Here is a 143,409-nt window from a genome sequence, read left to right as displayed (position 1 = left end):
GAGGGTTAAGTAGGGCAAGACAGGGAGAATACAGAGAGATCACGACCAGCAAGCAGGTCCAAACACAAACTACAGAAGTTAATGACATGCAGCAGTGACCAATAAATACGTGTAAAGTGGAGAGTACTCAGTGGATCATGGGAAGTCGTCTAGCAGCATAACTAAGGGATGATTCAGGGTCACCCAACTCTAACTATAAACTTTATGGAAAAGGAAAATCTGAAGCTGAATCCTAAAAAGCAATCCAGCACCAGTAAACTACACTGTTCAGCATTTTTAATAGCTTCTGTTCAGAAACTTATGGCACAGAGGAATATTAATCTTGTCTGATTTGTCTTTTAAAGACCAGTTAAAATAAAAATTGATAGTGTTTCAAAAGCTGATGGCAACATAAGCATAAAGCTGCTTTTCTCCATGTTTTTAAATTATATCTTTGCTGTAGGGAAAAATAGTTTCCTTTAAACAGTTTAGGCATTTTTTTTCATGAAATAATTAACAGGAAAAACCCCCTCTTTATATCAATTAATGATGAAAATAAATGTTAGTTAAAGCTCAATACTGAATATTTCCAACCTTAATAATATTTCTTAATTAAATATATTAAAATTCTTATTCCTAACCACATTCTACATCCCTGAACAAACTTAAACTACACATAATGTTGACACACAGTTACTTTGACCCCAAATCATTCACAATCAAAAAAAACAGATTTCAAATATTATACGTAGGATGAAATGCAGCTTCACTGGATTACAATGACTTGTTCAAAGCTTTCTAAATAAATAACAATGAACATTTACTGTACATTGGTTTGCAAAAAACACACATCATCAGTGCTATACAACTGGAGCTGTAAACATTCTCAACTGTTCCCATACATATCTAAAAACTGCAAATACTCAGTTTGGAATAACGCACTATAAGTCAGGCAAATAATAGCGAACCTTGAGGCTGAAGGTGAGAGGACTGAAGCTGGGCAGCAGAGCAGCTCTGTGCTTTTATCTCAGATTACAAGTCATTTTGGGATCAGCAGCTGCCAAACAGATGAAGAATTGCAAGTAAGTCATTGTGTACAAGGTGGCCAGCCTATGAAGAGGGGAATTACTTAAAATAGCTTCAAGTAGAGTTGCTGGCTTGGACCTGGATGCAGATAGCGTCAAATGTAGTGTGTTATTTTGAGGATGATTTTACTTGAGTGTTTAGCTTAGGCATGCGGCTTCTGTTCTTTTGGGTGGCGCTGAGGGGGAAGTCCTGGTGACATTGGCTTTACATACCAAACCCGATATGTTAAATACCACCCCAGCAGGGCGCATATGGTTCCTAACAACTTGTGAGATGGGTCATGGAAATAAACAGAGGTGCACGTGAACATCCACACCCAAATGATCATGATAAGATTCAAGGCTATATACAGCAGGCTCAAGACCTTCCTGGGAAGTCCAGACAAGCTGGTGGTATTGAGAGAGCTCATCGGGGCAATTTCCTCCATGATGAAGAGGGTGGAGTACGCCAAAATGAAGGAGTGTCCTGAGATGTCATAGCCAACCCAGTGGAATCCAGCCCGCCTGCAGACAGCTTTCGATGTGAACTCCTTGTAATCAACCTTTACCAAGCTGTTTTCATAACAAGAACCGGTCACATCCTCGATGTAGAAGAAGGTCTCTGTGCAGACGTACCAGACAGCTGTTGCCACCACCAGAGAAAGCAGCCGCCGGGCGAGAAAGGAGACACTCCTGTTGAAGGAGGCATTGGAGAGGAGGAGGAAGGGGGTTAGCAGCAGCAGCGTCCAGCCCCAGGACACTTTAACAAAATACCTGCAAGACAAACAGAGCAGTCTGATGAAACAATTTACCACTTCAAGATAAAGTTAATCTCATATGTACACAGAATGTATATTTCATACTCCTGGGCCAATACAGAATGTTTATGCATAAACATTCTGTATACTCCAGGTTTTTACTTCTGTTTCTAACCATCTGTAACACCAGCACATATACTGGTACATATGTACAGATTTCTTTTTAGAATAGAATATAATAGCTTTTTATTGTCATTGTACATGTACAACGAAACTGTGGATGCTCCACACTAGCTGTGCATGGAACAAAAATATAAATAGCAGGACACAAATAATAACAATTGCCAGTTTCTGCTCCTACAAAATCCAGGTAAGCCAAGCAGTTTTTGTTTGTTTTGAGTTGTGTTCAACAAATAGGACTTCATTAGCCCGACAGTTGAACAGTTCACCCTTGACCTACATCTCTCCAGTCTTGCCAAATTCATTAAAACATTTAAAAAAAAGAAAATTATAAAGGTGCTTTTAAGTCACCTTAAAGTGAACGCCAGGTGTGCCCACGAGCTTGAATGAATCGGTTGTGTTAGCTAATCAATCGCGTCGTCATACTTACACGTTCAGGGCGTTTTTGCTGCTGCTGAAATACGTCTGCGGAACGAACTCCAGCTCTTTCAGGACGGACCCCACGACCGAGATGAGCAAAAAACTCCAGGGGAACTTCTGTCGGACGGCCGGTATCCTCCACAGTACCACCAACTTATCCACAATGACATCCAACGACGCCATGTTGACGCTATGACCGTTGCTCTACACCGGCGGGGAGGGGTACGTTGCTTTGACGTCACTGCAGGTCAACCAATGAGATTTTATTGTTCTTCTTTGTGTTTTTAACGGCAGACTACAAACGGTAAATTCAAATGGATAGCGCCCCCACCGTACAGGGTGATGTGCTACTTTCTTCTTAACTTTCCTTTCACTTTCTTTGTATCTGACATATGTTTTCGTAGATATACATATTAATCCAAAATAACATAATAAATGGAGGAAAACAATTAAACCACAGTCCTAAAACCAAGACCAGCCAGGCAAGGCCATGATGATCCACTTGGTAAAGTAAACCTGCCAGGCATCTTTTTTGGCTTTAAAACAACAATTCTGATGGCTAAAGATCCAAACGGGACAGGGGAAAAAAAAGAAAACAAAAAAGGAACACCTCTATACACATCTGCACATCAGGCAACCTGCTCTACTCCTGAGCAACAGCTACCCTAGGGGGTGCTTCAGAGATTTTGGTTCCTTCTGAGATGAGCATCACACAGTTCCTGCCGGTATGTCGGCTGCAGCTCCATATTGTGAATCTCCACGTCTACCTGTTGGATTTGGGACTGTTGAGGCCATTTCAGTACAATGAATTCACTGAACTCACTTAGATGATCCAAGAAAAAACAAAGAAAGAACGGAAGAAAGATCTTCTGTATATTTCTCAAAAAATGTGATCCTGTCTCCCTGAACCTTAAAAGAGACCTCTTTGACAGCATCTGGTCAAATTCCCCTTATTTCCACATGTGGTATGTCTTCCTCATTAAACTGACATCATTGTGATGCAATCTACATTATTTATCTACTGGAAAAGTTGCTAAAAGAGTTCTGTTTCTGGGTCAAATTTAATTTATTTCTCCCAGTTTTTCTGTTATTACATGCAACACAATATATTCATACTTTGTAATTAACAGTTTAAAAAATGTATTTAATAATACTAACTAAAAAAAATAGATATAAATGCAAATCATATACATATATTTTCACTGTCTACACATACAATTTAAGGTAATTAATGGAAGTGTTGATGAGAGCTGGTGCTGATGTTTGTAAAACTGAATCCTGCTCCTGCTGATTGATTGTGATTATACTGGAATAAAATAAATCTCCCCTTGAAGGACAAAGTTTGTCCCCAGTGCACTCTGACTTGGCAAACAAGCCTCTCTAAAAAGCAATTTTCCAAGCATGCCTCCGGTTTGGCTGATTGTTCTTCAAGGATTGCTGCCAAACTACAAACTCTGTCAGGAGGCAAAAAAAAAAAAAAAACCCATCCAGATTAAATGGTTTCAGATTACATTTCAGACAGCTCAAGACCTGATTGAATCACACCTCAGATTTCTATAGTTAGATTGAAAAAAGGAATCTTTTTGCAAAACAAAACATTTGATGAAACTAAACTTTTGAGGGCCTTACTCAAGTGATAAAGACGTAAGCAAATGTAAAGAACAAGATGGAAAACTAAAAAAAATCTCCTGCAGTAATCATCACTGCACAGGTGTGTTTTCTGCTTCTCTTGAGGTAAATATAGAGGTCACTGAGTTCTTCTCATCTCCTTTCAGATTGATCTGCAATGTCACAGGGAAGTTTGCATGTAACTGTCCTGCAGTGCATCGAACCAGATGATGTCATGCTGCAGGCAGTAAGAGAGGGACTCCAAAAACCAAAATAAAACTGGTCTAGTCCAGCCAGATAATTATCCTCTCCAAGGTTTGACCTATTTCTGACCCCCCTGGTGAAGTTTCACCATTCAAATTTCCAGACTCTTGAGAACTAATACCCCATGGTGCACCATGTTTAAATTCCTTTCTGCAGTTCATTTGTGCATTTAGGAAAAAATAAACTTCTGATATATTTGTATTCATTGTTATTAAATGACAGCCAATAAGTTCCATTAAAAAGTATATAAATATCTATAAATATATGTTTAAAAAATTTGAAAAGAGCTAAAAATGTTTAAATTAAATACTAATCAACTGAAAAGATGCAAACTAAAGTTTTAGCAAATCACACCCACCTTGTTTTAATAGAGATTTTTCTAAAATTGTAAAAGCAAAACAATTTTTCACCACTTATCATTTTCTCATAGTTACCCTGATCCCTGCTTTTATAAACACACTATTCTAATGTCAAACAGCCTCTGCATGTATTTTAAGTGTTATGGTTTTATATTTGTATATATCTGGTTTATGCTGCAGCCCCCATGTGATGTTTCCTACAATGTTAGTGAATAGTAGCTCAGCTTTAAAGATTTTATCACAATACCTTTCTTTCCTTTGAGGCTGGCAAATACTCTGCAGTACAGCCACACTTTCACCTTTCTCCTCTGTCAGCGGGAAGCACCAGATGACTGAATAAATATACTTTGAGCCTGTGCTGCTTGACCTTTTTCTTTCCTTCTTTTTTGATATTTAACAGCCAGGTTTGATGGATATATTCTCCCTTCTTTGATGTGTGACGACTTATATATCAACTATGTGCAAAAACTGTCATGCATGTGGCTGATGCTAATTTTAAAAGTTGGGTCTTTGCATTCAGTACGTTAAGTTCAAGCTAATCTGTTCATTCAGCTCCACTGACAGAATGCTAAAGAGATTTGAACAAAAAATCAAGAACAATACTAATATGATAAAGTGCAAGTAGATAGAAAGTAGATATAAAAAATAAACAGTTGCCAGTTATAGACAAGCAAGTGGAAAAAGTGCTTGAGTTTAAAGGATCGACAACACGATGTGACATTGACCTTGTGTGCGTTCAAGGTTTTTTTTTGCCTTTCTGTGCATTTCACACACAAATCACAACGTCTGGGAGCCTATATGGACGTATGCTGCAGCATGACTTTGAAGGCTACACTATGTTACCTGACCAGCCAGGTGACATAGTGGAATCTTCAGACAAAATGTGGCCATTGATGTTGAGTCTTTCTCTTCTGCTGTACTAACAAGGCAAATAGGAAATGCAGGGGTAGATGATCTAGGCAAGAATAATGCTAAGTAATGCACCTATGACTACTGACTGTGACAGCAAGTAAAGATGTACACAGTATTCCAATGCACAAAGCAGAGCCATGTGCATAAAGTATAATAAAAATGTGCAGTAAACAGGATTTCTGTGAAACCCGCTCAAATATATCTCAGTAAGATGGTGCAGAACAGAATAAAATCACTTGAAGGCTCACAGATGAAGCAAAATACTGGCACAGAAAAAGGGAGAAACAAAGAGTGGGCAGGACATTAAGACATGGGTGACCCAAACAGGGCAGGTAATCACACTGGAGGAAAAACCTAAAATGAAAAATTCTAACAAAGATAAATTATGACCTTGAAGACCAGATGAAACTTCAAGATGAAATAAAGTATTTTATTATGTTAGCTGCTATAATAATCACTTGATCTCCATAGAAAAATATAATTTGGAACATGAATTGCTTTCTCAGGGTAAGACTGTCACCACTGCAGAGAACATCCTATTCATGCCTAAGTGGTCGAGAGTTGAACATTCAGCAGAAATGATATAAAGTATGGAATGTGCTGGAAAAATATTGTAGTGCATGCATTTAAAACCAGCAGAGTCCGCTGCCCTACTTGCTAGACGTGCATCCTTGCAGCTTCATCCCTAAACTAGTAGGATCTCTGTTTTTTGACACAATGGAGAAGATCCAGCATGCAGAGCAGAAGCATAAATACAAGGGGACATTCACTGAGAGCTCTAAAAAATATCAGCTGCACTGCATGCAGTCTGGACATGATCAATGATATGGTCATGACTTCACTGGCAAAATTGATATCTAGTAAAGATTTCATAATTTTGTAGTCCAGTTTTGTGCTTTCCCCTGTGTCATCTCTCTGACACCATTACCTGTAGATCCAGGTGATGCAGTGCATCTTCAAAATCTCTTGAACCAACAACAGCTGCAGATAAACCCTGAGTCTGCAGCCACTTTCTCCCTCCTTTTTCTTAAATGCACATTCTTTGCCCATCTCCTACAAGCTTCCTATTATCCTGCTTATTCAGCTTTTTATTGTATTTTTTATTGAAGAAATCCAGCGAGGTAAGGAAACTAACACATCTCTCGTAAACCAGCCTCAAGCTCTGAAATTCTGAATTCCTTTTTTATTTAATATAAAGATGTCTGTTATTGATTCCAGTAATAATTATTTCGGAACAGTATTTATCATTAGGTGTTAAAACCACAACTCTAACTCCTCTTGTCCACACTTAGAAATTACTGAAAAGTCAGATGTGCAACAACATAATATAACCAAGCTTGCATTATTAATTAAGAATAATGTACAATAATATACAGTAAAAACATATAAAATGCATGATTCATTGTGAAAATGTTTACTTGCTGCTGCTGATAAAGTAAAGTCCACCAAAGTCCTTTCATAAATTAAATCAGATGTGGTTCTGACCCTGTCAAAAAGGATGGCGGTCGGTAAAATATTTTATGATTGAGATTCATGTTCTCAGACGCAATTTCCTGTGTTTGTGAAGTAAGGAGAACGAAAGAGACAGACAATAAATTTTCAGGAAAGAAGAAGAAGAAGTCAGCATACAGGAGGGTTTGTGCTTCAGTTAAAACTGCCTGCCACACATGACAAACGGGCTTGTTTGCAAACGCGCACTCTGAAGTGAGGAGCTCCTCTGCAGCTTGTCTGACTGTGAAAGGATCCACTGATGCAGGTACGAGGCTCAGCTTATTCCACGCACTGTGTACAAGGCATGATTGAAGACTGCAAAGAAAATGAACATGTGATAATGAAGTGTTTAAATTAATTGAACGTTTAATCTTTCAGCAATCATGGTTTCTGACCTGTTCTAATAGTTTTTATCAATACCTTGCTGTGTGTTTTTTTGAAGACCACCAAAACTAAGAACAAAACAAAAACAAGTAGTGGATGGGTAAAATGATATTTTCTGACTGGGAAAATGCATTAAATTGAGGTATACTGAAATGTAATTCTTGTTATTTAACAAATTTTTCTTCTTACACCAACTTTATACTTCGTTTGTCCTTCAAGTAGTTGTTAAGGTTAATTGTGTGATTGCTAACCTGATATGGACTTGTTATAAAATCCATATGATTTATGATATTTCTCAAATTTTGTTATTAAATAATAATAATAATAAGTATAATAATAATAGGTAATAGAAATAAAACACATTGCAAAGTGACCTCAAAACCTTTTGGGGCTTTTTTCACTTTTGTCAGAGAGCACACAGTGAAACATGAGACAGTAAAGTGTGGAGAAAGTGGGGGAAGACACACAGCAAAGGCCCTGAGGTCAGACTCAAACCCAGGCTGATGTATTTATCTCTGCAGCAGAAGGTCACCTGCTCAACCCAGAGAGTTAAACTGGCTCCTTTTCCTTTTATGAATAGTTGCAAAAAAAGGGTCACCTTTACAAATATGTTGATGAGACACTCTTTTGCCTCTTATCTGGTTTAATTAACCAAATTCAGCACACAACTTATTAAATTACCATATGCCTGGGATTTGACTGTGTTTTTTACTTGTAAATTTGACTATCATGTAATCTGCTCTGCTCCTCAGAGCTGCTGCCTCCTCCTCCACAGGCCTCAGATGACTGCTTGTGTTCAGCTTATGCTGGCTGCCACCCTGTGGATGATGCCTGGAGGCGTCAATACTTATCGCAGCAGACGTAAACCAGCAATTTCACCCAGAGAGATGAATGCCCTGCTGGATTACCATAACCGAGTCCGCTCTCAGGTCTTTCCTCCTGCTGCTAATATGGAGTACATGGTGAGGCACTTGTATATATATGGACACACATAGACAGTTTGTTTGTATGAAATGCACTAAAAAGGTTAAATAGTGAGGTGTTACCTCCAGCAGTTCATTATACAAACTAGCAGGCAGCTTATAGTGAAGACCCCAGCTCTGCTACATGTGCTGCAGACAGTGCTGAACGAATTGAAAATGGGGAGTCAGAGACCTCTGCTGGACAAACTATGAAATTACAGAATTCCCAAATCCATCCATGTAAGCTGAATCCAATAAACTGGTGATAAGCCAATATCGGCTATAATATCAACCAACTGATTAATCAGTCAGAGTCTAGAATACATAAAATATGACAAGAAAACAAATAACTTAAAAAAAATACTCTACAGTGCTCAAGACAAAACAATATCTTCTTGATAACTTTGCATTAAATACAATTCTGTGGTATTTTTGTAGTTTTGTTTATGTTCTTTTAAAGTTCTTCATTGTATTTCAGAGGGCTATGCTACTTTTTACTTCATGTGCTACCTAACAATATAAAATAGCAGAATTAGTCATTACAGGCACTAGTCACTGCAATCAGTTACAGTGATAAATTACTGTTTTATTGTTGGCCCTTCAATAAAAGTAACCATGGAGAAAAACAATAATAATGTGATCATGACTTGGGAGCATTGCCTGCATAGTTTGGGTGTTTGACTTTGTGTGGCTTTGGTGTTTTATACAGAATAGGAAAAAATGTCATGTCATGTTAGGGATTGGTTGTTAGTGACAGCTCCTCTGTTGTTCTCCTTTTCTGCTATTTATGCAGCTGTGGGATGAGGGACTTGCTAAGTCAGCTGATTCATGGGCTTCACGATGTGTTTGGGATCACGGTCCGACACAGGCCATGAAATACGTGGGTCAAAACCTGTCAGTCACTTCAGGAAGGTAGTACATAGCTAACAAACTGCGGAAACACTGAATGCTCATTATAATCATAAATTGTTTTTTTATTAATAAAATAAAACAAACACTATATGTATGATATGTTGATTCATAATTTAAAAGGTACCAGGCCATCACAGATCTGGTCAGGTCCTGGAACGATGAGAGGCATCACTTCTCCTACCCAAACAGATGCAGTGGGTCAGTGTGCTCTCACTACACTCAGGTATGATATACTCAGTGATTCCATTTTAGTACATTTGAGTGAGATAAAATTAAACATGTGTTTTTCTTCCCTATGCTGTATAATAACCATTAGATATTTATATGTTTGTACATACTGTGAAACTAAGTGTTAAGATATTAAAAAATACATTTATCATCAATTTCATTAATTTCGAAATGCAGAAAACAGTGAAAACCTGAATTAAATAAATATTTTTTCAGCTCACTGTTGTGTTTACATACACTGCTAAGATGGTGAAGGGTTGCTTACAAGGGGGACTGAATATGAACATATACTCAGTTACCAGTAGGGGGCTCTGTGACTAAGGATGATGGAAGGAGAGAAGAAGTGAAGTGTATGGTGAGATGTAAAATGGCGAACTACTGCTGAATATATACGTTCCATTACAAACCAAGCCGTCTCCGTTCTTCTGTCGAAACACCACAAATTGGCGACGAGGATGAGTGCATCAGTTCCGAGTCCACCATCTTTTCTTCCACATGTGGGTGAGCCGCCGATTCCATTTACTACATGGCGGAAAATATTCGACAATTACATGCTAGTAATCAATGCCACGGGAGACGCATGGCCGGATGCTAGGAAACGCGCTGTTTTGCTACACTGCTTGGGCCCGGAGGGACAGCGGTTATTCTACACGTTACCGGAGCAAGGTGATACATATGCTGACGCCATGAGCACACTGGAGAAGCACTTTGTGCCGAAAGTGAATGTCGTGGCGTGCCGTCATACATTCAGACAGCGTATGCAACGAGCGGATGAGACTGTTTCTCAGTATGTGGTGGCTCTGAGAGCATTAGCTTCATCTTGTAACTTTGGACAAATGGAAAGTGAAATGATAAGAGATCAGTTGATCTCCAATGCTCATCTCAGCGCTGTGAAAGACAAACTGTTACTGGAGGATGAACTCACACTGGATAAGGCTCTAACTATTGCGAGCCAGGTAGAAGCAGCAGTCAAAAACGCTACTCTACTCTCCACACCCGGCTCGTGTCCGACCGCGCCTGTTCAGACAGTCGACGCGGCAAATTCCCACTCTCACCAGAGGAGAGGACCTCGCCCCGCTAAAGGCTGCACTCCAGACCAACGCAAACGGCGAGGTTTGCGTTGGTCTGGAGCAGCAGCGGAAGTGCTTCAGGTGTGGTTCTCACAAGCACTTAGCTAATGATAAAAACTGCCCGGCTGCTTCTTCAAAATGCAATAACTGCGGGAAAAAAGGACATTTTGCCAAGGTATGTAAGTCGTCAGTCAGTGAAGTGAGAGAAGTAGTGGTTCCAGAATTGGCAGTACTGTGCGTGCAAGATGCTAAAATGATGGCAGCTATTCAAGATAAGCTTACCTGCACTGTCGACATTGAAACTGTACAAGGTGGCTCTAAGACAGTAGAGCTGATAGTAGACACTGGAGCTTCTGTGTCTATTCTGCCAGAAACTATCTACAGACAGTATTTTGCAGACTGTTCACTGGTGCGACCTAAAGTCAAACTAGTTACTTATGCTAAAGATGAGTTGGCTGTGATGGGTTGTCTGCCTGCATCAGTTGCACTGCATGCACAGAATGAGAAAGTTCCTGCTTCCTTCTACATTGTCAAAGCTGGTTCCCCACTATTAGGCCTCGACCTCATTAGAGCACTGAACGTCTGCATCGTCGGAGGCAAAGTGGACCGTATTCAGGATGAAACTGCAGATGAGCCGGATTCGTCTAACCAGAAGTCTGCTGTGTACAATGTTGATCCTATTCCACCAGCTCAACTTGGATGTGTTAAAGGGTTCATCCATAAAGTACAGGTAAACAACAATGTGCGGCCTGTACGCCAAAAGCTGAGACGCCTGCCATTAAGTGTACGTACAGAGGTGTCAGCAGAACTCTCTCGCTTACTCAAAGCTGGCATAATTGAAAGGATCGATGCAGCTGAGTGGGTGAGTCCTTTGGTCGTGGCCAGAAAGCGAAAAAAGGAGTTGAGACTGTGTGTTGACCTTCGTGAACCCAATAAGAGCATTATTGCTGACTGCCATCCTCTTCCTCATATGGAGGATCTGTTTTCTGACTTGGCAGGTGCCACTCACTACAGCCAGATTGACCTCAGCTCAGCATACCACCAATTACCTTTGCATCCGGAGAGCCGCAAGCTGACTGCTTTCATCACTCATGAGGGACTGTTCCAGTTCACACGTGTCCCATTTGGCCTAGCATCAGCACCTTCGGCGTTCCAGAAAATGATGCAAACGGTCCTGAAAGATCTGCCTGGTGTTCGCAACTACTTGGATGACATCATCGTCTACGGAACATCAAAGGAGGTGCATGATACACGCCTGCAAGCTGTTCTCCAACGTCTCAGAGATGTCGGCCTGCAGATTAATGCTGGGAAAAGTTCCTTCTGCCAGTCACACATCACATTCCTGGGCCATGTAATCTCAAAGGAAGGCCTACGTCCAAGCCAACATCACCTTACTGCTATTGCTGAGGCTCCTGCTCCAAAGGATATGGCTGCATTGCGCTCGTTCCTGGGTTTGTCATCCTGGTTCAGTAAATTTATTCCAGATTATGCTACACTGGTGGAACCACTGCGACAGTTGCTGAAAACAGACATGAAAGTCGAACTCCAGTGGAACGAGGCAGCACATGAGAGCTTCAGTAACCTGAAAAAACTCCTTCTGGAAAGTCCCGCACTTGCCGTCTATGACCCTGACTTACCTGCTTTTATCACCACAGACGCATCAGACTATGGGCTAGGCGCTGTGTTGACACAGTTACATCCAGATCAAGTGGAGCGGGTTGTGGCGTTCGCCTCCCGAACACTGTCTCCTGCTGAAAGAAAGTACTCCACCACAGAAAAGGAGGCGTTAGCCTGTGTCTGGGCGGTGGAAAGATGGCGTACATATGTATGGGGCCGCAGATTCACACTTCGTACTGACCACCAAGCTCTTACTACCCTTCTCAGCACCAAAGGTATGAACAGAGCGGGCATGAGAATCGCACGATGGTCTGCAAGGCTGATGTGTTTTCAGTATGATGTGCAGTACCGTCCTGGTGTTCAGAATGTCATCGCAGACTGCCTCTCACGGGTTCCCCTGATGTACTCCAGCACTGACATTGATGCTGAAAAAGACCTTCTCTTGGAGATAGCTGAAGTTTCTCCTCTCTTGACAGCGACACCGTTGACGGATTTTAAAGCTGAATGTGAGGACTGCCCTGACCTTTCTCTGCTGCAACAGGTTATCCGCTCAGGCTGGCCTAAGGTGAAAAGGTCTCTCCCACCTGAGATACAGCCGTATTTCCTGGTGCGACATGAACTTGCTGTGGAATCACCGTTGGTTTTCCGGGGGACACGTCTGGTGGTCCCAAGGTCCCTGCGGGAAAAGGTGATATGCCTCGCACACGAAGGTCACCAGGGCATAGTTCGCACAAAGCAGCGGCTCAGAGAGCTTTACTGGTGGCCATGCATGGATACTCAAGTCCATGCGATTCTGTCATCGTGCTCAGTCTGTCAATTGTGTGACAAAACGGCCAAAACTGCTCCTACTCCCTTACAGCCGGTTCAGTTTCCAGATGGTCCCTTTCAGCATGTGGCCGTTGACATTGTTGGACCTTTTGACCGCGGGTCGCAGGACTGCAGGTTTGCCATCACACTGGTCGATTACTTCAGCAAATGGCCAGAAGTAGCCTTTACTTCATCAGCTACTACAGACACTGTGATTAGGTTCTTGTCTTCAGTTTTTGCACGGGAGGGAAACCCTTGTGAGCTTACCACAGATAATGGACCACAATTCACTTCATCTGCCTTTGCTGATTTCCTGACGGAAAGGGGCATCAAGCACATCAGAACAAGTGTGTATCACCCTCAAGCGAACGGGTGTGTTGAAAGATTCAACAGAGTGCTGAAGGACTGTGTTCAGGCTGCACAGGTGTCCCAGAAGCTGTGGAAGCCCGCCGTGACAGAGATGCTACAGAATTACCGTGCTACAGCTCATGCAACGACTGGAGCAGCTCCGTTCCAGCTTCTCAGAGGGAGACCCATGAGAACAAAGCTAAATGTCCTGCCGTTTCCCAAAGACACAGGACAGTATGACCAATGCAGGGCCAGAGTCTCTCACCAGCAACGTAAGAGTAAACGCTACACTGATGCAAAGAGGGGGGCAAAACCTCCCCAGCTTGTGGTCGGTGACAGGGTGCGGATACGTAAACCTTTCCGAGTGGGGAAGGGAGAGAGACAGTTCACTGATCCACTGTCAGTGCAGCAACAGACTGGACTGAGCACCTTCATCTTGAGTGATGGAAAGAGATGGAATGCAGCCCGTCTCTCACTCTGCCGCACAGAGAATGCTGAGCCGTTGCAGGCTGGTGACGAGGTTGAAAATAACACAAGAGAAACTCCTAAAAGACCTTCTGTTCCTAACAGACCGAGACAGTTACCAGCTTGGACCAAGGATTATGTTATGAAATGAGTTTAAAAAAAAAAAAAAATGAAAAGAAAAAAAAGTGAAAAAAACACGCTTGAGCTGTTGGGTGCTAATGTTAAGTTCCATACTGCTAGTTTTGAGGTCCAAGTATAATAGAGGATTGATTTACTGTGATTTATTTGTGAGTTTTGTGACTTAAGGTTGTTAAGTTACTACAGTAACCTTAACGGTACAAGTATTCATTATAAAGGACGATTTAGGCACCATAACAAGATTGTATGTTAAGATCACGGGTATAGTTCAAACACCCAGTAATGTTATAAGTGAAATAGGTATTGAAAATGCTGTCTGGTTGCAAAGTTTACTACTGATAATGTTCTGTGCAAATAGTAATGTTGCCATGCTAAGTAAGTAATACTGAGGTAGTAGAATTCTGTGAGAATGAGGAGAGATGTTGTGTTTACATACACTGCTAAGATGGTGAAGGGTTGCTTACAAGGGGGACTGAATATGAACATATACTCAGTTACCAGTAGGGGGCTCTGTGACTAAGGATGATGGAAGGAGAGAAGAAGTGAAGTGTATGGTGAGATGTAAAATGGCGAACTACTGCTGAATATATACGTTCCATTACAAACCAAGCCGTCTCCGTTCTTCTGTCGAAACACCACACTCACCTATAGAAACAATAGCACACAGCTTTTCTAAGCACTTATCTGGTGGGTTTTTCTCGGCACTTTGAAGAGCTTTTCACAGTTTTTCTGTTTTTTCTGTCTCTTCATCTATTCTCAGTCTGACTCTATGATGGTGATGCTCAGGACTCTTTGTTTAGGGTTGTTGATTTTACACAGAATCAATGCACATCCATCAGATGTCTTGTGTTCTGTTGTATATCGTAATAATGTAAAGTGTGTGCAGCTCTTTAGGCCAGGGGCGGAGCGTGGGGGTGGCTTACTGGGCTTAAGCCCGGGTTGTTTTGTCAGAAGCCCGGGGTCTTTTGGAGTGTAATTTTTTCATAGTTAGATGCCTGGCTGACAACTGTATAAAACAAAAAGTACACACAATATTCGAAGCACATAATGCACACAGTGGGAATTTACGACTGTGCGTGAATCCCCCCTGATATTGGTATGATCCGAGCTCAGGCACTAAGCAACTGAGCGAGGGGGCGGGGCTGCAGCCAGGTGCTCTTGTGCCTGTGAGTGCGCTGTTGGAGTAACGGAGCCAGCCATACTAAGGAGAGCTTAAGTTTGACCAGGTACCAAAGCAAACCATTCATACCGTACAAATGACGGTGAATCACGAAAGATTGATATCAAACTGATCACTTGACCAATATTACGTTACTTGCTCTTCAAGTGAATCAACAAATGGCGAAATGAAAAGCCGAACAAATGCTTTTTTTTTTTTAATAGAGTCTTATCTTACGTGTGTTTATTTCATATTTTCAGTTCTTACCCTCCCCGACTAAATCGGTTTCAGTTATGTACTGAAATATAAGAATGGACATTAGAGGCTTCTTTCAAAGAAAAAACTCAGGTAAATGTTATTTTATATATTATGCTTTGTATGTTGTTCAGTATATTTCTATGCAAAACAAGAGGGATTTCAGTACACAGCAGGATATTCACATTTGTAACCAGATATTTACATACACTTTAGGGAGAAAACATAAAACATTTTTTCTGTACAACATCAATTTAGAGTAAACTTTTGTTTTAGATAAATATTGAAATATCTTTTGAATTAGTTAAATGTCAGAATAAAGAGAGACAGAGCTTCTATTTTTTATCACTTTCATCAAATTTAAGAGTACATATACACTAAGTTTGTTAATTAATAAGAAAACCAGATGATTCCATTCTGAGCTGAAGAAGCTTCTGATAGGTTAGTAGAGTCCATGTGAGTAAACTGGTGGCACAGCTGTGGATGCATATAAGGCAAAACACAGAGCCTGTTTCTTTGAAATGGGAAAATTAAGAGATATCAACCAAAACACCAGGAAAAGAATTGTGGAGCTCCATAAGTGTGGCTCAGTTTGAATACAATTTGGTGCCATTTGCAATTAAGAAATACAGATAGTTTCTCTCTTTACTCTTAAAGTTAACAAATATGTTTTTTATATTTATCAATCTAAAAAAATAAACATTTAGTCTGATTTGATGTTACAATTATAAAAGTGTTGTGTTTTTATCTGAAGAGTTTGTAAATATCTGGTTTCAACTGTATATTTGATGATTGTCAGCACAAAGAGGGAGAGAGAGGAACAGAGAAGGAGAGAGAGGAGACAGGACAGAACAGAGATGAACAAGAGCAGGTGAGACACACATGTTAGTCAAATGGTTGTTTACCAAAAGTATCACCGTATCATAGGTACTCATGTATCTCGTACCTAGTGTTTCTTTTTAGGTTTGTTATTTTTCAAATTCTATATTTATTAAGTTATGCAGGCTTGTTTGCACAACAAGGCTAAATAATTACATAAACTTTTGTGAATCTACATAGTGTACTTTGGTAGAATTAAAAAATAAGTGTCGTGCAGGTCTATGATGATTTTTAGTGCTACTATCATCTAGTTCTGATTCTGGTTCTGTCTTGGTTAAATCCTAAGTAGTCCTGATTTTGAACTCTTGTAGTCCTGTTTTAATTCCGGATCAGTTCTGGGTCTGGTTGAATTGGGGTTTAGTCCTCGTGTCTTGATGCAGCCCTGACCTTGTTCTGCCTTGCTGCTTAATTAAAAAACTAGTTTAAGGTGTCCTGTATATGTGATATCTTTTTTTCCCTATATGAAGTCATTCTTTTTTGAACAAAACTCAAAACAGAGCCAATTAATCTTTCAGTCATTTCTACACCCCCCCCCCCCCCTCCCCCAAAAAAAGAAAAAAAAATCCACATGCATACTACCCTTCAGGGCTAAGCCCCGGGTGTTTCAAATGTCTGGCTCCGCCTCTGCTTTAGGCACATTTGAAACAGTAAATATAGCACCATCAGTGTATGTGTTCCATAAAAAATGTGGCTTCAGTTATTGAAAAACTCATCATTTAGATTATAATCAAGTATTTATAATCTATTCTTTCTGGAAAAGGTCGGATCCTTTTCTCTTTTATTTTATTAAACACTACTTTCTTGCTTTGGAGGGTTAAAATGCATATTTCTGGGTTTAAAGCAGCCTAACAGTTGTGTTTTCGAATTAGCGCTAACCTCTGTAAATGTGTGTGCTTTGACTTGTGTGCATATGAAGAGAAAACATGTGTCTATGGTTTGTGTCAGATGGTGTGGGCGAGCACCAACAGAGTGGGATGTGCTGTCAGGAAGTGCTCCAACATGGACGTGTTCGGCAGTACCTGGAGGGAAGCAACGCTGCTGGTCTGCAACTACTTGATAAAGTAAAGTTTGGGAAATATGCTCATTCACTTTTTCACCAAAAGTTTGAAGATGCAGCTCAAAACTGTGGCTTCCTCCGAGACACATAGGATGCCTATTTTTTAAAGTAGAAAATAAGTATCCTCTATGCAAATGCTAATAAGCTAATCATTGTTGGTTGTAGTTTCAGTTTTAGTCTACTATTAGATCTTGAAAATGCTTTAAATCCAAATGATCTGTTTTATTTCACACATATGGGATCAGTTTAATGTTTTTAGTTCAAACCAGGTTCAAATAGGACACAAGAGGCAGATTTCAAGAACAAAAAGTGAGCTTTACTTGTATATACAAATGTCTTAATGAAGTTGGCAAAAAAAAGAACAAACAAACAAACAAAAACTGAAAATAGACGGTTGCTGTTTTCGTCCATGTTCTAAGTAAAAAAGAAAGAACCAATACAGACCCAAACCCTGCTCTCACAGGTGCAAATACTCATTTAACTATTACACTCAGAATCTCACCTTTTAATTAGCTAAATATATTTCTTTGTATTTCAGAGGAAACTGGGTAGGAGAAGCTCCGTATAAGACTGGAAAGCCATGTTCTCTCTGTCCATCCAGCTACAGAGGCTCCTGCTGGAGAAACCAGTGCACACTGAACAAAAAACCCAGGAGACTTTAACACAAGAAAGAAGCTATTAACACAACACAGTGTTTTAATTTGTAAACTGAAAAAAAGAATCCGCAACAGTTCCAAATGTGACTCACAAAAGCTGTACAACAAGACAATCTGGATAAATGACGCATGTGTCCAGTTACCACTGTTACCATTTGTACTGTAAATACTTTATTTACTGCAACACTTGAATTTCTATTCCAGTTACAAAATAATGTTAAAACTGTTATTTCCTTTGACTTTCAGGAGCTTTGCACTGTTAGAACCTGTTTAATAATAATAAAAAAAGCAGTTTTATGCTACAAGTTGCTCATTTTAGCCCTGATATACATCTTTGATTGTCTTTCTAGACTGTGAACCTGTTCCCACAGTAAATGACAATGCATTTATGGTTGCCTGTTTGCCTGACCGAACATTAATTAAGTTATAAATAACTGATGAGGCTGTATATTCAGCACAAGTAATTCGCTGTTCACCACTTGTGTTTATTCACTGCAGCTGCAGGAAATTTTCTGTCCTGCATTTCACCTCATTACAGCTCAGCATTTACCCATCAGAGACTTTTTCTGTCATAAACCTGAGCCTAATGCAGCTTTTATGGCCTAAAATACGAGGGAATCAGCTGTGCCTCCCAGCTCAACTGATTTGTGGACACACACACACGCACGCACGCACGCACGCACACACCCAAACGTAAAACATTTGATACAGAAACCAGTCTCTCCCAAGCAAACAAAGTCCCTCACAAACAAGTATAAAGAGCAGCTGAGATCAGCACTTTGTTGACTGTAATGATTGTTTATTTAGCAGCTCTATTCAGAAATGGAGAGTGGGTGTAATTTTCTTTGTGCAAGGTGTTTCTCCTTACTCTACATTTTTGTGCAGGTGTGGTTTTACAGGTAATTGCATACACTGTTTTCAGAATTTCAATCAATCTATTTCCACTGATACAAACAGTTAGATGTTTGGAAAACACCGTTATCCTCGCTGGATGAAATTTTCATGAGAATATCCACACCGCCTCATCCCTGCAGACGATTAGCAAGAGAAACTGAACTCGGAAGAAACCAACATCAAAATCCTTTTCCTTGTAAAGCTAATCCTATTAAATTAACACATTATATTTAATCTGGTTTTTCTTTAGATGCTGCTACACTTACTGTTTTTTACATTTTAGGCGATTTTAACTTAACAAGCAGTATCAGTGTGTTAGTTAATGAGCTTTAGAGGTGCCAGAGAGTGGATTTTGCAATCTTCAGCCAGTCTTAAACTAAGCAACTAGAAAGAATTACTACATATTTTTGAAGGTGCCCAAAGAAAATATGACAAATTTCCCTATGGAAGCAAAAATGTCTGTTTGCATGCAGCTGAAATGTGCCAGCACGATATAGAATTATCGTAAAGGACGGCTTGTTTCCAAATCAAATGTACAGATTTTGTCTCTTTTTATCCATTTAGATTGTTTGGTGTGTGTCCCAGTTAGCTCAAGGATGAAAACATAACATTTTGTGAGCAATTTCATTTGGGAATTAATCTCTGTCTACCAAGCCGTACCTGCCAACCAACTGAAGCGTGAAGCTTGCAAACTTTAAAGCTCCGGTGAGGAGATGGCATCCATGTTTACACGCCAACCGTCTCACTTAGCAGAAGAAAGCCAGAGGAGGGCTTGTGACACTGTAACAGGATGTAAACATTGTAAATTGATAGCTGTATTATGATTTTCAACTCTTGCTAGCCATTAAAAGTGATTTTACACTTTTACACTATAATCCCCTCAGACAGACACACATATTCTTTACCTTTAAGCATTGGGGTGAAAAATAATGTTGAACTTCCCAAATGTAGAGCGAAGGAGCCACACACTGACCTTATGATTGCCACATTTATCATGCTGAGCACCTTCTTTTGGTTGGTGAATGTAGTTTTAGAATACCTGTGTCATAACTGAGTATTTTTCTGCACAGGACAAAGAGCCAACTAGCTTCATTACATTCAAAGAAGGCAGACATCTCAACAGCTTATAGGCCAAAGAAATTAAATCAAACGATATATTTGATTTAAACTCATTCTCCAATGAAATGAAGGTGGGCTTCCATCTCTGCTGGGAGGATGTTTTGGCATCCGCAGAGAGTTCAGGCCCCAGGTATATAACGGCTAAGCAGTAATGTTTTCTCCTCAGTCAAAACAAAACTGATGATGTCACTCGTCATACAGTATGCTTGCTGCCACCCTCAGTACATTCTCCACTCCTCTGTCTTTTATGTCCCTCCCCACCCTCTTTCTTTCATTCTATTTTACATAAACTCTTATTCTTACACAATTTTCATCTTCGACTGAGAAATGGCTGTTGGGTGATGAGAAAGAGGGAAAAGAGCACAATAACTTTATGTCTATTTGAGTTTCTATCATCATGTTGCCATAGCTACAGCTGCTATATAGATTGGTGTCCATACGAGCCTGGTTACTGTTTAACCTCCCCACCCACATTTGCCCAGATTAGGAAAATCAATAAGATAACAGCAGCAACACCGGCCTTACCTTGCACCAACAACACCCTTCTCGCACTACAGCACCCTGCGCCAGACTTCCACATTTTACACCTTATGGTGAGGGGAGAAAATAGTGGATTTAAAACATATGCTCGGGAGGAAGGAGAGGACGACATGGTCAAAGTAAACTCACAAGTCAGTTCAAGTATGGAACTTCCATTTGGTGAGTACACACTTTTGCTTTTATCCGTGTGGCCGACTAGTTTAAAAAGAGGCTAAGCATGGCAGCTGCTTGCCTCTTTTTGCTTCTTATTCAGTGTTTTTGTGCAACAGCTGCTTGGCTCCAGAGCTCTGCTGGATCACAAGGGATTCAGGGTGCAAATATCACCACCATACATGTCTGTCTTTTTCACACGGCTGTAATCCAGGAGGTGTGTCAGAGATATGGAGGTCGTTAAAAAAAGGCCATGGGAGCTGGGCCTGATGGAGATGATGGTTCAGAGATATTGAGATGTAAGAGCTGTAAGAGTACAGTGAGTGTGACAGGGCTCACAGGCTGATTTGAAATGATTTAAGCTTGCTCTGTTTGACAAGCTGTGCTCATGGACTGGATATTTTTTACGGAGTTCTGAAAACATTCTTTCTGTAGAGTTACACTATCCATAAAAAGACTGACATTTTAACCTCACTATGACACTGTGACAAGCCTCTGCATTATTTTATGGCTACAATATAAGGTGCTGTGCAAACACAAAACAGCAGAAGGACACATCGCTGCTACAGGCACACAAACCGCCCCTTTGTCATAACTGTTTTGAACCATCTCAAGAGAGGCCTTACTCGGCATCATACCAGCTGTCTGATGCAGCAGTTGGTGGGAGTTTAGTTTTTGCTTCTGTGGTCATTCATTAAATAATTTGCATGTCACACCAGGGATGCAAATCCATTTAAACAAAGCTCTGGCCAAATGAGAAATGAAAATATCCGTCCAATGTTTTAAGTCTGCCTTTGCTCGTTTATTCCTTCCCTCCTTGCATTTCTTCTCGTGCCACTATGCCAATTCGCTATATGTAGGCTATTTTTTCAGCAAAAGGAACAGCTACACAGAAAAGGTGAATTGTACAAAGGAAGGAGGTGATATTTTCATACATTTCAGTCCTAGTGACCACTGAAGTGAAAGTCAGTTCAGATAGTGAAAATAACTTCTCATATATGTGTCCAGCAGTATTTCAAGGTTGTCGCTGCCAGGCTTGCTTCTAGGACTTTGTAGCTGGCAAGCAAACCCCCTATGGGCTAGCTAACTGGGAATATACTAACACTAATCTCTCTAATGAACACCCCATGCTTCTCTAAATTTTCTCTGCATTGGCCGGTTTACATCCAGCTCCATTTACTTTTCCATTTCAGTTAAGAGTGAAGCGACAGGGATAAGATTTCCAGGCTGCTATTTTAGTTGCTGACAGGACAATATTTTTATTTAATTATATTTACAATTCATGTTTTGTGAGGGGTTTTTGTTACGGCATAAATCTCTAGATGATTTCATTTCATTATGACACAGTACATGCAGCATAAAGAGAAACTGTATAGAACAATGAGCATCATGATTTTGTTCAGTTATACAGTTTTGTTTGATGTGTTATTTTGTCAGTTAGAATTACAGTCACAGGTGATCATCATGCGTGACACACAGAAAGAAAGCTGTGCATTTTGTTTTCAGTGGTTGTAGCGCACAAAGCCATGAGAATTTAAATCTACTGAGAAGTTAAGCAGGCTCACAGTCGTGTCCACAGCAAATGAATCCTGTTTCAGTAAAATCTGACCTTGATCTTGAGCACAGTTGAAGACACATTAGGAGACCATAATATGGAAGTTCCACTGACATCCTGAAGGCTTTACACATCAGATGTGTAAAATTTGTTAGAATATTTTGTGCTTTAAAAATAGTTTTTGGATTCACCCATTCTTAATGTGCAAATTCACACCGACCGCGTAATTTCACTGGATGAATTTGCAGCATTTATTTTTCTTTAGCTTTCTGAAATGATTCATCCGCCTCCTCAGATGTGGTCCCAACTCTGCCAACAAGAGTTCAAACTGCCCCCCTGACATCCTGACATATGTATGAAAGCAGTTGTGATACAGCTTTAACTCCTGGTTCAAAGTATGAAATTCTCCCTGCTGCTGCTTTTTTCGGAGACTTGAATGAACCTAGCATCTTTGTTTCCTCCTTCTCCGGGTTTAGAAACAACAGGACCGCTTAATATCAACTTCTTTGTCCTCACATTTTCCTCAACAACACAGTGCATTCGGTGTATGTGTGTGTTAGATGACAAGTTCAGAATCCGAAAATTCAGATTTTCATGCTGTTTTTTGAATCGTGCCCAGTAATAACCTAATAACATAATACTGCAGTTAACTGTGTTATCCTGTTAAATTTATACTGTTTATTAATGTTACAGACAGACAAGACCACATTAACATTACCATTTTATTATAGCCACCAGTTGCTACCTGCAGGTAGCTGCTAATACTTAAATGGCTCATGTTTATGCGGACAGTGGCAAGGTCAACACTTCAGATAACTGTTTAATACTTGTTGTTAAAACAGGAGACTTACTGACCTCCCAACAGTCGTAATAACGACCAAGGCATCAGTCTTTAAGATGCTTCATCGTGTTTGTAGTGCTACTGTTCATGTGTCCAGCTTCTAGTAAGGGGGGAAAGGTTGTGCACCTTTACTTAGTAAAGGTGTGTGTCATCTGGAGCAGGTGAAGACGGCAGTGCTGGTATCAATGCTGTTGCAAATGCAAACTGAATGTGAATTTGCTGCCTAAATACTCACCAAATGTACATTAAACCCCAAGTTTTATTCAAAAAAAGTAAAATAAGAAGAAAAATACAGCACAGAGATCTTATATTTTACTTAGTTAAAATTTATGAATGTGCTTATTCTAAAGTTTCCACCAAGTCTCTAGTGACTAAGCAGCACAGACAGGCTGGGGAGGGGCTGAATTACTAAGAAATACAGTTTTAGTTTTCATATGATTTGTTGACAAAAGCAAAACTATGAAAAGTGATTCTTTAAGCTACACCCTATCGAGTCAATGCAGACTATAATCTTGGTTGCTAATTTACAGAACTAGCAAACATTAAAAGCAGAAAACCTTTTCTTTTCTTTTCTTTTCTTTTTTTTCTTTTCTTTTTGTTTGGAGTACTGACTTCTAATGAATACAATAGTAAGCTTTTCTTGGAGGACTTGTTTACAGTATATGCTTGACAAATCTTCCAAAACCAGGACATTTATGTTATAAATACATTCTTTGGCAGTTGCGTAGTTTAAGCTTCTTTTTGGCCTAGCTCAGGTTAAACTATGCTTCTTTGTCCAAGCAAGCTACAAACCTCTGCTCATGTTACTTCTATTGCAAAACCGTATAATTCCACATCCTGAAAATAGTCTGCTTCCTACTGAGATTTTATCAAGATGATAAAATATATTATGATAAATTATGTATTTTTTTAGCAGGTTTCTCACTCCTTCACACTCAGCTGTGGGCACAAGCTGACAAACCTTCTTAGCAAGGTGACTTATAGCTCATAGAACACACATAGTTTGTGTCAGACACATGGGATTAATTGCTTAACGGTCGCAGCCTGGACAAACTCCCAAGCCCTGCAGAGGGGCAGAGACACTTGGTGAATGCAAACATGACAACAGCCATTGAACAGACCCTCAGCAGATATCTGTTTGCCTAAAAAGCTGAAAGACTTGACAGCAGGGCACATTCTACATTAGACACATCAAGCTATGCACACAAAATATTTTTCAAGGCACTCTTTTTTTTTGTCATCGTACTGGCATGTAGATGAGGATTTCTCATGATAATGGCATCTTTAAAAAAAAAAAATAGTACTTCTAAACACTGACACATTGCAATGCAAAGGTTTAACCTTCTCATAACTTCTGCATGAACCATAAACAAAGTAATGCTTACAAAGTTCAAATTTATACAATTATCAATTATTATCATTACAAATTAAATAATGAAACTTTCTGTTACAGGCAGAGGTTGTTACTGATAGGTCGCTAAAGAAGTAATTTTGTCAAAAAATGTGTCACATTTTTCAAATGTTGGTGGCAGAACAGCCACTTTCGTTGCTTCAGTCATGCATTTAATGTTTCAGGTGAAGCAATGTCATAAAGTCTAGGTTATAAACAAGTCAAGTTCATTTACAGCTTTGTTGCAGCTCTGGATTGGATTATAAATATCATTGTAGATGGAGTTAGTATGGACAGGGAAATGACATTTTTTTGTTGCTTTTGGTGTTTATTGATGTGGCCGTTGCTTTGGCAACTTCAAGATAATGTTTCTAGGTCAAAAATGAACTTTTCTATGAAAAGTTTTAATACTGCAATGTGCAGCAGAGTTTGTAATTGTTCAATCTCTTGCAGTAAAATTAAAAAAATTAGTACACTGAGGAGATGTCCTCCTAACAAAACAGGCTACTGGTAATTAACACTGCTGCCTCCTGGTTCAGCAACTGGCTGTGGCCTGTTTGAAGTTCAATTATTCTCTCTGTACCTGCATGGATTTCACCTGGGTCCTCTGGCTGCGTTAGCCTACTTCTAAAAGTGAAAGCAATCAGTGAGCTGGTGGAAAAGCAGCTACTGAAGAGTTAAATCTATATAATCCTATATAATTTAACTATGTCTAGAGCTAAAGAGCAAAGCTAAAATGAAGGAAACACTTAAAAAAAGAGCAAATACAGAAACAGATGCATTTACTGGTCAGTATTTATTTCAAAGTGAAAGTATTGTTTGAAGCAATCATTTTAACAGTTTATACATGTACAGCTAATGTACACTCTCAAAACACTAGAAGATTAGTATTGTCTTGTACTGTAGCCACATTCATATTAACAGTTACATCAAGTTACATCATATTGTTACAAACTGTTTTTCAAGTTCAAACTGTGTTACAATTTCTCTAGCTGATGGTCTCGCACATATTAACAAGAACCAGCCACTATTTAGATTATTGTCACATAAAAAAAAATATGAATACCCAAAAACAAGAAATAGTTTATAGTATGTCCAGAAATATGGTCAAAATAAGTGACCAAACCTGAACATTTGGCCCACGGTGACTTGCCTAGGGGAAAAAAATCATTAACTTGTTTGCCTGGCCACCCCTATAAAAACTCTCTGGCTCCACCTCTGTCCATTTTTATTTACATCTAGGCCTTCTCACTTGCAAATGTAGGGCTTTTACAGATACTCACACACTCTTAAAAATCAAAAATCATGCCCACTTTGCCCATGTGGTAAGACTGTCTGGAGGAATCAAACTAAATTACATAAATTGAAGTGCTCTTGGTCAAATCAAGACATGTGTCACTTTGACTTTAATGTTCCTCACAGCTTCAGTCAGACATAACCAAGAAATAAGCTGCACATTTGCATATTATGTAATAAGTGCAAGATTTAACAGCACAGGAAGACTTATGAGGTCTGAGTCAGATTATGACTCAAATGACAGATAAAATCACTCAGCTATTATTGAGTTATTGTGGGCTTTCTCCATAAGGAGCCATAGTGTGATGAAATGAAAAGTCCTTTTTAGCAAGGCTTATCTAATGTCCACTTTTGCCACCATGAAATATTTGTTTTCTTTTCCATTCCTTTTATCACTTTGATAAATCAGTTACCTCATTTTATAACTTTGTGTTGATCTTTCCCTTTAGCTAGCTTGTAAGGGTTTTTCCTTATGCTGGGACATGACCCTTTGTATGGTGAAATAATATAAATAGCAGAAGCTTGCATTATGTTAAAGTTACATTAGTGGGTGAAGGAACCACTCAGCTAATGAAATGAAACTTAATCTGTGCTGACATCAAATGTGACATTTAACAAATCTCAGTGTGCCTCTTGGGTATTTAACAGAGGCAGAAAGCCCAATTAGCAACCTGTTTGGAGAGCAGGTATTACACACTGTTCTCTTGACACTAATAATCCGAGTGTTCAAGTCTCCAATCAAATCTCATTGTGACAGGCATTAGGGGATTATCCCCATGTGCCTTGGGCCCTTACAGTCGGCCTGGTGGCCCCAGCAAACAACACTATCCAGTAGCTGCTTTTCCTCCCAGCCTGCCTCAGCCTGGCCGGGCCTGGGAGAGGCGACGAGGCTCATGGGCCTTCACACAGCTGGTCGGCGCACTGTCAGAGCTCAGCTTTCCCAGGGATGTATGGCCAGGATGGAATCCTCCACTTTACCAACCCGGGTAAAGGTAAAAGACACATAAACTTAGTTGTAGTTTTTTTTCTTCTTGCTGTGTGTGTGTTAAAATCTTTGAGGTAAAGCCCCTGGAAGATTGAAGACAGTACTGTGAAAATGAACACAATATTCTGTTGTATATTCTGTTGTTGCTCGAGGCTTTCAAAAGAAACATGTTGCAAAGCTGCTTTGACAAAAAAAGGGTATTTTAATTCCTACCAGAGCTGCTTCTTTGAACATGTGTTACAATAAGTTGACTCTATCATGAATATTTTGGACGTTTCAGAGCTTCAACAGTTTGTGCATTAAACAACTACTGTAGTAAGAACCTGGTTAACAGAGAAGTGGATTGAGTGTTGATTTGCTGAATGTCCACAAGATGGCAGTGATAAGCAATGATTTCATATTACCTGACACTGATGAAAGCAACAGCACTGACACAAACACTGGACTATAAGTAGAGGGCCTAGTGATGAAAAGAAGCAAACCATGCTTAACCACCAACTGGACTTCCTTCCAGTTTAACCTCAATTGAGAATTTTTCATTTAATTCTACATATGACTTCTTCTCTTCTCAATTTCAGATGGGAATACTGTACTTTCCACTTGACTGCATTTCACATAGTTTAGCAGATTCATTTAGCAAAATACCCGATGAGGTTACATTGTTTCCATATTTTATGCTGCTTTCCCTCTACTCCACTACACTTTCTACGACACTACATTTATTTGCTAGTTGCAGTTATAGTTTACTTAGTCAGATTATCAAAAAGAAAACATGTAATGTATTATTATAGAATAAACTATGCTGATACTTATTCCTGTGCACTTCATACAGTACTTTCACTTATAACAAGGTGAGTGCACTGTGCTATATTGTGACGCCTTGTTAAAAAGTAATTCTCCAGTGTACCATTCTAACAAACTGTTACCAAGTAATCCTCTACTGCACCATAGTAGCAATTTGTTACAAAGTATTTCTCCACCGTAGAGTGGCTACTTTTACTGAAATTAAAAAGCGGAGAATTTTCTCAAACATAACGAGAGTGGAGTATTGTTTCACTTGGTGAGGGTACTGTTACTCACCAAGTACTTTGCTCACCACCCCTGACAGACCTGTTAAGGTGCTGCATAAAATGAGAACATCAGGTCACCTCAGTGACAGGCAGAAGGACTAAAATGAGAACATGAGTGAGAAAAATGAGCTCACTGAGTTAATTCACTTAACAATAAAAAAAATATTTGATGTTACAGATGCTGTGATGATAACGTCTTGCTAAATAAAGACAACACTCTGTGTGTATTGTGTTCATTACAATTCAAGTTAAGATGCTGGACAAAAAGCACTCTTGACTTAACGTTGACAGGGCAGCGTTGAATACTTCACGTCTTGTTATTCGAGCTGTCTAGGTTAAATGTCTATTGATTTGCTGCTCACTGAAGGACCTATAGAGAATTAGAGAGATAAAGGTGCTCCGAGCAGAGCTGCTGACAGAGTGGATTGGAAAAGCAGTCAAAATGAATCTTCAGCAAAACAGGGTTAATTATTACAGACCCTTATCACATGCTGTGATTGATTTACGTAGTGCATAGGTCTTCATGTTTATTGATGTAATTGTTTACTTATTTAGTGCACAGGGGCTACTTGAGGTTTTCAGTCTGACTGAAGTATAAACATGTTTTTGTGAATTTGTTTTTCTGTAAAGTGTGTCGCTTTCAGTTTTATATTTATGAAAGACGTACCGAAAGGTTGAATGGCCTAATAAATCTTTGAGATAAAGAAATACTGGTGGCCCAAGTTAATATCTGTAAAGAAATACACCTTAGTAAAGTGCCTTTAAACAGAAATACAGTGTGGTCTGCTAAGTGGGTAGAAGTCACAAAGAGAAACTGGAAAAGGGTGTTGTAATATAATTTTCCATCAGCCTATCTAATTTATTAGCTAAATCTTTAACCTCTTATAATATCATGACACAACTAATAGACGCTCTTGGTTTATCATTACATGAGCGCAAACAGTAATCATGAGGGCGATTTGACAACTTGCCTGCTCTTTCACTGAAAAGATTTTATTTCAGCCGCAGTGAAAATCATCTTCAGAAAGCTAATTTAAAAGTAAACTGAGAGTGGTTGTAAACATTAAATGATAAAACTTTGAAATCGTTTTAATTAACATGAAGACGGCTCTTTGAGGATTTCTTTGGCAATCCGATTTGTCATTTTAGCACAAAACTTTAAAAACTGTGTAAATAAAGGTGACAAACTGGCTTTTAATGAGTAAGGCTTCGTGGGCCTCTGAGATTGCATTATCTTCTCTGTGTAAGTAGAATGCTAATATTTGACAGGAAAAATAAGATATTTATATGAGCTTTGTCAAAGTAATTTCCACTACAGAGGCGGGAGTAACGCATAACACAATTTTACTGAATAAACATGCTCACATAAAACCATCAGAAAATGATGCAAGACAGTAATTCAATCTTCTTAAATGATAAATCTGCATTATTATAGGAACAGAATATTCCACTAGCCCAGAAAATATGATATTCCCCCACTCAACCACACGGGCTTGCATAAGCTGTGTTATTTGCAGATAGCTATCTGTTGACAAGGTCTTTGCCATGACACTCTACTCACCTATCTCCTCCATCTACTGCAGCAGGCTTTTTCTGCCGGCCTTAAATCTGCTGCAGCCAGCACATTGTTTCCTTCTGTTTTCCTCTTATCAACATCAACACATTCCTGGTTATGCCTTGCTTTTCCACTAAGGTGAAGCTCTCTTTGAAAGAAGCAAAATAAGTCCCCGGAGAGTTTATATTCCACATCTTATTAACTCTTCCAGGCCACCACGTTCGTCTTTTTTCCTCCCAGCTGCTGGTTTCTGCATTTTGATTTTATTATGCTGCTTCCCTGCCGCCTGCCTTTGAGATCGGACTTGGGGAAATGAAATGTAGTCATTGAGGAGAAGGTACAAATAGGCAGTGGTTACAAATGGAGTTTGGTCAGTGGTCGGAGATTCCTATTCAGAAGATAGACAGGACTTTGTTCACAAACTGGAGTTTGAAATTTCAAAGGGGAGAATCACACATGTATTACATCAGGTCTCAGCGATCCTTTGACTTTTAGCCTCGGGGCAAGAGTTTGGGTGACTGATTATAAGACAGCTCAGTCTAGCCCATCACATTTTAACATGGCAGCCTCCCACTTCATTTAAAAGTCAAATGGCCATTGCCAGCTGAGCTGCAGCTTTTATCAAAATTCAGTTTTGGCTTAAGACTCTATTTATATTCTGTTCACTACATTAAAAAAAGAAAAAATTCCTTACTTATTTCACTTTATTTCATTATATTTTGTTATAAATAGCACTCAAACAATCCCTGCATTTGACTACTTTAAAAAACAAAGCAAGACAATCATCCTTTAACGGCATTTAATACAACCAGAGAAAAAGCTGCTACAAGACAAATAAATTTAAAAAAATCATTAATTGTATGCATATTCTGCCCCCATGGAGCTGAATCACACACTATTGACTTGCTGATAAGCTTAAGCTGTCACATGTAAATGTGATTACTGTTGATGAATGACTGTTTTGAGTGGTTTTGTTAACTGCTGCATCACAATTGCCAAGTAAATCTGGTCCCCGCACATCAACACAACTCCAGTACTAAAGTACCAATAGAAACAAATGACAACAGTGGTGTGTTATTGTAACTGTCATTGTAGCCATGTCTGGTCAGGATTTAATACACATGACAGCTACATACTGAACCCAACTAGTAATGTTTAACTTTTTTATGGTTTTAAAATTTCCTATATTTAAAGAGGCAATAACATGGTAATAAAAACCTAATCAAAATCACATGTATAATCCGAGTTATAGGCTTGTTGTCTTGGGAACCTGGTTGTGTAACAGCCTTAAGAATGAGATTTGTTGCCACGATTAAAAAAAAGAGTCTTCAAATATGTTAGCATCTCTACATAGAAAGGTACAATGTTAGCATGCTAACTCAATCACTGACTGCTTCATGAGGTGTTTGGCAGTTCTATTGCTTGCCATTTCATGTGAACATTATTGGAAAATGGAGTTCAGCAATTTGGAAAATAACTAGTAAAGTTATCATGTTATCACTGACTACACATCTTGCATTCTTGATTATATTTTAAATAGAAGTCACTGATTGTATTTTTGGGGGGTTCGAATTGTCATAAAGATTTTTTTTGAGTATTACAGCACCACAAGCATTATGACCTGACCCTGGGCTTTAAAGTTCTGGCACTTACCTGATAGTAGTTGTTTTGTATGCAGTACACATGCACACAAGTTTCCATTGCGGCTTATCTATGCTCTAACATTGAGAAAAGAAAAAGAAAGTGAAAATTAAGCATACAATAAGTATTCAATGGCTTGCACAACCACCTTTAGCAGCAATAACTTAAAGTAATAATTTTCTGTATAACTATAATATTTATAACTGCAGAAGTGTAGAAGAATTGTGGCTCACCCTTTTTATAATGTTGCTTCATTGCTCTGTGCAGGAACTGGTTCACACTGCTCTCCTAAAGTCCTACCATAACATTTCAGTTAGGGTAAAGTCAGGATGGCAATACCTTGATTTCTTCTGTTTACAACAGGTGTACCTGCAATTACTGTCTTTATGCACAGGAGACCTCTAATTTGAATACTTTGGTATGCACAAGAATTCGTAGTAGGCTCAGTGTCTGCAAGGTGCCCAAATTCTGTGGCTCCAAATCAAATCATTACTACTACACCACTGTGTTTGACAGCTAGTATGAAATGTTTGTGATGATATGATGTGTTTTCACCAAATGTGTGTTCAGATGCAGCGTTGCATTTTTCCTGCACAAGTACGGCTTAGAAACAAGCCACACTTGTTCAACATTTCCCTAACTGTACTGTCATGAACTGAGGCCTGCAGAGTCTGCGATGCTCTTGGTTTTTTGTAATTTCTCAGAACACTACACAATCTGACCTTGGTGGTTTTGCTCCTATTTATAAAGGATCATATGAGTGCTCTGGAGAGGAAATGTAGCCAGTTTTAGTACAACAGTTGCTGTCCGAGTTAAGTGACCTAGATTATTTGCAATAATCCTACAGGTCAGGTCAGTGCAATATTTTACTGTAAACAGCCAACAGTATGTATTTTGAATGCTCAGTGTAATAAAACAGCAATAAAACACACAATAACACATCTTCTTTTAACACGTGTGTTTTTATCACTTAAAAACATACAACAAAGTCAGAAGAATGTTCCCAAACTACGGAAACATGACCATCTGAGAAGCATGTGAATGCACAGTTTCTTTACTGCATCACCATGCTAACTATAACAAAATATACAAACCAAAAAAAAGAAAGAAGAAAAAACACTGAAAAATAATACAAGTGAAAAACGTCAAATAGTTACCTAAAAGATGTGTATTTATTCAAGTTCATGGAAACAATGAATTGTCATGCTGTATGACTTCATACTTCACTACATTAGCCTATAAATTGAGCCCCTTTTCCCACGTACACATATATCTTGGTAAATATAGGTTTTCTATGTATATTGCCATTTTGAACCAGAAATGTAAGCTTTTGAAAAACTTTGTCCAGGTTTAAGATTTTCAGAAACTCATCATTGCATCTTCATTTCCTTGTTTACAGTCAGGCTGTTTACCATCGAATCATTTATTTTTGCAAACATTTCTATACAGTTAGGGTTATACCGCCACCTGTTGCTGTGTTTGACATTGTTTTTGTGTTTTCATTTAGATGGACAAAGAAAAAAAGAAAGTGAAATTTATTATTATTTTCTAAATTAATAAAAAAAAATAACTAAACATTATTTTCAGGGACACGAAAACAAGAACAGGAAATTTGTGTCCAGGAACACTGACACACTGAGCTGTTTTATCACAGCTATATAACATTTTCTTACCACCAGTATTAATGAATAATGAATGATTTACTTCTTAGCATTAGACTGAATGACTGTATGAGCAATATGAAATAAAATTAGTAACACATTAGCATAGCTACTGGAGCTGTTTTAACTACACGCGTTAGCTGCTTCTCCTTATATTGCCGTCTTTATGCTACACTAAACAAGCTAAACTGACATTTACAGTCATATTAAACTATACCTTTAGAAAAATGTTGCCTAAGATGAGTTGTAGTCTTTAATTAATTAATTTAAATATAGTGGCTACATTAGAATTTGGCATCAGCAAGAATGTGAGCTGCCCAGAGAGCCTGCACGTGTCAGTCCAGTTTGAGGAAATGTACAGTATGTTAACCCCCCCCCACACACACACACACACACACACACACAAATCACAGATAAGTCACGGAAGAATTTCAGCCTGCCCTTTCTAACATATCAAAACAGTTTGTGGGTTTATGATTAAGAAAGCTATAACCATGCAGATTATATTTTATAGTCCCATATATGACTGTTCCTTGAGGAGTTCACAGAAATTTAAGATAGCAGCAATGATACAAGTACTTTAATGATAGGGGGAGATAAGATTTGCTGCAGTGACTCATTCAAAGCTCCACACTGATTCTCCAATCATCAGTTCTTCCCTCTCCCCCCGCTCGCTGACTGCTTTGAAATAATCAGCACACTTCTTGAGCAAATATGGGCATTGCAGAAGAGCAGCATGGATCGAACATGAAGCAATGTTGTAATGGATGACCTCTGCACACACAAGTGAAACAACATGCTCCAGTCTGATACAGAACAATCACCTGTGCACACTGTAGGAGTGTGCACAAAGCTGCTAATCATTTTTTGATAATTGGTCTACGTTAATTGCATTGTTTATAGTGTCTAATTACCATGAAAGCTTAACTGTAAATGAATCTGTGACCTTTCCTGACATTCAGAAAAACAGTAGTTTAATCAGAACTTGATTGCTTCCATTTTCCTTTCTGATTGGCTCTTAGTAAGAGGGGTTTTTATCAATCATTAAGCAAATCATCTCTCAGTCACACACAGAAGCCTACAGGCATGGATGTTTGCCTGCATGAAGAAAAATAATTTTATGAGCCCACCGTATAATTTGAGTACATGACAAACAACTTCACCTACATGGGGTTTAGTGCTTTTGAGGTCCGTCTGAACCTGAGATCGTTGACCTATTGCTATGTACTAGGTACTTTTTCTGCAAATACAAGGCTCTTGTTTGCTGTGTGACATGCAGGATGAGCCTGCTTTCTGCTTTGCGCAAACACAAAAGTTATTTATGTAAACAATCAGATTCTGGGCATGAAAATCATTCACTGAGTGCACGTGTGCCTAATGACCAATGCTGCATTATTTTCAGTTTAAAAGTGGCACATTTACCTTCACATGTAATTTAAAGTGTAGCTACATTCAATGAAAACTGTTAAATTATACAGTAAATATTTTTGTATATGAGGCTTAAATAAAATACTCATGAACAGTTTTTAAATTACCATCAACTTCTACTCATCTGGTCTTTACACTGTACAGGGAAACCATGAGATTTACTACACTTAGTGTTTAATGTATTTGCCCCCTTCTTGATTTCTTAGGTTTTGTATATATGTCACGCTCAAATGTTTCAGATCGTTAAACTAATGTTAATCTTAGATCAAAAATAGCCTGACTAAATACAAAATGCAGTTTTAAGATGATGATTTCCTTTATTAAGATCCATGCAATGGAATTGTGTTTGGTTAACTTTTTGTTTGTTTTTGTTTGAAATGCTCTGGTGTTTCTTCGTGAAGCACTTTGTCTCGAAAGGTGCTATATAAATAAAGTAGGATATAAAGTGAAGCTGCCAGAGTAATGACAGTGCACAGCTGCAGAGGAGAGTTAAATAAATGTTACTTACTTACTACTTACAGTGGGGCAAAAAAGTATTTAGTCAGCCACCGATTGTGCAAGTTCCCCCACCTAAAATGATGACAGAGGTCAGTAATTTGCACCAGAGGTACACTTCAACTGTGAGAGACAGAATGTGAAAAAAAAATCCATGAATTCACATGGTAGGATTTGTAAAGAATTTATTCGTAAATTAGGGTGGAAAATAAGTATTTGGTCACCTCAAACAAGGAAAATCTCTGGCTCTCACAGACCTGTAACGTCTTCTGTAAGAAGCTTTTCTGTCCCCCACTCGTTACCTGTATGAATGGCACCTGTTTGAACTCATCATCTGTATAAAAGACACCTGTCCACAGCCTCAAACAGTCAGACTCCAAACTCCGCCATGGCCAAGACCAAAGAGCTTTCGAAGGACACCAGGAAAAGTATTGTAGACCTGCACCAGACTGGGAAGAGTGAATCTACAATAGGCAAGCAGCTTGGTGTGAAAAAATCAACTGTGGGAGCAATCATCAGAAAATGGAAGACATACAAGACCACTGATAATCTCCCTGGATCTGGGGCTCCACGCAAGATCTCATCCCGTGGGGTCAAAATGATCATGAGAATGGTGAGCAAAGATCCCAGAACCACACGGGGGGACCTGGTGAATGACCTGCAGAGAGCTGGGACCAAAGTAACAAAGGTCACCATCAGTAACACACTACAACGGCAGGGAATCACATCCCGCAGTGCCAGACGTGTTCCGCTGCTGAAGCCAGTGCATGTCCAGGCCCGTCTGAAGTTTGCCAGAGAGCACATGGATGATACAGCAGAGGATTGGGAGAATGTCATGTGGTCAGATGAAACCAAAGTAGAACTTTTTGGTATAAACTCGTCGTGTTTGGAGGAAGAAGAATACTGAGTTGCATCCCAAGAACACCATACCTACTGTGAAGCATGGGGGTGGAAACATCATGCTATGGGGCTGTTTTTCTGCCAAGGGGACAGGACGACTGATCCGTGTTAAGGACAGAATGAATGGGGCCATGTATCGTGAGATTTTGAGCCAAAACCTCCTTCCATCAGTGAGAACTTTGAAGATGAAATGAGGCTGGGTCTTCCAACATGACAATGATCCAAAACACACCGCCCGGGCAACAAAGGAGTGGCTCCATAAGAAGCATTTGAAAGTCCTGGAGTGGCCTAGCCAGTCTCCAGACCTCAACCCCATAGAAAATCTGTGGCGGGAGTTGAAAGTCCGTGTTGCTCGGCGACAGCCCCAAAACATCACTGCTCTCGAGAAGATCTGCATGGAGGAATGGGCCAAAATACCAGCTACTGTGTGTGCAAACCTGGTATAGACCTATAGTAAACGTTTAACCTCTGTTATTGCCAACAAAGGTTATGTTACAAAGTATTGAGTTGTATTTTTGTTATTGACCAAATACTTATTTTCCACCCTAATTTACGAATAAATTCTTTACAAATCCTACCATGTGGATTCATGGATTTTTTTTTATTTTATTTTTTTCACATTCTGTCTCTCACAGTTGAAGTGTACCTCTGGTGCAAATTACTGACCTCTGTCATCATTTTAGGTGGGGGAACTTGCACAATCGGTGGCTGACTAAATACTTTTTTGCCCCACTGTATATCCACACATTCCTCCACATCACTGTGGAGGAATTTTGGACCATTCTTTTTTTGCAGAATTGTTGTAATTCAGCCACATTGGAGGGTGAACGGTAGAGTGTTTCAGATCATTGTCCTGCTGCATAACTCAAGCATGCATGACCTTTCAGGTTTTCTGGTAGAAAGCAGAAAGTATGGTTCCGTCAGTTACAACAAGTCGTCCAGGTTCTTAAGCAGCCCCGACCATCACATCGTTGGTATGATGTTCTTTTATGAAAGTGTTAGTTTTACGCCTGATGTAACAGGATTCAAACTTTCCAGATCAGTCCAGATTCTCCCAAAAGTCTTGTGGTTCATCAAGATGTTTTTTGCCAAATGTGAGACGAGCCTTTGTGTTCCTTTTGGTCAGCAGCAGTTTTCTGCTTGAAGCTCTCCCATTGATGCCATTTCTGCCTGGTCTCTTATTGTTGTCTTATTGTTGAATCATGAATCCCGACCCTAACATGGATAAGTGAATCCTGCAGGTTTTTGGGTTCTTTTGTGACCTCCTGGATGAGTCGTTGATGCTTTTCTTGGTAGGCCGGCCACTCCCGGGAAGGTTCATCACTGTTCCAAGTTTTTTCCCTTTGTGGATAAAGGTTCTCACTATGGTTCACTGGAGTCCCAGAGCCTTAGAAATGGCTTCGTAATACTTCTTCTATATTTATGGACCAAAAAAGAGAAATTATCTAGTAAACAGCAGTTCTGATTTAGGATACTTTGTAAAATGTAAAAAAAAGAAAAATTCAATGATTTTCAAATGATTTAACTTATAACTTAAAAAACTGAACAAAATGAATATATCAAATGTTGAAACCTGACAAAAAAACAAAGCTTGCACTAGGCATAATTAATGCTACTTATCATCACCTCTTTTAATAACTGTAAATAGAAAACAACTGAGGAGATTAAATGCTTTACTTTTTTAAATGAACTCCTTAACAGGTTCCTCTGTGTTAGTTTTTGCTTCATAATACATATGTGGACTGCTGACTGGATAGTTTAGCATGGACTCTTTTACTGGGGAGACATGCTGCTGTAATGTGTGCAGACTGTGCTTTGGCATTGTATTGCTGTCATGAATAAGGCCTTTTCCTGTAAGAGACAACTGGATAGGAGCAAAAGTTGGTGGCTTGGATGAAAGATTTTAATCTAGGCATCAAGCTGGCCTCTCTACTCTGTAACTCAGGTTTTGATTGAACTATTTTCCATCCTCGGGGGCAGAGGGGGCCAGATGTTTGATTAACTCTGGTCACTGTTTACCTTTAAAAATCTCAGTTTCAGAATTGCGTATGTTTGTGCATTTCTAAAAGATTCACTCTGTCTGCTCATGCTTTTTTTTTATACCCACTTATGTTACCCACAACTAATAAATCTGTAACCTTGTAAACTGTAAAACAAGCCGGTGTCACTTCACTGCATTTTATTGCATATTTTGTGGCATTAAATGTAAAATTTCTGTAAAGAATGATTAATTGACCCACCATTACTCTTTTTATTTTTCTAAAAGGCTTCTTTAGGCTCCTCTGAGTCATCTAAGCTGTCTCTCAGAGGAGCAGCCGCCTTTACAACAAGCTTGGAGCTTTTGAAAAAGCCTCACGTGAACCTTGCACAAACAATGACGGCTTTTACATAAAGGCATCATTTGTGCTTTTCCCCGCTAATTATGGCAGAATTAACTCAGATTTCCGAGCAATGTAATACACATGGAAGTATGTTTTTAATATAGTGGTTAATTTTATTTGATTGTGGTTATCTTGTGGTGGTAAAAGTATTTTTCCTCTACTTTTTATCTCATTAAAGTACAGTGCAATTATTCAAGGTCAAGGTAATCAAGCTGGCTCTAAAGTTAAACTGCTTTATAAGCAGTTAGGCGATATAATGATTTATCCTCTGTTTAAAATAATAATTAATAACTTCCGTAATATATTGATGTGCAAACTATGTCTGTTGTCATGGAGTGATTCCTGAATAAGCCTCAGTTAATATTAAATATCAAAAACAAAACCAGAGGAATGTTTCGATATTTTTTATTCTATCTGTGCAGAGGAGCATCTGTGAGGATCGGTTGGAAGCTTTGGACCTGGAGTCATACAAGCTTTCTGAATATTTAAGCAACAAAAGGCAGCCTCTGAGTGTTTTAGCTGACCTGCAGAGGGGAGACAAGGGGGGCTGCTGAGCTAAAAGGCAAGAAAAAAGTTGTAATGTTTTTCCACAGTGGAGCAGAAATGTAAAGTAGCATCAAACAGAAGTGCTTTCAAAATTTGTAAAATTTCATAAAAATTGGAATTAGTTACTTTCCGCCTAATTCCAGGTCTTTTTGCAGGCACTTTCGTTTGTACCAATATCCAAGCTTTAATTGGTGTGCATGTGATATGGGCATGCAAGGAAAGTGTCAGCTATAAAATGAAAAGTTCAAAATGGTGTCAAATGATGTAGTAGGAGTGAACTGACATAGCTCAGGTTGAGGAAATGTTTATCCATTACTGACATGCAGCGATGGCAGATATCAAAGCTGTGCTATCTCTTAAAAAAAAAACAACCCTGTGATTCACCAGTGAACACTCTGGTTAACCATCAACCGGACTGACACTCCACCTCTTCTCTGGTTAGTGGTATGAGGGAAGGAAGAGAAGGACACCAGCTCTGCTGTCAGTCACTGTTCACCTCTCTAACACCAGTAGGTCCATATACCACTCAACTGGGCCAAGGAGCTGTCCTGTCACTGGGCGGAGCTAGACCCAGAAAGAAGGAGGGGGGTTTGCTGAGGTGTGTGGGGGTGTGAGAAAGGAAGGTGGAGAAGGAGGGGGGCACTCTACTTTCTTGGACAAGTCTTTCTGTCCCACAGTCAAGTAGTTGAGAATTTGTTGGCCTAAAGAACTAGCAGACATGGACATGGCAGACTACAGCGAAGCTCTGGACCCAGCCTATACCACGCTAGAGTTCGAAAACATGCAAGTGCTCCCCTTGGGTGCAGGTGAGTGTCATATAAGCAGCGCTGCCTTTGAACTTTGAAACTTTTACTGATTTAAAACTTTGGTCGGGAGAGGAGAGCGCGAGTTCTGGCGTGAAGTGATAAAAGGGGTCATTTGTCCATCTGCTCCTGCTCGTAGAGAGATGATCCTGTTCAGTGGTCTTCTTTTATCACCTTGGGTGTGATAAAACATTAAGAGATTTTGTTTTACGAGACTGATGTATTCTCAGTGCACTTGGGTCATTTGGCCCAACCAATTTTAACCTGTTCCAGCTTGTACAGGGATGTGGTGTCAGACTGATTACAGGGGATTGATCTTCATTCAGTGATGAAGCAGTAGCTTTAGTATCATGATCACCCTTCTCTTGTTACAAACGGTCTGTTCCCACAGAGTCTAAACTGAGGAGAATGGATGTCGTTTTTGGATATGCGCTTACAGTGACACCAACCTATTTGTATATGCAGTCTCCCATGACATCTGGCTCTGATCCTGATTCTAAAATTTCCAAAGAAGCAAAAAAAAAGAAAGCCTAATGGGGACCTATCCAAGCACAAAACTTTTTTTTTTAAATAATTTACACAATTATATTCTGTCATTGAACAAATATGTAAAAGTGACTCTCCAAGAACCAGCCTACCACTTTTATATATTGTACATTTCTTTAGCATGTGTCATGGCAAACTCTATGATAATCAGCTTTGTTCTGGTGACTGTGAGAGTGGCTTACACAAAAACTGTCTCCATCGATTGCCTTTCATAGGTAATCAAACCTACATCAATTGAGCTCTGTTGACGCTATCTGAGCTACTCAGGCTGCTAACAGATCCCTGCAGTTCTCTGGAGGGCTGCTTTTGATCAGCTGTCAGTGGAGCTGATGAGTGTCTTCACTTCGGTCTTTCACGCCTAGAATTAAACCAACCTGGCAGTTCAAGTTTGCTGTCTGGCATATGATTAGAAATAAAGTCATATTAAAAAAAAATAAAAAGACGCTTCTTCGAGTTTCAGGTCATCTTGTTCCGGTGATTTAAAGCTAATCACCTAAAAGCCTGTTGGCCTGATGAGCCTTTTTTTCCCCTTTCTCTCTCTCTCATGTCAGACTCCTCACCAGCTGAAAGCACTAACATGAACGCCGCGAGCCACCTGGCTGCAGGCAGTTTGTGTGCCATATGTGGAGACAGAGCTACAGGTAAACACTATGGTGCCTCCAGCTGTGATGGCTGCAAGGGCTTCTTCAGACGCAGCGTCCGGAAAAACCACATGTATTCATGCAGGTGAGTGAAGCTCTTCAACTAAAAAATACTGCTACTGTTTGTGTGACAATGAAAAAGCAATGGACATCTAGCCAATGCAATTAATTCTCAGTTATGTGCCACTGTGTAGACAAGCAAAGATTGCAATCTTCTGATTACAGTCTTGTGATTAAATGTTGATGGATGCAATCATTACATATATATGTATATATTCTTCATGCTTAAGCTACTTGAAAAAGAAAGCATCTGGAATTTTTACTTCATCTATTTCAATTTGTATCCAATTGCTTCACTTTGTATTGATTCCTTCATTAAGTTTCCTTTTTAAATCCGTGATAGCACAAACAAACTTAATCCACTCACTTTTACAGGTTTAACAGACAATGCATTGTGGACAAAGACAAGAGAAATCAATGCAGGTATTGCCGACTGAAGAAGTGCTTCAGAGCTGGCATGAAGAAAGAAGGTAGATGACTTTTATCTCTTCACTAAACCAGTCAAAAAAGTCAATCTATGTGAATTTTTTAGTGTTAAAACAATAGAATCTATTGCCTCTCAAAACAAAAGAGAATTTAATCAGCAAATCACTACCAGAGCTTGAGCTGTCTCCACTAAATTGATATGACTTGTCTAAATGTGTTGCAACACCCAGGAGGGGACTACTTTGTTAATGTTCACTCCACGGAGTGCTTAAGTCTCTGACCAGCTTATGCTGAGCAAACATTTCCAAGCAATAACAGCCATATACTGATAAACATGACAACCTTGGAAGACATATTTTTCTTTCAAATCACTCTGTGTTCCGTGTTTGTGCAACAAAGGAAATGAGAAAATTCAACACTTTTCTTGCATTTACAAAAATATAACTGCATGAAAGTTCCACTTTTATCTTTTGCTTTGCAAATGCAACCTACATCTTGCTGCCACATTATAAATCTGTGAATGTTCTTTTTTTTTAGCTGTACAGAACGAACGAGACAGAATCAGCACCAGGAGATCCAGCTATGAAGACAGCAGTTTACCATCCATCAACGCACTCATCCAGGCAGACGTACTGTCAAGACAGGTAAGGTGGCCGTACATCATGTTTGGGGCTCATATCTACTGTAACTGTAACAAGACCTCAAATGACTTCATAAATGCATTTTCCTGTGTAGATCACATCCCCTGCTCCTATACTCAATGGTGACATACGGACTAAAAAGATCGCCACCATCACAGATGTGTGTGAGTCTATGAAACAGCAGCTGTTGGTCTTAGTGGAGTGGGCCAAGTACATCCCAGCCTTCTGTGACCTGCCCTTGGATGACCAGGTGAGACCCATACACAGACAGAGTGCACACAGTGATATAGACACTCTAGTCATTCATCAACCAGTATACTCAAAACCATAACGAGGGTTGAGGGACACGTGGCTGTGGGACTGTCACTGACTATGTTCTTCCTTAATCAAATAACACTGCAGTAAAAAAAAAAGAAAAAAGAAAAGAGGAGAAAATAGTTTTCCAGTCTCTAAGGATGACGGGGTTTTTCATCACTCTCTCTTAAAATTTTCAACCAGAATGGTTAATGTGTTTTAATCCTCAGTTGGAACATGATGAGCTGGTTTTAATGTCACACTGCTTCTTGAAAAAAAACAAACTGCAGAATCATTAACAGTGTGATCACCGAGCCTTAGTAACTGATTTGCTGATGCAGTGAGATGGCCTTCTTTGCCAATTTTAGTTCAACCAGTGAGATTCATGCAAGGGGAGTTTAAAAAACCCCAGACAGAACTTTATAATATAAACACGTATAACATAAAGGAGTTATTATTTCATAGCAAACTGTCTTTTAATTCACTTTCATTGCAGGTGGCATTGCTTCGAGCTCATGCAGGAGAACATCTCCTTCTCGGTGCTGCAAAGAGGTCCATGCTTTACAAAGACATCCTCTTATTAGGTAAAACTGACACACAAGGCAGTGTGATACTGCACTCATATTGCATATAATCATGCTCTTTCCCTATTCCAATGGTGCGTTTTCAATGTGTTTCTCCTGCAGGAAATGACCACATCATTCCCAGAAACTGCCCAGAGTTGGAGGTGGGCAGAGTAGCAGTGAGAATCCTGGATGAGCTGGTGCTTCCTTTCCAAGAGCTTCAGATAGATGACAATGAATATGCCTGCTTAAAAGCCATAGTTTTCTTTGACCCAGGTATTAGTGCTGACAAACATTTCAGATTCTTGGGCTTCTTTCCAAGCCATTAACTTGAGTGAAAACTTGAAAAACTCAGCTAGACCACATTATATACAGATGTTGGTCATCAAAACATTTCTCTTTGCTAACATTTGCCCATAGATGCTAAAGGTCTGAGTGACCCTGGAAAGATCAAGCGGATGCGATACCAGGTCCAGGTGAGCCTGGAGGACTACATCAACGACAGGCAATATGACTCTCGAGGCCGTTTTGGAGAGCTTCTCCTGCTCCTGCCGACACTACAGAGCATCACTTGGCAAATGATTGAACAGATCCAGTTTGTGAAACTCTTCGGCATGGCCAAGATTGACAATCTGCTTCAAGAAATGCTTCTTGGAGGTGAGAAATGGTTGTCAGTACAGATAGGTTTAGCAAAATTTACTATAGCATGAATTCTGAAACAGTAGGCATTGCATTAAGTGGACAGAACTGCATCAAACCACTATTCAGTAATAAATTATGATTAACTGACAATTGTTGGGGTTTTTCTTCCAGGTTCTGCTAATGAAGCACCACATGCACCTCACTCTCTGCATCCTCACCTGGTTCAGGAGCACCTCAGCACCAATGTTATAGTGACCAGCAATATGCCAACGCCAATCCATAATGGTCAAATCTGTAAGCACAAAATACATTAATGCATTGCTACATTTAAGATTTGGTGTCTGTAATTAGCTTAAAACTGTCAGGGTTTTTTATTGCTACATATGGTAAAAACTTCAAGTCTAATGAAGGTGATCACAATCATTAATCAGTTGTATTTTAATGAAGAGAGCCCATCAAATTTTCCTCACGCAGCTCCATGTGCAGCCAAGTCAGGTAGCTGGAAGACCAAATAAGCTTGGTAAAATAATCCCCTAAATTGTTCACAGAAACTAATCTGGCTTATTTTGTAAAAGAAAACTTCTGTTATTCTTTCTGAGCATATTTAATGCTCTGACAAATTTCACAAAAGTGCTTATTCCTTATTGGAATCTTGTGTTACCCCCGCGTCACACTGTAAGATAATAAATATTCACCTGCTTGTGCTGTAGTTTCTCCACATTAGTAACTGCTCTCTCTGTTCTACTTTTCAGCCACTCCTGAAACCCCAATTCCATCTCCACCCGCTGCCTCCAGCTCAGAACATTATAAAATGGTTCAGGGGGTCATAGCCACTGTTCCCAAGCAGCCAACCTCCATCCCTCAACCAACTATTACAAAACAGGAGGCCATTTAACAACCCCTTAAATCTTTATTCCTTCAGTTTTTTTTTCTAATTAAACCAGGGTCTTTACATGTATGTTTATACACAATCAGCATTGAAGCTGTTAACTTGACTGGAACCCTAAAGTAGCTGAATACTGTATATGTATCTATAATAAAAATCTGCAGGTGTGGTCTTTACAGATTGATAGCCTGAGTTTTCAGGCATCACTTTGTACATGTATGCAGCTGCAGCTGAGCTTCATGGTTCAGTGAAGGCCAGATAAAACCATAAGCATTGTGATCTTCTAGGCTTACTGCCTTTCTGTAAGACTGACACTTAGAAGTACACTGCTGTATATATTATAGCTCATTATTGGGTAACTTCAATTCCATTGTGTCCTATGCATGTCCTCAGTGTGTGCAGTAAGGCTTATGTTAGAAATGGCAAAGTAATCATGTCAGTATTTCATGAATGTTACAACAGGCCTTACACTGTCATATATTTAGTGTTTAACTTTTTATTTTTTTATTTTATGTTTCTTAACAATAAAATGAACTCAGAAAAAAAGCTAAATATAATTCCTCTAAAGAGTTCAGCTTTTCCTTCGAGTTGCTCTCAAATATTTTGTGGCAAAACTAAAATATATGGGGTTTGTTTTATACACTGGGATATGCATATTTACAGGAGTGAAATTTCAAGTTTTAAAATTTACTCCAGTATAACCAAGTTTGGCAGGCTGTATACACAGAGACTTTTAAAAAGTCACAGGCAGACATGCTAAAGAAGTTTCCCAATAATATGTTGTGCTCGGTTTTAAAAGTATATTGTATGTTGTTTGTTTTGTTTTTTTGTTTGTTTTGTTTTGTTTAGTACTTTGTCATGGTTTAACTGATGGAATAAATTGTGCCTTTTAACCTGTACTGCCTTACAAAACCAGGTAATGTTTTGCCTTACAATGTGAAGTTGAGTTAATAAATCTTACGGTTTATTTTTACATTGCTTTTTCTGCTACGTATTTATACTACGGTCACAAGAGAAGTGGCCACCAATGAATTCACTGCATTTGCATTACACATTCTTTCAAAGGTAAATGGTGGAAAAAAAAAAATTAGGTCCAACGTGGCAGTGCTTTTTGGTCCCTGATAGACTACTGCAACTTCAGGCTGATAAGCTGCCATAAAATCATTACAGATAGCGCTGACTCCAGATAGAGAGATGCAGATATATTTGTGCACTGCATCTAGAAAACAATGAATGCTGTGTGTGCTATTGTTAAGCTCATTTTACTTTTTGCAATGGAAACAAAGCATTACATTCAAAACAAGTACAAAAATAGAAGTATCTAGAGGAGGATTACTTTTAATATTACTGCCCATAATGAGAGCATCAACAGGACCATTGGTGAGACATAACTATTGAGATTTCTAGGAAACAAAATTGTACTTTCTGGAGATTGTTGGCTCTTGCTGGGTGAAATCTGTTGCAAACAAGATCCTGCAACAAAAACATATTGATTGCTTTGGTTGCAAGCAGATTCCCACAATTTTTGCTAACTATGCAAAAAATTGTAGTACAACTTGTGAAAAGGGTGTGATGCAAACTAGAAATTGAGACTTTTGCCTTCCAATTAAAAGTTGTTCATCAGCGATGTAGTCAACATGTTTTAAAAGGTGCAGCTTTTAACTCTGAAGGTGAATGGTCCTGGTTTCCAGTTTATACTGCACTTGCCACAGTTTCACCACAGCTCTAAGAGCAACTGGGCAATATTTTTAGACAACTCTGTCACTCCCATGAAAACTATGGGGGACCACAGCAATATGCTAGCAAGCAAAGCAATCAGAAAGAGGTTTTTCCAACCAGCTAGGGAATACACATTTTTCCCTAGCAACAGGTGTGATGCTGGGGAAATATGAGAGTCACTGATTGGTCTCTAGGCCTTTAGGGGCTTTAGCAAATATTTTCCCAGCAACTGCTGGTGACCTCTTGCAACTGGTTGGGGAACACTGATTTTCCTCTCATGAACAGTGATTGCCAGATGGTCACCGGCTGGTCTCTAAGCTTGTCTGACTGGGGTATCATTCAATTGACTGTACACTGTCACCATTCCAAAGTGTCCAAAATGAAAGAAAAGCTAATGTCACATAGTTAGCAGTCACATATCTGCAACATATTAAGTGCAGCTTTAAGGTGCTTGCGCTTTACTGAAGTCTAATGTTTGCTGTTTTATGTTTAATGTTTTGATGCTTTCCACATCCACTCTATCACAATGCATATATTGTACTTTGTTCTCAAGACCCTTTAATTTTAAGTTTTAGTTACACTTAAACTGCAGGCGTTTGTCTGGTTAGAAAGGCTGAACTGTTGTTAACTGTTGCCTAACTATTGTGTAAACTATTTTACTTGGATTTGTGCAAATGAAAGTGATGACAAGTGCACTGGACAGGCAACAAAAAGCCAACATTCACAAATGAAATGGTTTTACATGTGGTGTCCACAAACCATTTCTCTTGCCTTGTCACCATGAAAATCATCTTTTATACACCACTTTCCTACAACATATTTATTTTTAATCAGTTATTCTCGGCCTACATGGACCCCCCCGTCTTGTTCTTGGTTCTCTCTTTAGCACAATACCTAACATATCCTGGATGTACATCACAATACATCATCGTTAAATTGGTTTGACACAAGTACAGGACATTAGCCTAAAGCTCATATCCATATTTTCTTTCTTTTTCGTCCCCTTTAATTAGACATTTAGTCAATTGCTTGCATTTTTTAAAGAACAAAACACCAACCCCTTGTTGTACGACCAATCCTGTAGTGAAACGAATCCCAAATATAAAATTTGTATTAAAAAAAATTGTCTACCTACATAGCCTCCGAGACGACATGAAGCCTACAGTGCCAAGGAAGCAGCCGCGGAAACATGAAGGTAAATTCTGCCATCTACTGCTTTGAAATGCAATACAAGGATGGTATAACCTGCGTACAAGTATGAGATCATTACGTTAGCCTACAGCTATAAAACCCCAGAGCTATAAAATTACCTGCCTGGTGCTTGAATCAAACAACAGTGTTTGAAAAGTGTGCGTTTCTGTTACTGTTGGATTTAGAGATGTGAGGTTCAGGTACCCAGGTGCGTGTTTATGTTAGTAAATCTTGAAACGGATTAGTTTGTAATTTGTTAAAAGAAAAAGAGCTGGATATTTCAAGATCGCATTTGAATTTGAAACACAACAGGCTCACATAACAGTCACGCTATTAATTTTTTTGACATATAGGTTTGCCTAATTTCCGATTAAACTTGAACGCAGCATCGGCATCAAAACAAAAGACGCACGATTCATCGGCGCAGTGCATCACGTGTTACAAAAGCACCAATGAGCTAACGCCGGCTCTGTACCCGGAAGAGGGATTTTCCTGACAGGTCCGTTGTGATTTTTTTGACAGTGGTTTTTGTAGCTTTGATCTTTGCGGATGTTTTCTGAATTTATATATCACTTACCAGCAGCCTTTTAGCACTCTATGTCTGCCATTGAAGGCTACCGTTAGACCCATTTTCTGGTCAGTATTCAGTCATTATCCGGACATATGCTCTGTTTAGGCTCAGGCTGTATTAGCTGAGAATCTCTGGCGCTGTGACTCATTACTGAGTGAATGCATGCAGTGTTTGCAGTCTTGGGTAGTTACTGGAGAGCATCCCGCTCTTGTGTATCTGGGAACATCGTGTTCCCACATCTATTGCTAAACTTAGCTGAAATTGAGCTACTTACTAAAACTGCGCAGTTTGTGAGTGTACCTGACACTTACTGTAATGTTCAGGCACTTAACAGTTTTTATTTTGTGCTGCTGTACATTTACTGTGCAGAGGCAGCTTACTGGTACAAAATATGATAATGACTTTTAATTATTGATAATGAAGGTGTCAGGCCGTGGGGTATCGCTGTTCTTATTTGAAGTAAAGCTATGGTATTTAAAAGTTAATTCTCCTCACCCGTGCTTATTTCCCAACAGCTTCACCCAGTCATTCCATGGCCGATCAGCATGAGTCCATCGATCTCGGTGGTCCTACAGTGGACTCGTCAGCAGCTGCAGTGCACAGCTGGTTCCCCAGTCCTCCACCACCCATCTATTCCTGTACCCTGACCCCTGAACTGGTGGCCAAGGCACGTGAGGAGCTCCAAGAGAAGCCAGAATGGCGTCTACGGGATGTCCAAGCACTGAGGGACATGATACTTAAGGTAGGGCAGACCAATGATGCCTTACCAAGCGGCAAAAAAAAGAGGGCAAAAATTGGAAAGCTTTTGAGTAACATTCAACTGGACCTTTGGGAAGAATTTGAGAAGTGTGAGTAAGGAAATACAGGAAGGAATTTTCAGTATGAAATGTAAGTGTATTCATATATGCCAAAAATAGCCTACATGCGATCGGAAAAATAATCAGTTCTTTTATTAGGCACTTTTCAGGGCATGTTTGCAGCACTGGGGCCTAAATTTCACCTACAATCTATAGGTGTTAATTTTTTCTACACAGGAAAGTGATCCGTTTTATCTCCTCACTTTGAAATAGATCCTTTAGCACTAAAATAGTGAATTTAAATCTCATTCATTACTTTTGGTACATCTGCAGTGTGTGGTTTATGCAAAATCTCAAGGCATCCCAGTGTGCCTCAGCTCACCATTTGAGAACCACTGTGATAAAACTTAATATGGTACTCAAAAAAAGAAATGCAAGTTTTATATTGTGAAGTAGTTTTTAGTTCCAGTTGTTTGGTTTTAGTCAGTGGCAAGATTGGTGATTTGTTAATTTGTTTAACACAAATGAACTCACTTGTACAACCGAGAACTGGTTCAGTTTGCTGTATTCTCTTGCCAGTGGAATCAGGGCACAATAAAACAGTGTATGCACAGCATTGTTATCAGTGGCACCATGCCACGACTGACTGACGTTGACTGGGGCCAGGCTTTTGGCATTCTGGATCCTGTTGCTGCAGCTTTGCGTGTCCATGAGAGCATCTGATCGTATTGTTCTTGGTGAAATTCTGACCAGACTGAGGTACCGAGTTGAGGTGCTCTAACCTGAACTTGTATTACTCCTGCAGCAGCGCCCTGCGGCTTTTTCAGCAGGACAGTGTCTGCTTGACATATGGCCTGACACTGTCAGAGTAGAACAAGCCTTTCTGGAACAGAAGAAAACCCAGACACTTTATTTGCCAGCTTGCCTCCTATTGAACTTGCTTGCTTGGGTCATTATGTTCATCAGAGCCAGTAACCAGTTCACAGCTCCAGGCCACATTCATGCAGGAATAGAGAGCAATTCCTCAGCAACAATTTCCTGACTCTTATCCGGTCCATTTGGAGATGGATAGCTGCCTGTGTTGCATCCAAAGGAGGTTATATGTCCCATAAAATAGCCTGTATATACATATATTATGGTCTTGGTCTATAAACTCTCCTTAAAACACAAACTTCCATTTGTTTTTAGGATAGTATATTAACTTTTAATACCCTAAAAATATAAAGCTGATGTAATATTGTATTATTTATGTTTTTGAACTTGGGAACACCTGCCATAGCCATTACAATGGTACTTTGAGAACTTTGGCAGGTGTTTCTGTTTTTCTCTGAGGACAGATTTTGTCAGTGCTGTCCCAAATATATCACAAAGCTTTAGATGTTCAGAGTTCAGATTTAAGGTTGTTCTTGAAGGTGGATGTGGGGATCTGATTCCACGTTGTCCCGTTTCACATCCTTTATTTTAATTTTTTTATGTATTTGTAACTCTCCTACATGACGTTTAGGAAAAAATACAGTGTGTGATTGCACTGTCCAATATTCCAATGACACTATGACCTGTGACAAATGTCCAATATTCCAATGACACTATGACCTGTGACAAATGAGTATGGATTTTAACTGCACAGGTCCTGTGTTTTTCTGCTGTAGTGTTTTGATAGCATTAAAAAGCAGTGAATAAAGGTATTATTGAACAAGGCCAAATTTCAATTGTTTGTCAATTAAAATATTTTTTCTTATTTGTTGCATTTCAGCAGCACTGAATTCCATGTGAATTATCTTTGTTTGTCTTGCAGACATTTTTTGACAGTGGTTGGAGTCTCATAGAAATATGATCTGTAGTTTTGTTATTTCCAGCAATGAGGTGGTCCACCTCTGAATTCTTTCTTTCCTCTTCAGCCTATAGCACTGAAGGCTCAAAGTAAATTTATTATAAAATGTGTGATGGACGTAAATCATTTTAAAAATAAGGTTTTGTTTTTTTCCCCTAAAACGGTGGTACATGTTCTTTATTAGTGAAGGAAAAGTCTCAAAGGTTTGGTCCTTTGAACAAAGAAGGTTCACTAAAAATAAACTGAAGTGCCCATGTTATCAGAATAAAGGATCCTTTTACTGGTGGCTAAATGGTGAATTTCTAATAGTTTAGAGTTTAGTAATAGCATTGACACCTCGCAATAGAACAGATTTGTTTTGGGGTTTTTTAAGGTGTTATTTTCAAGCAGTTACGTTGATACAATTATTCTGAAAACTTTTTAAAAGATTATTTTAACCAGATTCTTTTGTAATGATTTATTAGTTCCACTTATGCCAGCTGGGGATTGGTCCGATAGGTACAGTATGGGGTGAGCCCTCCCTTAGAGACAGGCTGAAAAGGAGCTAGTTGAGGTGGTTTGGACATCTGACCAGGCTGCCTCCCAGGTGCCTCTAAGTGGGGTTTTCCAGTCATATCCTTCTGGGAGAACACCCCAGGGTAGACCCAGGAGATGCTGGATTATCTCTCGGCTGGCTTTGGAAACACCTCAGTGCTCCCCTTGAAAAGTTAGAGGAAGTGGACAGGGAGGAGTAGTACTGGGCATCTCTGCTTAGACTGCTGCCAGTGAAACCCAGGCCTGGAGAAGTAGTAAAGAATGGACAGATGGATGCTAACCAAGCTTAATTTAGCCATTTTTCTCAGTGTTTTATTTTGTTTAGTCAGAAGCCGTATTTTGTTTATTCTAGTTGTTGCCATTCATGACCTTCCCTCTTTTCTTTTTTTTTCAGTTAACTTTTTTTCCCCTCTTGGCTCTGCAGGAACAGCCCAATCTCAGGACACGACTTGATGATGCCTTCCTGCTGCGCTTCCTGCGGGCTAGGAAGTTCGACTATGACCGTGCCCTGCAGCTGCTCCTCAATTACCATGCAGGACGTAAGGCTTGGCCAGAGGTGTTCCAGGACCTGAAGCCATCCACAGTGAAACACGTCCTCGACCTGGGCTTTCTCACAGTGCTGCCACGGCCGGACCCCAATGGAAGATACATCCTCTGTCTGCGCCCAGGTTGGTGTCAGCTTCATCGTCACTGGAAAATTCACGCAATACTCGATTTATCTGACGCATTATTCGTTCGCTCACGATGCACGATTACTCACTTCTAACTGTTTTACAGGAAAATGGAAACCAAATGATTACCCATTTGTTGACAATGTTAGAGCGATTTATTTGACTCTGGAGAAGCTGATTCAGCCGGAGGAAACGCAGGTGAACGGCATTGTTATTTTAGCAGACTACACCGGAGTGGGCATGTCACAAGCATCCAATCCAGGCCCGTTCCTCGCCAAAAAAGTTGTGAGCATCCTCCAGGTATGACATCAAAAATCGAATGTTAGCAATAATGAGTATTATTTGATAAAGCCACTATCTGATGATGATATTCTTATGTCAGAGGGGATTAACTCTGCTAGTTTCACCTTGAGATGGTTACTTAATGAATCACTATCTCAAAATGATTCTTATTTTTGATGATATAGCAGTAAAAAATGGAATTAGTGCAACACTTGAGAAAAAAACTTGTCAGTCACAGCAGCTCCTGAACGCTGCCTGTGGTGTTTTGTCGTGACTGCAGAGTGTCTGATATTTACATAAGTACACAAAGCATGTGTGAATCATTTGACAAGGCCCAGCTGTGACTGTTTTCTCTTCTAATTCACAGGATGGGTTTCCGATCAGAATCAAGGCCGTTAACATAATTAATGAGCCGCGGATTTTCAAAGGGATCTTTGCTATAATTAAGCCGTTTCTCAAGGAGAAGATGGCAGAGAGGGTAACTATTCTTGTACTGTCTCTGACTCTTTTGTTTGGAACAAAGGCCCGCTTTGAATCGTGCCCCTCATTTTATTCTGTAGCCTGTGTTTCAAACCGATAGTCTTTTTCATCTGTGAAACTGAAAAGCTAAGCATGTTTCCTTTTCAGAGAAATAAACCAAAATGGTCAAACCGAACAACAATTTTTCAAAATGGTATGGTAAGCCTTGTGTTGTGTTCATTAAAACGCATAGTAACACATCTGTAATTAACACTGGGGTCAACAAAAACAAGCTGTAAATGCAACAGTGGCATATTATCTGTTTTTATGTTAATATATAAGCAAAAACAACAAAAAATCAGCAGGTACAGTCAAAATAAATAGATACTAGTTTGGATATAGTAAATGCACCTCTGTGTTCAAATTTGATTCTGTGCATGGCATTTAGTGGTCAGATTATTTCATTTTTCACATTTTTGCTCACAAGAGTGGCTTCTTGGCATACAGAGGGTGGTCAGCAACACTTATCACATTTACACATGGCCAGCCCCCATTCCAAGTCTTCTTCTTGGGCATGTGCAGGCAGCTTGCAGTGTGAGTGCCATTTTTAGTTTGCTCAGTGGACGCCCTTTTTTGACCACTTTCACTGTCACTGGTGAGTCTGAAAGTCTCCTTCTAGGACCATGCTGTTCTCAGACAAAATATCCTCAGTTTCTAAGCTCAAAAGCAGAATGTCAAGTGAGAAATGAGACCGGGAGCGTTCTCGTGATTTTTATTTCAACAGTGACTGGGTTGTGTGATGTCCTGAGGCGTGTGAGGGCGAACATCCAATAGAATCGACCTATACTGTTGTGCGTGCCAGCACGTTATCCGGTGCCAACATAGAGCACATTAAAAACACAGGAGTTATTTTGGCCTGAACCAACACAATCTTTTCTCACCACCTGTCCTGCTTGCCAGATTTGGCTCACTGAAGCTTCATACACTTCCATAAAATCAGAGTCAAGTTAACACTGCAGGAGGCTCAGCGTGCATTGCAGATGCAGAAGTACAAAGGGACAGAAGTAGACTTCCTCTGAGGGATGTAAAAAAAATAAAAAAGCTGGGCTGAAAACAAACAAACAGAGGTGCACGAGAAGGTGTTCTTGAATGTGAGGTTGATTTTAATTCCTGAACCTTTTTCATAAAACATCTCAAGTATGAAAATGGCAAAGGTGAAGCTTTGTAGGAAGGTGAAAGTTGAAGGCAGTTACCTGATAAATCTAAAATTACATTCATCACATTAAATATTAAAGCTGCAGGTCGCTGACAAGTCTTTGTCGTCTTCTTACACAGTACATCCTCCACGGTTCAGACCTGCGCTCCCTGCACCGGAACATCCCACGATCGGTCCTGCCAGAGGAATACGGCGGCACCGCGGGCCAGCTGGACATGAGTGCGTGGTCAAGACTGCTGCTGGACTGCGAGGAGGAATTTGTAGTGGAGTTCTGCCAGCCGGATCCACTAGAGGGCGTGGTGCTTCCAGAGTCCATGCTCTTTGAAGGAGAGCAGGCCAGCGGGCATGATGACGACACCTTCAGGGGGCTGCGCTCTCAGCTTTACTACTGTTACTGATGTTCGCTGTAGTCGCAGAGCTCCCATCACTGAGAGGACATTTTCTGTTTCATTTAAGAAACACGTGTGTAGACTTTTACAGGGCAAGTTGCCAATATTATACATGATTTATTTTACTAAGTAAGCAGCACTTAGGTGGTATAGTCTACTGTTGTTCACATGTGGCCCAGCATTCAATCATTCATCTAAGGCAGCTCCAGGTACTGGTTAAGATGCTTTTTTTTTTCATACATTGATGCATGTTCAGCCAATATTGATGACCTCTAAGAACTGATTATCGGTGGGGTTTATAATATTGGTTCACAACAGATTTTTCTTGCCATCCATCCATCTTTTTCTGCTTATCCGGGGCCGGGTCGCGGGGGCAGCAGCTTAAGCAGAGAAGCCCAGACCTTCCTCTCCCCATCCACCTCCTCCAGCTTGTCCATGGGAACACCAAGGCATTTCCAGGCCAGCCAAGAGATATCTCTCCAGCGTGTCCTGGGTCTGCCCCGGGGCCTCCTCCCAGTAGGACATGCCCAGAACACCTCACCCAGGAGGCATCCTTGTCAGATGCCCGAACCACCTCAACTGTCTCCTTTCGATGTGGAGGAGCAGCGGCTCTACTCTGAGCCCCTCCCGGATGGCTGAACTTCTCACCCTATCTCTAAGGGAGACGCCAGCCACCCTTCGGAGGAAGCTCATTTCTGCCACTTGTATCTGCGATCTTGTTCTTTCGGTCACTACCCACAGCTCGTGACCATATGTGAGGGTAGGGACGTAGATCAACCGGTAAATTGGGAGCTTTGCTTTTACACTCAGCTCTCTCTTCAGCACAACAGACCGGTACAGCATCTGCATCACTGCAGCCGCAGCACCAATCCGTCTGTCGATCTCTCGCTCCCTTCTCCCATCACTTGTGAACAAACCCCCAAGACACATAATCTCCTCCACTTGGGGTACGAACTCGTCCCTGACCTGGAGTTCGGCACTCCATTCTTTTCTGGCTGAGGACCATTGCCTCAGATTTGGAGCTGCTGATTCTCATTCCCGCCGCTTCACACTCGGCTGCGAATCGTTCCAGTGCAAGCTGGAGGCCATCACCCGATGAAGCCAACAGAACTGCATCATCTGCAAAAAGCAGAGATGATGATACCACCCAGGTGAAAACCCTCCGCCACTTGGCTATGCCTAGAAATTCTGTCCATAAAAATTATGAATAGAATCGGTGACAAAGGGCAGCCCTGGCGAAGCCCATCACCCACTGGGAATGACTTATTGCCGGCTAGGCGAACCAAGCTCTTGCAACGGTTGTATAAGGATCAGTGTTGCTTGCCATTTCTCTAAAATCCTATTTTAAGATCGGGGACCAAATCCACAGTCCTCCTTTTGTGTTTAGCTAGGGTGGTGCAGTGGTCAGCACTGTTTCACATTGGCAAAAGACTCTCCAGGTTCAAACCTTGTTTAATATTAAGGGGTTTAATATTCTCCCTGTGCATGTATTGCCAAAGTCAGTTGGAGCAATCTCCAACCCTCTCTGCAACCCTGCAACTCCTGTGAATTTGAAATGCAGTAAAGAAAGTGGTTGGATTGATACATTTAGTTGACAATTATAGGTTGTCTTCCAATGTTCCTCTCTTTAATTCACATTCCACATGGAGATATCCTCACATATGAACTTAAAAGCTTCAGGAGTCTTAGGCTGGGATGCTTTCTACAGTATTGAAATGGTCTGCTTCAGGTTTGTTCGCAGTACTAGAAATACTATTTGATTTCAGCGAGCGTGCTGCCAGGTTAGAGCGTGCAGGCGGCAGCACACATGATGCCCACTCACAATTTTATCTGCATTATTCACACATTGCTGCAATCTGACATCACTTTTTGTACCAGGGAACTGGCAGTTTAAAGACCAGCCAGTTTGCTATTAGCGTGCATCACACACAGTCTTAAGTCCCAGAAAAGCCCCACGCTGCAATGCATGTTTGAAAATGGCTTTTTTGATATTGGACCTTCACTGTTGAGTAGCACAGAAACGCTGCCTGGGGAGAAAAACGCTGTAACTCTTGAAGTCATCCTCTTATTTGGATGATTGAGCAATGAAGGCTCGTAGCCTTTCTGCATCATATGAACACTGTGGATTTTGTCCTCAATCTTTGATAGCAGGCTCCCTACAGCATGGGAAAAACTGCTTTCAGTGTACACGTTTTTACCAGTTTAACAGCATTTAGGTTTCTGCGTGCGCTACCATCTAGTACATTGCCTTAAATGATGTTGGATTTGGTTGACAATTTTGTGTGCACCAAAACTCATATTTGTTCTCATCAGGACTCGTCTTACATAAGAGTGGCTATACTTCATCGCTATAAAGGACAAGAGAAAGGACAATGTCATAGATTTACCTAAAAAAGATTTAGCCAAATATGTAACTCAGAGTATTTCAGAGCCTTTGTTTAGCTGATGGTTACGTTTCCTGGCTTGACTCTTCTAAGAGGATTATCTTTTAAGTTCAGATAATCTGCCTTATGTTTTATTTTTTTGAAACCCGTTTGCCTGTGTTTCATCACACAGTCTTAACACAGGGCCGTTCCCGATCGCAGGGGTCACACGGGGAAATATAGAACATTGAGCCCTGACTTTACAGACCTCCAGTTTGCCAAATTGTACACCAGGCCATGTACAGAAATGTGCAATAATGTTGCATCTGTTTTCTTGCGGTAAAGCTAACTTGCTTTTGTTCAGTCTTTTGTATTTTTATTTTAAGCATGTCTGACTATAAGCTGTGTTGTGTTGCAGGATATTTGTTGTTGTGAAGACAGTAAAGGAAAAGCCAAACAGAGAACATGCTATTTGTGTCTTGTTTGTTATGTGGATGCTGTTGTTGGCATGCTGCAGGCTCTAGGGAAGTTGCGGGTATTTTCACAACATAATTGCATCTGTCTTGAGCTGAGTTTCCCATATTGGATTCATGGGTCTCCAAAGACGCCACAAAAGCAGCGCTGGGAGAAGCATTCTGATCTTTTGCTTCGGTGCACTAACTTTAGGACAGTGAAGTACTCCATTGCTTGTAATCAGAAAAGAACAAAGTACTCATTTTTCTTCTCAGATTGCCATTACATTTATATTTTTGGAAAACTCTTAACATTTGAGAAGCATTTTGAAGTTTCCATTCGTCTAAGTACATTTTTATCAAGTTGTCACATGATTTGTGCCAGACTGCTGGTCTTTCAGTCTAATCTGTCATTCAGGTGAGTGCTAGAGTACCTGTATCTGTCCAGTGTTTCGACCTCCACGACCATGATGTTGATGGGCATAGTCCCAGTTTTTTTCCTTCGGAAGTCAGCCAACATCTCTGACATTCAGATGGAGGAGGTGATTTCATCCGGACCATTCAACAAAGTTCCTTACCAGATTCCTGTGCTCTGATTTCCGCCCACCCTCAATACACCCAACCAATGCAGTGTTGTCAGAGTTATCTAACTGTTTCAGCATGCTGCACTTCCACAAGGCTGGTAAGCAAACTGAAGAGGATCGACGCTGCATTGGTTCAGCTCAAAGTTGAAAATATTCAAATTTGGGTAAAGTTTACTATTAATTTTCTCTGAAACCTTACAGTTCATTGGGCTGTGAGCTGGAGGGGAAAGAGTGAGGGTAACCCAGAGTAAGAATCCAGTGAAATATTTGCGTCACCTCTTAAAGTTTGTTATAACATTAATAATATAGACAATATCAAAAATAGTAGTCAGAAAATATTTTTTAAAGTTATTATTATATACTTAAGTGTCGTGTAAGAACATCAATTAATTCATATATATATTTCTAATATTTCAAAATTCGAAGTGGATTGATTAGTAAAATAGTGACAAATGCCAGGATACAGAAGACTCGTGTTTCTAAGCCAGTCGGCACCCGTACCGTAATATGCGTAAGAACGGTGCAACAACATTGTAGGTGCGGCTGGGGGTGCGGCTAGCTTGACTATGACTTCGCATGTGAGGGCTCATTGAATTACTGCGAGAGATAGCTGAAGGATATTGACGACAGGCGGAGCAAAATGTTGTAGTCCAGCAGGGTTTATGTACACAGCACTGTTGCAAGAGTAACACTTCTAGAAACCACATCAATGAGTGGAAACTTACATCAAAGCACATTTGCACACTGTTTTTCAAACCAAAAAGGTTGAGATGTCAACCATATGGGCAGCAGCTGGGTCTAGAATCTAGACCCAGCTTTTTGAAAGTTCACTCACTGCTGACCATCTAGACTCTAGATGGTCAGCAGTGAGTGAACTTTCAAAATAAAATACATATTACACATTTAGAATGGTACCTCAGAAGTAAACGCTACTTGTTCCTTACAGCAGCAAATGTAGTGCTATGAGTACATTTTTTGGACATCCTGTTTAGCGACAGTAGAGCAACACTGAGGATGAAGATGGCATTTAAATATGCTACTGTACCATAACTGGTTCTTAATTTTTTATTAGGTTAGTCTGGGATTTATAGATTTAGTTTATAGAATATATATGTATTTTAGACAATAATGAAGTATATCTTTCAGTAAAAATCAAAATAACTTGTGGCTTGTGAGCCTGCTCGTTTGCTGCTGTACCTCTGCCATCTGGAACGAGAACACAGAACTCATTAATTTCTTTTCTCTTCTCTCTTTCATAATTTTATCATTTTTTTCATCATTTTAACTTTATTTTAACTCTGCACAACCCACACTGTTATTGTTGCTCTGCTGTTTCCATGACGCTGGTTAACTGAGTGAGACAGTTAAAGGGGCACTGCACTGATTTTGCATATCATGCTCAGTTTAGTCGTTGAGAGATGTGAAAGCAGTTGGAGCTTTCAAAGGTTGCAAAAAATATTTGAAGGTATTGTTTTTTATTGATTGTTGCGGATGGAGCTTGAGTCACTTTCTGTTTTTAGGTTATTAAACTACAGAGAAGTGTTGACTTAAAACAAAACTGAGAATCTGGCAATAGTTTGACAACACTTTAGTGCTGAAGATATATCCACACCCCACTGGTTAGAAAAAATATTTTAGTTTTGCACACCTTAAATTTATTTTTAGTTCATTCCAAAAGCTAAAATACTATTTTGTATAGCTTATCACTTGTGCTTTTATTTAATCCATTACACCGGACTAGGTTGTAATGCACCATAGTAATATATTTTTCTGTTATAGTTTTGCATTAAAATAAGTATACTTAAACAATGTCATACATTATTTCTGACTACCTGGACAGGACAACAAGCAATACTTGAGAAATGAGTGGAGATTCAGTTTTGATGGCCGAGCAAGAGCTATTTTTAAATATCCAAATGATTAGGAGCGACTGTAAGAATACTAATTTTTCTTAAATGCCATTTTAGGTTATTAATTTTAAACAAATGATAAAGAATTAATGAGGAAATTGCACAAATTTTGCTCAGTTGGTCGAAAAACCAAAAAGAGTAGTAAGGGCTGGGACCACACCTGCATCCTATTTTTCATTTATTTGCTTGAGTATGTGGCTCAGATGCAAAGGTCATATTAATACGCTGCAGCTGCATCATGGGGGAAGATGAAATTCAGTAATTTAACCGTCTGAGCCATTATGAAAGTGCAGTACTAAACTGGCCTGCAGAGTCATTTTAATTTTCTCGAACACCCAAAGTAGTGCCAGTTTATTAGGTGCTTAAAGGAAAACACATGTAATGCAGTGCACCGCTACCGCAGACTACATCACCCAAAACGATCAGATAAAAAAAACAAAAATCAGCTGTCTCAACACCAAAAGCTGAAGCCGGGAATGTTTGTATGTCTACATGCACAATAACCTCTAGACAGTTTGCATCACTAATAATCCTTCCACGCAGTATTTACTTTAAGAAATAGCATGAAAAACATCTGGGGCTTTCCTAAATCTCATCCCATGAGGTGTCTGCTGGTTTGATGTGCAGCTAAATAAAGGTTCGGTGACATGAAAGCTAGAAGAACCCCCCCTTCCTTTTATAAAAAAAAAAGAGAGAGAGACGTCTAATCTGTGGGTGTTTTATCTTCGGAGCGCAGTGTGGTTTTGGCTCCAGCCCACAGGAGGAGTGGGAGCCTCCACAGGCTCGCTGTGATTGGCTCAGACACGACTAACTCCATTTTGGAAAACAGCTGTTTGAAGACACAACCTTTTCCCCGTTGTTTGCCGACAGTACCCTGAGAAGAAAAAAAATCACGCAGGTTTTTGCCACGCACTCTCTCTTCACCAGGGGTTGTGTTTTTTATACACACCATCCTGCTTCACTTTCGGCCCACTTCGGCGCGCTGCGTTTTTTGTCCGACTGCCAGGAAACTTAACTGGAGATCCATGGTGTTAGATTTCCATTGTAACAAGTGGATAGCAGGAGGAGACCCGACCAAGGTTAGTGGCGCTCTTTGTATTGGCGATGTTGCTCTTATGGCTGCTGCTTTAAAAATGTATTATTTATTGTTGGTTTGCGTGCGTAAAAAAAAACAAAACAAAGAACGCTCATGTTTGGAGTGACCAGCCGCAGGGAGCTGTGGAGTCACGAAGCGAGCCTTCTACATCATGTTAGGAAGGCATTTTCCAGCCAGCGCAGCGACCAGCGTTAGACAATACATCTTGATTTGCAGAGCTGTGCGTGTCCACTGTACACACACTGCATCCAAACGGTATACACACGAACGCCTACTTCTACATGGGCTTATTTTGTGTTGAGTTATCTTGCGGTTGTTAAAGATTTTCACATTTTTGTCTCGACAGAATGAGGCATTCAAGTGTGTCTATTATTCTGGCCGCCTGCGTGCTTTACATGCATATGTGTGTGTGTGTGTGTTTGTGTGTGTGTGTGTGTACAGTTTAAAGGGCTGGCATCCACGTCCCTCCCACACATTAGCTGCTGCATTCAGTGTAGCTAATGACAGACAGGATTGCTGTTGAAAGCCTTCACCTCCTCGCTCATCAACTGGGCTATTTCTACTCTGTCAATGCACCCAGATCACCCACCTCCCAGATCAACTTCGTCATCTATTTCCTTACTCAATCGAATAACGTGGGAGCGTTGACAGGAGGTTGCTTGCAAATAACCTGGCTGCTGAGTGAATTAGAAAAATCCCAGTCCAGTTTTTCTCCTTTTTAAAAAAAATAGGAAAGAGAAAGCAGAGCTGCTTGGAGATGGTGCTCTCAAGCATCATCATCAGCATCCTGTTGGGGATCAGCTTGGGACCCCCCACTTTACAGTGTTGCTGGGCAAGTGCCAGTGTTACTGGGCATGGGCACTGGTGAAAATAAACACTGGCTTCTCGCCTGCCTGGGGTGGTTTGCTTCACTGTCTACTGCGTGACTTTAAGTAAAAGTGCTCCCCGAGCCCAGTGCACAGTAATCCAGGCATAATAATAAACCAGGGGTTGTGATTAAGTCAAAATAATACAGCACAACCAGTTGTTTTATTGTCAGAGCCCGAGTGGGTAAGCAGAGGAATGAGCTTAAACTGCAAAAGCAGTGTTTGGCCTGCACTGATTTGTCCCTTTTTTCCTCAAGGGAACTGTTGCATATCACTACTGCATTTTCCAATTTTTGGAGAGATCGAATAGTAAAGTTGTGCATTATTCCTGTTTTAATGGATTAATAGTCATAAGTAAAGGCAATCATACTACAAGATAATGCGAAGAGAACCAAAAAATCTTAACATTTCAGTTTGCAGCCAGAGAATGTTTTACAGATGATTTCAAACTATTTTATGTTGGGTAACGCTAGACACATACAAATAGTAATTATGAGATTTTTGCATTTAAGATGTTAATGTTCCTTAAAAATATCACGTCCCAAAGAACTGGGTCACCTCAAGAGTTTAAGATTAAATCCTGCACAGTCTGTAGAGACTGATGTCGCATGTGGTTTTCTTTGGATCAGCTCTCTGCTGCTTCTTCTCCTCCCTTTGTACCAGCTAACCATACATGGTCTGTTATCTATCAAAAACGCCAAGGGGGCTGGAGAACAGCCAGAACAGAGAGTGCAGTGATGCTAGGAAACCCTGCGCTACTGGAGAGACACACATGCCCTGCTGACCTTGGACAGAGCCCTGCAGAGCTCATGCATTTCAATCAAATTTACACACAAAAAAGGCATGTAGAAGAAAAGGCAGACCACTTACCATTAGGATTACACGTCCTTGTAATTTGACTGTTAGAAAGACTTGTCCTGGGAGGCCTTTTAGTGGGTTACACATCTTCCAATTTGTGACACGGGCTTTTCGGAAAGCAGTTAAATCATGAGTAATCAGGTCAGGCCGGTGCAGTTATGATTGTCTGCAGTGCTGTATGGCCAGAGCTTTCAGAACCATTCTGCTCCTTTAAAATATGCCAGTAGATAGAAATCATATCTGCCTCTGCTGAGGGCTGCCAACTATAACATGATTAGCCTAAGAACATTTAGACTCCTATATCCCTGTGCTCAGCGCCTGATTAAGCACACATGGCATGGGGTGGGATGTGTGGCTGTTTCTATCACTCTTTCCTTTTCTGTCTGGACAGCTTTGTCGTATTCCACTTGTCCGAAGGTTAAACCTGTTTTCCTGAAGATTTTTTTTATTGTTAAGACATTATGTCTTTGTGGTGCTTTAAATGGAACTCTAAAGAAGTTACATTCAAGGCTTTCCTTTGCAGTAAGGACAGGACTTTGCTCCATTTAGCTAAAGCACGTAATCTATTCTGTGATTTGGTTCAAAACGTCTGCCAGATGTCAGCCCACTGCCCAGAACCCTTCCTAACACGTTTAAGATAACAGGGACCACAAAAGCAACAGCCTGTATCTGAGTCCATAGCAGTGACTCAGTGTTTTAATACTAAGTGAACACAGTGCTCTTGGTCTATTTTTGTATGCTTCCCCCTGTATGATCACGTGTTTTAATGTGTACATATTTTGTGGGGATTTGTCAGTTCAGCTGCGCTGACCTCGAACCACATTCTTTGCCCTGTGCACGGAGGCCATAAGTGACTCTGTTTATAGCTTCCTGGCTTCCCCATGAGGAGAAAATGAGTGCATCACTCTTTTGTGTCTTGTGTGACAAACAGGAAGATGCTTCTGCCGAAGATGTCTTTCTATTATTTTGTCCTTCCACATAATCAAAGCCAAATTTCTCCTTTTTTAAAAATTGAAATTGAATTAATCACAGACTGTACCTCATTTCTTGGGCCATGGGTTAATGATGTTTATGGACACAAATCCAGCATGTGCCATTTCCCACACACAAACTAGGATTTGTAGGAGAAGAGCGCTTCAGATCAACACCCACATGGTTCATTCAATGTCATTTTCCTTTCCCGTCACTGCTCTTTTCACATTGTCGTCTGTTGCCGAGCACTTCTGAAAGTCTTATCTTGCTGGCAGTGCTAAATGAAATCATTAATTATCTTGGTAATGTTTAATAATGATGGTGGAGACAGTGCCGATGATGATTTACAGGTACATTTGATGACTCAAGCATAGATATGTTTTGTGCAATAATCTTTTCTGGCATCGTTGTATTTTTACTCAGTTGTATATAGCATTCGTATTCTATTTTTATCTTATTGTATATTTTTATTCTATTTTATTCTACTGTATATAGTATATTATTTTATTCTATTCTGTACAGCTGTGTACTGTATTTATTCTTATTGTATTCTAATTTTTGCGTCATAACTTTTGCACTGTCCACTTCCTGCTGTGACAAAACAAATTTCCCACGTGTGGGACTAATAAAGGTTATCTTATCTTATCTTATCTTATCTTAAATAGCCACAGGGTGCATAATGGTCACATGTCATAAAAGCTGTTATGGTGATGTTGGAAAACCTTGCCAATGAAGCATGGGCATAACAAAGCTGTTCACTGATGGGTCTAATGATGCCTTTTCAGTCTCAGAGATGCAAGAACTGGGGGGTGGTGGATGGGGCATTAAGACCAACAGAAACAAATACCTTGTTTACACTTAACAAAAAAAAGCCAATTGGAACACAAGTGGAAAATCACAGGACTTTGCTTTTTAGCTTTGCTTCCAGTCATGCCTGTCATGTGTGTTCAGCTCACCACTGCGCTGAGATTTTCTTACTTCAGGGCCATTTCATCTAGAAGGTTTAAGGGCCAGTTATTATTGGTCTTTGTGCCAGTCATGTGACACATTTGTTTAGCAAGAGCTAGCAGACAAATGATTAAAGAACTAATATTTATGCCATGGCTGTTCCAATGGAGCACAAAGTCAACAGCGACTTGCAAAAGAGCAAAGGGCAAGATTAAAAAAAGGACGCCCACATCCTGCATTCATGACATATTTTTCCCTTTGCTTCCTTGTAGGGACACATTAGAGTTTCACTACAAAATAAATGCAGCCAAATGCACCTCTGGAAGGAGGAAGGAGCTTCAGATTACAACTTGTGTCTTTGGTTGTTTTCTTCTGTTTGGCACGGTCTTCTTTTGATCAAATCCCCAAACATGCATTTCAAAAGCAAAGATTATCGCCTTAAGTCTGCGGTGTCGAACATAGGCTTTCAAAAAGACTTGTGCTTTTGATGCATAATTCTTTCTCAAAACTCTGAAACAAATACAGGAATTTGCCTGGCGCTAAAAGCCTTAATTGGCATTATTAAAATTTGTTTTGCTTTCAATGTACAGGCAGACTTTCAGTTTGTACAAAGGAACTGTTTGAAACCTAGCTGTCAAAAAGTTCCTTATTTATCTGTCTGATACTTTAAGAGCTTCATAATTATTCATTAGGTGCCTCCTGCTTGTACAGTAATTTAAATATTAACATTTTTGCTCATTGAATTTGGTTTCAGTCAACTCCTGAGGGAAATCTCTGGTACTTCAGCGAAATGCTTTACAAATGTTCAGCAGCTGGCCCCTTAACACATCTGTCAGCTCTTTGGTGATGAGCAGTTGGTCTACTGTAGGTTTTTAGAGATTTTATTTTTTAACTGAAAATAGCTGTAGTTGCCCAGAAAGAGAATCGTGGGCGGGAACCAGAAATCGCTGTCAGTGACACCCCCCCTTCATAGTCATTGTTTTTACATTGCCATTTGATTTTTATTTTTTTTTTAATCTAAATTACAGCCACTTTGGGGCAATTAAAATATAATTTAAAAAGCAGTGCTCTATTCCAAAATCTGTTTTATCCTTTTCTATAAAACATTACTTCCTCATAGAGTCACAAGGCATGTTGCGCCTTAAAAAATGTAGTCAGACCATTTCTGACTAACAGAAGAACAGGAAGTGGATGCTTAAGAAATCACAACCACAAATGTACAAATCTTCTCACAGCATTGCCACCGTTTGATGATGTCTCTGGACTGCGATGGAGGCTGTGTCCTTAAACAGCTTCACCAGCTTTACATGGCCTCGTTTTGCTGTTGGGCAAAAATGTCAATGATGAGTACTCGATGAGCCAACTGGCAGCTATTTTGCAGCATTTTTTATTTTTTTTAAAGAGGGTCAATGGATCTGTTTTGTTAAACCGTGTCACTGCTGAAATGTACAGTAACAGCTCTGAAAACAAACTGTCCACAGTGCAATCAAACCGCATCCAGTCAGAGTGTGTCACACTCAAGAAGCTATTGGTGAAGCAATGCTTACGTGTCTTGTGGTTTTTCATCCCAACTGAAAATTGACTCCAACAACTGAGTCCAAAGCCTTGTAAAGACTGGAAACCAGTGTGCTGGGATAGGCTGCACCTGTGCGCCTCTGTCTACCTGATACATGGCTAGAGGAAATGGTTTGATACTGCATATCTGTTGCTATTAAAAGCCCCAAAGCTATTCCCTAATGTCTCTCAACTTCCAGACTAATGACATAGTTTGGCAGGGTCGCCTTTAAAACAACACATCTGTTTTTCAGCATTAAGCCTGTTGATTTAATGTAGCAAAGCTGAGTTACACCCTCTTACTTCAGCTATGTGGGCCTACAGCACAGCAGCATCACAGATAGGTCTGAGGTGTTAAATAAACACAGTTTTAATCTGGTTGGAAGGGGACTTTTTAATCAAACCTTATTATGTAAATGGATTCCCATCCACGTGAACTGATGTGGAAGTAAAATTGATGCGTCCCTTTTTTTTGGCCCAGCAGGTCGGTGGAGCGATGATTTGATGAGAAACCCCCTTCATAGAAAAATGAAAATGTACTTTAATCATTTTAGATGGAGTGGCCTGTTTCAAATTCCATGTGATTGGAATAAAGTGCTGAAATCGTTGAACTGTTAAAATGGCGAGAAGGCAAAAATCCCCTAAAGTAAAAAGAACACCATGATCTTTGGATTTTGACAGGGAGTCAGAAGCTTGCTATCTGATTTATGCTTTTATTTGATCCACGTCAGTATTTCTAAGGCTTTGTTTGCTTTAAAATATTTTATTGTTTCTGAAAAGCTTTTCATCTGAGTCCCAGAGGAGAGGAAACAATGAGTAATGTTGATAAGAGGCTACTTGGAAAAACGTGGAAGGGAATAAAAATGGTGATCCATTAATTAATGAACCCCATTGCCAATTGTTTGTTAGAATAAAACCAAATAAGATTAATTGCTTAATACGTAGATTAATGGCCTGTCAAAAAGCAGTATATGAGGCCTGACTAGTGTCAAACTTTTACCGACAACTGTGCAAGACATTTTGTGCGACAGGTGGTCAGTACAAAAAAATAAGTAAAGTTACATTTGGCACACCTTTTAGTTCCTCTCATACTTACTGATCTCCTCCTGGGCTGCCTGCTGTAGTTCCCTTCTTGCTGTTTCTTTAATCTGTGCTTTAGAGGCATTGTGCTACATTTGGCAAATGCAAACTCAGTTGTTAATTAAGGGTTAATATATATTAAAATAAGGCAAAGAAAATTATATTAATAATAAAGGGACTGACAGTTATCGCGGACGCTGTGCTGGACTTGCACTTGTGCTGTCTCTATAAATGCTGGGAATATATCAGTCAGGTGGTGTGCTAATTATCCAAACAAGTCCAGACATCATGCACAAACTGACTCCGTCATCTCTGGCTCCCCCTCCCTTTGCGGCTTGTCAGACACACACACACGCACACGCTGATGTGTTCTTTCACCTTGTTTGTACCTCTGAATAGTCCACACAGAGAAAGCTTTTCCTGCTGGAGTGCCCACAGCATCAAACACCTGGTTCACTTGGGCGCACACTGTGACTTAATGTATGTACTATGGTTTTGTCTGACACATTGTATTCTTGTGAGTTTGTGATTCAAAATTTTCTGACTACAGCCATAAACAGTGAAAATTATGAAAAATGCGTAAGAGTTACGGGAGTTATGGACATTCTGTATGAGTTGGCTCCAGAGGGATAGGTCGAGGACAAATGTTTCTGACATGTGAATATTTGCGTGGACTTATGATCACGTAATTCTCTCTGTTGTCAGACAAGCAACCTAACACGACATACAGTATTCGTATTTTAAATCGGACTAGCTTGCCTTTTTATAATTTAACAGAGGGCTTATGTTTGGCTGACTGTATTGGAATGTAATAGTATGTTTAATTTCATACAACCACTGTAATTGCCTGACTTTCACCAATAAAAGCAGGAAGGAGGCAGAATGTTTTTTTGTAACAGAGAAAATATTCTAAAATCTGTGCAAGTTTTTGCTGCAGAACATTATTACTGTGAGACCACCAACTGGTACAAGGGCCCTCTTGAAACAGTTGCTAGTTATTCTGTTACTGTTACTTTTTTTTCATGAAAGAAGCACATTTTGAGAGATTAAATTTGCTCATACAAGTTTCAGAATTGGTTAAAAAATTGGTTAAAAAGTCACTTTTTCACATTAAAAAAAAAAAAAAAGCTTCATCATAAAGCCACTACTATACTTTATTACTGTGATATTTACTCTACAGTTTAAAAACCCTTTTCTTTGTTTTGCTGTTTACAGTCATTGTAATACAAGAAATTCCATCCATACACTTTTATAGATGTGCATCATACTTACATTGGTCAGTCTAATCTAAAGACCTACATGAAGCTCCTTTGTGAAGCTTTTAAGTTTATATTTTGATGTATGGTAATGGTGCCATGGCAAGTTTTGAGGTTTAAAGCTGATGTTGTTCCACTGCTGCATATTTTGCGCCACATCATATCATCTGTAGTAATACTGGTATATATTTTTACATGATGTAAAGTGTCATGGGTTTACTGTCCCATTGCGCACATGACACGATCCCCGGCATCTCTGAGAGCGATGGCCTCCATTGCATCAGCCTCTGATGATGACCAAGTACCTAAAAAGAGGGCTTCTACAACAACGTCAAACAATGCAAGAAAGCTGTTCCTGCTAACGGTGGAAACAACAAACTTGTTTCGGCACCCAGGCAAAAAAAAGATGATCAGACCACGAAGGCAGCTGAGAAATACAAGCAGCTAGTCATGTGTGGCCCAAAAATAAACAAATGGCTCCGCCAAGGATTGCTGGAGCACTCTCTAGTTACACTCCATATACCAGGAAGAGCAAACAGTGGGTTGAAATTACATGGTGGAAAAGGAGAACTTTAAGGAACTGGTTTAAACCCCCCCAAAAACAACTCAACCCAAGATGCAATATCCTAAGAAGACAAAATTTTGAACCTTTTTAATTTTATTATGTGACAGTATAGTGGAGGCTTATGAGTGTAGTGGCATACCTAACAAGAAAAAGATCCCCGGTTCAGTGCCTGTTCAATTGCTTTGGGGGTTATGTCAGAAAAAGCATCCATTGTAAAAATCTGCTAAATCAGACAAGTGGAGCTACCCATGACGGCGAGCCCTTGTGAATAACAGAGCAGCCGAATGTAGCTTTCATTGTGGAGGCTCCTGAATAGTTGGAAGGTTGTTACTTTAGCTATTGCAAGCGCTTAAATTTATGTATAAAGACTGGCAATTGTAACTAAATTGCCTGAAAAAGACTTGGCCTAAGCCTCATAACAATCTCTCACACTGCTTGAATCCGCTACTGTGAATAATGCTGTAAGAGGGGGGAAAAGGAGCTCCTTGGTGTTTTGTTCTTATTTGATGTGTGATGTGTCACTGTATATAATGCTAAGTCACTACTTAAACGGTGTAATGCTGCTCCTGCTACTGCTGACACATTGTGCCTATAGATTCACATTAAATGAAGTCTGTCATCAGTGACAGTCGCCCATTAGAAAAGGATGGAAAAAGCACGTAATTTTGTTTGCTGTAATTGATGCTGCTGCCCGCAAGCTGCCATCACCAATAAAATCTTCTTTCGTATTATTTTTTTCTGTATTGTCGTAAATATAATTATCACAAATTTCCTTGAAATATTTCAATATTGAAATATTGTATTTCCTTAAAGTATTGTATATCACTTGCCCATATGTAACTCTATATAATGCAGATAAAACTGTTATTATGAATTCATACCCTGTGATTTCTGGACTCTGCTTTTTGGATGCCATGTGGGGTGGAGTGCCAAATTATAAGCTAGCACTAGCAAATTACATTCATAAACTTTACAGACGAATAAAGTACTGGAATTTCATTTACCAGAACTGAAGCACAACAAAAGGCACCAACACCACAAACACCGCTGAGAAGTTCAGTTTAGCGAACACAGGTGCAGCATCGATTCGCTGCATCTCCGTCTGTTAGGACATCTGTCAATAACTTCAGATTCCAGATGGATGGAAAAGAATTCACCCACCGTGTAGTGTTGTGAAGGGGAAAACTATACACCTGGACTATCTGTATTATCCATAAAGGCCAAAATGTTTTTGTACCAGGCTTTAAACGTTCTTTTTAATGTTGTAAAGTTTGGAATTTTAACAAACTTTGCTCAATTTTGAAGCCACCCTCAAGTGGCCATTAGAAAAACTGCAATTTTTGGCACTCGAGTGTGTGTGTGTATGTGTGTGTGGTTACTGTTCTGCACACTGTAAAAACCAAAGCTTTTCTGTATACCATCATGAATGATATGGAGTAAGGTGCAATGACTGCCTCTGCTCTTTCCTTTTTTTGTATCGGCGTGTTTGCTCACGAGGAGGGTGACATATGTGCCTTTGTATCTCCGTCAACTCAGCAAATCGAATCACATGATGCCCACATCCTCCTAGACTTGTGGGAGAAAAGTGTGATGATGTAGCTGAGTGGAATTACTTGGCAAACCTCAGACGCAGCAGGGCTGTCGGGGCAGGTGAGAGGAGCGAGTCGTTTTCTTCAAATTATTTCCAGTGCAGCATAAAGAGCAGCTGTGTTTGGTATAATCACATTTCTGGCTTTGGGACTGAGACGTGCCTGACTGTAAGTCATTTTCTGGTCTTTGTTATTTTATAAGAGAGAGGATTAATGGGTTGAGGGAGTTGTGGGTAAAATCCCTCTAACAGGTGGTGCATTAGGAAGTAGCCAATATATTGGTATAGTAGCCATTTATTCTGCTACAAACTGGTCAAATGTGTGCAGCTCACGAGCAGGATGTATTGTGTGTCTCAAGTTCTCAAAAAAAAAGTAATGAAAACATTGGAGCCTGTGAGGGATTCTGTCTTTATTTTTAAAAGCACAATAAACATGGATGCATTCCTTTTCTGCTTCTCTCATCCTCCCTTTTTTTCCCCTTTCAATAACCTCATGGATTTTCTGTCCTCATCTGCTTTCCATTCTCACCTCATCCTCATCATTTTCCTCTCACCCCCCCCCCCCCCCCCCCCTACCTTCATCACCACCTACTCTCCAGTCCCCTCACTTACCACTTGTCCTTGCATCGTCCTCCGCCGCACCGCCGCCGCCGCCGCCACCTCCTCCTCCTCCTCCTCGTTAGCTCAAGGGTCTTATTCAGCCTCCAGTGTGTGTGCAGAGAGTCTGGGAAAAGAGAGGGCATAAACAACACAGGCAAACAAACCACCTGCTTCCTGTTGAGGTCTCGTGTTGTTAAATGTGCGGACAGAAATAGAAATGGGCAACCTTGCAGCAGAATTAGAAAAGATGGAACGGACAGTGGGAGGAAAATCACAGACCTGCACAGCAGTTAAACACCACGCTTCCCTGCATACCCTCTGGATTCCAGAGAAAGAAGGCTCAATCACACCTGAGGACGTATGGTAATGAGGTGACAGGAACTAATTGGAGCTGAAGAAAGTAACTGATTAATTGACTGAGTTACAAAATTAATCTCCAGCTGAAGTGGCCCAAATTCAGTCTTCTTTGTGATTATACGTGAATCTTCCTCATACCGTACAACAAGAGCTGTCTTTGCTTCCACCCACACTAAATCTAATTTGTTTTGACCAAAAATATTTATTCATAAGTTATGTCAAATACAAACAAAGAAGAAAATCTTGGCATCTTAGAAGAAAGACACGAAGATTTTTGCCTTGATTTAACAGCTGTAATCATCATTAAAGCTGCTGCTCATTCATTTTCTGAAATTTGTTGATTTCCTAAGTGTTTCAGATTTCCAAACATTACATTAGCAAGCATTACATTTGGTTAAATATTTCTTTTTCACGCAGATTTACAGCTTTTCCGTCTATTATTGTAAAAATGAATATTTCCAAAATTTCAAGGAACCCAAGCACATTGAGAGAAAAATGTCAGATCCTCACATTTAGGGAGATGAGAACGTCTGCTTGGATAAACAATTGTAACCGTGTAGTCCAAATATGTTATATTTATTTATTTAATTTTTTTCAGTAAAAGGTATTAAAATCAACGGTGCAGTTCATTATTTTATCACTTGTTGTCATATTATTATCCTCTTGCTTAATAGATTAAAAAGAGAGGGACTTGACATTATCAAATTTTAAAAAACAAACAACCAAACTGACTTAATGTTAAAAGGGAACTGTTCTACTAATAATAGTACTATTAATCCTTATTTTTTTACTACACCAGGCCTTTGTGCAGCTCCTTAAATCAGCCACTGCACAAAAGCTGTTTTAGTTCCCTTCCCCCCTTCGTTCAAGCCAACCTTCTTCTGATTGGCTGCCTGTCATACATGCAGGCACGTAGGTGGGGCTTCTGTGCTTACAGCCAAAACTGTGTGCTCCAGATGACCATATTAGGAATATTCCTTTCTATGACATCATGCAGATCTAAGGGTGTAAAAAAAAAAAAAAAAAAAAAAAACTGTCTGAAACTGAACATTTAGAGCAGTCTGAAGTCTGAGCTTTTGGCTCACAATGTTTACTTGTAAATATGCTTATTATAAATGTTTAATGTGAGCATCCACCCCTGTAACGGAATATAAACAGCATGTATTTCATTGGTTGGTTGACTGAACTGCAAAAACCCAATAATGTAACATTTCAGTGAACAGAAATATATACAAGGTGTGGGAACATGATATATTTAACACCAATTTTTAACACTAATTTTTTATTTTCTTTTATTTATTATTTATTTATTTTTTTTTTTTACAATATTTTCACTAAATATTCTTTTCAGCTATTTTTTAGATGGTATAGCCGCACTAAGTCCTTAACAAATCAAATCCCCCTCGGAGCTGCTTTATATAGTCATGAATTATTTTGTCTTGTTAAGTAAACAAGACGGTAACTGTTCAGATGAGATAAATTTCAGGGAGCAGTCGTCTCTTTTATTTGCTTTGATTGTATTAGATGAGAGTGCTGTCTGTGTTTGCGTCTGATAGTCATTCATTATAAAATCGGTTTCTCCTGACAAATTCGTTTTTGTGACAACACTGCCCGTGAACAGTCTCATGAAAGATGAGAATCTAAGCGAACAGTTGCTGCAGCACTCTGAAACTGAGATGAGAGAATTTTTTTTTCCCCCTTGCTTAGAAAGGGGGCCATAACCATGGCCTCATTTTACAGTCCGGTTGAAGCACCTGCTCCTGACTCAGCTATGAATCATGGTTGGCTGATGGGAATCAGTCACACCCATCCTATTGACACACACCCACACACAAATACAAACCAGGGGAATCCCTATAGCCTGAGGCAGAAAATGCTGCTACAGCAGACTGTCTCATATATCTTGACACTTCTCTCTACTGCCTGTGAAATACTCATTGATTACAGGTTATTTGGAGTACTGTGTTGTACATTTAATATCTCTGGTAACGTAACCTTTACTTACCTCCAGAGAGGCAAATGTGATCCCATTGTTTTCTTGTGGATGGGTATCGTTTGACACAGCAATATCATGATGCACCGGCTCCCCCTCCTCTAAAACGAGTATCGATTGCCCCAGCTGTTGCTAAGTGAGCTGTGCTAACAGAAGAGGACACAGTCTATAGTAGAAGTATTGTCTGTCTCTTTAGTCTTGTTTATTATGTGGCCCTGCCATCTGCTCAGCAGATGAAATAACTGAGTAGATTTAAAAAAAAAAAATCAATTTAAGTTGGTGTGAGCACACTGACATTTTAATGCCGAGTTAGAGGAGATCTGTCTCCTTTAATTAGACACATTCAGCAAAAGCACGTTATATAAAGGGTTTCCCTTTTCAGCAGTTGTTACTTTTTGAGCAGCAGTAATTAGTGTGGCTTATGTTTGATAAAATAAGTGGAAATCATGCAAGGCTTTGGTGTGATTACCTCAGAATGACGTTATAAATAAATGTGTAAAAGAATAGCTCAGCATTTTAGGAAACTGATTTAGATTCCTTTTCTGAGATGAAAAGTGTGCTCACTGTGAAGGACTAGTAAGGATTTGGTGCACAATCTGAAATGAAGTATGATGTAATGGTGGTCAGAAAACACTGAAAATGGCTAGTTGAAAGGGAATTCCACTTTACACATGTACTTGAGGACTGTGTATGAAAAGAGGATAAATAAAGTCCCTGCTCTAGTGGGAGCTCTGATAAATGTCCTCAGGTTGTGTCCATTGAATCAACTTTGCTTCTGGTTGCAAATGGGCTTGTCTCTGTTCAGTACTAGAAACCTGAGGCTGTGTTAGTCACTAATGGCAGAAGGCATCAAAGGTTGCAGTGAAACAGCCAAAAACATTGCCATCCAGATCTTTTCCTAACCACTTGTCCTTTACGTCAATAGACAAGGGCATGAGGTCAGGACAAAAGGTGGAGGAAAATTCATAAACAAAGACAAAACTAATGCAAACCAAGTTGCATTAGAACCATCGCTTCACTTCAGTATAGCTCGGTATTTTTATTTGTAGTGAACTTTTCTAATGTCATCAGGAGATTTGCACAAGGCAACGACTTCATAACAAGCAGAATAAAATGAAGCAATGCTGCATTGTTGTTCACATATACTGTAGGTTTACACAAATACGTTAAAGTTCAAAATGTATTTACATGTTAGCAAGTTGCACAACAAGATGCAAAACTCACCAGTAATTTACATGATTTGCGTCAATCGTCACTGGTTTATTTCCATAAATGGTCAAATGGTGCGTCACATTGAATTGTGGCTTATCTTACAAGTGGCGCTCAAGTGTATCCTGTAGCAAAGGAAACATGGAAGCACCTTTCCCTAATGTTTAGAGAATTCAACTATTTAATCTTTAAGGTCCCCAATTCCTCTGTTTAGTCAACTAGTCTATATAAAATGAAGTATTGTTTACACACACAGTGATCGATCATGTTACTGTGACTATGAGGCACTGGCTTCTAAGAAAACCAAAGGGTTTAATCATACAAGTTTCAGAATGGGACCCAGAGCTGCTGCAAGGGAGACTCGAACAGTGACTTCTGTCTCTGAAGTCTATTTCTTATCTCACCAAGTGAACTGACCAACACTGATTAGATATGTGTCCAGAGAGGCAATTCAATTCAGTTTTATTTACATAGCACCAAATCACAACAGTCAACTCACGGTGCTTTATATTGTAGGGTAAAGATCCTGTGGCAGAATATAGTGTTTTAGATTAAAACAACAAAAATAACCCTATAAAATCTTGTAATACTACTCTGTGTAAGAGAGGTGGATGTTGTGTGGCTGTTCACAACCTTTCAGTTAGTAAATTTCTTGTTAATCAAATGTATTTAAAAAACACGTTTCCTTTATTGCAATACTGTGAGAAATATTTCTTGCTGGATGTGTTTGTGGATACAACATCAATATCAGGCCAATCAATATGATGTCAACCATGTTTGTTGGAAAGTCAGCTGAGTCAGCGGTCCCCAACCCCCGGGCCACAGACCGGTACCAGTCAATGAGTCGTTTGGTACCGAGCCACGAGAGTTGAGGCTTGGGTGTGATTTTCAGGGTTTTTATCGTCATTTTTTTTTATCGTTTTTGCCGTTAACTCTGTTTCCCTGGGCCTTTTCCCATGTGCTATAAATAAGTCTTCTTTCTTTTGTACTAGTACTGGTTTTATTTTGTTGTTTTTATCCCTGACACCTTAAAGGCCGGTCCGTGAAAATATTATCGGACGTAAACCGGTCTGTGGCGCAAAAAAGGTTGGGGATCGCTGAGCTAACTGATCTGTTGTGGCGACATGCTGGCGTCTTGTGACCTCAACAACTAAGAAGGAAGAATGTTGAGTCATTACGTACCATCAGCCCACCTGAAACACTGATCCTGGCATCCTGGAGAACAAAATGAAGAAGACCTCATACTTAACCACACAGGATGCCTGTAACGTTTCGGATTGATTTTTTTCTGACCACCAAGACTTGTGTTGGTTTAGTAACTCGCTGAAACTCTGACCTTCTAATTCCCTGAAAGCCAGTGCAGCTTGAAGTTTCTCAGGCAGGGGAAGAGATGGTCGATCTGACTCCTGCTAAAAACAAATAGGGTCAGGGTTTTTTTTCTTTTCTTTCTTTTTCTATATTTTTTTAAGACATAACAAACGGACAACTCTTATTCACATACGTTTTGACTGAGCTTTGATCTTGGGATAATACAACTTCAGTGTTTTGTTTTTTCAGAATTACTTTAAAGATTCTACATGTCACCTGTCCAAGATAAAAAACAAAGAAAAATGCTCCTTAAATGATAATCCTGAAAAATACAGTTGTTATAGTCTAAGTATGGTGGACGAGTTCCGTAATTTCACATTCAAACAAAGAAACATCCAGACAGGCAACAGACTGTGGCTGGGGTGGATATCATCTATTAGTATCCTTTGGGCTTTTGGACAGGCCCCAATATTACTGATGCTTAAGTGAAGCTCGGTGATGACCAAGCCTTTCAGTCCTGGTCTGTGCAAATCTCATTCAAGTTTTGAATCTTTCCTGTATGACTGCCTCTCTAATGTGCAGACTGTATTTTTAGAGTCTAAAAAGATCTCTTAAAGCTGACTTGAGTTAAATAAACATGCTTGGGGAATTTTATTTAAATTCTAATCTAATTGATTTTAAATCAAATACAATACCACAAATCAATATGTTAGGGTAATAGGTGAATTGGTGATTCTAAGGTAGGTGTGAATACGAGCACAAATGGTCATCTGTCTCTGTTAGCCCTGCTATACACTGCTGATCTGTCCACGGTGCACCTCTTGTCCAATTGCAAGTGTAATATCCTGCAGGCCCAACGTAACCCTAAATCGGATAATTGGAAGAAAATGGAATCTGCAGACAAGTTGTCTAATCAAGAAAATAATCTGCAGTTGCAGCCTTACTTGCAATGTGCTGTGAAGCGTTTTTCGAAAACGCCTTTTCCTTTTTTCATGTCTTTGTACAGGCAAAATGCTTCATAGTAAAATCTTTAATTTGTAGCTCTTCTTAGAGGAATATGATGGTAGTCAGTGTGGGAGTTGGAGTCATTTTTAATGGTGGAGAACTCATTTTGGAGCAAAGCCATTCATATGTGTGTTTTTCTCCAGCACTGATCTCTCTTGAGAAACAAATGCTGGGAATTGATCTTTGAAGTGCTCAGGCTTACGAAGTGGGGAACCACAACTTAGCTGCTCTTCTGCTTGCCTGCTGAGATAATCTGTCCGAGTGAGATTGATTTTTGATTTGGCTGAAGCTTTCTGAAGATGCAGCTCCTTTTTGTTTTATTCATAAGTTCACTCATGACTCTTCCACAGTAGCTGATGCTAATAGCCTTGGTCAGCCTTCTTATCTCCGGTTCCTCAGCTGATTCATAATGCCTTAAGGCGTGGGAGCTCAGTACGCTCATTTAGGATGGCAATTATATGAGAGTGGCAGTGATCGTTCTCGGTATCTCCGCTCAGTGGAGAGGAGATGGGAAATTGCATTGAGTATCCAGTGTTATCAGTGATAATTCTGCATGTCTGACAGAGAAGATGGAGGCTTCTACTGTGACTTAATCGTAATCCTCTGATTTTAGTGCCGGTGTGAGAGAGAGGTGCTGAAAACCTCTTTACAGCAGCGTCTTATTGTCTCCTCAGCAGGGAAAGTTTTTCCCAGTGCACAAGTAAAAGGCTACTGAAGAGCAAAAGCTAATGGGTTGCCAAGTTGCAATAGTCACTTCACCAGGGGAAATTAGGTCTTCCCACCCAGCCTGGGTCCTATAAGAAGAGGAAGGATATGGGGCACACATACACACAAAGTTGAATGGACAGAGCTTTTATTTATTTATTTATGAGAGGAAGACCAGGGAGGAACAACAATGCTAATCCTGATGAGGAAATACAGCTCCTTTGTGTTTGGAGTGGGCTTGTTGTCAAGCAAGCAGCTGCTGACATCATGTGAATAGACAGTGCCCAGACCACATTTCAAGGGGGCTGAGAGGCGGCGAGCAGGAGGGCAAAGAGCTGAGCACACTAGTGTTATGGTGCTCTCAGAGTGCAACGCTCTGCACTGGAGGGTGAACCGATTCAGGAGCGTTTGTCTTAAATACTTTGTGTCTGTGTGCAGGGACCTGAGAGGAGATGAAGCAACTCTGATTACTTTGGTAAGAGAGACAGCTTGACGTTAATTCTCTGTCACCTGTTTTAATGCACTGTTTGTACGTAAATAAAACAAAGTTTTAGTATGTGGAACTGCAAGCTAGTAAAGATTCAAATCAAGAAGATGTTTGTGGTTCTTTATAAATGTGGAAAAGTGACAAACTGGCAGAAATTGAAATGCTATATATTTCAAGCAGTTTGAACAGACTCAGCTTCTACATTAGAAGGATTGGCTTCTTTAATTTGCTTATAATCACAGTAAACTGAAAATTGTTGTGTTTTGGATAAAATGAAGTCTTCTCGCAGGCATCTGGGAAGCTCAGACTGGCATTGTGTTGTTAATATAGTAATTATTGTGTTCTCTGTTGTAGCTTTCGTTTGGGTAATTATTTTCAAGATTAATCTTCGTTTGTTGGAGGGTTAAACAAATACACACAGAAGGATCATTTTGATGTCTTTGTACACCCCGACGTGTCCAGCGAGCAGTCGAAACCCCAAAACATTAATTTTACTGTTTTACAGTAAAATAAAAGCATCAAATTCTCACAAAAACAGTTGAACGTATTCCTCTGTTAAACCTTGCTAGATTGCAAATACATTTTCTGTCAGTCAACCAGCTGTTTAGTCAAACAATTCTTGTTAACATGATTCATTTGTTTGGATTTTATTAACTCTAAACCACCAGAAATAGGCCAGTGGAAATTTTAAGATGAGGCAGATGACTGTGATATGGAGAGTTTTTGCCTACTCAAGGACTTCTCAAAAACTAGTTGACTGAGTTGAAGTTGGACAGGTAGATGGCCCTAATGGATGTCAGAATCAGCAAAGAAGTTGGTCTTTGTGTGGGTTATGGCAGATAATACAAGCTTATTACACACAAATCAGGCTTAAAAGGCTCCGCTGGGACTGAAGTGATCTTGCCTCTCTAATGGGCCCAGCATAAGTAACTGTGCTGACTCATATTCCCATAGTGAACTCAAAGGCTTTTGTTTCTAATATCTACATGCCCCAACCTCTCCGGTTACATGTCACCTCACCCAGTGTGGTCACAGTTCATGTTTAAACCTGTCAGAACCCTCTCTGTATACAGTTGATGTTGCTGTTGTACATGTTTTCTTCAGCCTTTGCTTTCATTCACAATAGGCTAAAGTGTATTGTGTGTGGAATAATACTGCAGGAATATGAATTTGAATTGGCATGTTTCCCTGAAAGTGATTGCCTACATCAGAAACTGTTGACAGATGCAATGCAGAGCAGGAAAAAGAAGGGGAAAGAGAGGAGTTCAGCTTGTGAGCTGGGATGTGGCAATTTCCCTTGGAGTGTTGAGTTGTTATATTGTCTCAAGTGTATATACACACACACACCTGTGACATTTGTCTGGTGGCAGTGTTTCCAGCTGCAGCAGTGTAGAGTTTCCCTCTGTGTACTTGCCCTGGGTTTTCGCATAAAGGCGCCTTTTTAATCAAACTAGGACATGCACTTTAAGAGCACCATAAGTCATAATTCCTGGAATTTAGTACTGTTGACATTTCCACATGAAAGCGGGGGATGAATCAAATCTGTGTGGAAGGTGGATTTGTTAAGCGTACTGTACAGTGTATCTTTAAAAGGCCATCTAGATATAAGGGGCAGGTCTGCTTATCTTCTGGACTTTTCATCTATCAGGCAAAAATGCCAAACAGTTGCTAGTTTCAACTTTGTAAACATGAAGGTTTGCTGCTGATTGTCATTTATTATAAGTTTAGGATGAACATGCTTTAGTTTTGGGGTCATGATTGAGCACTTTGAAGGCATCACCTTTAAAGTAGGTTGGTTGCATGCAACCAATCAAACAAGACCTGTAGTTAACTACTTTTAGAAGAAAGGTTCTTGAAGTTCTTTTTTTAAAATGTATTTATTTTTTATACAATACCTTGCACCTTAGTAACTTTCCATATCCATTTGCATTATACAAATCACGTCATGTGAACAACAGCCGCAAGCTCCACTGCTTCAGTCAGTCGAGCCAGCGCCACAAAAACAAGTTCATCATCGCAGTTGGTTGTGTGGATATCGGTATCGAGTGAGATGCACCACCATTAAACCGCTTCCATCACAGCTGAGACCAGACAGTCAGGCACAGAAGAGTGTAAACACCAGCTGAAGAGCAGAAGGCATCATCACCATCATCATCGTCATCCCTCCATGGAAACCTGTTAATAATCTCATGGTAGGATTTGATCCACATGTGCAAGGAAGTCAACTAATTAAACAAACAAATGGCAATTAAATGAGACTTCCATAAGCCATATAACAACTGGGCTGGTGGAGAAGAAAAAGGCATAACAAACCACACAAGTTCAGTCATTGCTGCACTGAACACACAGTCAGTGTTCGCTGTTTGTTCGATAGATCTCCCATTAAAATCTTTCATTCTGTGTAGAAATTGCACTCATTAGGAGCATGCCTGAGTGATTGTTTTATAATGTGATGTGAAATCGTTGTCTTCATAGAGCATCAACTACAATTTAAAGAAACTGATATGCTGGTTTGTCTATTAGCTTTTCTTTTCTTTTCTTTTTTTTGCAGAGGATTAGATGAGAGGCTAGATTGTCTCATGTTTGCTTTGGTGCATCTGCTCACTAGTCCAGAATATCACTCCTGACGTATTATAACATGTTGGTTTAATCACGTTTGACTTAAAAACATAAAAACAACAATTTGCATTTTTATGGGGAGGTTATGAGACAGCTGACAGCTGGAATAGGCTCCCGTGAATCTGAACTGGATAAACGGTTAAGAAAGTGGATGGGTGGTTATGAGACAGAGTGCTTCTTGGCTCGGAGTATTTTGTTACCTTATGTCAGATCCACGCAAGCCGTTTTGCCCTGAGTTTACAACAAAACAAGCTAGCACGCAAATATTTTTCACACATCGTCTTTGAATATTCATTGGAATAACAAACATTCTCTTAAGTGGCTGTAACAATAAAGAGTTTACAGTAAATTAGCGTCCCTTGATTTTATTAGGTACTAACAGCTCTTGGTGATAGTTTTTGGAGCTGTAGCCTGTGTTTTCATTTTGCATTGTCATTATGCCTCTATTGTGTATGGTGTTTGCTCCATTGAAGGAAGTGGGAATTTTCCTTCAAAATTCCTCTCCCTGTAATTTGTCTTCCTTTTTTCCCCAGTCAGCATTCAAAACCAAGAAGATATTCAGTTCATACTCTTTAAAACTGGAAACACTGCTACTTTGTTAAGCAATTTAATTTCAACAATTAAACTTATTGTTTCATTTTTAAACAGTGTTAACTACACAGTATAACATGTGCCCAGTTGTGCACCTTTACCCAATAAACTACAATCTCAGGATAGGTTTGAATATTATGGCACTTACATAAATTTACCACAGGATTAAAACCACCTTCCTAAACACGCATATAGAAAAAGGTCAGGCTATTTTATAGGCTAGCCGTAACATGATAAAGCAAGGTGAAAGACCCCGCCCATATGTTGTTCAGACCTTCTGTTTGTGAGGGGTATTCAATCAGAAGAAAGTAGCCTGAAAGTGAAGGGGGATGGGCCTCAACAGCTTCAAACATTGGATAAGGTGATGTGTTGCATCAAGGTGATTGTGAGATACAATGTTTCTTTAGTAAAGTCCAAGAAAAGAAAGTAGCATAATAGTCCACTTTAAAGGGAATTCCTGGACCTGAAGTTTCCCATCAGAACATTACATTGCTACTAGATTATGTTTCCCACTTTGCCCGTCAGTGTTTTGTTTTTTGTTTTCTTTATTGTGTGTGATTGATTAGCACTAGTATAATATCTCTTTGTGTCTTTGTTCAGTGTAATCCAGAAATAAAGGTATAGGATTGAACTTGCTGAAAAGAAAAATCAGAAATTTCACAGATGTTTTCCTGCTAATATCAAGATTAATTGGTGGTTAATGAAAGCCTCGATTGTTTGGGCTCCAGGAAAAGGTGGTACTTTAGGTGTACTAATGAACCTGTGAGACACTGGTCTCCCACGGAGATTTTTAGTCACCAATGACTGTATAGCTCTGCTATCTAGATGACAATCTATCAGAGGATCACACCACCATCTGCTGTCGTGAATACAGAGTGGCTCTTGTGTTTGGTAGAAGCACTCAGGGAAATGCCAGTAGTCCAGAACTCAGTGACATTTTCAGAGGTACTGCTCTTACCTACGGGGGCTTACAGCCTGCCCTTCACTGCAGATTTCCCAGTCAGCATTGCCTACATCTGCAGCTGCTACTGACCTCTCAGTGAACGACCCTGGGTGCTTCCTTTTTGGCATGGTGCACACGCACTGTGAAAGAAAAGAAAACAATTGCGGGACCCTTTGAACGATACAAAAGGAATGTGAGTGAAAGAGTTTGGGAACAGACTGGCCCCAGGTCAGCGTGTCGTTTCTGCGTCTGCCAGCTCATTTTTATTCCCCTCTCATTCCTCAACTCGCCCTCAAGTCTGTTAAAGATTCATGGCTTTGCTGTTTAGCTGTTCAGTTGTGACTTAACAATGCTTCAACAGAGAGTTAAAGTCTGTAGATGTAGTCATGTATGCTGCACATACAGAGCAGAGAGGTCTTTGCTCTCTGTGCTAGCCTGTGGGGGGACCTTCAGGGAATAAAGCTGTAGGAGAGCAGCAGCTGTGATGGCATTTGCTGGCAGTCTCTGGGTTTCCGTGACCCCATGTTTGCATCAGAGGACTACTTTCTTATCTTTTCTATCACTTTCTTTTCTGGAGCAGTATTATTATTGTTCTTGTCTCTGAGGAATACTGACTCTGTAGTGTCTTAGTGGTTGGCGGTGTCCATGACCTAGTTAAGTATGGAGTGAGAACAGGAAGCAGAAGAGGAATAAAAAGCTAATGGGAGCTTGATTTGCTTTTGTTTGTTTTGTTTTGCTGGGACTCTTTCTGGCCACATCCCTGCTGGGGGTTTTTTCTTAATGAGTTTAGGTTTTTACCCTTGTTTTCCACATTGACTGGCACTCTCTCAAGCTTTCACCCTTTTCTTTCTTTTTTCTTTTGTAAGTACGTTTAAGACAGACAAATTAACTCTAGTCGACAGGCCCCACTGTTAGTGAGACCCCCTTTCCCCAGTGTAATTAGGATGACCAATTAGCACAGATGTTAAGAGTGTCATTAATTGTATACCAAAATAGAAATTGCAATTACGAACACCTTCATTAATCTGTTTATTAATTTCCTCTTGGTGATCCCTCCACTGTAGAATTGTTTCTAAGTAGCTGCTTTTTTTCTCCGTTTTGGTTATTCTTAGTGATTTTTCACTTACTTACCAGTATTTTACATGTCTTGTTGGCTATACCGAAGTAGAAATGCACAGGATAAAGTGGAAAAAGTACACCCACGGCTTTGAAAGGAGACAACACAGTGATTTATTTGCTTCTTGCAACACTTCCATAGCCATCTGACACCCCCTCCTCCCTCTGGCAGGTGTAATGAGAGCGCTGGTCATGGGCAGATGATGGATGTGGAGACGTCGTATTCAGACTTCATCAACTGTGATCGCACAGGCCGCAGGAACGCAGTGCCCGACATCTCAGGAGAGGGGTCAGTAGCGACCAGCACCAGTGAACTTACCAAAGACATGGCAGAGATGGACCTGAAGGCTGCAGGTCAGTAATGCCACATCAGAATGAATGTGTGTTATACAGTGTGAAAGCAAATCAGAGAAAATAAGCATATAGTTTTTCATATTACAAACAAAGAATTTGCTTGGCAAGATTTAGACTGGCCGACAGTATAAAATCCAAAGACTGTATGTAAAAGATGGACATGACTTTGGGATTGCTCATTTGTTTGTGGAGCCTTAGCCAGTTGTTAACGCTACATAGATATCAGTTGTTTAGCAAGATTAATCTATTTATTTATTTGTTTTACAACATTAAATGTAGGTTTCTTAATTTGGAACATAATGACAAAAAAACCCCCCAAATAATAATATTTAAAAAAACAACAATAGGTCCTTAGAAGGTATTAAATCATTATAATACAACTTCATATGAACGGTAACATATGACACATTGCACCATGTCATTTTTTTTTTTAACAAAAACTGAGCCAAAATGCAGAATTGTGCATGAAGAACTACCGTAAGTGTCCCTCATGATTCGATAGCCTGTAGAACCACTTTCAGAAGCAAGTGCAGGCATGCATGATCAAGTTTCAACTTGATTGCCAACGATGGCTGAACCTTTCTTCTTTTGTCTCGTCTGTCCAAACCAGAAGTCTTGCGGTTTGTTCAGAAGCAATCTTGCAAACCTAAGATGCCATGTTCTTTTTATAGACAAGAGACTTTCTCCTGGCAACCCTTCCAAACAAACCGTACTTGTTCAGTCTATTTCTAATTGTACTGTCATGAACTTTAAGGCTCGTTGAGACCTGTCTGAAATGACTGAAATGGAATTCTTGGGGTTTATTGTAATTTTTCCGAGCATTGCACAATCTGACCTTGGGGTTATTTCACTGGGACATTCACTCCTGGGCAACATATTGGATTTTTTTCTGCTGAATAATCTTTGTAGAATGATAGACTTATTCAAAGTGTTTGGATATGGCCTTACTGATGCACAGAAATAACTGCTTCTTTAAGATCATCATGTTGGCTTCTGTATTTTCATTTTTGTTATCTAATATTAATAAATCACAGCATGCTGTTTTTTTATGTTGCTCATCTGAGGTTGTATTTTAATTATTAACTAATTTTAAAGGAATTTTTAAAATGATGTTCAGAGGTGTAAAACGAGTACGCATGAGGCACAAGGTTAGAGTCTGTGGTTAGACCAGTTTGGGTATTTGGTTGACTGTAAGAAAGATTAATTGATGCTGATGAGACGCCACTTAAATCATTTAAATGAATTAAAGTCTAAAAGTAAAGAAAAGTCACATTTTCTCCATCCCTCTGTGATTACAGTCAGGCAAATAAAATAAAGACATGGCTTTAAATCTGAGAAGGAAAACTATTTTTGAGTCTGTTGGAGAACAGCAGTGAGAATGTTATAGAGGCCTGAGCTACATGAAGATTTCACACTACTAGAAGTCCTTTGTTTTGTTGTTGTTTCTCACAGATATCTGTAAAATTCTTCCAGAATCGCACCATTAATCTGCCAAATCTTCTTTCTGCCAGACCGGAGCTGAAAGAACTGTTGTGATTTCTACTCTGAAAAAAACAAACAGTTTAACCACAATTCATCATCCTGAAGCTAGTTGAGAAGAATTCCTGCTTATCTGTGCAAGGCTATTACTTTGATCTAAGCCACATTAAAGTCTTATCTCTTTGACAAAACACCGCCTGTACTAGATGCACCAAAATATACCACAGAAACACAATTTCACTCAGTTTGTGGTCTCGGTGAGATTTGATTGTTGTCTCAGTGTTAAATTAATTGTAACTGCAGCACAGTGACACATCGTTGTGGCATCCTTCGGTCTTAGTCAAAGGTCTACTTTTTAAGAGGAAGGTGTCTTAATGTCAGTTGTACCAGACTGCATTGTTGTGTGTTACACGGTTGTTCTTGCTGGTTTTGTTTTCAGTCAAAGACAATTTTCCCAAAAGTTGACAATTAAATGACCGAGATAAATCAAACCACAGGATGCTGATATTGTGAGAAGAGTCAAATCATACTAACACTGGGCTGCTGAAGGAAGTTGTATTTCCTTCCTCAGGATTCTCTTACTACTTGGATTGCCGTATCTCTTTTAGAGTGAAATTAAAAGTATCTTTCTTTTTTTTTTTTTTCTCCCTGACCTGGCAGGAGGAGACCCAGGGTCCTCCCCAGCCCCAGAGGCGGAGGGCTCCAATAGCCAAGCTGCCCAGGGAAGCGGAGGCCCATCCTAAGCTCAGCCAGAGACCGAAGGGAGGCAGAGAAATGTAGAGAGGAAGCAGGTGAAAGTAGAGAGACATGGAGTAAGGAAATGGAGAGTGTTGGTATTGGTTCTCTTGACTGGACATGAGGACACTTTCGCTCACTGCCGGCCTCTTTGGAGCTTCAGGGGCTCCAAATGTTCGCCTTTTTATTGAATCCGATTGTACCACGGGGAACAGAACAGAGTAGAACTGACAGCTGAGATGCTGCGCTTTTGCTTTATACTCTGTTAGTTATTTATATTCCTGACGAGAGAAGAAAGCACAGAAACTTTGGATTAAGGTCTGCGGAGATGGACTGAGCTAAACAGAATTCGTTCATAACAACACTCGAAATGTTGCTCCAGCCTAATGTGGGACTGTCATGGAGGGGTATTCATTATCATCTGTTTGTCATTTTCTTTCTATGTATGTGTGTGTTTGTGATCCTGGTGTTCAGTTTCACCGTAGAGTCTTTTCTTTATATATTTACCAACATAGTCCCCATTTTACTGTCGTGTATGGAAATTCATATTTATTGCTAAATGTTCAGTGATAACTTTGTGATAGCAATTTTCTTTGTGTAATAAAATACTTATGAATTACTGCAACGTTCGTATTTTATGTTTTCGTTGATAATTAACTATATTTTGCAGGTTGCCGTACTTAAAATCTGAACCAGAGCAGGCATAGAAGTTGTGAAGGTGGTGACTCTCAGCCAAACCGGGATTAATGAGTTCGGGGTTAAGCTGCACCAGAACCATAAATAAAACTGAACGCTGCTTTTGTGTGTTTTAGTGGCCACAGGAAGCTAATGTTTACATTTCCACATAGCTTGGCCCCTTACTCCCATTTATCTCTTCATACAATAAAGAAATCTTTAGTTACAATATTTGGGGGTTACGAGGCTTTTGATAAATGATTAGATCAGAGTTTACTTCATATTAATGATCGGGCTTCCTTTGAAAGATATTTAAAGTTACTGTTGATTTAAACTGTCACAGAAAATAAATGATGGCAAGCAGGAACATTTTATAGTAGCTTTTATTTTGTTTTCTTATAAATTCCATAAATGTGGTTATAAATGGATGTGCTTTTTTAAAAATTTTTAATAAATACATACATCAAACAAGAGTAAAGAGAGTAGTTATCAAATGCAAAACCATAGTCAGATGTTGTCTATCTAGGTAACAGTAGTGTGCCACCTAGTGTACACATGTAAGGCTAAACTTTTGGTATTGAGCTGTGTTCGCCTGACACGCCCTGAAGTTTTGCACATACAAGGGAAAAAGCACATGTCTCTAACACTGGATTACGATACTTCACCTGCAACTGAACAGTGGATATTGAAAGTGAACTATATTTTGCAGTTCTTAGCCTCCACTGCTTTCAGTTATCCTTCATGTCATTGTTTTCTTCAAACATGAACGTTTAAGGTGTGAACTACAAATAACCTCCCCTATTTTTCCTTTTCCAGTCTGGTTATGTGTTAAACCTGTTACTTAGAAGTGTAATTGTGCATTCAATGCTTCCCTGATTCTCCTTACAACAAAAGGATGTAAACACAAGATGATAAATACAGGATGTATTAAAAAAAATCATCCGATTTCAAAAGGCTATTTTCGTTTAAACAATGGACATAGACGCTTGCAGTAAAGTTTAAAATATATGGCTGAATATAAAATTTTACATACAAAACGTTCACAAGTGATCAATGTGTCGTACTCGGGCCACGCGGCGTATGTCCGTACGAGAGTCAAACTCCTCCCACACTTTTGCGAACGTGTCTGGAGTAAACGGCTGCAGAATTAAAGCACATTGAAATCGGATGATTCTTTTTGATTCACCCTGTATATCCAAAGTTCTGATATAACACAATATGTTTCATTCTATATTTTTGGACACAGCAGGGGACCCTGACTATGTCCAAAACAAGCACCCATAACTAACACATTAAAGCTATGCAAATACTAAGTATGATTAAAAAGAAATCTGGGATCCGGCCCATAAAAATGCAAAAAACCCAAGTGTACATTTGGGTATTCTTCCTTTCAAGGCTATCTTCTTCTGCATCTCTTTACCACTTCCAGCACAGCTGCTGTTTTTAGATTCCTTCATAGACATCTTATTCTGTCCCCTTGTCTTCCTACCACTGCAGTATATGCTCCTCCTACAGCTTCCAGTGTTTTCCTAAGCCAACTGAGAGACAATCTGGTGTTTCCTGAATCTGCCTGAACCACCTCAGTGAGATCTGTTCAATGCAAAAGAGTAGCTCCACCATGAATGAGCTCCTCTCCCTGTCATTTTAGAGTTAGCCCAGACACCTTCAATTAGATTTTCATTTTACGAGGCAGATGAAGCCACAGGGAGCCAATTCTGGTAACCAGGGCTGGTTTTGAGTGAAGATTTTGTGTTTTTTGTGTTTAAAAAAAAAAAAAAAAAAAAATCTTCTGTGCCTTTAATGCCACGTGTGCCATCACAGCTGATGTTTTCTCTCTGTTGGAGGTCTGTGGTGAAAGTCACAAGCGTACACAATGGGCCTTCTATGGAACAATATAAAAATAGCAGTGGTGCTGGAAGCGATCTAGAGATGTGCAAGAAGAGAAAAAAAAAAAAAGCACAGCCAAATTTAAATTATGTATAGTTTCTGATTTTTGTGGTTTTTGTGCTTGCACCTTGTAATCAGATGCAATGTTGCTAAATACACAAACAGATGATATACAGGTATGTAAGATGAAGGATGCTTCCCATTGGTAAACAGCATATCTGATGTAATATTCTGTGTATGTTGTTTGTTGGGTTACAAATGACTAAAAACATCTTCCACTGCATCACATGGAAGATTAAGGTCTCAGAGTGATTTGTCCCTGCTTTAGGTTTCTCCTCAGAATTACTGGTCAGGGTTAAAAGGCAGTGCTCTGGATCATCTCATAGGCCTCATTGAGTGTTTTAAGCAGCTCTTCCTTTTCCTTGGCAGGTAGAAAGCTTGACTGTGCAGAGCAAATGTTCTGTAAGACACAAGACAGATTTCACATTGAGCTGGGGAATTAACTTTTAGGGAATGGTTCAGGAATCTGGGAACTTAGTCACACTCTCATCAACAGTAAGCAGTCAGCTAGAAGTTTCATACTCATGTATGTGCAGTGAATATAGAGGTACAGGAGAAAAACAGTGTCTTGTGCATCTTCAAATTCATATATAGATGTTATATGATAAATGCACAGAGAAATATATGGAGCTACTGAAGCATTAATCTTTAAAACACAATTTGCATTTGCTAGTTTTGCAATAAATGTCCTGAATCAGCAAAGATTGATGAGATGAGATTGATGAAGGCAGAAACGATGCAGAATGCTGCAGCTTACTGCTTAATGGCACTGTTGTGCTTTTGAATACTTATGCTTGCTTATCATATATAAAATAAAAAACTAAATGTAACTCCACAATTGGTGACTTTGGACCAGAGTTTCTGTGAATCCTGGTGCAATATGGCATGAAAAGACACCTGTCATACTCTCAGTGATGACAGGCATTCTCTTCTGTCACTGTTCCCGGTCAGGAAATAGTCTGGCAATTAATCCTCCAGTAAAATCAAAATGTGCCCTTTTTACATTATGTTAGTCTTTATTTAACCATAATGTTGCAATTACTGAGCTTTATAGCTCATATTCGTTACCTCTATAGAGCTATGCTAGCTGTTTCCTGGATGTAGCATCACAATCTGCTATAAAGATTAAATGAGCATTGATCTAAGTTCGCTCTTGGAAAAAAGCCAATTAAAATGTCAGTGTCACCATCCTTTTAATAAGCTCTTGGAAAATTATTCCAAACCTGGTGGAACTTGGATGTGAAGCTCAATTGGTGCGTCTGAGGCTCTTCGGTGAACAGTGGATTATTTCTCCATGGAAGGTTTGGTCCCTGCTTCAATTAACGATGCAATATACCTTGCAATTACACCCCCTGCCTTCTTTTCAAACCATATTCAAATGAATTCTTCCTGTGAACTACTGCTATGATTATTCATGCATTTGATCTCACCAGTCGTTTGAATTCCTCCTCGGTGAATCCCATGTGTTGGTGTGCTGTCTGGTAGTCGTGATGCAGGTTGGAGTTAAAGATCAGAGGGTCATCTGTGTTCAGAGAGTAGTTAGCTTTGTCTTTCATGAACCTGCACGAAAGAAATAGTACGAAAATGAATAGATGCCCAAAGTTAGTTAATATTTAAATAAAATAATTGAAATTTTTTTATAAAAAAAACAGAAACTGACGTGATGACGGGGTGTGTGGTGAAGTCTGCGTTGCAGGCACCTGTTAGCTTACTCGAAATAGGACACGTCTGCAATCAGAACAGCAAAGGCAAAACTGAGAGGCCAAAATATTCCGGTCTTTTTTTTTCTAATTCAATTCAATTTTATTTATATAGCGCCAAATCACGACAAAGGTCGCCTCAATGCTTCCCTGATTCTCCTTACAACAAAAGGATGTAAACACAAGATGAGGTGTTTCTAAAACACCTTTTTCACAGTAGACATTTTGACTTGTGGCAGGAAAAGCACACTTGGAATTAATGATGCCATAGATCCCTTAAGTGCCGCACTAAGGCATCAGAGACTACTCCAAGGTCTTTTCTTTTTATTCTGTACCTCCTTAACTCCTCAAAACTTCCTACTTGTGAAATCAATCTGAGTGTCCCATCTCAAAGGATGTCTTCATTCCTAAACTACATCTGAAGGACGGAGGAGAGAGGAACTTCTTGCAAGAGCTAAAATTGAGGATCCGCAGCTATATACTTTGCAGAAATCTTCTTACCCATGACGTATAAAAGAGCCATGACATAGAGCTGGTATATATGTAGCTGAAGCACTCTAAAGATAAGGTTTCTTTGTGTTCATATGTTGTTTCATTTATTTAAGATGATCAACTGCATGAAAAGGACACAAATATTGTGTCCTTGTCACATTCTGCCATGTTGTGAATTTATCTAAAGGCAGTATGCCTAAATATATAAACCATCATCAACAGCTGACATCTGAGACCAGAAAATACAGCTGGAGGCTACAGCAAAACAATAAACAGAGCTCTATGAGAATGTCTGATTTTATAAAGTGTCTCTTCCACTTGCAGGAAAGGATGCAAGGAATTGACAAAGAGGCAAACATCAAATTCTCCACTAGGGGTCAGTGTATCACTGTCGCTAAGTAGATACTTAGTAGCCCTCCAGTCCACTTATCAATGTAATTATCTAGTAGAACAATCTCATTTCCTGTCTGTAATGAGCAATATGATCAAAGAGCAAAGTACATTTAATAGATTAGATAACTTTGCGTATGATTCATATTTATAATGAAAATGCTGAGAATTTCACACAGTTCTTTACCTCAAAGTGCATGTTTTGAGCCAGCAGTTTTTTGTACAGGTCGTCGTCCTCCAGAGTGCGGTAACCGTGTCCAACACGTTCAGCTTTCAGCACTTCCACAGCCTAAATTTGAAACAGAAATTCATAACATAGAGGTGAAAGGTTATAAAGTGTAGAAAATTGCACATGTCAGCAGTGCCTTCAAGCTATTTCTGGAGGCACATTCAGATGTTATGCCATAGCTGAACTGTCAGTTTAAAGGATGGGTTCTTTAGAGAGCAGCCGTTTTATTTTAGTCAGACATAAAGTGGTTATGCACTACAGAAGTTTGGATGGACATTAAAAAATAAGCACAGTATGTAGACCTATATTGGGTTCTTAAGTATACCCTTGTAGGCCCCACAGGAGTTTGAATGAACCATGCCGCTGCCAGTCAGCAACAGCTGCGAAGGATGCAGTCCGTGTTACCAGGTAGATGTTTAGACAACATCAAACGAAACTGAGAACACTTCTGTAGCTTCAGTGTAGGGTGAGCGGCAGATGTGTGACCCAAAGTGAGCATTTGAGGAAAGTTTGCTCTATTTAAATATCTTGTCTACGCAGTAAGAATGTGCACAGATCGAAATAGAGGGGCAGGGTTTTGTACAATAACTTATAACGAGTAATAACGAGTTACTGCATGATTAGTGACAGCAGCTGTGACACTTTATTTCGACTGGTACTTCTACTCATTTTGAGCACTTTCTGCTACATCTCTCATTCGCACAAATTCATGCAGTGCTTTTATCTATACCTCTATGCTTTTATCTATCATTCACACACACTCACACGATGGATGTGTCAGGGACAACATAAGGCTCAGTATCACAGTGATCCAAGAAAACTGATCCCCTGACTTTCTGATTGACAGACAACCTATTCTACCACATGAGCCGCAGTCGCCCAACAGTCTACAGTTAGTGTTGCATAATTTATTTCAGTTATACTCCAATGATAATGAACCAGCTATCGAAGAAGTTGTGCTAAAATTTGTCTGCTCTCTGCTGGAGGAAAGGGGCCCTCTCAGGGTTGGCCGTGGGTGTGCCTCACATGTTTGTTATGTTGTTGGACCTTCACATGTCCGTTGTTGTGTCGTCCTTTACCCATATATAGTATTTACTCAGTGTTAAATGTATTCTTTTACCAGGCTTCAAATGGGCAACACTAAATATAAAACACTTATTTTATTGACATGCCCGCCCTTTTTGTTGTCACTGTGTGGCTTGATCGTTTAGTTTACAGGTATTTTAGGATATATAAGCACTAACATGACTCCACCACCTCACTCAGAAATGTCTCATAGTTGAGCTGCTTACTTCCTTAAAATGCACACAGTACGTATGGAGCAATTTAAAGGCACTCCCAATTTGTTTTCACACTAACCTTCAGCTGGGCTACAGCGGACATAGAGCTATGCTCTTCTTGTTTTCTTTGGACCTCTGCCCTTAATTCTGTTGTTAACATGTGGCTTGACTGTTTTGTTTAAACGTGCTTTTACGGACGGTTAAACAATCAGTAGGCTGCACCAGCCTGTTCACAAATGTCTCAAGTTACTGTTGAACAGCTCACCTCCTTCACCACAGAGGCCGGCCCCACCTCGCCAGCATGAACTGTCCTGTGGATCCCACAGCGTACTGCTTCCTGGGAACAAAATCAATCATGAAACGCAGCAGCAATCAAAGAGCTCAGCCAAACATTTGGTTTCCACATCTGTAATGTGTACCACTGACTTGAGTGCCGTTTATAATGTAGACAGGTTCTTGTACACACTTATTCTGGCAGAAGTGAAAACTTTAATAAACGTTCCCCCAGTGGGTACACATTGAAATAAAAATGAATGTTTAATTTGTCATCGAAGTAAACTAAATATAGAGATGGCATTACTCTGGTTTGAACATCTGGTTTCATTTTAGCATCTACAACCTCTGGCACACCGAGTGTGTCCTGCTTAATCAGCTCATACTGCATGCATCTAATGATCACATATGAAGATAACCTTCAATATTAGGGAGGACTTTGTTCTGTCAGCTCTGGTACTCGTTAATAATTAACGTACAGTGTGGGGGCTTGTATATACATTTCACAGCAGATAGTGATAAATACTGCTCGTCATAAAGAGATGTTAGAAAAACAATGTCTCTCTAAAGGAAGAACAAAGAATGACAAAAATGTAACAAATAAAATGTATGCAATGAATACAATGTAAACTGTAGATTTACTTAATGCACATACAGTTGCACTGAAAGGTTTTCTGTGAATTATTCTAGTGCTTAACGATTGTACACCACGTATCTTCACTCAGAGTTTGAGACACAAAGTTTTAGTTATTTGGGGTTGTCTGAAATAAAAATTCTGTATACAGGGTTGGAAAATACAAACAAAACCCCTTAGATTATTATGCCAGAAGTTTGTTGGAAGCGTTTGGTCAACATGAGCATTCTTAGGTACTTTTAACAAAATTTGGGTATTATTAGTTGTACTAGATGCATTTGTATGTGTTTGTCAGTCCAATGAGTGTGGTAAAACAAGCCCAGCTGTATTTGATCACGAGCATTAACAGAAATTTGAGAGGCCTTGGCCTCAAGAAGTTAGTCAGGTTTTTTTTTCTGGATGTTGTGCAATGACTCCAAAGAAAAAGAACAGCTCACAGAAATCACTGCAAGCCCAAACATTCATATCCAAGACGAGTGCATGCAACTTTCAGCTGCAACTGTGTTATTTACCTATCTATACGCACATATACGCATGCAGGCTGTTTACCTTACACTGAATAACATTACAGAAATGCTTCAGTCATTCAGATGGTATTGTACTTTCTGTTGATGCTTAATGCATAATGAGCCAGCCAACAAAATCCATGCAACATCTGCAGATGCTGCACTGGAATTGCACAACATGGTTTACAAATAGCTTATGAATTACTTTCATTGACGCACAAGCCGAGGCAGTGACTGAAAGGAATTTTTTTCATGCTCACAGATGAAAGTTCATGTAGTGTTTTCTTATACTATTACTACATCAACACGTTGTGTTTGGGGGGGGTATTAATATTAAAACAGCAGCTTAGTAAATGATTCAAGTATCCAGTGAGGACAAGTTTTAGGCTAAACTCATTATTTACTGTAATGTTTAACTGCACATGACTCAAAAAGACTTCAAGGGTTTGAAATTGTGATTCTTTTTGAGGTACCCATTAGTTATTAATAATTTCTAGTGTTATTTCCCCCCAGACTTTTGTGTTTTCATGCCTTAGTCTTTGCTAGTTATTTGTGTTTTTAGATTCTTACTTTGAAGTTTTTATGATTTTCTTCTTTTTTTCTGCCTCTGCAATCGAATGCCCTCATTTGTTTCACGTGTGTTTAATTGTTCCTACCTACTACTCATTTAAAGGTTGTTTAAAGGTTGCTGCTGTGAAGTTCCCACTCTCTGGAGGAACTTCTCAGAAAAGCTCAAAATATTTGACGTAACTCATCATAATGTGTTTGAACTGCTGTCATCAGATGACACAGGATATGAAGGCACTGCTGTGCACATTTTCTGAATGTCTGTCTTTTTGTTTAGCCTTCCCTATTTATATTTTGTTTTATTTATTTTGTATATAACGTTTATACCTTAAAGGGTACTGCACTTCATTTCTTAGTGTGCAATGCCAATAAAGAGATTCTGATTCTGATTTCTAATCACCACCAAGTTTGTTTTTCCTGCCTTTCCAATTTTTGTATTCTATTTGCCAGATTTTTGCTACAGTTTCTCTCCTGTGCATCACTGACAGTAACAACAGAATACCAAAACAAACGACCACAGTCAGATCTCTTTAGGAGTATTTAGCTCTATTATTATTGCTACTCTTTTGTTTTCATACTAAAAAAGTATGAAATACAAATTATGATATGATACCTACCCATGCTGGTAATCATAACCCCTCCTGTCTTTCAGAATGTAATTAATGTAAAATTGATGTAATTAACTGATGTAAAATATCCAGCACTTCAGTGCATTAAGTGATTAATCTACTTCCTTCATTAAGGTCTGACAGGGAAAACTGATTACTTACTGTGGTGTTCCCAGAATTAATCAATATTGGCTGGCAGAAAAAGAAATTGGATTTTTCTGACAAGCTTCACTGCATAAGAGGAAATTGGTTTGGGGAAATTAGATTTTTCTCCCATATTTGCTGGATAGAGATATGCATCGGTACATAAATTCTCTATATAGTGGTCTATGCCAGTAAATAAATACAACTTTCTCACTGAGAACATTTACTTTGCGGCTGTACTTAGCTGCAGCATCAAAAGAAAACTAGGATTATGATAAAATACACAATCTAAATTACATTTTACTGTGTGCTCCTCTAAATATGCAACTAAAATTGGTGATAGTTAAAAGGGCAGAGAAAATCATAGTGATCAATTCTAAGGAGAGCGTCTTTATCATATATTGCAACCAGGGCCAATAGTTTGAGACATTTTACCTATAACCAGAAGAAGAAGGCAAACTCAGGGCATTACCAAAGAAAAACAGATTATATGTCAATCTGTCCTACAGCTGTCAGGATATTTCAGCAGACCAGCAAATAGACTAACGATGTCATAAAGCCCCCATTCCATAGAAGTTATACATCAATTAAATCCACAATGATTACACGCCCACAGTGATATTGCTAAAACATTAATGCAAAGTGTAAACATAACCACGATCACCCGCTTAGTTAAGTGTCTGTGCATGCTCGAGCTTGCTAACTAGGAACTACGATCAAGGCTGTCAGGCATCTTATTAGGTAAATTGTTGTAAAACAAAAATATTGTACCAGCTGAAGTTTTTACCATATATTTCTGTGAGATGATAAAGTCTTTATTCCAGTCTGACTTAGAAATACATTTGCACCAAACCAATTTCTTAAAAAGTACTAAAAACATTTAAAATGTGCAAAAATGTTTACATCCGGTGGTGCTAGAGGAAAAGTCGGGGCATGACCAAAATAGCATCTGAGAAGCATTTTCTCCTAAATCTGTATGTAAGACATCTTACCATGTAAGGAATGAACATCATTCACTGACAGTGTTGCATTAAAATGCAGGTCAATAGAATTTATCCTTTAGGGACCATTTATTTTAAGGTTCCCAAAGGATTTCATGGTAATGCATCCAACGGTTATGAATTTTGACTGTGGAAAATTACGATCCCACAAACGTCTCTCTCCATGCAGCTGTAAAATAAAGCTTCCAATACTCTAAGGATGCCTGAAAGTTAATGATGCAAAAAAAAGCAGCTATATTTATCTGGCCGTAGCCACTCGGAGTATGACAGACTCTACGACTGTAAAGGTGTTTTTTTTAAAAGGTATTGTAGTTAGGCATTTCTTTTTAGATTTTACAACTGTAAAGGTATTTTTATGACCTCAAAAATGACATAATACTTTATTGTTACAGCTGAAGGGGGTGAGGCTGGATTATATGGCATTGTTGTGAAACAAAGACAATTTAAAGTTCCTTCTGATGGATGATGTTCATCATACTGGTGTTTCAACAAGCTCACCTCATAGGCCTCCATGTGTTCAGGATTGGCTTCACAGTTGAGAGACTCATCACCTGCCAAATCAATGGCAACCACTCCCTCATCCTTATATTTCTTACACAGCTCCACAACATCCTTTGACCAGCCTGGAGAATTTAAAACATACATGTGTTACCAAACAGCTTGGTCCTGCTAACTGATAGCACACATGCTAAATGATACATAAATGTGACGACATGATTAATCTTCTTTTATGACAAGTTCAAGACAACTTTAATGAACATTCATAACTGTATTCACCTGGCTGATAATAACAGAGGTTTTGTTCTTAATGAAACAGTCTGTAAAGTCAATGTGAAACCAGTGCCAGCAACATGTGACCTTTGTAACCTTTGAACATACAAACGTGGTTGCTCCATGCTGATCTCCTGGTTTTATTATTATTGCAAAAACACTGTTTCTTATCTAATGTTCAGCACGAAAGCAATAAAGTGTTTCCTCAACTTGGTGCGTCACATCCTGTCTGTTATTACTTCACTCATATCTATTCTACTTTTACATAAATCCAAAGTTACGTAAGTACGCACTGTAACGTGTTTAAGCATAAACTACTCTACCTGCATGCAACAGCTGGTAATGCATCTGTATTTGCTGTCTAAACCATAACAAATTCAGATGTCCCGTTCACAAAGTCACAAATGAAAATAAAATGTAAACAGCTTCAGCCTGTTTTTGTGAGAGTTGTACTAGAAAATGCACGATGGCAGATATGAGTTTCACTTGGCGGTTATACCGGAAACAGCTGCAGGAACGGAGTAGAGCAAAGGACACATCTCTACGATCAGTGCTGCTGCTGCTAACGGTAACTGCTCATGTTACCTCAGTTAGAATTACTGATACAGCAGTTTGAAGTGTGTACTTGTGCAGATACTAGCAGCACTCGTTAGCCCTCTCCTGTGAAAGCTGTGGATCTCTAATGCTTTTTTTTTTTTTTTTTTTTTAATAGAATCCTTGATGTTTTCTTGCCTCTAAATACAAGTAATATTGTTATTTTCTTTGATGGCCAAAAACCTCAACAAATGTTCAGTGATCAAATCCTTCTGAGGATTAATCCTAATTACTTTGGAGCTATTTAATCAATAACCACTGAGAGAAAATACCAAAACCTGAGGCTTTCTCATTACCCTCAGATATCCTTTTAAGTGCTAATTAGGGAACGTTTATCTATGATCATCAGTTCCTCCATTTTCTTAACGGTTTATCAAATTCAGTAATAGTAGGTGACTGGAGCCTATCTCAGCTGTCAAGGAGTGACAGAACACCCTGCACATGTTACTGGTTTATCACAGCTTGTGACTGATGTAGAAAAATGAATAGTTTACAAACTGTGGGTCTCCAGTTATACCTAAATACTACACCACAAAAACTGTGATGTTTTGAGTACCCCTGGTCTTTTTCAGACAGTAATTCCCATAACATCACCACACTAAATCACACGCTGTTTGTAACATGATTCTGGGACGTATAAATGGGTCACAGGATAGAGAGTATGTCTGCTGACACTGGGCCAAGGGTGAGGTAGATGATGCTGACACAGAGGGATGGACTACCATCTACACATACAGCTAATTTAGAATGACCAAATAACCTGACTGTGGGAAAGGTTAAGCACCTGAATCACCCAGTGAGGCCAATATATCAGCTGATATTAGCTACTTGTTGATGTATTAGTATTACTATTAATGACAGCCAATAAATAAAATAATAAAGCAAAGCAGACATGGGAACCACCCTTAGTTTGTCTGCCAGAAGGGAATTCTGTAGCTTCCTTGTGTGTAGCACATTTATATTGCACATTTAGTACACCACAAACTTATCAGCTAACCAGGCAGAGCCAAGCAGAATAAATAAGTAATCCAGGTCTTTTAAAAATATATTTACACTGCACTGTCATTTTTCTAAGATCTTTGTAAAACCTCGTAAACATCTACACAAATTTCAGGGAAATCTGTCAATATATTGTGTATCTGAGAGGAGAAAATATTGGCTCATATATTCGATTTTTAAATAACCAAATAGTGGCAAATCCACTATCATTCAGGCTCTGAACGATAGTGGATTTGCCACATGCAAACTCCTCACAGAAAGGCTCCATCCACCTAGATGGTTTGTCCTCAGAAACCTCTGGATGTGAGTGCAGTGCTAACCATCAGCTGAACTAACACAGTCACGTTAGCAATTTCATTTCATGAGCTCAAAGTGCTTTTGTCTAAAACAGTCCATCAGACATTCATACAGTGCTCATTGGAGACCAACAATTTGTAGCATATTCATTTGAAAGAAATACGAAAGGTTTGCATATCTATATCTATCTATATCTATATAGTATAAATTAAGTTAGCATGTTGTGTTTTTCTGTGGCGCTTGTGTTCATTTTATTTTTATTTTCTAAAAACAATAACTGAGGCAGTGGCTAAGGCAGAACACAGTACAGCAAGAAACCTTATCTCACAAGGTTGTGTGAGCAGACAGGAGCATGAACAGTTCATTACTTGGCATGTGGCGCATGCAGCATAGAATGGACCTGGCTTTGATTTTGAACTCTCTCTCCCCCTCGCTGAGGCCCTCGTTAACCAGTCTCACCACCTCATCTGGGCTCAGGTCGCCCCTGAGCAAAGACAATAAGAAACGTTCCAGTAAATGAATCAGAAGTTTATTTGATCCTTTATTTGAGCTGTGCAAACCAAATACCTACTCTTCCTGGTTCCATGGAATTGGCTTCACTCCACTGTTAGCTAGAAGATGTGGGCTGTATCTAACTTCAACATAAATCACTCCTTCTTTGGCTTTGTCTTCAACAAACTCACGGGCTATCCTTTTAATGGCCTCTCGGTCTCCACTGAGAATTGAAACAGAAAAACACAGAACAAATTAAAATGCCCATTAGCTCTGATAAGCTTATCTCAATGATAAAAAAAAAAGCAAAAGCACTGGCCACTCCTAACCAGCTATCTATACATTACTGTCTTTCACAATGCGCAGTATAAGCATTTCTAGGAGTTAGCTCAAGTGTTATTGATATGATCTATGATACGGGACGTATTTTTTTGCTGATTGACTTATAATCTGTATTAGATTAAATTCGCTGACACTGACAACTATTCCATGTTGTGCATAATGATCCTCTCGGCTTTCTTCTACAATTTAAAACCAGGTGAAATAAGCAAAACGTTTTTATCATTTACACTGACATGTTAAATTATGTACAAATTCTTCCAAGTGATCTCACCTTATTGAAATTATGTTTAATACTTGGTGTTGACACACTGTATGAGATCCAGTGCACATTGGAGAAGCATAAGTACAAGGACTTTAAGGACCCCAAAATGTTGAATGCCCTTTCTGACACAACGTCAAAGGAATTTGTTTCTCCTCCTGGGATCAATCCAGGGAGTCTCGTTTGTTAGGGGAATTTGTAAAACACTTTCTTTTCAGATGAAATAGTTTCATAATTTTCTGCATGACAATACAATACTTTCATTCTGGGCGAATACTGAGAGGATTAGAGCTTTCCCTCTTTTCCAGCAGCACGTTTTCACTTGCACATCATGTGACTGCAAACAACGCTGCTTCCAGCATTTACAATGAAAGCGAAAGCTCATTGACCAGCCTTGAATGCATGTTCTGCAGTGTCCTCACAGTAACCCCCTCAGAACACACACACAGCCTCATCACTGCCAAGCTCATACAACAATTCGGCCTAAGCTCAACTCAGCCTAGCAGGTTCCCTGTGTTGTTGAAGCTGTCCTGGCTTTAAGCGCCTTGATTCAGAAGAGTCCATTCAGCACAACTGCATGAAGCATTCCAGACATTATACAGACCGTCATTGTTGAATTCTTTTATGGCCATTGAACATTTGAAGGCCTGTACTCGGTCTTTTTAAATGTTTGAGGCCAGTTACTGCGGGAACTAAATATAAGACAGAGTGACACTGGAAAGGAACTGAGAACAACTTCACTCTAGTTTTAATTTGGCTGCTGAAGTGGAACTTGAGCTCTGTAATAATGTGTTCCTCTTCTGTATGTCTGACATTTAAAATCAACCCCCTGTCATGGTGCACAATTATATTGCATAATCCTGCCAGGTCAGTATCATCAGTCACAGCTATACCACACATCCTGATTTCAAAGACTTTGGATGCACTATGACTGTAGTAGCTACATAATAGGGAAATCTGTCATGTCAGTGTGATAACAAACTGCTTAACTAGGCTATTAGTAACTCGTTCTTTGCACCCAGGGTCAGCTGATCAAGAGGGAAACACCTTAGCTAAGTATGCAACTGAAATGTGGCACTTACGCAATTACGTGCATATACTCGTTGAACTTTTCCAAGAAACTAGTGAGGGTGCCAGGCTTTTCCACAATGATCCTCTTCTTCATCTCCTCCACAGTATTCACAGGCAGAGTTTTACCACGCATCCTAACATAGGGCAAAAAAAGGAAATAGAAAAATGTAAAAACTGCATTGAAATGTAAGCATTTAATTTTACCCTTTATAAATGTTTTTTAACTGAGTTGTGTACTTTGTTTAAAAGAAATTTGGAACAGCAGTAATTTGTGTGACATAAACCACTAAAAATCTGAATAAAAACATTTGACTGTTTTGGTGACTGATATTCATCACCCAAGCCTTCTGAGATGGAGTATATTGCTATTTTGCCAAATCAAATGAGATGAGAACTACCTGACTAGGAACAAATGGTAGACAAATGTCATAAAAAATATAGCTTGTACATAAAGGAAGCTTGTAGCCTCCTGAAATAAAATGTAAAGCCACTGCATAAGTGACTTAAACCTCCACTCTTTCAAACTGCCAGCAGTTGGCTCTTCTGGTTGGAATTTAAAATTTTCAAAGTAGTTAAGATTCAGGGCACGGCTACCTTGTGTGTTTGATGTCAGTGAGTATGGGCCTCTAACAATAAAGCTAAGAAATTACCAATTTTGCTCTGCACTTATTCTCTTGGAAAATAACACAACTGCTGCCGTAGCATTTTTTTCATAAATGAATCTACACTAGGCATGTCACCAGAACTAATCTTTTGATATTACAATTTTTAAGGAACAACGCAGACAGTGTCAGCAGCGTATGTACCGAGGCTCACATTGTTCAGAATTGACATGGACAGCATACACCTGCCAATGTTTTTGTAATACCCTTACATGCTGAAGAAGAAAAATGCCCACAAGCCACTGCAAAAACTACACTAGAAAGATGGCGACTAGAGAGCAGCTCTGACAATAACTCCACCCTGACTCACTGATAAGAAAGGAAGTTACAGACAGGCATATGTTTTCCTCAAATACAAGTTACCTCTTTTTTGAGACAGCAGGCAGTGACATGATGAAATCAACTATGCTCCATGTTTGCAACGGCTAATGCTCACGCTAATATAATGCAATTAACATTATACCAGAGGTGGGCAACTCCAGGCCTCAAGGGCTGGTGTCCTGCAGGTTTTAGATGTGTCTTTGATCCAACACAGCTGATTCAAATGGCTAAATGACCTCCTCAACATGTCTTGAAGTTCTCCAGAGGCTTAGTAATGAACTAATCATGTGATTCAGGTGTGTTGAGCCAGGGTGAGATCTAAAACCTGCAGGACACCGGCCCTTGAGGTCTGGAGTTGCTCACCCCTGCATTACACCGTGCAGTAATGTTAGAAGGCGACTCGACAGCCATCCTAATTTCAGTCTGTGGCCTGTCAACAAAATATAATGTTAAGATTTTTACTCAATGGTCTACCTTGACCATATCAGTGATTTAAAACTACTTTCTAATAAAGGAGTTTATTTTCACCAATAAAAACGATATCAAGAGTCAGTGATTTTGGTACTATGTAAAAAACATTCTGGCATCCTAGTTCACGCTCCATATTACAATTTCCCAGAGCATAATTCCTAATGGGCCAAATGCCTTTTCAAAATAAAGTCGGAGAATTTTCTTTGGCCTGTATCATCCAAAATACCTGCCATGACAGTTAATATCTAAACGTCCATAATAAAAAACGAATACAATTTAAATATATTAACTCACTGGGCAACATCCATAATGGTCTGCACCCTGATGGCTCCATCCAGGTGCACGTGCAGCTCAACCTGTGAATGAGAAAGTTTGTTGCCAAATAAACTGATTATCAAAAATACTTCCACGCAGAAACCTGGTGGAGTTTATAGAAGACAAATATGATGTCAGTGGAGCAGCAAGCAAGAGCAGGGGTGTGTTGCAATTCTGTGATTTGGCTGCAGCCCATCGTGAATGCAGTATGCATGACAGAGCAACAAGTGGTGAAAAGGCCAGCAGTGCCAACGAAGGGTCACAATAAGTATTCTGGCTCTCCTTCCATCGCTGTGAGTGCTGATTTTTCCAACCAGATGACAAATGATAAATCTCTGCCCCTCCCTTAACAGCTGAGACCTTGGTTGTCACAGCGAGGTTCAAATGAAAATTTTCCTACCACAGACATTTAATTCTAACCTCTGGTTAGAAGTGATGATGAGCAAAGAACTAGGCAAGGTTATTGAAACTTGTTTCAATAGAAGTTTAATCTTTTTATTGCATTAATCAACTGGTTAATATGCTTTAATCCGCTTCTGATTGAGCAGTGGGAACCGACACAGGACACTGTTTTTGCCAAAGCTTAAAATTAGAGAAACTTGGGACAGTTTAGGACATTATCTGAAGATGAGGTAGGGTGAAGGCAGAACACATGGTAACCACATGCACACTGTGATTATTAGCACTAATCTCACATTGGCTGTATTCTCATGTGCGCCTCTATCAGTGTTTACAAAGGTTTATGCTGCAGTGCACATGTAAAAAAAAAAAAAAAGCTCATGTTTTTATTGCTCTGAAGCAAGCAGGGCTCAGTGGGAAAAGCTGATGTACTCACTTTCATGCTCCAAAATCATCAAATTCTGACAGCTGGAATGTTTATTCACCATTTTTTGCTTCTTTAGAAATTGATATTTCACATTAAATAAATATTATAGAGAAAAGTGTCAGGCTCTGAAAAGACTTATTAAACCCTGGACAGCTGAATTTAAGAGCGCCGGGATTTCTGATGTCCTACTGTTTCCCTGGAAAATGCCAGATGTTGTGGGTTTGCATCTTTTACACCTGGAAAAGCTTGGCTTCATCCCATATGGTTGAAACCATGTTTCCAACATAAAAGGGAATTCAAAGGCTTGATGTCACTGGCACCTGTTAAAGGATGGGTTTGGAAATATGGCAAATCTCTGTGCGGTTTTCTAAATAATTTTTCATATCAGAACTTTCAATAATAACAATGAATAGAAATGATTTAATTGGAGCTGTTAAAATACAGATCTGCAATATCCTATCTGTAGCTCTGCGCTTGACAGAAAGAGGCTTTATGCATTATTAAATGAAGTTATGTCGGTTAAGCCACACAACCTTCTTATCATACTTCTGTCTAAGAACAAGCCTAAGCTGTGAGTAATGTTAAAAACAACATCAGCACAGTATTTCCATTGCATCAAATGTTATGAATTTGAGTGTGCTGCCATGCTGGCCTGTGAAACTTGTGACAGAACCATGAAATCCCAATTTTATGGAAAGATTACAAAGTCTGTCTTTGTCTATTGATCACTTTAGAAAAATGAGTAACACTACTCAGTTTTCAGTAACTCTGGTACTTTGAAGGCTCCAGATTAAAGTTCATAAATTAACTCAGACAGAAAATTAGCAACTATTAATACTTACAAGTTGCTTAAAGTGTTTCACATTATTAGCTTCCAGCTCTACATGTACAGCTTTATGTTTTTTTTCTGTTTTATATTGTCATGCCAAAACATAATAAATAACAATATAACCACCAAATGCCATCATGTATTATATATACATGAACGGGGCAGGGATGGCTCGGTAGGTAGAGTGGTTGCCCCACGATCGGAAGGTCGGGGGTTCGAATCCACTGAATGGCTACTCTGAGGTACCCCTGAGCAAGGTACCGTCCCTACACACTGCTGCCTGAGCACCTGCTTAGTGGCTGCCCACTGAGTGAATGGGTCAAATGCAGAGGAAAAACAAGTAATTTCCCCATGGGGATCAATAAAGTATGCATTATTATTATTAATACATATTTTCCTCTTTTTTGTATAGTACGCATGACTTTGAAAGTTAGCATGAAGCTGAAAGTTTTTACATAAGAGTTTTGTTAGATAGATATGCAGGTATTTCTGCTGCAATCATGGTGTCAGACTCCTCAGAGCAGGTGTGTCACCCATCAAAGAAGAAACTGAAAATTTAAAAAGTTTCAACCACTTAACTGTATAACTGCATAGAAATTCCCAAATATGAGATGAATTAAGTATTTCTCACTATGATCTGTTTCCGCCTGCAAAAAATCTTCAATGACACAACCTTGCACTTTTTGAAAAGACTGAAAGGACTTTTTTCAGAGTCCAGTAATATCCTATTGAAACACAACAACTTAGTAGAAAATTGCTAGTTGGAGCAAGATTTGCTTCTATTACATGAACTGTCTACACAGCTCCGTAGCTGCATCCTTTTTGGTGTGACAATGGTAACCAAAGAGCAGATGTTTCTATCCAAATGTTCACCACAGAAATGCGTGTGCATCTTTGAGGTTGTTGATGTCCCTTGCCTACAACACCACACAAAAGCCGAGCGTGTCAGCAATATTGCATCCACATGGCTGATGCAGACAGGAGACAGCTGGGTAATCAAGTTCAAGTTCAGGGATTTCTTTCTTTCAGGAAAATAGCAGTTCCTCTAGCACATTGTGTGCCTTATACAAACCAGTGTCACAAACAAGCTGTTTGTGAAGCTGCTTTTTAAGAAAATGACCACTTATCTACTCTGTAATTATTAGGCAATCCTAAAATAGGAAGTTAAAAAGAGGTTTGGACAGGATTCCAGTTGGGTCTATTTTGAAGCAACATTTGACTTCTGTCATCGCACAAAACTTTATGTTTCTATTTGCCTTAGCACGTTTAATGTGATGCAGCTGTGCAGCATTAAAACATAACAGAAGCTCAATGAGAGCACAGTATTCAGTCTTACTGAAACGCTTTCACAGATTTCTGCTATTTTATAGATGAAGCAAATATTGTGTGATCAACAAAAATAATCAATCAGTGGTGATCATTTGCTACTTTGCATTACAGGATTGTACATTGAATATGTTTGGTTTAGAACAGGTGGTCTGATAAAATAAGACATGCAAAGATGCAAAATGTTTAGTGTCATGATGTATGTGTTATGAGCCATTTCTTTAAGAAATGAATTATTACATTAGCAGACACCAGACCTAAGACAGCAAAGAAACCCGCTGAAACTAGTCTGACCAAACTTCCTGAAATTTTAAGCACCAGTCTGCAGAAAAAGTAATGTGAAAATTTGTCATAACAGTACTCTTCAACACTCATAGCTTATTCTTTGTTGACATTGGCTGTATTTCAGCTTTATGTGATTGGAGTTAATTATTGAAAATACATATGTCAGGTTGCCAAATATGACACTATGCATAGATTAAATTCTTGGACCCAGGAACATGAAGACAACATTTCTCCCATTTATTTTTTTCACTCTCATTTAGATGTGATGTGCAACTACTGAAACTTTAATCCAGATCCAGAACTTCCAGGTTGGGCCAAACATCGAATTAAACTCTTTTTGAGTAATCCAACTAAGCAACAAAACAAGTCATGTAGCCTCATAGGTGGAGTTAATTCGCTTAACACAACCATAGTTTAGCAAACACAACCCAATGATCACATACCGCACTAATCCTGAACTACAGCACTGTGATGCAGTCAAACTGTCTGACTAATAAACGTTTATTTGACTGTTAAACTTTGTTATGGTCATCGGTTGTCAGTATCATCCCTTTAAAAGTATTATTGATAAGCTATATCAGGAAAATAATGTAAAAGTTGTGTTTCGTTTGTTTATTATTCAGCGAGGATAGAATCCGGCGCATTAAGCCTTTTATGCCACGAGCGGACATTAATTCATAAATTTTTAACTGCCACGATCAAGTTTTGAGACCTTCCCCAATTTCTTTGCTTTGCGGCAAAAAAAGCATTGAAATGAAAGGTGCTGCACACGGCTCCTTTCATTCATACAACAGGTTTTGTCCGTTTAAAGGAGGGTAGCCAAATTTCAAACTCCAAGCAAGAAAAATAAAGTTTTTCCGTGTTTGAGTGCGGGTATTAAGACAGCAGGAAGGAAGTTGGGTTTTTTTTTTTTTTAAGTTAAACTTTATTTTATGTTTAATTTTTAAACCTTTCTTTTGAGTCCTTTTTTGTCGAGGGGGTTCTCACAATAGGGTTCCCAAACAGTGTCAAAGCAGGCGTACCGGGCGTAAAACCATGGAAAATTGAAAAAGAAACCGCTTGAATTATTAAAGCTCACACTACAGTGAGCCGGCTGAGCTGTGAACGTACCTTCGGCTTGCTGAATACTACTTGTTCAGATGAGCGATCGGCCATCGTAGAGAAAGCGTTGTGGCTGAGCCTGCTGGTGTACAGAGAGCTGACGAGTGGAGAACCGAAGCTTATCGCCGCTCGCCTTGCTATTATATGCATGACTCAGGGACACGCCTTCTTTCCCCTCCCAAATGCAAAAAGCAGCGCCAAGAGGCTGTTTTTTGCTGGACTACAAAGTGAGAAGTGATGGTGTGCAGATCAGCAACAGGCTGTGCGCTTTAGTGTGCATTAAACATGCGTAGCCTTAACAACAGCGAGCAGAAGGATTAATGGCTCTGTTGTCTGTGGCAGCAGCTTTGCACCCATGTGATGGGAGCTTTGTAGCCATCTAATTGGCCTAATAATTTGAAACCAGCGATTTCGTTTGCATTTATTCAAATCTCTGATCACCGACCCCAGAAAAGAACAATAATCACAAACAAAAATATTAATTTTGTTGCAATAAACTTCACTTTGGAGCTTTTAAAAGAATCCGTTTACCTCAAAGACCATTGGCCTACTTCAAATGCTTCAAATAGCTGGCCGTGGAAAGTGCACAACCTCCTAATCCCAACAACAGGTTAGACTCTTTTTCTGTCAGCATTAAAAGTGTTGAACTCAGACCTGAATTAAGGGCTGAAACCGGTGTAGTTTATCTTTAGGTTTTAGTTGGGAAACAATAATAATGGCACCATATGGCAGTGGGAAGCATTATTTTTGTATTTTCAGATTTCATATCACAGAGATAAAATGGTTAGACTTTTAACCAGCTGGTCCCAGTTTCTCATACCACTTACAAAAAATGTAAAAAGCACATTCGCAGCTTTGGTTTCCATCATCTGCAGCTATAAAGACATCATGTTTCTCTTGAAATGTTTATCACTAATCTGCATCTCTGAGGCTGCTGTTATCGCATTTAAAAACAACTTCACATAGATGCAGAATTACTGCAATGTCATTTCTGTCTGCAGAAAGCAGGCAACTGGTTAACCAATCTATAAGTTATGCAATGCAGTGACGCAAAGAAGCTGTTTGAATAACTGTTTAACACATAACTGTAACTGATGCACTATTAAATAAAGTTAAATAAAATTTGAATAAAAGGTATGTGAATAAAAACCTCTGGATCAGATCACAGTTCTAGTCCATTTTGATCAACATTTGACTGCATGGAAGCCCCCGGGTCAGTAACACTGCAGCATCAAGCCTCTCTTTAATCTGTTGTTGGATGTTACACACAACATTACAACTGCTTGATGCCTCTGCTGTATCATGTATCATATAATTTGCTTCCTTTTGCATTTTTTTTTATATATAACTGAAAGAAATATATATTACTGCATGCATTATTGCTGCATTATTCTACAATAAACATGCAATATTATTTGCATTTGGAAGGAAAACGTTAAAGCTTTATTAAACACATTGTTTTCCACCAATTTTAATGTAATATAATAATTAGTTGAGTGAGATTTATAGAAACCTGCCTAAAGGAAAAACATCTCTGTGTGTATGGCGGAGGTGTGACATGTGAGCATTATAACAGGATGCGATGGTGAATTCTAATGAAGAGGATCAACCTTATGTGAATTCAATGAAGCAGAAAATGAATTGTTATGTAAGAGTACAAAAACCTGTTTTAGGTGATGCTCAAATTGCAATAATATTTCTGCCTAATCAAAACTTTTTGTCGTCTGCTTTGACAACACTTTATAAAAACCGTACTTTCTTTTTTACACAAAGAACATTTTGGTCCATGGGAATCTAAACACAGTGAGCACATCCTCTTTTAACTTGAGTCCAAACAGCTGTGAACAGAATGTCAAACTTGCGTGCTATATTTTCAATCTGCTTTGGCAGCAGATTTTGCATTTTAACCAATGCTGACCTCCCCTGAAATCAGCCCAATCATCATTGCCAGTCACATGTGACCACTCTCCACTTAGTTTCTACTTTCAATCCACAGAAGCCTTCTGTTTGCTGCCAAAAAAACACTAAAATGATTCATAATAGTGACATTTCTGTATGAGCCCCTTGTTCTTTTTCTATTATAAATTATCAGCATTTTTGTTATGAGATAGTAATTCAGTTTTCTTTGCTGAGGTTTTGAATATCCTGCTTCCAATTAAACGGGCCAGAAGAATTTTATTTGTGAGGCCTAAAGCTGGAAAATTAGATTTGAGCAGCTCCAGAGTCCTTCTTTGTCCAGATAATCTGTCCGTCTTGCTGTGAGCAGTTTTCTCAAGAACCTTTTTATCACTGAAAACCAGTGGTGGAGGAAGTGGCTATCCCCGTCCTTTATGTAATACTTCAAGTAAAAATACTAATGCAACAAGTACTCAAAGCCATACACTAACAATGTTACTTCATTAAAAACAACTGTAGAATGATCAGAAATTGTACTTATCATTTTCATTAAAAAAAAAGGTTATACAGATATGTATTTAAGCAATACTGGAGTTACTTTGTTATATCCACCCGTGCTGAAGACACAGTTTCTGTTTAAAGCCTCTTCAAGACCGAGCGTACACAGAGGTTCCTCTCTTCACTTCCTAGCATCAACAAGTGGTTGTAGCTCAGAGCAATCCTACAATTTTTCATCAACAAAGAATCCATTTTCAATTTAAAAAACATTCCACTGAGCCAGTGTGAAAAAATATCTGAGTGCCTCCCTTCACTCTTTTCCTCTTCCATAAATAAGTCTCCATTACATGCTTATTAGCATGTAAACAGTGCAGCATTTAATAAAGATAAGGAAGATTGTGCAAGAACTGGACTGACTCTTGGTTAACACAAGTCTGACATGTTAACTGTTAACAGCTGTTAGCTCATCTGCCCCATTAATGTAGAGACAATGGCATCATGTTTTAAAAAAGCTGCACTACAGATGTGAAACTATAAATCTGATGTGTCTTTAACAGAGAGTTTTTTCTAAGGCCTTACACATGAAGCTTTTTTTAGCGAGGTCGATTAGAAAATGTTTTGAAAAGCCTTTTGTGCAGGCACAGGAGAAATGAGAGAAAAACATGCATGGTCGACAGTTCCCATTTCCTTTTTTATCTTCTTATTATCATCATAAGAAACAGAGAAGTCTTTGTCTTAAAGAATAAACAAATATTCATATCGAAAGAAAGAGGCTACACATATCTTAAATATTTGCTTTTTGTTGCTCCTTGTAGGATATCAAAAAGGACAAGTTTGCTTTGATGTTTGACAAATACAGTAATGTTGGAAATGGTACATGTCATTTTAATCAATGAGATTCAGACATGCCGTTAAGTGGATGCTACAAACTACACAGATTTGATTTCATTCAGCCACAAAAGTTTTTGTGATGTTTTACTATAGTCCAAAGGTGATATTGGCCAGGACCTCACTCAAAGCAGGAGGAAGGAGGTCTCTCCTTTCTTTCTTTCTTTCTTTCTTTCTTTCTTTCTTTCTTTCTTTCTTTCTTTCTTTCTTTCTTTCTTTCTTTCTTTCTTTCTTTCTTTCTTTCTTTCTTTCTTTCTTTCTTTTTTTCTTTCTTTTTACAGCTTACACAACCTTTTATTTATGGACAGCACCACGGACATGTTGTCAACAGGATACATGTTTTCCCCCAAACTGTTCCCACAAAACGCCAGAGTCTGCAGTTGTCATAAATATCACTTTATGACTTTGCTTTAATCTTGCAATACTTCACATATTCTCTGAATAACATGATAATTACTAACAGATGTGCTTGTGGCTTGCTGTTTCTAGTCATTTTGGAGAACATTTATTTGCTTCTTTAGTTCAGTACAAACTGTTTCTGTTTAAATTGATTTTAACAGAAACAAGTGGGTAAATCTTATCCAGTGTTTAGAACAGAAAATGGAAGAGAAACTGACAGATCAGCAGTGAACATTCACAGCTGGGCGTCACTTGGAAACAGACAGGATTTATACACTCATTAGTGCACTGCCAAAATCATTGTGACTGGACATGATGGCAAAGTCTGTGCAGCAGAGACTGGACAGGTGTTATAGCTGCCAATAGAAAGCCCAGCAAATTTCCAGCAGGTGGCAGTGAAACATAACCTAAAATGTCTACTCAAACCGAAGGTAGATTTACTTTCTACCATGTGGTGTTATATGCTTTTGTATAGACTGGACATAAACTATGCAAACTACTTGGTACATTTTCAAAAGGCCTTGTTCAGTTGTGAAGTTTTAGTCCTGCCATCAGGAAGGTGCTGCTTCTCATTTTGGTGATCTTGAGTTTTCAAAACTACACCAGGCAGCACCAATGGTGAGGGAGAAGGAGGGTGGGTGTTGTCTTTGGCACACATTTGATTTGCTGTTTGGGTTTCTCCTCCCACAAATATTCTCACGTTCACAAATCTCACATGATGTTATGCAAAGGAAAGCTGCAAACATGACCACATTCCTCAATGTGACAGGATATATTGATGAAAACATTTACATTTCATCTCCATGAATTCATCTCCACATGTTGCAGATGTTCAAAAGTATTACAAAAAATACAACCCTGATTGCAAAGAAATTGGAATAGTGCTTAAATAAAAAAACTTTGATAACTTGCAAAGATCATAAACCCATATTTTTTTTTTTACAATGAAGCGAAACAAAATGTTTACATTAAAATAATGAGAAAAATTTTAAAGAAGGAAACAAGGTCTTTTTAAGTTTGATGTCAGCAACACGGCAGGCCCATGTTCTGTGCAGCATTCTCTTTTATTTTAACAAAAGTCTGTAAATGTCTGGGAACTGAGGAGACCAGTTGCTGGATTTTGGCAGAGGAATGTTGTTGTCTGATAGTCTTGCTGCTTTTCTTTGCATCTTTCATTTCGTGATTTGTCAAAGGTTTTAAGATAAGATAACCTTTATTAGTCCCATGCGTGGGAAATTTGTTTTCAGTTGTTGTAATGTCAACGTTATCACTTGGACCCTTCTACTGCAAAGCCATGCAGTTGTATTGAATGCATTACACAAGACATGCCTGAAAAAAATGTGAGCATATGTTGCTCACACCCAGAAAGAAAAATTATTTTCAATTTCAGATAACGCGACCACAAATGTTGTCACATTCACATGTGGCTTCTTCTTTTCATGATAGAGCTTTAACCTGCATTTTTGGATGGCACTGTGAACCTTGTTCATAGACACTGATGTCTGGAAGTGTCCCTGATGCCATGCAGAGATTTCCATGACAGAATCGTGTCTGTTTTTAATGCAGTGCAACTGGAGGACCCAGTGATGGGCATGTGATACAGATTTTTGACCTTTTCCCTTGCAAACAGTGATTTCACCAGAAATCAATATTGTGGATATTACGTACTGTAGATTATTTGATATTTAAAGTCTGCGGTTCAAAACCCCACAAGACTGGCCGCTTTGATTGAAAATGTGGGAAGAGAGTTAAGCGCTCAGACTGTTCCTACTGAATGTATTATGGGAAAGATCTTGGAGGAGCTTACAGCTCTTAAACGGGAGATAAACCTGGACACCAGTGATGGATGCTAGAACAACTGTAAAATTGATGCAGCGTGTTCGCTCCAAAACAACATATCCATCATCTTTCATTCGGCTACCCCCCCACCCTGACTGCGCCAGCTGGATGCTCTTGAAGGTTGGAATAAACGAGAACAACAGCAATTCTTCCAAGAGATATGATAACGAAAACGAACTGTCTCTCTCGCCCGATCCCTCAAGGCCAGCTGCGTAGGCTGCGGACTGTGGAGCTTCGCCTAATGGGTGAAAGGACACTTTCTCAGGCTGAACACAGGACACACCTACTGACACGCACACACACATGTGCACTGATACTGACACGCCACACCATCACCAAGATGTGATGACATTTGTGTTTTTTATGTGCTGGAGTATTTTGTATTCTCCTCATGCTGACTCCTTTTAGGGATCAGTATGAGCAGAAATTCTTTTTTTCTCCTGGTCTGACCTTTTGTTTTACAAATTTCTGTGTTTTTCCTTGCTACCTAGCCTGACCTGTCTCCCCAATGTGATGTTTTGTATTGTATGTACGGTTGGCAAGGTCTGTCATCTCGGTGTGGGCAACTCCAACTGACAAATAAAGGCTCTCTCTCTCTCTTTGCAAGTTTACATTTAGGAACATTATTCTGAAACAGTTTGCATCTTCAGATCTTAGATGCATGAACCTCTGCCTATTGTTACGTCTGAGAACCTCAGCCTCTCTAAGATGCTCTTTTTATACCCAGTAATGATTCAGTAAAGGACTAGCTGTTACAATCCAGGACTATGCATTGCTTTTAATGGAGAAAATCTTGAGGGATGGCTGTTGTGAGGAAAGCAGCCCAGAGTACCAGCAGCACACATCATTGTGTGCCTCAACCTTTGTTCTTTTACCCAAGCTAGCCTGCCATTTCCCTGGTTAGGTTTAGGGATTAGAGATCTGATCTAAATTGTTAAAATTTGGGACACATCGTCAGTAGTGGACTTTAGATTCATCAGGTGTTTATCACTAGACACCCTCATCCAAGGAGGCCCTGCCAGGGTTGATCAGGCCCCGGAGTGTGTCAATGGTTTATGTTAAAATAGTTTTTCTTCTTCTTTCTCCTGTTTAATTTTCTACAGTTTATTCTATCTATTCACTGCAGCTGAGAAATACTTACCTCTTTAGCATTTATGGAGCCTCATTTCTTCAAAGGGACAGAAAAGGTGACAGAGAGGAGTGAGACAAGTAAGATAAGATAAGATAGGAGAGAATAGAGAGGAGAGCCAGAAGGGGGCGCCCGATCTGGCTTCCCACACCTCCCCGCCGGATCAGGCTGTACGCTCTACCTCCCCACTGCCTCCCAGAAAAGGGAAGAAGAGCAGAGAGGAGAAGAGCGGAGCATTTTTCATTCTTCTTTTTAGTTTTACTACCACGAGGCTAACTGCACAGGATGCCCTGAGACAGCTGTAGCAGTCAACCAGCAAAACTTCTAATGTTAATGACTTGTTGTCAGCTAACCAAATTAGTTGCAAAGTTTTGCTCCAGCAGTTTCTTTGGAGCAGCCCTTATATTTCTAGCCTTTTCTTGCCTCATCCCAGCTTTTTGAAACATGATGCTGCCATCCAATTCAAAATAAGCTGTTTTTAATACGATGTCACAGTTTAAACACTTCATAAGTTTTCTATGTTCCATTGTAAAAAAAATATGGGTTTATCAGATTTGTAAATCATTGCCTTCTGTTTTCCCAGGAAGGAAAGCAGACCAAGTAATTCTCAAAAACTGCAAAAGACCAAACCAAACCAAACAAAACGGACCTACATAGTCAAGTTCATGACAGTGAAACTACAAAAAGACAGAACAAGTATGACTTGTTTTGGAAGCATCACTGCTTAATGGGCACCTTAGTATCAAAGCAGAGACTTCATCTTGTTCTTACCATTGGGTGAGATGGGCACACTTGTGGCTTTAGTCACTTCTGGCCATGCCTCAGCTCTGCCTGTGGATAAGGGAAATACCAGAACCCTGAAAGTGAAATCTGTAAATTGAACTTAGATCTATAAATTGAACCATGTATTTAATTCAGTTAAGCTAACTTAACAAAAGTTGTCTCAATGTGTTTTTTTAATTGTAAGATAAAGACCATTCAACCTTAAGAAAGAACCTCACTGATAAGACAGTGAGCCAACATTTGTTAAATGTAAGAAGGAAAAGCTCAGTGGTCCGATTATTTTTCTGCCATAAAGCAAAGATGTTACATTGTCACTAGTTGGTGTTTTTGCAAATGATTAAATTATAACAAAATGCAGAGCTGGCATTACATAATGTTTTTCTTAAGAAGAGACTTTGGGCTGAACCAGGCTCAGGGAGGGGCAGCCATCTGCAGTGCAGGGTGAGGGGAAAGTGCAGAGACAAAAGATAAGTACAGAGAAACCACAAACAACACATAGACCAAACCCAGTACAGTGACTAGACAAATGTGAATGACTTGATCCAAACAGAGGAATGACTCGGGTCATCAGCTTTGTCAGAAAAAAAAGTTTTACGCCTGAGCTTCAAAGTTAGACAATTTAACGCTGATGAGTTTGTGTTTTTGTGCATTTATCTCTGCCTGTCCGGATATGAGAAAGCTGATTTTTATCAGTCAAAAGATAAAGGGCAAACTGCTCACTCTGGCCACTAGAGATCTCTCTCGCCTTATAGTGGTTCAAGAGCATCTGCGATAGTTAGAACGCTTCACAATAGGCACAAAAAAGAAGAAAGAAATCATCTTATTTTATAACGTATATTAAAGAAATGAAAGCTGGAATTTTTATAATAATTTTCAGGGTCCAATTTTCAGATGCATTTTCTGGAAATAACTGACAGAAACTTTGATTACTCCTTTGACCGCTGGTACAGCATAAACTAAGTGCAGGTAAGATATAATGATATAATAAGATATAACTTATAACAAACAGAGAAGTGAAAAAAGTATTCCAAAGAACTGTCAACACTTTAGAGCATTCAAAACCAGTCTTTCAGGTTTAGAAGCCAGATTATTCTGCATTGCCCTCTCTGTAAATCAAAATATTTTTTTTAATCGCCTTGTGATAAGGAACTGTGACACCGGCTTCTGAACTACCACAATGAAAACAGCTCAGTCTGAGTACTCCCACGCACCGAGACAGGTGCCTGCGTGCCATCAGTGAAAGATCTAGCTGTCGATGCAGATCTAGAGAAGACTAGACTGTTTATCTTACAACTGAAGTCGAACGGAAAAGTAAATTAAACATTTCATTGGAAATGTGTCCTGAACTCCTGCTAAATGTTCATCCAACTGTTCCTCAGTATTGTTTGCTTTAATTATCATTATATTGCGTAACATGAGATAAGTCCACAGCTCTAAATTATGCTTTACATACATGCATACAGTCTTTCTGTGTTTTAAACTTCTGCAGCTGCAGCAGATTGTATCTAACTGAAGTTAGCAACAATTTCAACTAAAAATACGGAGTCTGAGTGCCATGCTAGGATGTGGTTGCCATCATGAATTGAGACCTTGTTCCATATTTATTTGTTCTTATTTATTTTTAGTAAATGAAACCAGAAATGGATATGCTGTTGGTTTAGGTGAGTAAACAAATGCAGCAGAATATTTTTATTTCATGTTGCTACAATCAGCTCTCCAAAAACACCCTTCTGAACCCAGGGTCAGATGAAAAAAGTAAGCAGACACGAGGATGATGAGATAGCAGTATATGTAAGTAATTTTGGTGGAAAAGGGGGAAAATCTAACACCTAAAAATAGGACATAAGGAAGCAAGACAAGGTTAAAACCATCCTAGCAACTCTGTGGTGCTTTGAGTTAAATCTGTATGTTGGCAATAGAGTGCTAGTGTACTGATGCTGGGTAGACAGGTACCTAGTCGCTAGTTTATGTGGTAATTGAATTGGTCATTTAATTCATAGCCACTGCTATAAATCCTGCCTTACTGAAACTAACCCAGCCACAGAGGGGCCACAAGCCAGTGTACTCCTGCTGTCATTCCCAAGAACATAGGGAGGTATGTGTCATAAAGGGCATCGAGCATAAAATCTTTGCTAAATCAAACATGCAAACATCAAATATTTGATTTCAACAATGAAATGGTGCATGGCCATCAGGGTTTTACTGTTGGCTTAAGACTAAGAAATATGAGCGGCGGAAGGCATGTTAGAGACATCAAGAGATAAAGAAAGGCAAGCATCTGGAGATTATGTATGTATATATATATATATATATATATATATATATATTAGACAAACAGAAGAAGATGGCCGTAGTGATCGATGTAGCGGTTCCGAATGACAGCAATATCAGGAAGAAGGAACACGAGAAGCTGGAGAAATACCAAGGGCTCAGAGAAGAGCTCGAGAGGATGTGGAGGGTGAAGGTAACGGTGGTCCCCGTGGTAATCGGAGCACTAGGTGCGGTGACTCCCAAGCTAGGCGAGTGGCTCCAGCAGATCCCGGGAATAACATCGGAGATCTCTGTCCAGAAGAGCGCAGTCCTGGGAACAGCTAAGATACTGCGCAGGACCCTCAAGCTCCCAGGCCTCTGGTAGAGGACCCGAGCTTGAAGGATAAACCGCCCGCAGGGGCGTGCTGGGTGTTTTATATGTATATGTATATATGTATATGTATATGTATATGTATATATGTATATGTATATGTATATGTATATATGTATATGTATATGTATATGTATATGTATATATGTATATGTGTGTGTGTGTGTGTGGATTCAGAATATTTAGTTGGCATAGGCAAGAAGAGAACTTGAGTAGGGGGATCTTGAAAGAAGAGCAAGTGAAAAGTGTTGTGGATGAAAAGTCAAACAGGATGAGGAGATTTTGAAGCTGGGGTGACGTTGAATATCTGCCAAAAAGCTGGATTTCAGGGCAGTTAAAAGGAGCACATTAACTGGACATGTGTGTGAAAGGTGTAGAGGTGCTGAGGAGGTGGTGAGTAGGTATGGTTTCAAGAAAAGAAATGTGGATGGGCAGAGAGAAGTAGATTTTGCAAATAGGATGAAATTGGCTGCGGTGACGAGTTCATGAAGAGTGAGGTACATAAGGTGACGTATAAGAGTGAAGGAATGTACACAAAGGTGGAATATATTCTATATGAGAGGTGCAATATCAAAGAGGCAGAAGATTGCAAGGTGGTGTCAGGGGAAGATAAATGTTTATGCTAGGAAACTAACAGTTAGGCGGGCACAAGTTCTTATGTTTTTAGAAGTTCTTTGGCAACACTAATCACAGAGTACAGAGCTGTGGTTGATGGGAAGCTGGTGCGTCATCTTGAAAGCAACATGAAAGAAGGTACAAATAATTTTAGGGAACTCAAGCATTAATCTCTCTAACTGATCAAGGCGTGTGTCTGTGTCCACCTGTTCTTTGCTTTTCTCAATTTATTTAACAGACTTCAACCCTTACACGCATAGAGTTTCTCCCATGCTTTCTCTGCCTAGTTTCATACTTTTATTCTTATGGGTTGCTTGCTCAACCAGGTGAGCTGTAAGGGCATACTGCTTGTTTAATTTAGGGTCAGTCTTATGGTCTTATTACAGAAAAATTCAGGATCCTGAAAAATGTACCTGGCAAATGTTTGGATATATGAGTAAAACTGCATGGGTGAATTCAATAAAATCTTGAACATGTGCAGAAACGTAACAGAAATCCATCCAATAGTAGAAATATTTCCCTCTGGAAAAAATGGTGATCTGGCCACCATTTTTTCCAGAGTAGGGATAGCCCTGAGTCTACACGTGATTCCTGCCATTATATTACTTAACATGGACCATTATAATTTCACGAGGAACTGACACATGGAGCTGTGCAGAGCTGTGATTTGTCATTGCACAGACAGTTGTTTCCACCTCTACCCACGCAGTGAAGCAGTCATGGTGAGTGGGTGTGGATGTGTGTCTAGACGAGCGGTGCTTTTCTTTTTCCGCAGTGGACACGGCAGTGACCTCGGCCCCGTGTACGTCAGGAAGTGACCTTAGGACCTGACGATGTCCTTATCGCCTGCTACGAGCGTTCCTGTGGCAACTCTGTTCGACTTTCACACATTGTGCTGGAATGCCTGGAATTCAGGTATAATTTTAAGCAAAACCAGCAGAGCAATTCATGTTGGAAGAGTACTGACTATAAGTGTGCGTCTGTGTCCTACGGTGCCTCCTGACATCTGGACTGAATTTATCATATTATCATGTTAAATCATACATCAAAATTCTTTCTCACTGGTATGGTTTTCATTTTGTGGTTTTCAGTTCTGTCTTAGGACATTTTTAGATACTGGTGTGTGGAACTTTGGTAATTACTCTATTTAGTGTCTGGCTAAGTGTCTTGGCAGAATTAAATCATGTCTCAGTTGTTTATTTTGGATAGATGTAGACCTCTTTATTCAATCTAAGTTGTACATTACATCATGTAATAGCTGTGCACTGCACCTGTGGCACTTCCTCTGCAGAAGGTATTTCAGAGGACACACATGGACTTGAGGGCTGAAAGCACTTTTATTGTGCTTCACTTCAATAAATATTTGGGAACGTTTTACATCTGCTTAAATGTTCACCCCTTCATCTTGTCTGTTTTCTTCGTATTGAAAAGTTTATGAAAGTATTTTTTTAAGCTGCACTTTTTGGCTGCTTCTGAGATTTGTACCAGTTAGGCAGTCGTGGCTGGTGGGAACAACTTATGTGGTCGTACAACTAGGAAAGAAATCAGGACTGTGTATTTCATTCATCCATAGTTTATGTGATAGAAAGAGAGCAAGACAGGTAATAGCCACCTAAAAAACTATTAATGAACCATACACCAGAAAAAAAGGCATTTGCTGAAATCATCCAGCATCTTCTGAACAAACATATTAGAAAGATGTTTTTGACAACTGTATTTTTCATGAGCCCCTGCTCTGCATCCTTGAGTTTTCATTCAGTAAATTAGAAATGTGTTCAGAAGTTTTTCAGCATCACTGAAAGACGGTGTTATTGACAATCTAAGGGGAGGTGCACCAGAGCCGAAGGAATCAGACATAACAGAAAAGGCAGTTTGAGGTTTTATTTTGTTTTGGATGGCGGACTGCTCAGTCTGTGACCTCTGCAGGGTGTGGTGGCGATCCTGGAATAATGACTCAGTATAGCTTAGTAAAGTCAACTATGACTAGACAGCAAGTCGGATGTTTTTGCTATTTGTGGAAGTTCCAGCACTCAAGGCTGATTTGCCCACCTTGTTCAAAGAGTACCTGCAGATGTGGCAGAGACAAACCTGCCAGTGCAAACTTTCAGTGACTCTAAGAGCCAAAACCTTAGACACCAATTGAAGTGCTCTGCATTTCATTGAATACGTGACAAATGTTGTTCTGGGAGAAGATTTTAGTATTATTCAGGGCTTTTACAGCACAAACCATGTTTATTCTGAGACACTTAAATCAGCCACAAGCAGCTAGTTGGCACCACCCAAACCCACAAACTGGCAGAGCTAAATATTGTCTCGGTCAACTGTTGATGCTACAAAAACTTATTTTTGGAAGAAGAACAAATTCAGTGTGCAGTTTATTTACATACACATTAAAACGTGATATTAACATATACACATGTTATTATATTTCCTGATGCTGAATGCTGTGTTTTAAAGTTGTTCATTTTCATAAATAAGAAACAAAACAAATCATACATTTGTTCAGAGAGCAAACAAACCGTTTCCACCACATGTTTTCTGAGCTGTTAATTTAGTTATTTAATGGGAATAAACACGTGTAACAGGTTCTGTGATGTGTCGTCTACATGGAAAAACAATATTCAGCTGCCAATCAGATATTTAAATTGATTAATTTTCAAGTAAGAATAAAAAAAAAATAATGTGGAAGGCAAAGGAGCTTGCAAAGAAAAGCGTCTGGACATCTTTAAGTTACTTGAAGAAGTTTCACCTCTCATCCAAGAAGCTTCTTCTTCTTTGCAAGCTCCTTTGACTACGATGACCTGGATGACTGAGAACCTTCACAGACAATAATGTGGAAGCGCTTTTTAACCTTAATGAGTGCAGGGTACTGTCTGATTTCAGACAAATCACGCCCATTTGATTTTCACATGTGTAAATATGATTAAAGAACTTTACAATGTCAGAGTATCAGCACAGAGTATCTGCACCACAGACTAAACCTGCCTTGTATTTTGTATTACTTGCACGCTGAGGAATTTTGGGGTTGTTGGACAACTCTCCCTGAACATGTGTTAGACATTTCTGGTTCACAGTGACAGATTTGGTAGAGTGACCGGGCTTTCTTTCAGCACACAGATCAATGAATTCTTTAGTAACATTTATAGGACAAATAATATTTTCATTACTTTGCCCTGTAGGTTTTGCATTCATAAATCAACAAGGAATCCAAAAGACTTTCCTGCATACCGTCACATACCAAAACAATATTCGCCCAAACTGAATGGGGGTTATTGTGCAGGATTTGGATTTGGGGGTTTCTTCAAAGGAGTTCACTGCGATTGAGAGTGATACTTCACTGTCTGGGACATTTCCAACATCTGTAGGCTTTGGAAAAATGTGTTGAGGCTTTTTTGCTAGTCTCAGTTTAAATTGGCAGATATGATTTCACTGTGTCTGATACTGGCTGACTACATCCCTTTCATACATGTTTGATCAAAGAACAAGAATAATGAAGCTTGACGGACAGTCTGTGAACTTGCTGCCCATATTCAGCTTAAACCTCATATTTTTCCTCTACTTTTTATACATATGTTTATGGCTTTAGTTGCTTAAACTTGCTGCATGTTACAGTGGGGCTAGCAGCTATTACAATGCAATCCTTCCAGGTTCGGTCATTTCTGGAGGGCATGGAAAGCACATGGTAGCGGCCAGGAAAGCATAGTTCCAGAGAAAGCTCAGTTTGAGCCCCAGCAGTATGTTCATACTGGCAGGCCACCTGGAGTCCACCTGTAAGCTACACACATTCTTTCCTCTTCTCTATCTTTATGTCTGTCTCCTTTTATTTATAAGTTATGACTGGATGTCTTTCTTGCCCACCCATATAATGTGAGAAAAAGCTGATGTTGAAACTTAGGAATCTATTCCTAGTGTTCCTCTGACTGAATTGTTTTCTAATGAAAGGCTTGCTTTCTATTTAAGTCAATGGCTTGAGTATTTTTGTTTAGGTCAAGGGACGCTGTGGCTTTGACTGTGTTGTTGTTATATTTTGTGTAACAGTGCTATAAAAACAAATTATATTTATTTCTAGAATCAAAACAAAACTTCTTGATTCAGACTTAACATTTCAACATCCAAATGAAATTAAGCACACATAGTGATTTCTTCCTGATGAATCACTGATTTTCATCTAGCATAACCGTCCAGGCATGTGAGAAATGGGTACTGTTGAATCTTAGTCATCTGTTCCTAGTTTACCTTAGACTGAATTCTTTTATAATGATGAATTACTTTCAATTGATGACTGTCTGCAATCTTTTTGCTATATTTTTTTTTACAAATGTGGCCACAACACGAATAATTGTTATAATTTGTGTATATAATAGTGGTAAAAAATGTTTTTTTAATTTAATGTCACTTTTGTGAGATATGTTCTTAACGTTGCTGTAGAAACAGGTCAAAGCTCCTGCTTACCCAGGGAAATATCACCACACTGGCATGAAGGATTGGAGAAAAAAAACTGAAACCAACTTGGTTACTAAACAGTTTTTTAATTGCTTTGGTAATCTGCTGATTTTACTTTTGCTGCCATCATGATGTAACGATTGTGGTTATGAATCATGTCTAACCAGTAACTTGGTGGTTTTGCTTGCTCATGTCCTCTCAGAGTGAATTGTAACACGAGTTATAGCCCTAATTAATGGGGAAGTGTCTTAAAACTGGATTCTTTCTAATGGTTGACAGGGGCAAAACTTCCAGTTTCAAAATAAAATCTTGTTGTACAGATATCTGAAAGGTTCCTAATGAGTTCATGGTCTAAGTCTTATCAGAAATGTTGATGTTTATTTTGTGAAGGATAGTACCGTTTAGAGCAGGGGTGGGCAATTCCAGGCCTCGAGGGCCGGTGTCCTGCAGGTTTTAGATCTCACCTTGGGTCAACACACCTGAATCACATGATTAGTTCGTTACCAGGCCTCCGGAGAACTTCAGGGCATGTTGAGGAGGTCATTTAGCCATTTAAATCAGCTGTGTTGGTTCAAGGACACATCTAAAACCTCCAGGGACACCGGCCCTCAAGACCTGGAGTTGCCCACCCCTGGTTTAGAGTTAGCAAGGGTGATAAAGGGCTTACCCTGTGATACAGCTTCACTTTAGAGGTCACCATGATGGATCATCTGCCTCCAGCTCTATCTAACCCTCTGCATAGCCTCCTGAATTTTATAAACCTTCTTTGGGGTCTTCCTCTTTTCCTCCTGCTTAACAGCTCTGTAGTCAACATCCTTTGCCTGGTGCAGGGGTCACAAACTCCAGGCCTCGAGGGCCAGTGTCCTGAAGTCCTCGATCCAACACAGCTGATTTAAATAGCTAAGTGACCTCCTCAACATGTCTTGAAGTTCTCCAGAGGCCTGGTAATGAACAAATCATTTGATTCAGGTGTGTTGACCTAGGGTGAGATCTAAAACCTGCAGGACACCGGCCCTCAAGACCTGGAGTTCGAGACCCCTGGCCTAGTGCATCCAGTGTCCATCCTCTGCATATGTCCAAAGCAACTCTTCTTTATCTCTAAACCACTCGACCTGAGCTGTGCAGCTAAAATGCAAAGTGACTTTTTGTGTTAGGCTGTAAACATATTTATTTCTGCTGAGAGGCTGTGTTTTCTAAAATGGGTATTTCTGAATATTGGCTCACTGCAGTTTTGTTTTGGTTGTTTTTGCAATTCCATATTCATTCATTTGTTACAGTCTGTTATGACCATGTTGGTGTCATTCCTGGAACATAAGACTTAAAACTGCTCAAGTCTCACAGGTGAATTTGACCAAATGGTTGTTGTGATGTCACAGCTTTGTAAATGATGAAAAATACTTCATCTAAAACTAGTCTTAAAACTTTTTGAAACTGTGTTGGGTGTGAGTGAGCGTGAAGTTGACTTTCCAACACATTTGGGATTTGTTAAAATGTTTATTTTAGTTCAAACTTCTGGGCTTTGTTTGCTTGAACATAACGAAACTGCAACTGAAAATGAAAATAATATTGAAAAAGAGGAAGTCAACAAAAATCACCGCTGACCTTTTTGTCCAGTTTCCCAAATGAAATGGAATTGTTTATCCACCACATTCTGACTCTTACACTAACTTTTTGTTGCTCTTTATATCACCTCAATAGACATCAGAAAGGTTTTTGGATTTAAAGTGTTTCTGCCAAAACGTTTTGCAGCTGCTGTGTTTTTCCACAGGTCACAAAGGTATTACATCACATTAACATGCTTGCAGTGATGGTCCTGTCCTGACGTTAATTATGATGTTTAAGAACAACACCATCATAGTGATTTCAAATAAGCCTCACGTTTCAAATTCCTGGTTAGTACTTCATGTACTTCGTATTCAAGCTAAACTGAATTTGTCTCATCTGCCACTTTTCTTTCTGCTTTTTGCCTTCAGGTTCCCATTCATTTTCTCTCACAAGAGATCACAATGATTCAAATTCATGCAAACCTCAGACATGCCACCTTTACACCATGGAAACCACAGCTAAGAGAAGGATTAAGTCTCTTTTAAGTCTGACTACTCAACATATTTGGGCTTCACAAGCATTTGAGGGATCTGGGTATGAAAAACCGTGAAAATATCTGCTCTATATTCATTCTGTGAAAAGATGAACTATATCTGACTGACCAGCAGATTATGTAAACATAAGCTACATAAATTCTTCTCCACTTAAATCAGAATTGTTACCACAAAAGCCCTGGAAGTTGTTTGACTTGTTGACAACCTTGCTAATGTATTTTTCTCTCCTTAGCTTATGTGAAGCTGTGCAAACTTAGAACCCCGCAAGACTGGAAAGAGAGGGAGGAGAGGAAAAAGAGTGTGTGTATGGAAGTGGAAATGGGCAGCAGGGAGGAGGAATGTAAAACATCTGATACTAGTCCAGTTGCTGTTTACACAGTAGTCAGCCCGTGACATCAGCATCCAGACTTTATAAATGTCAGGCGGTGCAAGAAGGAGCAGTTAGCAAACAGCTGCACTGGTCACACCACACCGTCACACAGTTCACTGAGACAGACCGAGCTCCATCAGCAACACAAGCCCCCATGGACCGACAACTGTGTGACTGTGTGATTGCTTTGGCTGTACTGCTGTGTGTGACTACACAGGTGAGGCCTCCTCCAGCTTATTTACAGTAATCGATTCTGAATGAGACTTTTATCAGAGAGTATTGTAGGTATGTAATGCTGAATTGTTTGTTTTCTTCCTTCATTGATCAACACATTTCCTTTTTAAAGTATTTGTTAATGTTTTCTGAAAGAAAGACGACATTTGCCTTGATTTTATTACAATGATTTGAAATAAAGATGAGATGATTAAAGTCATCCATCAAGAAAAGGTGATGTATTAGACAAGCAAGACTGTTGTTAATATTTTTATTTTTACCTAGTTGTTAATGTCTTTTTTTGGTTGATCAAATGCCAGAAATTGAAGTGAAATCACACTTTACTTGTCATCAACCTCCTCGTTTTGTGTAGCCGACTGTTAGAAACCAGTAGACATTCAGTGTTATGGTAACATCACAAATACAGACAGAAAACTCTTACAACATAAAAGGGGGGACTACATTTTTTCCCTTGAATATGATGTAAAATATGAATAAGAAGTCCCACCTGTGTTTTTTTGCAGTTATGTATTTGAAAAGTTGTTGACTGCATTTCTTTACAGTAACTTTGTTGTAAAACCTTGAAGGCTTCTCTTGTAAAGTGAAAGTGGACTTGGCCAGACCTCGCCTGTGTTTTGGCTCCTTCAGACACATGTAATTGGAAGCAGTGCTTTATTGCGTTGGATACCGATTCAGCTTCTGAGAATGCTTATAATATTTTCTTTGCTTCTTTTCTTAAGGAATGAGAGTAATAATTTTGGTACTGGAATGATCATAACATCAGAAGACTGATTTATGATGATTTTCTCTCATCTTTTCAGGTTTTGTCGTATTGTCATACCTTCTAACTTATTTTTCTTGCTCCTCCAGGTGCTGTGCCAGTTGTGTGACAGGCCATGCCTTTGCCCCAATCCTGTCCCTCAGTGCCCCACAGGAGTACCCCTGGTGCTGGATGGCTGCCGGTGTTGCCAGGTGTGTGCCCGGCAACTAGGCGAGTCCTGTACTGAGATGTTTCCCTGTGACAACCTGCGAGGGCTTCAGTGCGACTACAGCGCCAGCTTCCCTGGGTTACCTGGGGAGTGTGTCAGTGAGTGTCACTTCTAACAAGCAAACAACCAGGCCCATGTCTGTGTGGGTAGGCTATAAGGGTGGAGGACACATAGGGAGGGAGTAGATAGAGCCTCAGCCAGTTTGCATGACTGGGACACACAGACTGACACTTAATGTTAGAGTCTGCTTAGCTGAGTGGATTCAGGACTGCTCTTGACACATTTCCTGTAATAATTACCCATGAGCATGATAAATTGCAGAGACAACACTCCAAATGAAAAACAACTTAACAGTGTCTCACTGAAGAGACTTGCTTTTCCATAAAGTGATGCAAGCACTTGCAGGGACAGCAGCTCCTGTGTCCTCACCTCTCTCTTGTTTTCTTCTGCTTCTTCCACCTAACTTAATCTGTCCATTTCCTGATTAAGTTTCCACATCAATGGATAAGCAAAGACAACGTCTGTGTTTCTAACAGGTCAGAAGGATCTGGGCTGTGAGGTCAGTGGGATCTTTTACCAGGAGGGGCAGTCGTTCCAGCCCTCCTGTGACACTTACTGCCGCTGCAGGGGGGGCGGGGTGACCTGCGTGCCAGCTTGTCCACTGAATGCTCGTCTTCCCACTCCAGACTGTCCCAACCCACAATACATCCGACTACCTGGGAAATGCTGCAAGGAATGGGTGTGTGAAAACCTTGAAAACACGGTCATTCAGGATGCAATTACAGGTAATGGATGCATGACTCTCTGATACAGATGTATTTTGATGTTTTACAGGTGGGGAAAAGAGCTAGCCTGACATGTTTAATGATTCCTTTAAATTTTCCTGACATCAGAGCTGGATGTCTACAACATATTTTCCAGTGTCTGGATTCTAGTGCCAAACGTATGTTCATGTAGCGTATGAGTCTTAGTTGCTCCTCACTGATGATCAATCCATATGTAATATAATCCTTCATTCCTTTTTATGAGCTCTGTTACCGGCGGTCATGTCTGGAAGTTTTTACTGGAGTATTTGTGCATTAAACGGGGTGTGTCAAGCCAAAGGAAAACTCCCCAAATCCAAATATAAACCACATTTTTGTGGGTGAAAACATCCTTTTTCCCCTCAGTCACCATGCTTCTCAGTTTCATAACAACAACCAAAGCTGTGTGACAATTAAATATATGAAGCCATGTCAAGACCTCATTACTTCATTAAAGGGGGAGTGTGTGAGCACATGAGATGGGTGTTGGGGAAATGAAGCCAGTCTGAAAACATCTGGAATTCCAAACACTGTCTGACTCAAACTAAGTTATGAGAACAGCAAAGGAACATTTTGTGCTTCGATACAAAACCTACTGTGTCATCGTTGAAAGTTAGCCGGTTATTATGACTTCTATGTGTTAGTTCTGTGGCTTTTATTTGCACAAAAATGCACTAAATGTAGCTTTAAAATTTGATGTGAGCAAAAAAAAGAACCAGAGAGGTGAAAAAGTCCAAACAGGATCCATTTTACTTTACTTTAAAATAAAGGTTTTCAAACTCTGTTGGGAAGCTGGATTAAGAGGAAGCTATATAAGCAGGCTGATCACCATAAATATGTAAGTGCTGAGGTAATGAGAGGAGTCAGCTGCTTAGATTGTGAACAGTTCTGCACTGGTAGTTGTTTGTTTGGTAGTGTGATTATTCAGAAGTTATGAAAAGATCTCCATGAACGTTTTGGCAAACGCGGGGATTTGCCCAACTTAAAAGTAACTTTTAGAGTTGGAAGGATTATTGCAGTTGGCAAGATTTGACACAAATTTAAATAAAAACTTAGAGAGATGGTTTTCATTTTCCCTAAAATATGCCAAACTCATTTGCATCTAGATATCCTGGTTTCAGGACTAAATTCCTGTATGGTAGGTAGGGAATCGTCAGCATTGATGAAATGATGCAGTCTCAGATTGTTGTTGTTTTAGTTTTGGTGCATTTAGAATTTGATCTAAAGGTTTGATGCATTTCCAGTATTTGTGTAGCTCAGCAGCTCAGGTAGTTAGCAATAGGCCACCTCAAAGCAGGATCCCACAGTGATTAATCACTTCAGCAAGAGCAGGGATATTCAATTGAAATTTAAGGAGGTCCACTGAGAAAATTTCCTCAAACAAGGGTCCACAACATCATAAAGTCCCACACTCTAAGTAAATGCAATATATTTTGAAGTATGCAGTACACAGTTGTATCGATGCCAGTATATAGTCAGGAACTGTCACACAAAAGAAAATACAATTCAACAGTATTTCAACAATCTTTACTATTATCTTATTCTAATAATAATATAATACTAAAAAGTTCTTTGCTAATTCCAAGCATAATAAGGTTTGCATTCAATAATGAGAAAGAGCTTTTGATAAAGTTGTCTTCAAATAAACTGATTTAAAAATAATGAAAGGTGTAGTTTGAGTCCCCCCTTCTGTTTTTTCTTCTTAGCTTCTACATATAAATCATCTCAGCTTTACCCCTTCTACTCTCAGTTTCCTGTTCTGCATCACGTCTACTCAGTAAGCTGTTTTCCCCGTGCTAAATGATTTGATTGGCTGAGCAGTATCATGTGATAATTGACTACCGTAAAGGAAAAAGCTGCTCATTATAATACACTTACTATAAATGAAAAAAAAAAGTTGCCCAGATTAAAATAAAAACAGCCCATCAGGGCACATGAAGAACGGCATCTGTGTAGAAGAAGCTCCTCTTGAGTCTCTCTGTCCTTGCCCGGATGATGCGGAACCTTCTACCAGATTGCAGAAGTTGGAACAGTTTGTTGCCAGGATGGGACGGGTCCTTCAGTATCTGCGCTGCTCTAGTCCGGCATCTCCTGGTGTAGGTGTCCTGAAGCGGGGGGAGAGCAATCCTGCAGCAGCGTTCTGCTGTGCGGATCACTCTCTGGAGAGCTTTTTGGTCCTTCACACAGCTGTTCCCAAACCACGATGTCATGTCCTGTGTGAGGATGCTCTCCACAGCGCCTGTATAGAAAATCCTGAGGATCTTTGGAGAGACCCTGAACTTCCTCAGTTGTCGTAGGTGGTACAGGCGCTGCCTAGCCTTTTTGGTCTGGACCTGAATGTGGGCAGACCATGTCAGGTCTGAGGAAATGTGGACACCAAGATACTTGAAGGACTGCACCCTCTCCACTGGAGCTCCATTGATGATAATGGGCTTGTAGTCTCTGTGCTGACTCCTTCTGAAGTCCACCACCAGCTCCTTGGTCTTGCCAATGTTCAGCTGGAGATGGTTGTCCTGGCACCATGATGCCAGATTCTTCACTTCGTCCGTGTAGGCCGCCTCATCGTTGTTGGAAATGGCACCCAACACCACTGTGTCGTCAGCAAACTTCACAATGGTGTTGGAGTAGTGGGTGTAACACACTATGCATAGATAATTGCAATACTTTATATAGTTTATATGCTAAGAAAACAGGTAATAAGCTTTATTAAAGTAAATGAATAGATAAATACATTTATTGATTAATTAAAACTTTCATTAAGAAGTTTAATAAGTGCTAAATTTTCACAAAGACTAGAATCACATTTGTCTACTTCACGCAACATGAACGTTGGACATGAATTTTCCTCTTATTGTACTCATTGGTTTGTTTGGTTTCCCTCCCCACCCAGCAATGAAACCGGATCAGTTATGGCCATCTTTGCAGAGGCATCACCTTCAAAACAACAAGTTTTCGCCTGCCTCCTCTTGTGTAGAGCAGAGCACCCAGTGGAGTGCCTGTTCCCAGAGCTGTGGGGCGGGGGTCTCCACACGGGTTTCTAACCAGAATCCTGCATGCAAACTGGAAATAGAAACTCGCCTGTGTAAGGTGCGACCTTGCCACACTTTCCAGCCGGCCCCAAGGAAGCCCATGGTGAGCGCTAACAAAACCCACATCCTGTAAATGTGTACATTTACACGTACTGTCAGGTTTTACCTTTGATTTCAGTTTCACGTATAGCTTCTTTCAAAACTGTAACGAGAAAGTTCACCGGGTCACACAAAGTATGCAGAGACATGTCATCATTTTTAACACAATATCACAAAAGGTAAAAAGACATTTTAAGGCAACTACGAAAACAATGATAAGAATCTGTCTAGTTAGACACCACAATGAAGCTGTGACAGAACAATTCTACTTTTTGTTTCGTTTCTCTCGTCTGCCTTTTGACACAGAATGATACTGAAACAGATTTCATCAATCAGATGGGGGAGGGGTTCCTCTAAACCCAGACTACATTAAAAAAAAATTAAACATTTCAGTGTTAAAAGTACTAAAAGGGACTTTATAAAGTAGTTCCCACTAGTCACTGAAAAACTGTGGGTCCCACTTTCGTGCAGCAGAGTGGAGTCGGCCTTCCTGTAAATCTGCAGTCAATGTTTATACTCGTTAACTAACTGAACTACAACCTTTCACTGACCTTTTTTTTTAACCACTGTTTTTACCATCAATTATTTTTAGAGGCTTTGAGGCTCTAGAGATTTTTTAGAGGTTTTGTAGGCCTATGTTACTGATGTGCAGATAAAATATATTAAAAAATGCATATTGTCATGAAGTCTACCTAAACATCTTGAATCTTTAGCCTTACTGAATCATTACACTGATTACCTGATTTTTCTTCTTCTCACTGTTGTTTCAGTGGGGACAGAAAGGAAATTGCAAGGCCAGCTACACGTCACCGGGACCCATTCGGCTAGTTCACCAGGGCTGCTACAGCACTCATGCCTACCGAGTCCGTTACTGTGGTCAGTGCACTGACTCGCGATGCTGCACACCTTACCAAACCAGCACTGCTGAGGTGACCTTCCGATGTCCCACTGGCAGACTGCTGCAACGAGCTGTAATGATGATCCAGTCATGCGCCTGTCATAATAACTGCCCCTATGCACCTTTTACAAATCCCGCTCTGTGGGGATACAGACCCTGATCAGTGTGTAAGAGCACGGACTCACTAAAACTATAGACTTCAGTGAATGTTTCAATGGCTTCACAATAAAAGTATCCCCAGGTGGATTGACGTAAACAACAAATGGACACTGAAAGAGAATATTATTATTTTAGAAAACTGTGATTTTGGATGAATATGTCTGCACTTATTTACAGCTCACAACTTCTGGAAAGCATCATTCTGCCAGTTTGTGACTTCATCTGAGAGTCAATAGAAAACAAGTAGACGTGTTTTACAAGAAAGGGAGAAAAGAAACATAAATGTAGGAGAGCTAGGGACTGTAATATACATGTATAACTCACAAAGTAAGTTCTAGAAATACTTTTACAAATAACTTTCAGATGTGCACTGATTTGGTTTCTTTTTTCCTCCCAGAATTGTTCAGTACAGTGATTCCCAATAATGTTTCGCCTTGGATATCAAAAGCAATATTTTAAAATCACTGAAAACATCTTGCCTTTTCCCAAATCTTTAGGCTAAAGTTAAACACTATGTAGATATACTATAATTCAGTTTTGGGAAAATGGATCAAATTAAACTCATCCAATATTGTTGAAATCTGGCCTGTAAAAAGAGAAGCATGTCACCTAAAATCTATATTATAACTTAAAGACAGTTGACCATGATGTCAACTGGTCATGAACATACTTTTAAAGACTGATTTTTTTATTTCTAACTTGTAACTTGTGTCTATAAATTCAACTTTCAGTGATGTAGAAATATGTATTTGTTAAAGACATAACCCACAGAACGATTACAACTTTTGTAATGACAATTTCTAGATATTCTCTGACGTGAGCAATGCAGCTTTTAACTTTTGAACTTTGTGTGTGTGTGTGTGTGTGTGTGTGTGTGTGTGTGTGTGTGTGTGTGTGTGTGTGTGTGTGTGTGTGTGTGTGTGTGTGTGTGTGGCATAATGGGATTACATTGCACTTTCATTTATTATTCTGATGTAAATAACTGTAAAGAGGTGTCTCGTGTACAGTGATTTTTTTAAAGTATGCCCTGTATTTTTACTCCCACTGGATTTTGTGCTTTTTGTGATTATTATGTTTGTATAAATAGTTACATTGTTCAAACTGTAGCTTTTAATTATGTCACTTCATCTGTCATGACTTTCTGCTGCTGATGAGCTGTTAAAACTTGCTTGTAGCACACCAATATACACACTAAAATCAACAAGAAAATCCTTTTGCAGCTTTGTGGATAAATTTAACTTTTAATAACTCTTATTATGATACTGGCTTAATGTGTTATATTTCTTTATTGTTCCTTTAAGGGTTTTTTTCAGTCTCACTTAAAAATACCTAGTATGCTTAGAAAGCTACAGTGGTGGATATAAGGATGTTGTGGGTTCATGAGCAGCTGAATATAAAGATACATTCTGAAATGAAAAAAGTGAACGTGATCTCTATTAAAAGTCCAATTATCTTGTAGCGTCCCTCCGACAGAAGACAGACACGATCGGTGTTCCGGTTACCGGTGTTTATTAAGAATAGTAACAAAGGCTACTGTGGGCTGTAGCCAACAACAAAACGACAGGGAAAAATGCAGTCTCCAGAATCAAAACAACCCCCCCTGACTCTCGCTCCTTTTTTCCGCACACACCCACAACAACATTCTCTAACACCCGCCCCCCAAACACTCTCAGCCAACCACACACATGCTCTCCTCCAGACTCTCTGTCACTGGTAGCTGATCTGATTGACTGGCCACCATCATTGTGTGTCACAATGGTGGTGGAGTCTGTAGGGGTGGAGTCCAGATCTGTCCGTGGCCCACCCTATTATCCCAGTGAAGTGGCCGCGCCCCAATAGGGGGCCAGTTTGTCCCGGTGCAGGGCGACCCTCCGTCCCCTTGGGGGCAGTTGTACCCTATACACCACTTCCCACAGGCGTTCCAGAACCTTACAGGGTCCAACCCAGTCACTGTCCAGCTTAGGGCATCTACCCTTTTTCCTATAGGGGTTGTACACCCAGGCCAGTTCCCCGATGTCAAAATGTCGGCCTCTGGAATGGACGTCGTAGTTCCTCTTCTGCCGCACCCCCGCACTCATCAGTTTCCTCCTAGCAAAGTCATGAGCTGACTCCATGCGATCCTGGAGCTTCCTCGCATAGTCAGGACCTGATTGATCCCCATCAGCATCGGGGGGTCGGCCCATCATCATCTCCGCTGGAGTCCGGATCTCCCTGGCCAACATCAAGAGGCAGGGGAGCACGAAGTGGAGTCTTGAATGATATGCCATGAGGACCAGGGGAATATGAGTGTCCCAGTCACGTTGATGTTTAGCCGTCACTAGCGCCAGTTGCTCTGCCAGTGTATGGTTAAATCTCTCAACGAGACCATCACTCTGTGGGTGGAGGGGTGTTGTACAGGTCTTATGGGAGCCTAGTTTCTCGCACATGGCTGCAAACACACGGGACTCAAAGTTCTTGCCCTGGTCCGTGTGGATTACTTCAGGCACCCCAAATCTGCTGAACATCCCCTCCACCAGAGCATCCACAATCTTCTTGGCCTCTTGGTCAGGTAAACTGTGTGCCTCTGGCCACTTTGTGAAATAGTCTATAGCTGTGAGGATACAGCGGTTTCCCCTTTCTGTGCGGGGAAAAGGACCCTGAATGTCCATCCCCACCCTCTCCATAGGGTACCCTACCGAAAACTGTTGCAGTTGGGCATGGGATTTGGCTGTAGGCCACTTTTGTGCTGTACAGCTGTCGCAGCAGCGGCAAAACTCCTCTACATCCCGCCTATGTTGGGCCCAATAGAATTCCTGCCGGAGGCGGCGGAGTGTTTTGGTGACACCAAAGTGGCCAGACCCTGGGGCCCCATACACTGCGCGAAGCACCATCTCCTGCAGGGCCCGCGGGACCACCAACTGCCACCTCATCTTGCCAGTAGCTGGTTCCTTCCAGCCCTTTTGCAGCACTCCATTGTACCGCCACAAGGCATTAAACATGGACCAGAGTCCCTTTGTGGCCCGTGACAACATGGGGTTGTCGCTGTTCCTCAGTTCACCCAAGCACTGGTTTGATGTCAGCATCCTCCTCCTATTGATGTCTCTACTCTGTTGCATCCACAGCAACCAGCCTCTGACCAGATGGTAAATGGCCTGCATTTGTATAGCGCTTTTCTAGTCCCTAAGGACCCCAAAGTGCTTCACACTACATTCAGTCATTCACCCATTCACACACACATTCACACACTGGCGATGGCAGCTACATTGTAGCCACAGCTGCCCTGGGGCGCACTGACAGAGGCGATGGCCGTTCCTCTACCCCTGTCACAGCACACTTTACATCGGGCACCAATTGGTCCTCCTCCTGAGCTTCCTTCCTCTCACAGTAGTGGCATCCGTCTTGGGCACAGGGTCTGCGGGAAAGCGCATCTGCATTTTTGTGCTGGGCCCCAGGTCTGTGTACAACCTCAAAATCATAAGCCTGCAGCTTCTCAATCCAGCGTGCTAGCTGCATGAGCCATTGCAAGGCAGCATGGTCAGTTCTGACCGTAAAGTGGAGGCCCCCGAGGTAGTACTTAAAGTGGTGTATGGCACATACCACTGCGAGCAGCTCCCGCCTTGTGACACAATAGCAGCATTCAGCTTTGTTGAAGACCCGACTATGGTATGCCACCACTTTCTCCCCGCCGGGTATCACCTGGGCTAGCACTGCACCAGATCTGCTGCCATCTGTGTCAAAGACAAAGGGCAGAATGGAAATGCATGCTATACTGTGGGTACACTGTGGACCTCTCTCTGTTTTGTAAGTCTGCCCACAGTGCTATGCACAGGTCCCAAAGGAGATGGGGGAGCAGTGTGCTACTGGGGGAACACACTACCATTGGGGTAAGGCTGGGACAGTATCAATATGGGCAGTATGTGTTAGAGTAACATCCACACAAATGATTTTCTGGTTTGTTAATTTAAGTTTTGAAACTGCTTTTACAAGCTAATTGTGTGGTCATTTTCTGTTGCATAGCAGTCTCATTGTTGCTAAACAGGCAGGACAGAACCACGCTGTAGAACAGGCATAAGATAAATGTTGAAAACCCAGAGATTCAGACTGTGGAAGCATAGGCTAAAAACTAGAGCTGAACTTATTTCACTTTTCACTTCTCATATGGCTTTGTCAGGATGAGAGCAAACAAAAGAGTGTATAAACGTGTGAAAACTGCCACTCCTGCATGGTTACATTTTCCTGTTTTCAGTGAAAGAGGTGAGTCAGTTATCTCATAGCCCACAGATGCAACTCAGGAAGTGTATAAATGTGTGTGTGCTTTGATCTGTGCAGTGAAGGCTCTCACTCATCGAGGAGGAGGAATTGTACCGACTGCTATCAAGGACACGATGAACAACTCTTGCATCAGCTTTGACTTTACAGGAAAATTCCTGCCACCTGTCTACATTTTAGTATTCATCACTGGCATGGTGGCTAACGGACTGGGATTGAGGTCAGTGCTGCAGAAATGGGAGAAACTGGGGAATGTCTCTGTTTTCGTTTTCAACCTTGGACTTGCAGACATTTTGTATTTGCTCACACTCCCTTTTCTGATGGTGTACTACTTCAAGGGTGATCAGTGGATCTTTGGAGAAGCCTTTTGCAAGACAACAAGATTCTTCTTCAACCTGAATTTATACGGCAGCATTGGATTCCTCACCTGTATCAGTGTGTACAGGTACTTGGCTATTGTCCATCCAATGAGGATGATGGGGAGAATAACTGTGACTCATTCTGTGGCTATCTCAGTCATGGTCTGGCTGTTGGTGAGTGTTCAAAGTCTTCCAGACATGTTCGTCCCCAAATCACCCATAAACAATACTAAGAAGTGTTTTGATACCACCTCTGAAAAGTACATTGAAGATTATCTGAAATACAGTTTGGGACGGACACTCACTGGATTTTGCATCCCCCTGTTCATCACCCTCAGCTGCTATGGACATATGATTGCTGTTCTCTGCCACAATGATAACATTGATGAAGTACTGAAACAAAGAAGCTTAAAGTTGTTATTCATCTTGATTCTTCTGTTCTCTGTTTGTTACATCCCCTATCATATATTAAAAAATCTCAACCTCTTGTCAAGACTAAGCGTAATCAAGGGGACATGTCATAAATGGTCTAATGGAGTCTATATTGGTCATCAGATAAGCCGTGGCCTTGTGTGTCTGAACAGTGCGCTCAATCCTCTAGTTTACCTGCATGTAAGTGAAGATATTTGTTCTCAGCTCAGACAGCTACTCCAACAAGCTCGCCAAGCTGTCCCTAGTCTGTACACCTCTAACCAAACTTCAGTCACGGATACTTGAAATGTGCCGATGAACATGAGGAGTACGCCTCATCTGAGACTCATCTGAGACTTTTGTAAGAAACACAAAAATGTTGCTTTTTACTAAAAAGCAAAAATAATACTTAAAAAATACTTGAAAGACGAGTTATTGCATTTGTGATGTAGTTGCATGGTGTCATGCATGGGAGGTTTGCAGCTTGAATGTGTGAAAACAAACAGGATATGATGCTGCATGCTTCACTGCTGATAGAAGGTTAATGTTAACAGCATATCACATGTATGTACACACGCTGAAAGTCAATTTTGATTATGTTGTATATACTGTATATCTATACTTTGAGCATTTGAATTCAAGCCTCCTCATTGTTGTTCTGCTGTCTAACTATAATTAAATGATTTTTATTCAGATTTCCCTTATTTTTGATAGTAAGTGCATAGTGGATGCTTTCTGTCTTTTTATTTATTTTTCAGTAAAATAAACTGTTTTGTCTAGATCTCATTTTTGTTTTTTATGTACAACACATTTCCAGCAATTGAATTAAATGTTTCAAATATTTGAGGAAAATCAGCTTTGCAAATATTTTTAAAGGTGGTAAATCAATTCAAGAATACAATTTAAGATTGCAAGAATACACAAGAGTTTTTGTGAAAGAACCGTAATGTAGTCGATTATGATATCCTCTGACTGCATTTCGTTACCTCGTACTAGTGACATGTCCAATGACAATAAAGTTGAATTCTATTCTATTCTATTCTAAAATGCCACAGGATATCTCATGTAAAATTATGGTAACACCTATATTTATTTTCCTCTCTAAGAAGTGATCGCGCAGTTTTTCCGCTCTCACCATGGGTGTATACGTTACACAGACGTTCGTTTACCACAGATAGCAAAGTAAATGCACCCCTAAAGGTTTAAAGCCTCTGAGGTTGTTATCAGAAGCAATACTACTTTATACTTTGTCATTAAAGTCGAGATATTTTCAAATGTATTGTAATTAGCAGGTCATTTGCTTTAAATTAGCAGCATCATGTTTGGAATAAAGAAAATGCTCCATTCCAGCAAAGGAACCTCATCAGACATTTTGGATAAGTAAAAGTGGCAGGTTTATGTTTTTCCCAGTCAAAAAGACTCACTCTTGATAAAACTATGACTTTTAGACAAATTTATTATGGAGATTCTGCAATTTTGCACACAACAGTAGCTGCAATTAAAACCATTTATGACCTAAAACATAATTTAACATAAGTCCTAAATATGTCATTGCCTGTGAGTCTTGATGGGTTATTTTGTGATTTCAGGTTGTTATTGAAAGTTTTCAGTTTGCTTTTAATTATTATTCCACAGCTTTAGTTTTAATTATTATTGTAGGTTGAGTTTTACTATTCTTTCTATTAATGTTCTTCCATTCTGAGTTGTGTTAGAATTATTATTCTACTTTGAATTCATTCATGTTTTTGTTTTCATGTAGTTTCCATAGTTTTTCTTGTCACTTGGTTTAGCTTCACCTCTAATCCGAGAAGCTTATTCAGTTCTAGGGTCAAATGGTGGAGAGTCACAGAGCACCAGTCCAGTATTTGACCCTAGAACTGAAGAAGTCTCTCGGATGAGAGGTGAAACGTCCTCAAGCAATTTAACGAAGTCCAGATGTTTTTTTTTCCATGCTCCTTAGACTACGATGACCTCGATGACGGAGAACCTTCACAGACAGCTTTGAGATGCATTTGTAGATAAAAGGTATGTCCCAATTCATAGGCCGCATCATTCGAAGGCCAATTACGTCACAGCCAGGCGACGAAGGCTGTCCCATTTTAAAGATTCCTCCAAATGCGGCTGACAAATGCGTCCTTCATTTCCCTGAATTTGACGGATGGGTCGAGTGTGTCCTTCGTGGCCCAACCTATCCCAGAATTCATAGCGCAGCCCAGCAAATTCCAGTCTCTAACAATGGCGGCAGCTACTTAGTTTCAATATTACTCCTATTACTGTTTCTGGGTCACAAAATACACTTTTAGCATATTTTCAGGTGAGAATGTAGCTGTGTAAACTTCAAATATCTGTTCGATTTATTAAGACATCACATATTTGCAAAAGTGCTTCGACGTTTTCTGAGACGTCTGTTACCGACTAGCTCGATAGCTGGTTATAGTTATAGTTTTCACACAGCTGAATAAATGTCAAACAGAAAACTATTAAACAGAAGTGTGAGATGGTCGAGTATTTACTCCAGTGTCCTGTTATATATCAGTGAGCAAGGAGCAGATGGCTGAGTTTATTAAACTCCACCGAGACAGCTGGTGATGCAAATCTGAAGGCTCGACTGTCCCATTTCACAGCCTCGCACTTCCAGCCTTCTCGGTCTTTGAAGGACAGCCCGTGCAGACCGCAAAGGCCGGGTCCTTCGACCTATGAACTGGGACATACCTATTATTACGTGTTTTACCATCTTTAAGGTGCTAGCTTAACGTTATGGTGTAAACGTTACCTTATATTGTAATAAAGCAGTTACTGTTTAAACAATGTTAGGACAGAAATATTAGCTTCTGTCATGACTAATTAAGTTACTAGTTAATAAAGTTACCAGTAAAATGATTCATCGCTGCCACAAATTCACAGTAAAGTTTCAGTTATCACTGTGGGACTGCTGAGTCACCTGAAGAACTGATTTCATTCATGGGGGAACTCCAGTAAGTAAGAATTCTAAAAATAGGAACCCAGACAGACAAATGCAGAATTGTGACATAAATGTCAACGTGTTAGCTGACATAGGAGGACAGCTGCATATATATGGGGTGCCGTTTGTAAAGTGAAACATGCTGACATTAACGGCAACATTTTTCTACATTTAGCTCAAAACCTTACAAAAACATGTTTTTTTCAAGTCATGTTTTACAACATTTAGTAAAATATTTGTAACTTCTTACATTTAAAACACAATTTTAAATGTTAAATCTAAATTTTAAATCTAAATATTATATTTAAATCTAAATGTTAGATTGCCTAACAGCATGTCCAGCGATTTAGCTGGACATGTGCTGCGGCGATTGTGAAATGGAGACTAAATTTGCTAAATGTTAGCTAAATATTCAGTTTCCTGTAACATTTAGATTTAACATTTAGATTTAGAGCTAAATGTGGAAAAATGTTGCCGTTAATTTCAGCATGTTTCACTTTACTAACGGCGCTCCATACAGTGGGGCAAAAAAGTATTTAGTCAGCCACCGATTGTGCAAGTTCCCCCACTTAAAATGATGACAGAGGTCAGTAATTTGCACCAGAGGTACACTTCAACTGTGAGAGACAGAATGTGAAAAAAAAAAATCCATGAATCCACATGGTAGGATTTGTAAAGAATTTATTCGTAAATTAGGGTGGAAAATAAGTATTTGGTCACCTCAAACAAGGAAAATCTCTGGCTCTCACAGACCTGTAACGTCTTCTGTAAGAAGCTTTTCTGTCCCCCACTCGTTACCTGTATGAATGGCACCTGTTTGAACTCATCATTTGTATAAAAGACACCTGTCCACAGCCTCAAACAGTCAGACTCCAAACTCTGCCATGGCCAAGACCAAAGAGCTTTCGAAGGACACCAGGAAAAGTATTGTAGACCTGCACGAGACTGGGAAGAGTGAATCTACAATAGGCAAGCAGCTTGGTGTGAAAAAATCAACTGTGGGAGCAATCATCAGAAAATGGAAGACATACAAGACCACTGATAATCTCCCTCGATCTGGGGCTCCACGCAAGATCTCATCCCGTGGGGTCAAAATGATCATGAGAACGGTGAGCAAAGATCCCAGAACCACACGGGGGGACCTGGTGAATGACCTGCAGAGAGCTGGGACCAAAGTAACAAAGGTCACCATCAGTAACACACTACAACGGCAGGGAATCAAATCCCGCAGTGCCAGACGTGTTCCGCTGCTGAAGCCAGTGCATGTCCAGGCCCGTCTGAAGTTTGCCAGAGAGCACATGGATGATACAGCAGAGGATTGGGAGAATGTCATGTGGTCAGATGAAACCAAAGTAGAACTTTTTGGTATAAACTCAACTCGTCGTGTTTGGAGGAAGAAGAATACTGAGTTGCATCCCAAGAACACCATACCTACTGTGAAGCATGGGGGTGGAAACATCATGCTATGGGGCTGTTTTTCTGCCAAGGGGACAGGACGACTGATCCGTGTTAAGGACAGAATGAATGGGGCCATGTATCGTGAGATTTTGAGCCAAAACCTCCTTCCATCAGTGAGAACTTTGAAGATGAAATGAGGCTGGGTCTTCCAACATGACAATGATCCAAAACACACCGCCCGGGCAACAAAGGAGTGGCTCCGTAAGAAGCATTTGAAAGTCCTGGAGTGGCCTAGCCAGTCTCCAGACCTCAACCCCATAGAAAATCTGTGGCGGGAGTTGAAAGTCCGTGTTGCTCGGCGACAGCCCCAAAACATCACTGCTCTCGAGAAGATCTGCATGGAGGAATGGGCCAAAATACCAGCTACTGTGTGTCCAAACCTGGTAAAGACCTATAGTAAACATTTGACCTCTGTTATTGCCAACAAAGGTTATGTTACAAAGTATTGAGTTGTATTTTTGTTATTGACCAAATACTTATTTTCCACCTTGATTTACGAATAAATTCTTTACAAATCCTACCATGTGGATTCATGGATTTTTTTTTTCACATTCTGTCTCTCACAGTTGAAGTGTACCTCTGGTGCAAATTACTGACCTCTGTCATCATTTTAAGTGGGGGAACTTGCACAATCGGTGGCTGACTAAATACTTTTTTTTGCCCCACTGTACATGTAGTCTGAAAAACAGTTTTGTCAGGTTTGCAGGTATATCAGCATGAGACATTTTTACATTGACGAGATTATTAAAATCTCTAATTCAGTGAAGCATTATTGGTCCAGTCTGTTTGGATAAATATAGTAAGCTGATGTATGTCCATTTATTCACACATTTTCTTAAGTGCTTATCCAGTTCAGGATCACAGTGGGGTTGGAGCTGGATATGTTAAATAAATACACCTTACAAAAGTTAACAATAAACCTCCATCCATGTATGTTGTTATCCACAGGATGAGAACATCAAAATGATCAAACTGGAAAACTGTGGAACAGAAGTCTTTCAGAGGAGGCTGGAGGCACTGAAAGGCTTCCCTTATAGTTCCTGGTGAATAAAAGCAGAACCGTAAAGTTTACTGGACTCCTTTACTGAGAAGCCATCCAGTAACGGAGGAACTGGTTAGAAGCTATTTTCTCGACATCCAACTCTAAATTCTGGACATATTTTTCATGCTCATCCAGCTATTTAGTAAATTCAATATCTATCAGCTATAAACTATAATACAAATATAATAAAATATAACTATCTCCTGGTATTTATAGTTTATTGATGTAAGACCAGACATCTGTTATCATATCCCATTCCTCACATATCAATGAGATGCTTTACAGGTTTGCTGTGCAGATGCATGGAAACTGTGAACCAAATGGCGTGACGAAACAGACATGAACATGACCTGCACGGAGCCTCATCGTGCGGCTGTATGAAAAACAACATAAACCAAATGGCAAACATGAACTGCACAGAATCCTGAAAAACACTTAACTTGACTAGAGGGGAGGGACACAGACGACGCAACAACGAACAAAGGAAGACTGAGGGCTTAAATACACACATGAGGTGATCGGGGGAAGTGGAGACACATGAGGACACAGCTGACTCGAATGAAACACAATGACAATACAGGGGAGAGTAACACTAACTACAATGAACAAAGAACACCAGACTCTTAGAAAATAAAACAGGAAACACGGAGACATAGACATGGAGATAAAACATGACATGAACTTAACGTAACCACATAGACATGAAACGTAGACGCAGGAACCAGGGAGACTGAGTACAGGTGGAGATGACAGAAATAACTAAGAAATAAGGTCTGAACAGCAACCTAGAATTTAACTAGATTGAAAATGACTACAAAAAATACATAAAACTCAAACACTGGGTCACACGACCCAGTACCATGACACATACATTATGAAATTTATGTATCCCAGAAAATTGTTTTTATCTTGTCATGGGAGACCCACACCTTCCTCCAAAGATAACTGTTAGTGCATGCTAATGTTTGTTTTTGGAAATTTTTCAGTTCTGTTTTCTATTTCGATGACCACCTACACCCCACAATACTGTTTTAAAAGTGTTGTTTTCAGTTCCTTTCTTTTAACATCTATGAAGTGCCTGTTCATTTTTTATTTAAATTCGTTTGACATAAATGTTAGTTTCCTTTATGATCTTTTAATGCTTACACTAAACTGTACAGGTCTACATTAGAGACATTTCTGTTACCTATTTCTGAGACTGGGCTGCTTGACTACAATTTGGAAGTGGATGCAAAATCACATGGAGTGTGCTGTAGTTTCTTTTTTAATATGATGGAATGCAAACAGGAGGTATCCACTTTTGACTATGCAAAGATTATTCTGATCCCATTTCTACCCGTATCTACTGTTTCAAGATTTAACTGAATTTTGCTCAACTATAATTGTCAGGATATATATGTATTCCAGTTCACATAGGGCACAGGAATATAACAGACTTATCAAATGTTCTTTGATTGGGTACACAATATGAAGTTAATAATTTTCTTACAAATAAAACTACACTGACAAACATGAACAGCTGTGCTTATTTTTGAGACATGAATGTTTGTAAACAACTTTATCTTTCAAATGTGTTAATATTTAGACGGTGTACATTTGTAGGCTGTAATGGTGAACCTGAGGTGACGGCCAACAGAAAGTAAATAACAGAAAGAAAGGAAAAACAAAATTGAACGAGTAATGTCTTTACCTTGTGCGGTGTGTGAAGGCTGTGCACACAATCATCCCATTCACTGTTGTAAACAGTCACTGCTAGCTAACATGACTGACCCTGTCTCCGTGGTTACGTCATATCATATATATATTTAAGATAAGATCAGATAACTCTTTATTGTCATTGCACAGTCACACATAGTACAATAATACAATCAAATTGGAAAACTGTCCCACGTCGGCACTACATACAACACGACACGACACAGTAACTTAACTTAGTAATAAAATGAAGAATAAATGTATCTATATTGCACAGTGTTATTATTGCACATTAATTTTTATTGCACCTTGTTCTTTTTGTAAATATAAGTATTATTATTGTCATTGTTGTTACCCCCCCAAACAAGTCCAGGGAGGTGGCCAATCAGGTCCGCTGTTTGCATTGATTAGGGCTATTGCCCTGTTGTAAAGCTATCCTTGAGTCTGTTTGTCCAGGACCTCAGCAGCCTGAATCTCCTGCCAGACGGCAGCAGCTTAAACACCTGGTGTCCTGGGTGTGTGCAGTCCCGTAGGATACTGCGTGCCCTCTTGAGACAGAGAGTACTGTACAGGTCCTTCAGGGACGGAAGAGGATGCCCAATGATTTTATGGGCCATATTAATGACCTTCTGAAGTGCCTTTTTGTGTGCCGTGGTGCAGGTGGAGAACCATACACAGATGCAGTATGTCAGTACACTTTCAAGGGAGCAGCAGTAGAAGATAATCAGCAGCTCCTTCTTCAGGTCCATTTTTCTGAGGATTCTCAGAAAGTGGAAATTCTGTTGGGCCTTCTTCAAAACCACAGAGGTGTTTGAGCTCCATTAGAGGTCTGTGTCTATGTGCGCACCCAGAAACTTGAAACT

At 39.7% G+C, this 143,409-nt stretch overlaps 8 protein-coding genes and 1 long non-coding RNA gene across 12 annotated transcripts in view; 7 read left to right on the top strand and 2 right to left on the bottom strand.

Moving 5' to 3' along the window:
• fitm2 (fat storage inducing transmembrane protein 2) overlaps positions 1 to 29,683 on the bottom strand; it is a 30,167-nt gene extending 484 nt beyond the window's left edge. Inside the window, exons 1-3 of the mRNA XM_080898042.1 lie at positions 29,374 to 29,683; positions 2,412 to 2,642; positions 1 to 1,817 (exon numbers count right to left, since the gene is read on the bottom strand). The exon at positions 1 to 1,817 is cut by the window's left edge and continues 484 nt beyond it. Of these exons, the coding sequence (XP_080754168.1) occupies positions 1,208 to 1,817; positions 2,412 to 2,584 (783 nt within the window). The 5' untranslated portion in view covers positions 2,585 to 2,642; positions 29,374 to 29,683 and the 3' untranslated portion in view covers positions 1 to 1,207. The remainder of the gene's footprint in view (positions 1,818 to 2,411; positions 2,643 to 29,373) is intronic.
• Positions 7,229 to 19,165, top strand: r3hdml (R3H domain containing-like). The gene is made up of 6 exons (XM_080898046.1): positions 7,229 to 7,300; positions 8,172 to 8,381; positions 9,175 to 9,293; positions 9,414 to 9,516; positions 17,205 to 17,320; positions 17,855 to 19,165. The coding sequence occupies exons 1-6, from the start codon at positions 7,295 to 7,297 to the stop codon at positions 17,976 to 17,978; spliced, it is 678 nt and encodes a 225-aa protein (XP_080754172.1). The 5' UTR covers positions 7,229 to 7,294; the 3' UTR covers positions 17,979 to 19,165.
• Positions 9,745 to 16,254, top strand: LOC308406816. The gene is made up of 3 exons (XR_013973591.1): positions 9,745 to 10,766; positions 15,386 to 15,473; positions 16,180 to 16,254. It is a non-coding gene; the product is annotated as an uncharacterized lncRNA (long non-coding RNA).
• Positions 20,530 to 44,874, top strand: hnf4a (hepatocyte nuclear factor 4, alpha). 2 transcript variants are annotated; one of them, XM_080898027.1, is made up of 10 exons: positions 20,530 to 20,684; positions 40,320 to 40,494; positions 40,845 to 40,939; positions 41,433 to 41,539; positions 41,631 to 41,786; positions 42,327 to 42,414; positions 42,517 to 42,669; positions 42,814 to 43,050; positions 43,207 to 43,329; positions 43,788 to 44,874. In XM_080898027.1, exons 1-10 carry the CDS (start codon positions 20,576 to 20,578, stop codon positions 43,928 to 43,930), a joined length of 1,386 nt encoding a protein of 461 aa, XP_080754153.1. In that variant the 5' UTR covers positions 20,530 to 20,575; the 3' UTR covers positions 43,931 to 44,874. The 2 variants fall into 2 exon arrangements, with proteins under 2 accessions (XP_080754153.1, XP_080754154.1); XM_080898028.1 differs by lacking the exon at positions 20,530 to 20,684 and adding an exon at positions 38,896 to 39,225.
• Positions 44,875 to 47,329: 2,455 nt separating this feature from the next.
• Positions 47,330 to 56,402, top strand: ttpal (tocopherol (alpha) transfer protein-like). The gene is made up of 6 exons (XM_080898033.1): positions 47,330 to 47,467; positions 47,918 to 48,144; positions 50,989 to 51,232; positions 51,342 to 51,535; positions 51,885 to 51,995; positions 53,312 to 56,402. The coding sequence occupies exons 2-6, from the start codon at positions 47,935 to 47,937 to the stop codon at positions 53,588 to 53,590; spliced, it is 1,038 nt and encodes a 345-aa protein (XP_080754159.1). The 5' UTR covers positions 47,330 to 47,467; positions 47,918 to 47,934; the 3' UTR covers positions 53,591 to 56,402.
• A 3,305-nt stretch (positions 56,403 to 59,707) lies between these two features.
• On the top strand, positions 59,708 to 85,794 carry pkig (protein kinase (cAMP-dependent, catalytic) inhibitor gamma). Of its 2 annotated transcripts, none has more exons than XM_080898044.1 (3): positions 59,708 to 59,969; positions 82,779 to 82,960; positions 85,100 to 85,794. In XM_080898044.1, the coding sequence occupies exons 2-3, from the start codon at positions 82,807 to 82,809 to the stop codon at positions 85,180 to 85,182; spliced, it is 237 nt and encodes a 78-aa protein (XP_080754170.1). In that variant the 5' UTR covers positions 59,708 to 59,969; positions 82,779 to 82,806; the 3' UTR covers positions 85,183 to 85,794. The 2 variants fall into 2 exon arrangements, with proteins under 2 accessions (XP_080754170.1, XP_080754171.1); XM_080898045.1 differs by lacking the exon at positions 59,708 to 59,969 and adding an exon at positions 77,152 to 77,325.
• Positions 85,795 to 87,619: 1,825 nt separating this feature from the next.
• Positions 87,620 to 106,744, bottom strand: ada (adenosine deaminase). Of its 2 annotated transcripts, none has more exons than XM_080898029.1 (11): positions 106,591 to 106,744; positions 102,194 to 102,255; positions 100,457 to 100,579; positions 98,853 to 98,996; positions 98,650 to 98,765; positions 96,119 to 96,243; positions 92,153 to 92,224; positions 90,566 to 90,667; positions 89,457 to 89,524; positions 89,227 to 89,356; positions 87,620 to 88,196 (listed from the first exon to the last, which is right to left on the bottom strand). In XM_080898029.1, the coding sequence occupies exons 1-11, from the start codon at positions 106,729 to 106,731 to the stop codon at positions 88,092 to 88,094; spliced, it is 1,188 nt and encodes a 395-aa protein (XP_080754155.1). In that variant the 5' UTR covers positions 106,732 to 106,744; the 3' UTR covers positions 87,620 to 88,091. The 2 variants fall into 2 exon arrangements, with proteins under 2 accessions (XP_080754155.1, XP_080754156.1); XM_080898030.1 differs by having other exon boundaries at positions 102,194 to 102,271; positions 106,591 to 106,696.
• A 16,574-nt stretch (positions 106,745 to 123,318) lies between these two features.
• ccn5 (cellular communication network factor 5) lies at positions 123,319 to 131,980 on the top strand. Its single transcript, XM_080898032.1, has 5 exons — positions 123,319 to 124,398; positions 125,265 to 125,481; positions 125,920 to 126,168; positions 129,077 to 129,318; positions 130,085 to 131,980. The coding sequence occupies exons 1-5, from the start codon at positions 124,336 to 124,338 to the stop codon at positions 130,370 to 130,372; spliced, it is 1,059 nt and encodes a 352-aa protein (XP_080754158.1). The 5' UTR covers positions 123,319 to 124,335; the 3' UTR covers positions 130,373 to 131,980.
• Positions 131,981 to 134,720: 2,740 nt separating this feature from the next.
• LOC308406812 (P2Y purinoceptor 1-like) lies at positions 134,721 to 135,831 on the top strand. Its single transcript, XM_080898043.1, has one exon. It carries the CDS (start codon positions 134,736 to 134,738, stop codon positions 135,693 to 135,695), a length of 960 nt encoding a protein of 319 aa, XP_080754169.1. The 5' UTR covers positions 134,721 to 134,735; the 3' UTR covers positions 135,696 to 135,831.
• Positions 135,832 to 143,409: the final 7,578 nt, after the last annotated feature.

Source organism: Rhamphochromis sp. 'chilingali' (assembly GCF_963969265.1).
Source record: "Rhamphochromis sp. 'chilingali' genome assembly, chromosome: 12".
NCBI classification, from domain to species: Eukaryota; Metazoa; Chordata; class Actinopteri; order Cichliformes; family Cichlidae; genus Rhamphochromis; species Rhamphochromis sp. 'chilingali'.
The sequence above is the reverse complement of the archived record's forward strand: the minus strand, read 5'-3'. Positions and strand labels throughout refer to the sequence as shown.

What these genes read in the sequence shown, in the direction of transcription:
- r3hdml (XM_080898046.1), top strand. An exon ending in CTGCTAATATGGAGTACATG is followed by an intron (nt 8,382 to 9,174) that starts GTGAGGCACTTG and finishes CTATTTATGCAG; the next exon opens with CTGTGGGATGAGGGACTTGC. An exon ending in CTGTCAGTCACTTCAGGAAG is followed by an intron (nt 9,294 to 9,413) that starts GTAGTACATAGC and finishes ATAATTTAAAAG; the next exon opens with GTACCAGGCCATCACAGATC.
- LOC308406812 (XM_080898043.1), top strand. Translation starts at nt 134,736, where the DNA reads ATGAACAACTCTTGCATCAGCTTTGACTTTACAGGAAAATTCCTGCCA.
- ada (XM_080898029.1), bottom strand. Translation starts at nt 106,731, where the DNA reads ATGCATATAATAGCAAGGCGAGCGGCGATAAGCTTCGGTTCTCCACTC. An exon ending in ACCATTATGGATGTTGCCCA is followed by an intron (nt 100,580 to 102,193) that starts GTGAGTTAATAT and finishes GCCCTATGTTAG; the next exon opens with GATGCGTGGTAAAACTCTGC. An exon ending in ACCACACACCCCGTCATCAC is followed by an intron (nt 89,357 to 89,456) that starts GTCAGTTTCTGT and finishes TCTTTCGTGCAG; the next exon opens with GTTCATGAAAGACAAAGCTA.
- hnf4a (XM_080898027.1), top strand. Translation starts at nt 20,576, where the DNA reads ATGGTGAGGGGAGAAAATAGTGGATTTAAAACATATGCTCGGGAGGAA. An exon ending in AGCTGGCATGAAGAAAGAAG is followed by an intron (nt 40,940 to 41,432) that starts GTAGATGACTTT and finishes CTTTTTTTTTAG; the next exon opens with CTGTACAGAACGAACGAGAC. An exon ending in CAGACGTACTGTCAAGACAG is followed by an intron (nt 41,540 to 41,630) that starts GTAAGGTGGCCG and finishes TTTCCTGTGTAG; the next exon opens with ATCACATCCCCTGCTCCTAT.
- ttpal (XM_080898033.1), top strand. Translation starts at nt 47,935, where the DNA reads ATGGCCGATCAGCATGAGTCCATCGATCTCGGTGGTCCTACAGTGGAC. An exon ending in TGAGGGACATGATACTTAAG is followed by an intron (nt 48,145 to 50,988) that starts GTAGGGCAGACC and finishes TTGGCTCTGCAG; the next exon opens with GAACAGCCCAATCTCAGGAC. An exon ending in CATCCTCTGTCTGCGCCCAG is followed by an intron (nt 51,233 to 51,341) that starts GTTGGTGTCAGC and finishes ACTGTTTTACAG; the next exon opens with GAAAATGGAAACCAAATGAT.
- pkig (XM_080898044.1), top strand. Translation starts at nt 82,807, where the DNA reads ATGATGGATGTGGAGACGTCGTATTCAGACTTCATCAACTGTGATCGC. An exon ending in GATGGACCTGAAGGCTGCAG is followed by an intron (nt 82,961 to 85,099) that starts GTCAGTAATGCC and finishes CTGACCTGGCAG; the next exon opens with GAGGAGACCCAGGGTCCTCC.
- ccn5 (XM_080898032.1), top strand. Translation starts at nt 124,336, where the DNA reads ATGGACCGACAACTGTGTGACTGTGTGATTGCTTTGGCTGTACTGCTG. An exon ending in TGCTGTGTGTGACTACACAG is followed by an intron (nt 124,399 to 125,264) that starts GTGAGGCCTCCT and finishes TTGCTCCTCCAG; the next exon opens with GTGCTGTGCCAGTTGTGTGA. An exon ending in CATTCAGGATGCAATTACAG is followed by an intron (nt 126,169 to 129,076) that starts GTAATGGATGCA and finishes CTCCCCACCCAG; the next exon opens with CAATGAAACCGGATCAGTTA.